General features: G+C 34.2%; 11 protein-coding genes across 22 annotated transcripts; 7 read left to right on the forward strand and 4 right to left on the reverse strand.

The window, feature by feature from the left end:
- Positions 1 to 479: 479 nt before the first annotated feature.
- LOC118265428 (multidrug resistance-associated protein 1) lies at positions 480 to 17,796 on the forward strand. The gene is made up of 24 exons (XM_035578283.2): positions 480 to 645; positions 1,195 to 1,500; positions 4,143 to 4,406; positions 4,487 to 4,680; positions 8,340 to 8,519; positions 8,718 to 8,972; positions 9,307 to 9,544; positions 9,668 to 9,805; positions 9,917 to 10,063; positions 10,159 to 10,243; positions 10,514 to 10,711; positions 10,795 to 10,971; positions 11,050 to 11,183; positions 11,255 to 11,468; positions 11,915 to 12,037; positions 12,352 to 12,455; positions 12,863 to 13,006; positions 13,862 to 13,937; positions 14,196 to 14,416; positions 14,895 to 15,112; positions 15,192 to 15,390; positions 15,473 to 15,571; positions 15,729 to 16,149; positions 16,225 to 17,796. Exons 1-24 carry the CDS (start codon positions 598 to 600, stop codon positions 16,584 to 16,586), a joined length of 4,545 nt encoding a protein of 1,514 aa, XP_035434176.2. The 5' UTR covers positions 480 to 597; the 3' UTR covers positions 16,587 to 17,796.
- An 887-nt stretch (positions 17,797 to 18,683) lies between these two features.
- LOC118265427 (multidrug resistance-associated protein 1) lies at positions 18,684 to 45,416 on the forward strand. Of its 4 annotated transcripts, none has more exons than XM_035578282.2 (24): positions 18,684 to 18,975; positions 23,568 to 23,873; positions 26,179 to 26,445; positions 26,751 to 26,944; positions 27,345 to 27,530; positions 27,687 to 27,941; positions 28,637 to 28,877; positions 32,372 to 32,509; positions 33,810 to 33,959; positions 34,963 to 35,047; positions 35,124 to 35,321; positions 35,401 to 35,577; positions 35,657 to 35,790; positions 35,862 to 36,072; positions 36,179 to 36,292; positions 36,492 to 36,595; positions 36,753 to 36,896; positions 37,167 to 37,242; positions 38,508 to 38,731; positions 41,530 to 41,747; positions 41,848 to 42,046; positions 42,139 to 42,237; positions 42,458 to 42,878; positions 42,954 to 45,416. In XM_035578282.2, the coding sequence occupies exons 1-24, from the start codon at positions 18,928 to 18,930 to the stop codon at positions 43,313 to 43,315; spliced, it is 4,551 nt and encodes a 1,516-aa protein (XP_035434175.2). In that variant the 5' UTR covers positions 18,684 to 18,927; the 3' UTR covers positions 43,316 to 45,416. The 4 variants fall into 4 exon arrangements, with proteins under 4 accessions (XP_035434175.2, XP_050561844.1, XP_050561843.1 ...); XM_050705887.1 differs by lacking the exon at positions 38,508 to 38,731 and adding an exon at positions 40,128 to 40,348; XM_050705886.1 differs by lacking the exon at positions 33,810 to 33,959 and adding an exon at positions 34,304 to 34,450.
- Positions 45,417 to 46,156: 740 nt separating this feature from the next.
- LOC118265426 (uncharacterized) lies at positions 46,157 to 47,385 on the forward strand. The gene is made up of 2 exons (XM_035578281.2): positions 46,157 to 46,324; positions 46,912 to 47,385. The coding sequence occupies exons 1-2, from the start codon at positions 46,280 to 46,282 to the stop codon at positions 47,365 to 47,367; spliced, it is 501 nt and encodes a 166-aa protein (XP_035434174.2). The 5' UTR covers positions 46,157 to 46,279; the 3' UTR covers positions 47,368 to 47,385.
- Positions 47,386 to 48,394: 1,009 nt separating this feature from the next.
- Positions 48,395 to 67,554, reverse strand: LOC118265337 (A-kinase anchor protein 200). Of its 2 annotated transcripts, none has more exons than XM_035578160.2 (7): positions 67,385 to 67,554; positions 61,750 to 61,933; positions 61,368 to 61,556; positions 61,142 to 61,264; positions 52,074 to 53,525; positions 50,625 to 50,702; positions 48,395 to 50,531 (listed from the first exon to the last, which is right to left on the reverse strand). In XM_035578160.2, exons 2-7 carry the CDS (start codon positions 61,918 to 61,920, stop codon positions 50,493 to 50,495), a joined length of 2,052 nt encoding a protein of 683 aa, XP_035434053.1. In that variant the 5' UTR covers positions 61,921 to 61,933; positions 67,385 to 67,554; the 3' UTR covers positions 48,395 to 50,492. The 2 variants fall into 2 exon arrangements, with proteins under 2 accessions (XP_035434053.1, XP_035434054.1); XM_035578161.2 differs by lacking the exon at positions 67,385 to 67,554 and adding an exon at positions 63,354 to 63,619.
- An 863-nt stretch (positions 67,555 to 68,417) lies between these two features.
- LOC118265334 (transcription factor AP-4) lies at positions 68,418 to 74,663 on the forward strand. The gene is made up of 3 exons (XM_035578158.2): positions 68,418 to 68,826; positions 69,734 to 69,896; positions 70,263 to 74,663. Exons 1-3 carry the CDS (start codon positions 68,738 to 68,740, stop codon positions 71,001 to 71,003), a joined length of 993 nt encoding a protein of 330 aa, XP_035434051.1. The 5' UTR covers positions 68,418 to 68,737; the 3' UTR covers positions 71,004 to 74,663.
- A 2,476-nt stretch (positions 74,664 to 77,139) lies between these two features.
- LOC118265333 (plasminogen activator inhibitor 1) lies at positions 77,140 to 82,837 on the forward strand. The gene is made up of 9 exons (XM_035578157.2): positions 77,140 to 77,308; positions 78,772 to 78,863; positions 79,176 to 79,342; positions 80,114 to 80,191; positions 80,810 to 81,029; positions 81,210 to 81,350; positions 81,483 to 81,571; positions 81,846 to 82,271; positions 82,493 to 82,837. Exons 2-9 carry the CDS (start codon positions 78,775 to 78,777, stop codon positions 82,642 to 82,644), a joined length of 1,362 nt encoding a protein of 453 aa, XP_035434050.2. The 5' UTR covers positions 77,140 to 77,308; positions 78,772 to 78,774; the 3' UTR covers positions 82,645 to 82,837.
- Positions 82,701 to 83,759, reverse strand: LOC118265335 (male-enhanced antigen 1). Its single transcript, XM_035578159.2, has 3 exons — positions 83,286 to 83,759; positions 83,047 to 83,172; positions 82,701 to 82,965 (listed from the first exon to the last, which is right to left on the reverse strand). Exons 1-3 carry the CDS (start codon positions 83,475 to 83,477, stop codon positions 82,837 to 82,839), a joined length of 447 nt encoding a protein of 148 aa, XP_035434052.1. The 5' UTR covers positions 83,478 to 83,759; the 3' UTR covers positions 82,701 to 82,836.
- A 517-nt stretch (positions 83,760 to 84,276) lies between these two features.
- Positions 84,277 to 87,330, forward strand: LOC118265339 (protein-L-isoaspartate(D-aspartate) O-methyltransferase). 4 transcript variants are annotated; one of them, XM_035578166.2, is made up of 7 exons: positions 84,277 to 84,891; positions 85,309 to 85,445; positions 85,528 to 85,753; positions 85,974 to 86,059; positions 86,239 to 86,316; positions 86,404 to 86,512; positions 86,854 to 87,330. In XM_035578166.2, the coding sequence occupies exons 1-6, from the start codon at positions 84,837 to 84,839 to the stop codon at positions 86,497 to 86,499; spliced, it is 678 nt and encodes a 225-aa protein (XP_035434059.1). In that variant the 5' UTR covers positions 84,277 to 84,836; the 3' UTR covers positions 86,500 to 86,512; positions 86,854 to 87,330. The 4 variants fall into 4 exon arrangements, with proteins under 4 accessions (XP_035434059.1, XP_035434060.1, XP_035434057.1 ...); XM_035578167.2 differs by having other exon boundaries at positions 87,144 to 87,330; XM_035578164.2 differs by having other exon boundaries at positions 86,404 to 86,491.
- LOC118265340 (DNA repair endonuclease XPF) lies at positions 87,248 to 91,999 on the reverse strand. Its single transcript, XM_050705889.1, has 15 exons — positions 91,494 to 91,999; positions 91,193 to 91,345; positions 90,880 to 91,060; positions 90,657 to 90,769; positions 90,316 to 90,481; positions 90,021 to 90,157; positions 89,761 to 89,915; positions 89,238 to 89,665; positions 88,847 to 89,158; positions 88,584 to 88,680; positions 88,358 to 88,476; positions 88,077 to 88,250; positions 87,855 to 87,995; positions 87,571 to 87,765; positions 87,248 to 87,483 (listed from the first exon to the last, which is right to left on the reverse strand). The coding sequence occupies exons 1-15, from the start codon at positions 91,622 to 91,624 to the stop codon at positions 87,331 to 87,333; spliced, it is 2,655 nt and encodes an 884-aa protein (XP_050561846.1). The 5' UTR covers positions 91,625 to 91,999; the 3' UTR covers positions 87,248 to 87,330.
- A 473-nt stretch (positions 92,000 to 92,472) lies between these two features.
- LOC118265462 (hrp65 protein) lies at positions 92,473 to 109,983 on the forward strand. Of its 5 annotated transcripts, none has more exons than XR_004782750.2 (13): positions 92,473 to 92,640; positions 92,722 to 92,902; positions 93,389 to 93,733; positions 93,853 to 94,059; positions 94,163 to 94,384; positions 94,529 to 94,830; positions 94,923 to 95,186; positions 95,266 to 95,488; positions 96,119 to 96,184; positions 108,795 to 108,834; positions 109,010 to 109,069; positions 109,269 to 109,345; positions 109,534 to 109,983. XR_004782750.2 is itself a non-coding variant. In XM_035578347.2 (10 exons), exons 2-10 carry the CDS (start codon positions 92,723 to 92,725, stop codon positions 99,048 to 99,050), a joined length of 1,932 nt encoding a protein of 643 aa, XP_035434240.1. In that variant the 5' UTR covers positions 92,473 to 92,640; position 92,722; the 3' UTR covers positions 99,051 to 100,238. The 5 variants fall into 5 exon arrangements, 1 of the variants encoding a protein (XP_035434240.1); XR_007707326.1 differs by having other exon boundaries at positions 109,269 to 109,341; XR_004782748.2 differs by lacking the exon at positions 108,795 to 108,834.
- A 1,651-nt stretch (positions 109,984 to 111,634) lies between these two features.
- On the reverse strand, positions 111,635 to 114,228 carry LOC118265115 (pancreatic triacylglycerol lipase). Its single transcript, XM_050705890.1, has 4 exons — positions 114,006 to 114,228; positions 112,966 to 113,363; positions 112,291 to 112,494; positions 111,635 to 112,219 (listed from the first exon to the last, which is right to left on the reverse strand). Exons 1-4 carry the CDS (start codon positions 114,077 to 114,079, stop codon positions 111,999 to 112,001), a joined length of 897 nt encoding a protein of 298 aa, XP_050561847.1. The 5' UTR covers positions 114,080 to 114,228; the 3' UTR covers positions 111,635 to 111,998.
- Positions 114,229 to 116,213: the final 1,985 nt, after the last annotated feature.

A 116,213-nucleotide genomic window follows, 5' to 3' on the forward strand; every position in this document is an offset into this window, starting at 1 on the left:
TAGAGAAAACCGTAACTAGAAAAAACCGTACTGAAACTAATTCACAGGTCCGAAGTTCGAGTTTTGTAAAATTCATCTTATTATCGCCTTACACTTTAGTAAGAAAAAATATGTTTACATTTAAAGCTTAGGTTGGTAGACAGAAAAACTGAGTGTAAAGTTGATAGATGTACCTAAACGTTTGTAGACATGGCAACACTGAAGCCAAGACAAGAAAAACAAACCAACGAATGAATTAACCCGTCGTTTACACTACTCTATGACTATGCCTCACGATCAAACTCTAAACATTCTCATTTCTCGATCATTGGATAGTTTTATATAAAAAAAGAACTATTTTTATGTCATTGAGTTAAACTGTGTTACTGCATCTAAATGTAGAACAATAATAAAGCTATGTTTAGAGATGAATGTCGAGACTCACGTCTGTGAATTATTGAGAAATAGTTCAATCCCTTATCTACGGAGTCTGTGGTCGACCTATAAGAAGCAAACTTGTCAGATTTGTTGTCATTTGAAAAATAACTTTTATGCCGGTTGCTTGTCAGTGCGGTAATTTTGAAATAAGTTTTAAAAGTTGTGAAATCATTTTTAATAATGACCTACAACTCTTCATTGGATAGTTTTTGCGGCTCTACTTTCTGGGTTAGTAAATTTACTTAAATATCCAGATCCAAGTGTTAAAATTATTTTCAGTCATAACTTTTTAGCTGCCAAGTTTTTACCAGGGTTTGTCATGTCATGACTTAAATATAGTTATCACTGTATTGTACGTTCTAATGTTGTATTAAATAAATCATACGAACTGAGTCTCGGTGATGTAAATTAAATTAATTCCTAATTAGAAATAGTTAATGCAATGATTGCAATGTTGCGCAATTATTAATGAGTAATCTAGTCTTACTCCGAGAGCTGCAGTTAACCACACTGGCTCAAGTTAGGGTTAAGTTAAAACTATACAAACTTTATTAATAACTTCACGTTAATTCATTAATATTTGTGTGATAAAAGTGGTTATTTATTTATATTTTTTCATTTGTTATTGTGCACAATATTGTGCAATCTATATTGCAATACATTAATGTTGTAACAACTTAACAAAGTTTTAATTAAAGTTATATATTAAATCAAATAAAATATAAATTATGTATATTATAATTACATTATTATTAAAATGAAAATTATATATTTTAGGACAGCAACCTAACATGGTATACAGACAATCCGGATTTAAGTCCGTGTTTCCAAAAGACATTTTTAGTATGGGTACCATGTGCCTTCATGTGGGTGGCAGCCCTGGTTGATGTCTACCATATAGTTAGCAGCAAAGAAGGCAATATACCATGGAATAAGTTAAACATAAGCAAGCTGGTCATAGCATTGTCCCTAGTTGTATTACAGATTCTGAATCTGATCTTAGTGACATATGCATCTTCAAATGAAGAAAATAAAATATATGATGCAGATTTCTATGAACCAGTTGTTAAATTATTAACTTTGGTGAGTATTATATTTTTTTTAATCTATTTATTTATTTACTATACTTGCTTAATACATTTTTAATATTTCATTATAAAAATTAAATTACGAATATAAAAAGCTGTAGTTCACCGGTAATATACTCCCTTTTTCTTATATTATTAGTCTTCTTGAGTTATTTTAAATATATAAACTGTTAAATAAAATTAAGCCCACATTATCAAAGTTTTAACAAAATGTAGTGAATTCCGTATTCGTTTTATTACACTTAGTTTTTGTTCAAACAAGCTTCATTATAATATTATGTCTAGGGGGTATTTCTAAGAACTGTAAATTGATAAACTAAAATATATAAAATTCAGTTAGGCCCTAGATTATATTATGTGTTATGTTTTACTGAAGTTACAATTAAAAATTAATACTTGTGAATACCAGGAATATAATTGAATGGGTTAATTTACACAAGGAGCATAGCATTTCTATAATACATAGTAAATGTAAAAAAATATAGCCATATTTTGTAGATAATATTATGTAGTTAGGTGCCTATTTATAGATCTCAAGTATGCTACAGTTTAGATAAAGATATTTGGATTTTATGTGTAAATAAATAAATAATACACCAAGTACTTGATTCAGGTAAAACTATATCTATATCAAGAAAACACTTGTTAATAGTAATTGATTTTTGTAGCTGACTGTACCACACCTGGCAGGTATTTCTAACAAGAAAACTACATTACCTACCTCATTATCACACTAAATAAATAAACAGCTCCTAGAGTTGTTTATAATTACTGCACAGAGTTTGCACTGATAAAAATAATACATTTCATAATGTTTTTCTTAATAAATAAAGATTCATTAAACATTATGCAAGACCTAAGTACCAAGTACTAAGTTCACTAGAAAATCATCAAGTTGAATAGCTTAGAACAGGAAAATTGTGAATTGGTACCTAAAGTACCTACATAAGGTTTATATTTATCAGTTTCGTAGGCATCTATCATTCAATAGGCATCAGTGGTTAGTTCTAAATGAGTCTGTATTTGTAACACTTTGTCATTCTCCAGCTTATTTAACTACTTATTATGTTGTGTTGTAGGTATACTTTTTAAAGAATAGGAAATCCCATTTCTTATGCGGAAGATCGTAAAAATATGTACTGCTAATACCTATTGATAACTGCTATCTTATTCACGTAAATTTTATCAGTGTTTTGAATCAGATTTATGTTTTATTACCTTGGCAGACGCATCCTTGAGAAAACGCTGCTATTCTAATCATAATATCTACCTTTTTTATTGGATCGTATTTGCTAAAGATTATAATTATTATAACTAAAGAAATAAAAACATATAAGGACTTTTTTACCTGGGCCTTCCCACGTAAATAATGAAGTTATAAAAATGGCAAAACAAATGTTTTTATCTATACTATAAATACTGCAAAACAGGCAAGTCATGTTCCTGGTATCCACTGGTACCATCCTGAAGAAGCTCAATACAGGGGTGTGTCATAAAAAATACCGTGATAAAGCAATTTGTAGATTAAAAGTAGGTACTTGAATACTTATTAGGCACCAGAGGCGCACCCCGAGCGTTGCGAATATGTATTCACATCCGCATCTACAAATGCGGAGTTTTTACGGATGCATATTCCCATCAACATGTAACTACTCGTCTGGTGTTTTTTTTTTTTTATATGACTTACTTAAGTAAATAAATAAAAAGTTAATGTACTTAAAATGTAAACAAAGCCATTTAAAACCCCAAAATCCGCATCAGCATCACATCTGCATCCGTGATTGTGAACTTTTAATATTCCGTATTTGCATCCGCGGATGTCTTGATTTTGACACTGTAACAATCCTGTTAGGTACCTATTTACAGTCTTAAACGTCCCTATTGATTTTGTTATTTACGTCATAATATAGAATAGATAATGTATTTCCTAGCAATCAGTAGATAATAATTATGAGACAGCGACGCGACGCCGCCGGTTCGTAATTATTGACACACATATGAATTTCAAACTAAATAGACTATTCATGTTACTATTCTATTTATTTACAGTAAACGCCGTTTTTTCTTTTATCAAATTTATAAACTTATTTGCATTGCATAATCATACGGATGTATCATGAAAAATCGTCCCTACTATTAAAAATATAGAGCACAAAATATCAAATCTCTCCCGATCCGTGAAAGTATTTATCTATTTCTTGGCCTTTATCCAACCGGTTTTAGCCAGTTTTAGTTGAATCTGAGTATTTTATTCGCGAACGGAGTGACATCTGCCCTTCACAATGCAACATGTGCGATGTTAGAGATATTTGTTTCGAAGTACAGTCAGTCACAAAAATTAATTACCGAATTTAATCATTAAGTTATATGTATAAATACTTGGTAGAGGTAGATATTAAAGTTACTATTAACACGCGATTTAATAAATTTCTTCTCAAATAAAAGAAGAAGTAGGCATACATTTAAACTTTGAAATTCCATGAGATTGGAGCTCGTGCATCATCATCCAACCAAGTTAAATTTACTGGACGCATGAGCAACATGTTCAATTGGCTATTTCATTCACTAATTGAAATGCCTTTCATATTATTTCAGTCAATTTATCGTACGGTGCTCTAATGCTGGTCTTATTTGCAGATGTTATGTATAACGATAATATGCTACAATCGAAAATATGGCGTAATGACGTCAGGAGTGTTGTTTATATTCTGGTTACTCCTGATCTTGGCTGGGTTACCACAACTCAGGACTGAAATAGTCAACTACGACCCAAACAGCAGCGGGTATGCACGATATACATTTGCTAGCTATATCGTGTACTATACGCTTGTAATTATTATGTTCATATTAAGCTGTTTCGCCGATTTACCGCCTAAAGATTCTCCATATACTTACGACAAGGTAACACATCTATTTTTCTTTAAAACTTCAACAAACTTCAAAAAGGGTTCAACTTTTCTAAAACCACATAAACCTTACAGGCACAATCTCCCGAGAAAAGATCTAGTGTACCTAGTGAACTCACCTTTAGCTGGTTTGATCCACTAGTCTTGACAGGCTTCCGAAGATCTCTCAAAGAAGAAGACTTATGGCCGTTAAATCCTGAAATGACGTCTAAAGAAGTCGTCCCTAGGTTTGAGAAGTATTGGCAGAGAGCTTCGCAAAAACGTGCAAAGTAAGTTTTTCTTTTCATTTTCTAGCTTTCACAGGTTCTGCTTCGAAAATGTTGGTAAAGAGTTTTCGTTTCGTACTGGGTACAAAGTATCTAAGTGTATAAAATAAGGGGACTCTTGGTGCCTATCTAGCGGCCTCATGGAAGACGGTAACACAGTGGTCATGTGCTACCGTGCAACTTACACAGCAAGGCTCAAGGAAGACGCACGTCTCCCTAGAGTTGTGCCTTAACAGGGGTTGCATCACAGGGGCTCCGGAGCAGGTCTATTAGAGGACTCGGTGCCTTTTAAAAGTGCTGAGGTTGGCAACCGGGTTGGTTTTAATGAGGTAAAAACCGAAAAGCTAGGCGCCTTTTGAAGGTTTCCCCCATCATCAAAAAACAAAACAAAAAGGCGTATAAAATGAAATAAAATAATTCAATGAGCATATTAAAAAAACGAATAACGAGTCAACAGATAATTTTATTTATTATTTTGACCGAGATAAAAAAGAAAGAGGTTTCGAGTTAGAATTTAGGTATTTACCAGTTTATCTGTCTATTAAAGTTTTTATCATTAACATGTGATACAAGCATGACACTGTGGCATTCATTTAAACATGCAGGAGTTCCTATTCTCGGAAATCCCTGCTGTAACTACCTGAGATTTATTTTTATGAGTAAACAAATAGTAGAGGCTTTTCGGGGGAAATACCTGCGTGGTATTACGTAATTAGGCGGAAATCACAGACAAAAGACGTCATACGCCTGAGTGCGTGAGTTCACTGCACCTTACCAGATAAATTAGATACACCATGTCAAGTGTGGGAAACCCATGCTTCGGCACGAATGGGCCGGCTCGACCAGAGTGATACCACCGGCTTCACAGAAAACCGACGTGAAACAACGCTCGCGTTGTGTTTCGTTGTGTGAGTGAGGTTACCCGAGGCCCAATTACCTTTCCCCAATCTTCCCAATCCCCGATTCGCCTCTGGTGTTTCAAGTGCCCATGGGCAGCGGAGATTGCTTACCATCAGGTGATTTACTGGCCGTGTCCTATAAAAACAAAAAAAAACACTCATATATTAGACAAATACTAGATACCTACTTACACTAGATATTTTACTTAAGTAGGCTGTCGAATAGTATTTTGTCAATTGAAAATGTATTTAGTGATATGCACGTAAATATTGTTAATAGATTGAAGATAGCGAACTAATTAATCCAAAAGACTTAATTATGACTCACAAATATAGGAAAGAAATATGTTATCTATTCTGCAATATTCAGTAAAGCTCAAGATCGAATCAATTAGGATTGATAATACAGTAGGTATACCAACAAGGAGAAATCTCTTTGATAACACTGACAAATATCTGATTATTGCCGACTTGTTATCTGCGTGCACAGTAATTCTTAAAACCACGCTATGAATGACTAAACCCTAGAGATAGCAATATGTTTGTAGAGATAGCTATTATTATTAGCATGAGCAAATACTAACTTCAATTTTGTAATCATTGCGCAATGCCATGTTACATATGAAATATTATCTTTACCTTATAACCTAAGTACTCGAGTTTATGCGAATGTTTCGGTTGATGTAATTAAGTTAATCACCTACAAACTTATTTCCGAAAAACGCTTTATGGCCTATTACCTAAGAAAAATAAAAAATGACAGTAATTTACCGGCTTTGACTGTAGGTACCTAAATGTTAGAGGCTGCATGCATAGCAGTATAAAAATGTTTTATTTTTGAAGTAAAATTGCAATACTACCTCACATCTTGTACGAAGAGGAAACCGGTCAGACTCTAGGCCAAAAATTAAAAAAAAAATGTCTTATAAATAGGATTATTTTAGTACAGCTACAGTCTATAAATAATATTGTTGAATAATATAAATTATTGGAGACAGCGTACCTAGGTACTTACTTGTTTTTACAATAAAAGTGAAAGTAAAACTGCTTGGGTCTTTGTGACCTCGCTTTCGTTTTTAGGTTTTTTTGCGCTTGTCCAATAACTGCCTGCAGAGAGCAAAATATTGCGTTCTGGCTTCGCACCAACCGGTACATTTCTCTGCACTACCCTTTGGTTGACTGTCAGAGAATGCGTTTAAGGCATTGAGTCAGCCATTCACTGTTAGTTGTGTGAAGAAGATTAAATAAAAAAAAATACATCATATTGTACCTCAAATTAATGTAGGTACCTACTGAAGTATGCCTAATGTAGGTAACCTAGTCGATACTACATTTATTTTATTCAAAATTTATCCTTTATTGTTTAGATGCTAAATCTTAAAAATATACATAGACTGACAATTCGCGTTTTGTTTTAAAAATTGCCGCATGCGGGTTTGTTTTGTTTAACGTGATCGATTGATGTCAGAATATTTTTTTATTTAGATATAACATCTTTACTATCGTATAATCATTATTCAACGTCCTTGTAATTACTTACCTATAACCTTATCAATAATAAACCTCAGGTTATCGCCATAAGTACATGTATGACCTTCTTTTCTGTTCAACCTACTTTTTTCCTTTCCCTTTTAATTTTAAAAACCCAAATTCTCCTGCAATCTGCATGTTATTTTATTCTACACAGACGAAGTCACGATATAATAAGATTAAGCCGATAGATATGAGCCTTGATAAAATTGTTTCCATCGGGTTTTCCGATATTAGTCATCAATAAAATAATGACAAATGTTTGACATGTAATAAGTATAATTTTTTATCTTTTACGTTGTCACGTACCTACTTACCTAATTACTTAAGTAGTTTAGGTACTGTGTATTTATGTACCTACGATGATTAGTAGACTTGAATTGTTGTCATAAGACGTCAATGTCATGCTTGCATCTTTTGTACTTAAACGTGGCGCCTTGATGTTATTGTTATAATTAACCTATTATTAGGCACATTAATTACTGTTTACTGGACAGAGTGTCGTTTTCACTCCTATGTTGGCCACACTTTCAAAAAATTAGGTACATGGAAGACCATCCAGGTACCAACAGGGAAGACTCTGTATCAGTATTAGTTGATTGGTACCTATAAATATAGGTTACACATAACATATGAAGTTAGGTTTTCAAGATAAAGTTCTAGTTATGCAATGAAAAATATGGGTAGAATGCCATTGACAGATTAAAAGGCGTGATGTTATTATAACACAATTTAAATTTAACTAAGCAAGTATTACAGAACGAAGAACTTCTCCGTCACTAATTAACTGGACTGTTATTCTAATCAATATTAATTTTCCCAATGAACGCTCACAAGACGACTGCGGGTCATTGAAGTAATTCGTTTTAATTACTACTGTAGCTAATAAATAAGGGTTCACGATACTAGTCGCGGAACAATGAATACTTATTTACAAATTCTCTCTGTGTGGAGATTATATTGAGTTCCCTTGTTTTGCCTAAAAGAAAAACTTATTGCAGAAAACCTGGCTATTTTTTTTGTTTTAAGCTTTAATACTAAGATTTGATGTATCTTACTACATATTTACAGATGGTATCTAGAAGCGCGATAGCGCATCAGCCAAGTATACTTTTTTACCGGAGTAGACTAAATGACAGTAATTTTTTTGTCTATATTGTTTAAAAGCATTGATGTATGCACTAGATTTTCTTCAATACCTACATAGAATACAAAATGATATTTTTCCCCCAGGGCTGCGGACACAAGTGCCTCGACTGCTGATGCTACTGCTCCCATAAATCAAAAGCAGTCAACTAAACCGATATCGATACTGCCAGTGTTGTGCTTAACTTTTGGATACCACTTCTTGTTCGCTGTATTTCTTAAGGTTATCCACGATTTACTCATCTTCGTATCGCCTCAATTACTTGAGTAAGTAACAATATTAAGTACTAACCAAATTCCAATTTATTCTAGCATGTGATTAAAACTATGTGAATTTGTAAGTAGAGTACCCACCCTCTGCTAATCTTAAGTTCCACATTGACACCAAGCCATGAAGGTTTATTTCACATTTTCGGCAACTTAAGATTACTGAATCAGTTTCAACATCAAACTTTATGATTACAGGCATATTATTGGATTCATCCAAGGCGACGATCCCGTATGGAAAGGCTATCTCTACGCAGTCAGCATGTTCTTATGTTGTATCGTACAAAGTCTGTTCCTTGGACAGTATTTCATAAACCTATCCGTAATAAGCATACAAATCAAAAATGCACTCTGCAGCGTTGTGTATAAGAAAGCTCTTTCTTTGTCGAACTCCGCTCGAAAAGAATCCACTACAGGAGAGATTATTAACTTGATATCTACTGATGTCGATAAGTAAGTAAATATTTAATTTTTTACTCTGTCATAAAATAAAATATCGCTGGTTATTCCCAGAAAACAGACAATAGTAGGTAGGTATAGTACTAGTCACAATAGATTTCGCTAGATCCATTTTAACAAGGGACGAGACTATTATTATCAAATACAGAGGAGACTACCAATAACATAAGACACCATGAGAATTTTAAATCTGAAAACTAATAATAGATACTAACTTTGAAACCCATTCGATGCACACAACAAATGCGAAAATAAAGAATTTCTATGTATTGTTTATCCTTTATTTTCCCCCTTACCTGATACTTTAAATTCAAGATATTTTTTGCAGAATTTGCAACTTGACCTTCATAAACATGATATGGTCTGCACCACTGCAAATCGCATTAGCCCTATACTTCCTATGGGGAGTCCTAGGGCCCTCCGTGATGGCCGGTCTAGCCGTCATTATCATCCTAATGCCCTTCAACGGGGTACTGGCAGGATTCCAAGAGAAAATGCAATCAAAATTGATGCTTTACAAAGACCAAAGAATTAAACTAATGAGCGAAGTGCTTAATGGAATTAAGGTAAGATACTTCGGACTTCGGTGTCAATGACCTTGTATTTAGCGAGGTCTACACATATATGTGTATGTTATCATCATATTATCGAGTTTGACTTGTTTATTCTTGTTATTTCCTACCTTTCAGGTACTCAAAATGTACGCCTGGGAAGAAAGTTTCCAAAACCAAATTTTGAGAATAAGGAACAAAGAATTGGCTATTCTGAAAAGGATTGCCATCCTTACTTCATTTATGATATTCATATGGATTTGTACACCTTTCCTTGTAAGTATAGCCATCAATAAATAGAAACTCGTTTCTCTGTAAAATGTTCGTGATTATGTTTTAACGTAATTGAACTTTATTCCATGATCCTTAAAGTTGATTTTTGTTTAGGTATCACTGATGTCGTTCACGTGTTTCGTACTGGTAAACGATACAGAAGTACTGGACTCTAAACGCGCTTTCGTTGCGTTGTCCCTCTTCAACATTCTCAGATTCCCAATGTTCATGCTGCCTACTGTGATATCCGATATTATACAGGTGGGTGTAGTTTCTAAATTAATATAAGATTATGTAGTATACCTAAATGCCTAATGATAATTAAACTTATGACAATCAAATTCTCTCTTAAACAGACTGCAGTGAGTTTAAAGAGACTGAACAAATTCTTGAATTCTGAAGAATTAGACGTTAACGCGATAGAACACAACCCAGATGAGAGTAAGTAACACTGTACAACTTTAAGCGTAAACGATGCTTAGCTTCTTTTTACAATATCGAGCAATGACACCACAAAAAACATCATTAACTGCTCATAGACACGGTACATGCTATAAAAAATATATACTAAGATAGGTACAGGTTGGTATCTACTTTTTGTCTGCATAGCAACCGCTTTTTTGTATCATTATGAAACACTAACGTGCGTATCTGCAAGCGGCAAATCGGTACAAGTATTTAGTAACATTATTACTTACTTATTATTTTTAGAACAACAAATTGTGGTGGAAAATGGTCACTTCACGTGGGGTGATCATGAATCTAAGGCAGTTCTGAAGAACATAAACTTGCAAATACCTCGCGGCTTCCTTGTGGCCGTTGTGGGAGGAGTCGGGTCTGGTAAAACATCTTTGCTCTCTGCCTTGTTGGGAGACATGGACAAGCTTTCTGGACGCGTTAACATAAAAGGTAGTAACCAACTTTCTCAAGAAGATGATTTATTAATTATATTATTGTACTACGACACTAATAAGACTCTTCTTGCTCTCCAGGCAACATTGCGTACGTTTCTCAACAGGCTTGGATTCAAAATGCTACACTACAAAACAACATCCTATTCGATCAACCACTTGACAAAAACAAGTATAATAAAGTAATAGAGGCCTGTGCCCTAGCGACAGACTTAGAAATACTCGCTGGTGGCGACCAAACTGAAATCGGAGAGAAAGGTAAATCATTTTACGCTTCCTTAATGTCAGTGTTAAGTATCAGTTGACCAAATGCTGACAACCCTCATCTGTGTGCAGGTATAAACCTGTCTGGCGGGCAGAAGCAGCGCGTGTCCCTGGCGCGCGCGGTGTACTGCGACGCGGACAACTACTTCCTCGACGACCCGCTCAGCGCCGTCGACTCGCACGTCGGCAAGCACATCTTCGAAAAGGTGGGTGTGGGGCACCCGGTCCACTAGTGGAGTAAGTAGTGCGTAGTGCTGACGGCTCTGGTCTTCTGCAGGTACTGGGTCCCAATGGGCTGCTGAAGAACAAGACGCGGGTGTGGGTGACCCATAACGTATCCTACCTAGCGCAGGCCGACCTAGTCGTAGTGCTGCGCGACGGAGAGGTCTCGGAGGCCGGCTCCTACCAACAACTACTCGAGAAGAAGGGCGCCTTTGCCGAATTCCTATTGCATCATCTTAGTATCGCAGAAACATCTTCAGCAACACAAGGTAACCACTTGCCAATAATAATCTTTAACAAATACTTCAGTAAGAATACTCCTACGCTAAATATAAACTTGCGATTAGCTATCACACTTCCTACACCTATGTAAATATAGTAGACAGAGATACTGTTTCGCTGTTTGTAAAACGAATTACTTTATTACTTTGTGTTATTTTTTAATTCACCTTATTTTGCACCCGTTTATCGTTCCATTTCATTAGCGACATTCACATTCATTATCCTGATTAGAAACCAGAACTCGAATGAGTCATCGCGTCATGGTCTATTTTATTTCCCATTCGATATTTTGAATGAATAGTTAACGTAACATCTGTTGTCATAGCAGTGGATTCAAGGATGTAATTGTAGTAAACACGTCATGCATGAAGGCCACAACAGAATAATCACATAACGACATAATCGATCGCTTAATGTTAAAGTATTCCCGCAGATTTGGAAGGCATCAAGAATGATTTAGAGAACAAACTCGGCTCCGATTTTCAACGGAAATTACAACTGGCAAGATCTATGTCTTCGCGATCGGCCGCTTCGGAAGCCGAAGTTTTGGAAGCAGGTATGACAGATTTATTTTCTAGAAATCTAGAATTCTTGCATTAACCGATCTTACATCGTCTAGAGATCACAAATAGGTACGATCAGCATCTGATCTCAAAAGTACTTAGGTACTTACAGCCACTTATCCTATGTGTATGTACCTATTGTATTTAAAAAGATAAATCTTACGCTCTCAACTCATAAAGATAAGGTTTACTAAAAATATGTATAAGTATGCGTATAAAAATAAAATATTTATAAATAGAGGGCAATAACTTCAAGAACAGCTAAATGGTAGGTACGAAATATAAATATCCAATTTGTATTGTTTAGGCGACCACTCTCAGGACACGCAAGCGAAAGACAAGGAAGGCACCCCAGATGACGAGCAGGCGTTTGACCAACTTATTGAAGACGAGAAAACTGAAACAGGCAAAGTGAGTATCAACATAACTTTCCTATACCAACAGCAGACAGTTAGGCTGCCATTTTTAATAATCCATAGATTAAAAGCCATTATTCATGAAATAGATAGTGTTACCTATTAAGTATATACGTAAAAGTATCTAAGTATAGAGTAAAATTATTATAAGACGACGGAAGCGTTTTTGTTATCATGTTCATCCAACCATTACGCGATAGTTTGAGGATCTAGGATTATCTCCTGTATCGTGGGTGCATTTACACACTTACAAGTTCATATGCACAATAACTATTTTTTACTACGCCACCTTCTTTTCTGTGACAACGCTTTTTTTTTTGAGGGGGAAAATCATCCAATTACTTCTCCCGCCTCTGGAGTGTCAAACACTTACAGACTAAAAACCACCCTGTTCCTACTCCTGTGAAACTGGAAGTGTACATGCATTACCTATCAAAGATCGGAATAAAGTCAGCCATAGCAACAGTTATTATGTACGTCGTACTACACTCGCTACAAATCAGTGTCAACTTCTGGCTGGCGATATGGTCCAACGACGACAAAATGGTCAGTTTTTTACCACCTTCATTGTTTTCTCTTTAAACAGCATGCCTTTTAGGTGTATTAGGGTGTTATTTGAACAATGACTATAAAAACAATAAATAAAATATAACATTTTCTTTACGCGTACTTACCTCTATGTACAATGATAGTACGATTTTCAAATCCTCACAATACTGTAATTATTTGGACCAAGTAACAGCAGCAATAAGTAAAAATAATTACAACTTTTGTCAATTGTGAATCATCACCATATGGGTAACAAACGTACATCGTTCTTATCCACCCACAGGTGAAACTTGTGCATTACCTATTCGGAATAAAGTCTAGCAACAGTTATTATGTACGTCGTACTACACTCGCTACAAATCAGTGTCAACTTCTGGCTGGCGATATGGTCCAACGACGACAAAATGGTCAGTTTTTTACCACCTTCATTGTTTTCTCTTTAAACAGCATACCTTTTTGGTGTTATAGGGTATTATTTGAACAATGACGCAATGCGTAATGTTATGAAATAGTGGAAATGGTGAATCATCACCAGTAACAAACATACATCGGCTAACTTCTTATCACCCCATGTTGTGTTATGTCTGTATGGATATCGTGTTTTTGCAGCTCGAATTGTAGAATTTGGTTCTATATGCCTATCTAAACTGGATTTAAACAGTGTTTCCCAATTGTTTTCCTTTGGCACTAAAGAAAAGATACATAATTACAGCTCAAAATAAAGTAATCTACAATACTTTAGCTGCTTTAGCATCTTCACTTCTTCATTTAACTCATTTTCTTTTGCATCCAAACCTGTTCAAAGTTGTCTTGTCTAGTTTCATTCTTGCAAAGTATGATTCTATTTTGTAGCTCGTGAACGGCACCGTCGATACACAACGGCGAGACATGTACCTCGGCGTGTACGGCGGCCTGGGATTCGGTCAAGGTAAAGAGAATGATGTATCTATCGGAACATTGCACGTCAAACACCGGACATTTATTTGCAATTTTATATAGTTATTGTAGTATAAGTTATTGAATATTTATGGACAATAGTTGCTTAGGCTTCGACACCGGATTGTACAAAATATTCTTGTATTTTCAAAAAATTATCACAATTAAATTGTGTTCGATTTTGCAATATATTATGCCTCTAAAGGCCTTTCTTTCTCATAAATATAACGATACTACTTGGTGTTTTCAGCTCTAGCGTCCCTGTTCACGGATCTGATGCCGTTCTTGGCATGCTGGAAAGCAGCCAAGTTATTACACGCACTAATGTTGGACAACGTGCTCAAGTCCCCGCTGCAGTTCTTCGAGGTCACTCCCGTCGGCAGACTGCTCTCGCGATTCTCCAAAGATGTTGAAACTGTTGACAATTCACTATCCTGGGAGATCTCGAATACTCTCAGTGGAATTTTTGAGGTAAATATTATTACCATAACAGGTTTATGCTGTCGTAAATGTATTTAACAAATACAAACACATAAAAACGTTTCTAATACTGCGTACGCTAGAGTCTACAGGAAAAAGGAAGTTTAGTTTGAACACTAAACTGAATATAACTGTAGATACTAACTTACTTAAAAATAAGCGTAACTGTTACGAATCAAGTTACAAGTTACGATAAATATAATGCAAAAACAACCTTGACCATTCGACATGACAATTTAATATCGACCTGAGTTCAACTGCGTGTCAAGTCCAGCCTATAATAGAAAGCCTTGAAGGGGTCACGGCCATTATTGGGGTGTGTGAGGAACACAAAAGAAATCAAATCTTTGCGTCAACTTGTATAGGTACAAGTTAGTTAAGGACTAATGATAACTTCTTAACCTAAATAAATGACTAATTTCTAGAATAAAGTTTCATGTCAAGTAATAAGAGTTTTCTTTTCATTCAGGTCGTAGGAACTGTCTTTGTGATAAGTTATTCCACACCAATGTTCATGATCGTGATACTGCCCATCGCAGCGATGTACTATATGATACAAAGATTTTACGTGCCCACAACTCGCCAACTCATGAGGATTGAATCAGTAACGCGCTCACCAGCATACTCGCACTTCAATGAAAGCATTTTGGGTGCAACAATCATTCGTGCTTTTGGCGTCAAAGACAGGTAAATACAGAAGCAAACAAAAACGAAGTATTTTGCCCAAACTAAATAACATTCTAATGTAACAAATGTCAATTCACAGGTTTGTGAGAGAATCCCAACAGAAGGTAGACTACTATCAATCAGTACATTACTTGAGCAAAGTTGCGGATAGATGGCTCGCGGTCCGACTGGAGACAGTCGGCGGCTTGATTATATTCTTTGCTGCGTTATTTGCTGTCATGGCAAGGGAAACAATTAGTCCTGGATTAGCTGGTCTCTCTATCAGCTATACTCTTGAAGTAAGTCACCATTCAATTATTAATGTATTCTACCATAATTGCATTCATGGTAACTGATTAACAATTTGTAATCTGTTTTTAGATTACGCAGACTTTGAGTTGGTTGGTTCAAATGATGTCTGGATTGGAGGCAGACATCGTAGCAGTCGAGCGAATGAAGGAATATGCTGAGATTAAGCAAGTAAGTAAATTAAATAAGTAATTCATATCAATTTCACTGTAACTGTAACTTTAGAACTGATGTTTAAACATTGGAGTCCTTGAATTCAAGTTTTCTTATCATTTGTGTATGAGACTGGTTTAGTCAGGTGTTTGACATATGATTGACGTGTGCGTAGGAAGCGGCGTGGACGGTGGCGAACGGTCCGCCCGCGGAGTGGCCGGCGACGGGCGCGCTGCAGCTGGAGCGGCTGACGCTGGCGTACCGCGCCGGCGCCGAGCCCGCGCTGCGCGACGTCACGTGCGCCGTGGCGCCGCGCGACAAGCTCGGCATCGTGGGCCGCACCGGCGCCGGCAAGTCCACGCTCACGCTGGGGCTCTTCCGCATCGTCGAGGCCGTGGGGGGGCGCATCCTCATCGACGGCCTGGACATCGCCGCCATGGGGCTGCACCAGCTCCGCTCGCGCATTACCATCATCCCGCAGGACCCCGTGCTCTTCTCCGGCACGCTGCGCATGAACCTCGACCCCTTCGAGACCTTCTCGGACGAGGACATCTGGCGCGCGCTGGAGTACGCGCATCTCAAGCCGTTCGTGCAGGGTGAGTAGTGTACAGTACATAGTCCCTCGCGCCTAGCGTGTAGTGTAGTGCAGAGTATACAGTAATGTATTACAGGACTCCCGGCGGGGCTGCGCCACGAGGTGTCGGAGGGCGGCGAGAACCTGTCGGTGGGCCAGCGCCAGTTGGTGTGCCTGGCGCGCGCCCTGCTGCGCAAGACTCCGCTGCTGGTCCTGGACGAGGCCACGGCCGCCGTGGACCTGGAGACGGACGAGCTCATCCAGAAGACGATCCGCTCCGAGTTCGCGTCGTGCACGGTGCTCACCATCGCGCATCGCCTCAACACCATCATGGACTCCACCAAGGTCATGGTCCTCGACAAAGGACAACTCGTCGAGTTTGCTCCGCCAGAACAACTGCTAAAGGATAAAAACTCCTTGTTCTATAGCATGGCCAAGGATGCTGGATTAGTTAACTAATTTATTTATTTGATCACTTTTTCTATTTAGCAGCTACCTGTGATAAGTGGTGCTAATTTATTCCAAGTGATATTTCCGGTGCAATTATTTAGTATAAATCGTATTTACTTACCTATTGTATTAGCAGTATTGACGAAATCTTATCAAACACGAATTTTATTTATACATGTCTGCATTTAAATTATTTATTTTTATATCGGAAAACTGCGTTGTAAGTGCAATGTTCCTGTTAGCAAGTTTAGTATGGATGTAAGACAAAATTAAGTTTAGACTTAGTATAAGTTATTTCAAGCATCTCATAAAGTTAAGGAGGTGTCTAGACGAGACTAGTGTGTGTTTATTGTGTACTTAATTCTAAGTTGGATGCACGAAGCTCTAAGTTAGTTTAGGTAAGCACTAAATTTAGTGTAACTCGTAGTATTGCAGTTATTTGTGATTTATACTTTATATTGAGATTCGAATAATTGGGTAACTATCAGCATTCCAATTTTTTGTTTAATTGGTTTGTTCTATACAAACAAAATACCGAATTATTATTTATTTTATTAATTAATATTACGTAGTGATTAGCAAAATGCGGCTATTATACTGTTGTTAAATATTTTAAAGATTTGATATCTATTGTAGAATACACATTTTGCCACACATTATTTTCCCAAAAAGAGGGAAATTTCATAAACCAAACCGCTAAAATTAAACCCCCGACAATAGTAATTTTTATGTATGTATGTGAATTAGTGGAAAAATACTTAATTTTATTTGATACAACACAAACTTCATGGTTGTTATTGAACATTTAAATCCATGCTGCCATAACCATACATATAACATTTAGCATCTTATTTACAAAATTATGTATTACTATTTATTTATTAGTCTTAAGGTTTACAATTAAGTAAATAAATTAAATAGACTTAATATTTAATTTATTGACTGACTAATATGTGATGAAGATCGATATTTTTTTAATCTCTATCCATATTAGTTACCACACCTACAAAAACAGTGTTTATTTTGACTGTATCTTTATATTTGGAAAGCTAATTATGTTTCCTTAAAATTATCAAAATTAATTTACATATTATCTACAATCCCTACAAAACTGTAGCTGTACTTAATATATTTTCGTTAGTAGTTGTAAAGACTGCGCTCTGTAAAATAAACTTTTTCTTTTTACCTTTTGACATAAATAAATATTATCCGGACCATCTTTTAATGGTTTTATTTCAAAACTGCACTTATCGACCCACTCCTTTTAGTTACTTTTATTTTCTAAAATAATTCTGTAAAAACATTTTTATTTAAGTTGCGCGCCATTTTTTTTTTTTGTTTTTGTCTTTTTATGCGTGACATAGGACGTCACAGCCTTACAGAACTTGTATTTCGTTCTTTACATATTATACTCCTGTGTTATACTCTTTGATTTCGTTTTAAGGTACTCTTCGAATTAAAAGCCGCCCGACACCAAACGCCTACATTAAAAGTGTATCTGACAGCAACTGTGCGTTTGTATGCTAGTGATGTTTTAAATTTGTTTGTCGGCAGTTAAGACATGGCCTCTGACGAGGAAACATTACTGTTAGTTCTCTCGTTGAAAAACATTAAACAGAAACAAAAACGACCAATGTTTTCATTAATATCTAATTTAGGTCAGTTTCACAATCTTTACCCTAAGGTAAAAACCTAAGTTAAGACAAGATCCAAGCATTATTTTTTTAATTACTTTTGAATGTCTGGGGAATGTTTCTACGAATTACTTAAATAAGTTGTAAATCATGAATTTTAAGCAATTATTAATCATGATTCACAGAGGTAAATTATGATCTGGAATAACTCATAGGGCACTGTTAATCCCACGGGAACGCGGCCGATAACGCTGACAGAAGCTACTAATTAATTATTTAGTTATAAATCTACATTATCTTATTCATTTTTCAGTCATGATTCGAGTAAATACATTGTAGGTATGACTACATTATGGTATGACTCAAGTTCTATGACATGATAGCAGCACTCTCCGCAAAAGACTTGGTGTCAAGCGTAAAAAAAACAATTTAAAAAGTATTTATGTCCGATCATCTTTATCTGTGGTCCATTTGCTGCTGACATTTTATTCCGTCTATGGTGCGCGGTGCGGTGCGGTGTGGTGTAGTGTGTGATGTTGAAAATTTTATCGAATTTTTTATAAGTCATAAAACTACTTTCAGTGAATGATTCTTTTTAGGTGGTAGCTGCTTATTTGTTACCAGTCGTTGTAATAATTAAATACATGTCGCTAGAGTGTCAGTTACATCGTAAATTAATGGCAGTTACAAGTAACTAATAATCACAAATTGTGACAATGTCTTACAATTCCACGCTTGATAGCTTCTGTGGATCTGAATTTTGGGTAAGTAGGTCTTTGACCATGATAGTTTATGTTTAAAAAAATGGCTTGGGTAAATGAACTCATGGATTTACGGATGTCGAACTACCTACTTACATAAAACTACTTTGAAATGTGAGATGCTAAGTTTCTATTAAATTAACCAGTTTTGCGGCATCTTGGCCTGTTAAAAACATTGTTTAAAGGTCATTTTTATCAGAAAAATAAGGATTCGAATCAAAGTTCCAATAACATTAATATAAAAAAAGTACGAGGCTTAAAATGCATACCTACAACCAAATTTTCGGCACAAAATTATGTAAATGAATACTTCGATACAAATGAGTAACATTTCCAGTTTATTTGTATTATTTGCTAAAATTTTACATACCTACTGCATTTTTTTCAAGTTAAATATTATGTACCAATATTATTCTTCTATTTGAACAATGAACATGTATAAGTAAATTAAAAATATTGAACTAATCTAATAAATTAAGCTTTCCAAAAGTACTTACATTGCCAATGCTGTTTCTTATTAGCTTCCACTTGCAATCTCATTAGACCACTTAACCCAAATTGTTCAGTTGCCTCTTCATTAGTACATCAAAGTACACATTTATCAATCAAGCTCTTTATTGTAATTAACTATCTAATAACAGACTATATAATGCAACCAGTCTATAAACACTTCTCAATTTTGCATGTTATACAGATAACTTATTTTCTTAATAAAAAATATCTCACTATCCATATACTTAATTATGACCTTCCAAACATGTTGCTTTTTATTAATAAGTAGTTAAAATCAATGTGAATTAAGTTATGAGCAATACAACTTTATACAAAAAATAGACAAGTAGTTTTTTTTTATAACAAATCTGACAAATATTAACAGAACTCATTAAAACATTCTGAGAGGAACCACATGACCATGACCCAAGCCATTTTCTATAATAACATAATGTCTTTGAATAAAAACCTGTTTTTGTGATGCTTTACTAGTATAGCTGTTTCTACTCTGCCTTATCACTCAGCTAGTGTGAAATAATCATTATGCAAACTTGCAGTGGTTACACATATTGTATAGACATGATGTGTGAATAATAAATTATTCAAATGACTATAGAGTTAATGAACTGTAAAGAAGGTTCAAATTTAATTATTTTTGCAACCTTTGCAAGGTTTTCTTAAATTATTTTCATAGTTGTTTAGTACAGCCTTGATCAAATTGTCGAATTGAGCTCATCTCCTTTCCCAGCTTGTGCAAGTCTTATGTTCTTATACTATTACAAAATAATCCTATAATACACATTTTTATCATTTGTTGCCTTAAAATAGTACTCTGTAAAATATCAAAGTCATTCAATTGCTAGAGCTAGAGAGATAAAAAAAGACCCTTCAATTATCTGTCATTCATTTTAATTGCCTTTCAAGTAATCATACCTACAACATCATGCCCTCTAACCATAGTACATTAAGCATGTGTTTGTTTGTCTTCAAACATCACCTTGGTCGGCATAACAACCAAATTATTATTAATAATAATAATTGGTTTACTAAATTTAAACTTATGAGGAAGAGAAGGACTGTATTTATTTAACTAATACTGTAAAGCTTTAGACACAATTATTGTTTTGATTTGTTAATCCAATTGTATGGTTTCATAATCTTGTTTAGCTACTAAGATATATCACACACACACTCATTATATTTTTCTTGGCAATGAGAACCACATTCATTTGTCAAATTCTTTACTCTACCTTTTAAAAGTTTTTGCTGTTTTTGGATATCAAAATCATTTATCTGTCTTTTGTTTTTAAAATAAATTGATGATTTATTTTAAAATGCTTCAAATTGTAACCCTATGAAGGAATTATCTCAATTGTAGATTGTTAATGGGTTTTAGGTTGGAAGTTAAATATATTGTAGGTTACAGCAGTTACAATATTTGCTTGTCATCCATCCGGCAAGATCTATGATAAAACATAATCTACTATCATATCTACACACTACATGTAGCAGTAGTCAAAGTCAACTATTGTACAACAATAACTAGGTAATAGGTATTTCACAACATGTTATAAGATAGAAATTAATTGTCATATCACCTTTTTATGTTTTAACATTTGTTATCTATGAAATTAGAGAGGTTTAAAAATATTTCAGTTTGATAAAAGACATGTAAAAATGAAACACTATATTTAAGAACATATTAATGTTACTACTCTATATTAAAAAAATATATTAATGTTTTTTATATCCATTATTTATGCTGAGACATAGCTGTACTTAATTAATTAATAACACAATCTAGTTCACGTTTCACATTTACTAAGCCAGACAATCTTCTTAATGGATGTCTACAGTACTATAGTAAATTAGTAACCATATCAAACTTATTGACAATATTCATAGTCCTATCAATATCTACCAATCAACATTAGTTCAATTTCAGTACTTTGACCTCACCATATCCAATTGTTGGATTGGGCTTTACAAGCACAGAATCAAGATTCAATGATGTTCTATTTAGTGACAACTTACTGACTTTTTATTATTTTTTTACATTGCATTGAAAATTTTATGCTAGAGTTTTCTCTTGTGTTGTGGGCTTATTTAAGTATAAACATACTGGTCACATTAAAATTACATCCAGACCAACAATTCGTGGACCATACAAAGAATTGTTTCGTTACGTAGCAGCCGGCTAACCAGCCCCTACGACACACGCTAAACGTGCATTCAAATTATTATTATTGGTACTGATTAATAATCCTTATGACGTAGGTATTACTACGGGTCTATGACTCATATAGTGGCGTTGGCCCGAGATATTCTATTTTGAATTTTGATTAACACTAACAGCCTCAATTGGAACTTTGGACACGAAACGAAAACTTACAGTCACGTAAAGTAGTTAAATTAAAAGTAGATCTGATAAACGTAATTTTTTTAGTAATAGCAATGCATACAACATCGCATACTTTGAAAGCACAGTTACAATCTGAAATCCCACTCCCAATACGATTCAGTTATACCGATACTACGCTATTATACGCTCTTAAATTTAGACGATAATGAATATTTATCTATGTATTAAAATATTTCGCCCACAATCCTGTTATCGTACAGCGGATATCACACACCTAAAGTTCAGAACATGTAGGTATACCTACGGAATAGCCGTCGATAGATACCTACCTAACTACTTAACTAGTCACCCACGCCTCGTCTGCAACTGGTTTTTGTTCCCAGTATCGGCGACGTAAAATGAAAACATCGTAAACTACCACAACAATCTGAGACATCACCGGATATAATGCTACTAACAATATCCATCATCAGCCGGTCATGATATGCTTACTTTCTAGGAGTAAAAGTTGTTTAGCAATCTCATTAGGTTCAATGATCTCGCAGGCTCGCTGCCAATATAATGTAATACAATTAAGTACCTGAATATTATTATTATACACTTCACTAATAAGACCGACCTTAAACAGTAGTTATCATCAGTAGTAGAGTCGACCTTAAACAGTAGTTATCATCAGTAGTAGAGTCGTAAAATAGCGGTATTTAATATTTTTATTACATATTAATTCTATGCTATTAAGTTTTTAAACCAACGATTCGACAAGCTTTACTGTCAAATGGGATTATAGAATAGACACGATAAGTATTAATTAATGCCCTATTCTTTAGGAACTGGCATTATACGTAATAATGCAACAGTAACAGTAATGATCAATGATGCAACTCATCATGAAATAAAACCACGGCTTGTGGGGGGTTTGTAGAAGCTCGCTAGTTGTTTATAGCATAATCGCAGGATGACTGTACAAAATGTTATCTACATATGTACCTATTTATGAATCAACTGCACAATGTGTAACACAACCAAATTAAATAAAGCATCGTTATCTCCTGCCCCGGCTTACCTGGAGAGGTAAAACTGTTTTAATATAATTTTATAATAAATAATACAATGTTTTAAACATAAAATACTTCAGCGTTCGTTCCGTGGGTGGGATGTTTCGCTGCGTAAACGAACACAAAGAACACGTCACAGCATTTCAAATAAATACATAATTACATAGCATACGTACAACTCTGAGTGCCCATCTTGCTCGGGATTCGTATATGAAAGTCATTGCGAACGTGATAATCTAAATATATGTCTATAGTCGGTAGATATGCATCCAGACATTCGGTAACACGAGCCGGGCCTAAGTAACGGGAACAAAGTAACGGAATATTATAACAATTTCAACGGCCTTGGTATCTGAATATCACGCCATTTGATTACGATGCAGTAACAAAAGCATTTAAGATGGCCCACATCTACAGCGGGGACGATAAAAAATCTATGCGCATTAATGTTGTTGCTACGCTGTGCTCTTGAACTTTAGACCAATACTGTAGCTATGAATCAAGTAGCAATAAAGAACTAGGTACATATCAGCAATAGGTAATGTAGGAGTTCTTATTTTCGCAAATAAATATATTATACCTATTCACACTTCTTGACTAGTACAAATAGTGTCCTCTAGCAGGATATTTTTACGTTGTATAACTGCTTTATTCCTGTCTAATTCTTGAATTTCTTTTTTTTTCAGAATAGCAATCTCACATGGTATACCGACAGCCCAGAGCTAACGCCATGCTTCCAAAAAACAGTGCTGGTATGGACGCCGTGTTTGTACTTATGGGTCGCGGCGTTCCTTGACACCTACTACATACTGAACAGTAAAGAAAGAAATATACCATGGAATATACTGAACATCAGCAAACTTTTCATAACTTGCCTTCTGATAGTGTTAAAATTTGTGGATCTGGGCGTAACAGTGCACACCTCATCCCAAGAGGACATGGCAGTATTTAGTGCAGATTATTATAGTCCCATTATTAAAATTTTAACATTTGTAAGTATATTTTCTTTTTTATACTAATCATAATAATTATCTTTGCTTTACTTTGTCAGACGATCAGATTCTAACCACTGGGCATGAATTAGTAAAGGCTATAGACGAGAGAATTTAAAAAATCCAGTAATATTTTGCCCGCTTCGTGTTCGACGACTAAGACTTAGGCCTTCGTTCTGCCTTAATTACTATATTTGGTATTGGTACGATAACAACGGTATTCGATGATTCTGATGATTAAATTAGAACTTAAAATTTTCGAGAGAACATGTTTATATTCCCGTTTTAAAATAGAAACTAAAATAAGACGTAGACGTTGTTTTTGCTTGTCTAGAACAGAGTCCCTAACTAGTCGAGCTACTTGTAGGACAAGTTAGGCTTCTTTTAAGTTAACAGTACTCGACATAAACCTTTGGATAACACGACTTAGTCGTAGCAAAGTTTTATTGAACTTGAACTATTTTTATGATTTTTAACATCTGCGTAAAAGCTCCAATTCATAGTCAATCAATAAAGTAATCGCTTTGTGCCTTATCGTAATGTTTAGGACCAGAAACCTATTTAGGCCAGACTGATAAGGATACCTATGTTACCAGACAGAATAGAAATACGTTTAATAGCAAACAATTTTGCATAAAATAGTTGAAGCTTTTTGCGGATAGTGAGAGAATCTTCCATATAGTTATGACTGATTTTTCTTTCTTTCAGTCATTTAACTATAAAGTACTTACTTTTATTTTTAAGTTTCGAAATTAATCAGTGATTCTCTGTCAATACACATTGATTTAAATACGATTTCAATCAATAAATCGTTCAATAAGCCCTTTATCCTTAAATAGTTGTGGAGTATGTTTTTCTCGTTTATTTCTAAGTTCAGTGTTCAAATACGATTTAGTATTTCTATAATTATGCATTTCCAAATTCCTTAACATGTTATTGTTTATTATCACACGTGGTTTTTAAGGAATGTTTCCTCAACATCGTGTGTGTACCTGTACCTCGGTTTAAAACTGGGTCACAAAGTATTAAACTAACTGTCATTTTTAATAGTGTAATATACCCATGAAGTTTCCTACTGATAGTGTATTCGTCGTTCGTCCTTAATTCTCGTTTTACAATTAATTAATGATGCTTTATAGTTATGCTTATTATTACAATAAAAATGTACTTTGAATTCATGCACCGTCATTCAGTGAGTCACAATCTCTATGTATGTTTGTTCCTAAGTATGTACGTAATCTACTAATGTTATTGTAGGTACTACTCAAAACTTGAACAATATGAATAAATAAACTATTAAAAACACATAAAATAAATGGCATCTAATATTTCATCGACCTTCTAAAACTTTGTATTACCGCATCACTTTAAAGGTACAACAGGCCCATAATTATGGAAGCCCTTTCGTCGGACAAATCATTAACCTTGAACAGTTTGTTAACCACACACTTATGTCGACAAAAAATAGTTACATCACCGGCCGTAACCTATTACACTATTATTATATCGCTTCGAATGTCGAGCCTCGACTGACCGCACACCTTAACGCGACCCGCGCTTTTTGCGGAAATCTCTAGTCACTACGAAACGGATCTTCAAAATATTGACCTTCGCTGAGATAATCACAATCAGTGGGAATCTTTATAAAAACTTGAATACGAGATAAAACGGACTTTGGCCACGAGTTAATAAGGCGGCGACTATAATACGCTAACGCTCCCATTGTGCAATACAACACAGATGTAGAACCATTCATTAAGCAAACATTTTATGGCCCAGTACAAGTGCGATAACTGTTAAATGTTTCAGATAAGTTTATGAATGAAAACAATTTCTTTTTTGCACGATTTTCTTCCTTTTGTGATCTAATGTATTTTTTCATAACTTTGCTATGTTAACAATATTCTCATCAGCCCCCATTCTACATAATTTTATTACTTATAATTAAGATATGTACTGTTACAAAACAATCGTTAATCATGAAAAATTATGTTGAAGATTTCATTTAAAATCTTTTTGCGTACTCTGTTAAGTACTTACACAAAACATTTATTTAAAACTCGCAGTAACTAGGTACCAAAAACATGAGTAAATACTTAAACCATGTTTTGCTAACTATTATATTATTACTCGGTCTGGTTCCTGTGTTTATTTGTAAGAGCGTTCAACGCCAACCAATGCTTGTCAGTTCAATGTCTAAAAATAAAAGCACAAGTTCTTTATACAACGTTGCGTTTTTCGCGAAGTGGTATGTTTAGGGTAAATGCTGATGTAACATTATCTACATTGCAATCATTGTTTACAGGGTTTATCAGCTACATTATTGTACTACAATCGAAAGTATGGTATGCGAGCATCAGGAGTGCTGTTCTTCTTCTGGCTACTTCTGATTTTGGCTGGACTGCCTCAGCTGCAGTCTCAGATCAAAGCACACGCCAATATCCCCGATGATGAAAATGTTAAATATAACTTTGTCAGTTACATGGTCTACTTTCCTCTGATAGTTATTATGTTTATATTGAATTGTTTCGCCGATTTACCTCCGAAAGATTCACCGTACAAATATGAAAAGGTAAATAATTATTTGTGATTTCTACTTACATAGAATTATTTTTGAAATCTATACAATATGTTAAAAGTTTTAAACTAAAACCAATAATAAGTTCGTTCTAACTTTTTGTTAATGTGTTATTGTACTTTACTACATTTTAATATATCACATTATACTACGTAATTTTTTGTCTTCCCTACATGGTTAAAAAAACCCCAAGTTTGACCACACGATGTCAAATTACGTAATCGTTAATACCGTCCACAGACGTTTTTCAGTTATAACCTTGTCATATGTTTTATTTATATGATTATTTTATAATTTAGAATCAATGTCCGGAGAACGCTTCAGGATTCCCTAGTCGTCTAACATTCAGTTGGTTCGACCCTCTCGCCTTAACTGGGTTCCGTAGAAGCTTGACAGAGGAAGATTTGTGGGCTCTCAACCCTCAGGACTCTTCTACTGAGGTGGTTCCGAAGTTCGACAAATTCTGGGAGAAGTCTTTGAGGAAACGAGAAATGTAAGTACTACAACACTCAACGTTCTTACAACCAAATGATAAATGGTATTTGTACCTACCTCTATAATCAATTTTGACATTTCAAGGTAAATGATACCGTGATGATGAATTCCTTCAAATGTTTTCTGTGTAATCAATCAAATTCTGAACATTATCACGCCATTTTTTATGAAGAAAACGGGCAATGGTATTCAGTATTCTAATTGCCAATGAAATCGATAGTCCCATGAAATAATGTAAGCATAAGCACTTAACTACATTATAGTATAAGTACTGCCAGCGGCTTAGAAGTATTGGCATTCAGAATTTCGATATTGAAAATCCATAACGCGGCCGAAACAAAAAGGTTATTCAGATCAACGGGATACATCTTTCATGATGTTAAAAATACGTGTTTCAGTTCAAACGCAACAAAGGCATCGTATCGTAAGACATCAGCTAGCGTCAACTTTAAGCCTGAGAGTGAGAAGAAGCCGGCTTCCATATTGCCAGCGCTATGCCTTGCCTTCGGAGGCCAGTTCTTGTTCGGAGCCATGCTGAAACTGTTCAACGACGTCCTCATGTTTATATCGCCACAATTGCTCAAGTAAGTACTGGTACATTTCACCAGTCATGCTATAACAAGATAACACTGCCATCTGTTTCACACGATACTCACGATACATTTGTAGTACTGACTTAATTAGATTAGATTTATCGAAGTGATAAACTCCTTAATCCTATATTAACCATTCCTTTTTAGACTTCTTATAGGATTCGTGCAAGGTAAAGAGCCGATATGGAAAGGTTACGTTTACGCGGTAGCGCTTCTTGCCTGTGCCACGGTGCAGACCATGCTCCTGGCACACTACTTCACGAGAATGTACCTCGTGGGCATGCGGATAAGGACTGCCCTGACCAGCGCCATCTACAGGAAATCACTCCGTATGTCCAACGCAGCAAGGAAAGAGTCGACGGTCGGAGAGATTGTTAACCTCATGTCGGTTGACGCTCAAAGGTAAGGGTGTAAAATAATAATTATATGTATATTATCTGATAAACATCTACAACAGGAATCACCTTCATGTCTTCATGTGAGAGATTTCTGCTGTGATAAATATTTAATTGTAATTAAATCCGCAATAGATAAGTTGGAACGTGTGTGACAAGATTGTGTGTATTATATATCTATGCTCTACATAATAAATAACATTTGTTATTTACTTAAGAAATCAAGATACGACCTGCGTCAGAGCTATTCGATCTAAACATCCGACATTAGGATCGCAGACTGTAACCGACAAAAGATTATGACTCGTATCTATCATAGTCTTATCATTTACCTAGTAACCAAAAAACCTGGTAACTCGAAATGTGCGATAAATGTAACAATATCTTGAGTACTGTTTTGCAAAATTCTGATAAAATTCTTATTCACGTGAATGGTTGTATGTCGGGTACTCAATCGTGCATAAAGTACGAAATGGATACGATACGATGTACGTAATTTGATAGCGTATTCTCGAAACCTACCAGTAATACGGATGGAACTGCGGGCAAACCCAACAAAGCACATCAATAATGTGAATTTTCTATATAAAATAATGTTTGTGCCAACTTTGATAGGATGTAAAATAAACTGAAGATATATTTTCTTGAATCCCTAAACGTAGCTATAAACGTTGTCATAATAGGTACATTTACTCTTTACAGATTCGTTGAACTGACTGCATATTTGAACATGATATGGTCTGCGCCGTTGCAAATCGCTCTTGCCCTTTACTTCTTGTGGGGAATCCTAGGACCCTCAGTACTCGCGGGTTTGGCGGTGATGATTATACTGATACCAGTCAATGGCCTCATCGCCAACAGAGTCAAGACACTTCAAATAAGGCTCATGAAATACAAAGATGAAAGAGTCAAACTTATGAACGAAGTACTTAATGGAATTAAGGTAAGTAAATTAGTTTTTTATCATTGTTATTTTCTTCATCAATTTTCGACAATGACGTCTTGCCACGTCATTATTATACACGCTTCTTACGATGACTAGACAATTTTAAATTGATAAATTAAATGTATTAAAGGTTAGGTAAAGTAACTAGGTGGTAGGTAGATTGTAATCTTTGGAATTACTTGTCATGTTGTGAAATTTGGAATATCAGTATTGATTTCATAGGCGTAAATATTTTACAAGTAATAATAATAATTAAAAAGAAGTTACACAATATTGTGCAAGTAGGTAGCTGTAGATATTATGTAGTTGGCAGGATAATTATCATTATCACATAAGCAATCATGCATCTAATAATAATAACATAATTACAAGAAACATGTACATAAGGTATGTAGTGTTCAAGTAAAATATTTTGAATGATTTCCACCTCAATGATTATATTTGAGGCGATTCTTTCGCAAGCATTATCACTAAATACACACTACACACAAAACCTATCTCGCTTGTTTGATTCTTATGCTCTTGATATGATATCATGAACAAATACTAGATACTGCACCTATTATTTTTGTATAGTTAAGAATAACCTCGGTAACAAGTTCTTAAATAAATATAAACACATCTGTTATTATTTAATGAGTAGTTAATTATTATCAGTAGTAACACGAAGACTGGAAATTGGCCCGTATATGTCAATAGGCTCATACCTATTACATGGGACTTACAGCATAAATTGTGAAAACTGGGTGTACATTGTACAGTGCCATAATCTGCACCTCTGTCTACCCCTTTGGGGATAAGAGGCGTGATCGGTAGTTAAATAAGTAAAAATTAAATTGTCATACACTCGCTTTTGGTTATATACAGGTTGACCCAAAACTCAATGATATAATTTGACGTCGTGTAAAAAGTGTTCAATTTTTTTTGTTTAAGTTACCACTTTCGTAATCAGATAACCCTCGTCATATTTTCAACCACTGCAACGCCTTAACCAAAATATTATACTATTTATCCTGCCGAATCAATATCGTAAGCTCTACTCTTAATAACAATAAGAAAATGCATAATAAACAGCTCACAAACGTCGAAAGATATAAAACATAATAGCTAATCGTTTGTGTTATAAAATTGATGAATGAATAGTTGACAGTCAAATATTGATTTAAGTATAATTATGACAACCGTAAAACGAACAATAAGTTCTTTATCCTTCATTATTTATGAGTGACGTTAATAGTTTTACTTGTTTCATAATTTAAACTTTACTGGTGTGCCGATATGATATAAAATTGAGTAACAGCGGGAGTTGATAAAGTAAATATTATTCAATTTGATTACTGCAACTAATTTCTTTTCGTAAAGTCGTTGGGAAAGCAATGATTACTGCATTGATTTTCATTAACCTTATCACGTAAAGATAACATAACAGAATAAATAAATTATTGTTATTTATCTGTTGAAGGTTACATTTTATGAATTGATATTATCTGTGATAAGAATTCTGTTTATCTGCGGAAATTACTATGCAAAAATTAATATTTGACAACTAATTAATCATACGTTAACATGTTATGTTTCTTCTGAATAAAGTTTATTTCCAAAAAAGATTTCCGCCTGTTTTGTTGTATTCTGGACCTCACACTAGGATTCCGTGTCGTGAGATCCAGCGTCCGTTTACGAAATCAGATTAAATACATGTAAATTCGTTGCTATGTTCGTTGCCATAATAATAATTGTAAGGTCTTTTTTATTTTAACTCCGAAAATAGGACCTTAGGACTCTAATTATTCGAATTTATCACCATTTGATTCGCCGCTATTATTGTGACACGACGTCGTTCTTCAAAGATATCCAGATTTCGGTTACTGTACCATCAATGATAATAAACGTGAACTGTAAATGTCCTTCAGCGAGATTACTTGGAAAGATTACTTTTTCCAAATATAATAACATGTCCAAAAGTCTGCTATTTGTCATGGACATAGCCACTAAAAGACTTTTGGCGTAATAAAGTTGTATGAGGCTTGAATCTAATATTTACATCTTGTAATGTAATCCACCGATAGATAGATTTACAATACTATTGTCTTTTTCAAATTCCATAAAAAAATATTCTGCTGTTATGGAGAATTAGTATTACGAACACAATGGAAAGTGCTCATAGTGTTCACAATTTCATAATGTTTTGCAATACATGTCTATAAATTAATAAAAATAAACTAGATGTTTCTAGCTATCTGGCAAGGAGTATTTTAACTGATTGCACTGAATTTACTCACGTTTTAGATAAGGTTTTGCTCTTATCGATCGCCTCATAAAAAAGTTTGATCTTATTTATTTCATAATATGGCGTAAGCACTCACATTTATTTTTGGAACACGTAGATATTTACATCTGAAACTAGCGTAAAAATGTAAAGCATGCCACTAGGTAAAATGTTAAAAAAATACTCAAATAAGACTACTCGAATAGGTAAATAATATAACTAAATATGTAGTTAGTTGTGAATTTGACTAGTGGTTATCTATTCAAATGTTAAACCTATCTTGAGTTTTAAATAAATTAACAATTTAAACATAACATATTTCTTCCACACCGGTTTCAGTTGTGGCGACCGTTCCATGTTCAAACGGCGTCTATCCTGGGCTCTCATGTGGCCGGCAAATCCGCCCTCATTTATAAATGAATAATATAAAAGCGACATTGGAAAGTAGCGATTAAAATACCTAAATACATCAACTTAGACTAATTCTGATTCAACAGCATTGAAAATATTTACACTCATAAGCTTATACTGTTACTGTGAATGCATATTTACAATTAGTAAGTGCAGTATCTTGTATTTACTTAATGATAATAATAATGTTCAAGAAACAAACGAAATACGTTTTGTTTGTGCACATTGCAACCTCTTAAAAAATCCTGTGTCATGCTTAATGGAGAATTAATATGCAGTAAAAAATTCTGTATCATGCCTAACGTAGAACTTATATGCAGTATAGGTAATTAAGTCCTTGACTATCAGTAGATAGGTGCTGAAAACCATTCCTCCAGCTAACTATTATCATAAGACACTTGTAGGGTTAAATCTTTGACGGCCTAGTCTATGCTTGAACGAAAATACCGTAATTACATGAGAATTTCACGATTATCAAGTCGATTTATTTCTAGTAATACTTGTTACTTGTAATACAGCAACTAAGGTAATATCTTCAGAAGTATAAGTATACAATTTTATCAAGTCCTCGCGTGCACTGACCTCGTGCAGATTCACTGTTTGCACACAACAGACCTTCCAAGCACAGTTAGTAAACCGCCTTTGTGTTCTTTTATCTTTATGTATGTATATTTCAACGATTTGTGTACTCTGTCGAACTTCCGTGCATTGTTACTTTAATAACGACTCTATTACACTGCAATAAAATATGTTTTCACTACGCACCATTTATCATATTAAAATAATGATAATCTAACGTTTGTTTTCTTTCCAGGTCCTTAAAATGTATGCTTGGGAACCGAGTTTCGAAGATCAAATACTTAAAATAAGAAACAAAGAGATGAATGTATTGAAACAGACCGCTTATCTTAACTCTGCTACCTCATTTATATGGTCTTGCGCACCTTTCCTGGTAAGCTACGTATTTATCTTACTAATACATTTATACACATACCAAATTAAACACCAAGTAAGTTATCTATTAGAATTAAAAAAATGTATCTAACACATGACGTTAGTTACGAATGATATAAAATTATGATGGAGAAGTTATGTTATATGTCCCACCGCATCAATGATGGAGATAAAACACCTTAATTTAGAGTATGGACCAAAGAATCTTAGACACCCTAAGTACGAGGTTCTTTACAACCAGAACCGATCTTTTACTCTGAACTAGAAATACATGCAAAATGCTAAAATCTCTGAGATATGTTTTCGTAGAACTGGTGCTAAAATACATCATGTTTGGAATTTTGGACTTTTCTCTCAGAAAAAAATAAAACCTTGTAATGATTCAACTATGTTGTGGTCATAAAATGCTGTGTCATCGTGCTACGAACATATTTTAGTTTTCTTCAAGCTAGCGTGATGAACGATGACGTATATTTTCGATAATTTATCTGGTATTTCCCTTTCTTTTTTACAATAATAACGTGTTGACTGCTTGTTGACTTATCAAAACACTTAATGGTGTTATGTTGGAAAGCAAAAACCTGACATATTTATCTTAACAATAAGATTGTTCTGATTTCGGTAGCATTGTAAGTATTTGAACTTTGCGAGATAGTTTCACACGAAATTGTTACGCAAACCTCAATTGAGATCCGTGTGCATTAACTATTGTAGTATACCACACAAATAAAAATAAGCGCCACCTTTGTTTACACTATGTTTACTTATTCATTATGTAAACTGAAAGTAGATACTGTGATAATATATAAATCTGCAATCTCAGTAAATACCTACTCAATGTAAATAAATTGTCACTGATTTAGTAATGATAGCGGAAAGTCTACACGCTTTATCAAAGTTATCAGTTTTTTTATGTCTTAATATTTTTATTGATGAGTGTATGTTTCCCTATCAGTTTAATATGATTTACCTACAGATAACGGACATTGAAAACTATTCAATGTTGTAATACGATAACCCCCAAGAATCGTCAAGTCAGAATTGATAACGACTAATCAATCTTCGGCTGTTGATTTGATCTCGTATGCATGTGATGTGCATACAATCGTTTTGATTTACTATCAGTATAATATTTTGTATACTTATGTATGTTTACTACCATAGATGACAAAATGGTTTTATTGGTTTTAATAAACGAACTACATACGGTGATATGTGCTGGTAACTAGAACAGTAAAAATAGACTAAATATTTAAAAAGTTACAGTTAATATAAAAATAATTTTGTTTGTTTTCAAGGTGACCTTCCTAACCTTCTTCACATTTCTGATAACTGATCCCGAGAACAATGTCCTGACAGCTGAAAATATATTCGTGTCGATGTCTCTGTTTTACACAATGCACTTGCCCCTAGGTTTACTACCACTCATCGTGGTATCAGCGATCGAGGTAGTGCCACGACGTGTTCACTCCTCTATTAATAAAGCTACACATGGCTATGGTTCTTTCACATACAGACACACTAACATGCATACTCGTCTCTAATATAACAGTATAGCAGCATTGGACCTTCTGGTTTAGTTTGTGTGTTAAAGGTACGCGCCGCTACTTAGCGCGAATGTCGTTAATGTTGTACGTCCACTCGCTGGGGGGCTCGAACCTAGTAGCGAGTGGACGTACGCAGTCGTGGTGGTGTATGTGGTGGTCGAGCACAACCTAAACTCCGTAGCTACAGTCCGGCCGCGGCCGCTTGCATGGCGCAATACTTAATATCTACTCGAATGATGTCGTAGGTGTCGCTGATGTCGTTCGGGTGCTTTGTATTGGTAAACGATACTGAAGTGCTGGACTCTAAGAGAGCTTTCGTAGCGTTGTCTCTTTTCAACATTCTGCGTTTCCCACTGTCAATGCTGCCTAACGTTATATCGAATGTTGTACAAGTAAGTTCATTATATTAGACTATATTTGTCTGTGTGCAATGTCAAGCTTTTACGAGTCAAATGTAGTGCCTGAGGTAAAAAATAAGACCGTTTGTTTAGTGTTTATGTTTGTATGTAGTCTATGTACTTAATAGATAAAAAAATCCTAGTCCCCGTTTGTGCTCAACTGTAGTTTGTTGTTAGTCCATTCTCTCATAATCATAAACAAACTCATTGTTTCGCTTCCTTTAACTTTCCCTGATCAAGCAACTAATATTAATATAAACTAACAACTGCTTATATTTTACCATAATGTTTTACTATAAAGCAAAGCTTGATGTGATTAAACGGTAAAGATACGAGCGAGTTTTCATTATCATTTAATCGAAATAAGATACAATTGTTTTGGCAAAAACATCTTATGAAATATTGAAGTCCCGCTCGGTCCGCTTGAACGCATGTTGTGTTGCTAACATACTTATTTATTTCATAGACCACAATATTGATACGACTAACACAAATGTATTTTTTAGACATCCGTCGGTATTAAGAGATTGAACAAATTCATGAACTGCGACGAACTAGACATTACATCCGTGGAACACGATCCTAAAGACCGTAAGTGTTCATATTCAATAGACTATAAGCTTTAACAACACTTGGACATGTTTCACAATACTCCTTTCTTTTTTAGCGAACCCTATATCTATTGAGAATGGTCACTTCACGTGGGGAGACCAGGATTCGGAGCCGTCCCTCAAGAACATCAACCTGCACGTGCCACGAGGCTCAATGGTCGCCATCGTGGGCGCTGTCGGCTCTGGAAAGAGTTCTCTGCTCTCTGCATTGTTGGGTGAAATGAACAAGATTTCTGGACGAGTTAACACGACCGGTACGTACATGTTGTATTATAATGTTATATGCCGTAGAAGACAGTATAGGTACTGACTTATTTCACCATTCCATTTTAGGTAGCATAGCGTACGTGCCGCAACAAGCGTGGATCCAAAATGCAACCCTTCAGGACAACATACTGTTCGGCAAACCCCTCGACAAACAAAAGTACAACAATGTCATCGACATGTGTGCTCTCAAACCTGACTTCGAAGTCCTGCCTGGTGGCGACCAAACTGAAATCGGAGAGAAAGGTAAATCATTTTACGTTTCCTTAATGTCAGTGATAAGTACACAGTTGACCAAATGCTCACATCCCTCATCTGTGTGCAGGTATAAACCTGTCTGGCGGGCAGAAGCAGCGCGTGTCCCTGGCGCGCGCGGTGTACTGCGACGCGGACAACTACTTCCTCGACGACCCGCTCAGCGCCGTCGACTCGCACGTCGGCAAGCACATCTTCGACAAGGTGGGTGTGGTGCACCCGGCCCACTAGTGGAGTAAGTAGTGCGTAGTGCTGACGGCTCTGGTCTTCTGCAGGTACTGGGTCCCAATGGGCTGCTGAAGAACAAGACGCGGGTGTGGGTGACCCACAACGTGTCATACCTAGCGCAGACGGACCTAGTCGTAGTACTGCGCGACGGAGAGGTCTCTGAGGCCGGCTCCTACCAACAACTGCTCGAGAAGAAGGGCGCCTTCGCCGAGTTCCTGCTCCATCATCTTAGCGACGCTGAGAGGACTTCACCGGAAGGTAACATAATATAGATCACTCGTGTCTTCTAGATGCCCTCAAAATGTTTTATCGCAATATATTGTTTACTTGTTTCATACAGAGTATTAACCAACCGTAATTTCAGAATTAGACGAGATCAAACAAGACCTAGAGAGTAAGCTTGGAACCGAGTTCCAGAACAAGTTACAGAGAGCTCGTTCTCTCTCCGAGAGTGCATCTGAATCCGAACAGGCGGCAGGTAAATAAACATATTATTACATTATAAATAGAAACCTCAGCGATATGATTAATTGAAATCCCCAAATCTAAATATGGCAGTCCTGAATGTTGTACGAACCTTTTAAATATAAGGCTTTTTCATCAATAGTTATATTTCAGTGTAGTGTTTAATATATGGTCTGAGAGTTGCGTTAATAGTGTTTTCGATACAATTTTAGGAGACCGCGCAGGCAGCGTGAAGAGAAAGACTCCAGAAGCGACTCCAAACGAATTGAAAGAGAAGAATAAACTTATTGAGGCTGAGAAAGCGGAAACTGGCAGTGTGAGTTGTATTACCTATTTGTGATGAGACATGTTTGTCACTTAACTGTTATATCACTCAAGTATTTAATTGTAATAAATCGTAAACTACGTTCTTATTTTACACTCCACAATCCACAAAATGTATTATCTAACTAACATGTATGTACCGTTCGCAGGTGAAATGGGGAGTGTACAAGCATTACCTGATGAGTGTCGGAGTGTTGTCGTCCGTGATCACTGTACTCATGAATCTCATTCTACAAGTATTCCAAGTTGGATCCAACTACTGGCTCACTGAATGGGCCAATGATGATAAAATGGTAACTTCCTTGCTTTTCTAAGGCTGAATGATATTAATAACCGATCTGAGTTGAAAATTTTAATATTAGTGGCTTTTTTTTTATAGAGTTTCTGTCAAAACATGGATCGATTCAGAAGTTTTGGATTAAGATTTGGTCTTTAGTCTTTCATTTTCTTATGTTCTGTTAGGTATCATTCTTGAGTTGATTGACCGAATTGAAATGAATTAGTATACATAATCCACATCTTTAGCTAGTATTACCGTAACTGAATATATATTTTGTGCGTAGCTGGTGAACGGCACGGTAGACACGAAGCGACGCGACATGTACCTCGGCGTGTACGGCGGGCTCGGTATTGGCCAAGGTAAGCGCTCTCACTGTCACTCACGTAACCTGTGGATGCCATACTGACGATATTAACCATTTTGTACCATTCGGAGTTCGGACAGATCGTTGATAGATGTAAATGCTTAATTCTCTAAACAAATCTCAGCCCAATATTATGAATGGGACTTTTTTTGTTCATTCCTGTTACATTTGGACTGGAGTTAAGAGTTCGTAATCACAGTATCTTTTATTAAATGGCGAGATTTGTATTCACACATTTTTCATGTGGAACTTTTGACAAAAGTGAATAAATTAACAAATAAAGTATTGAGAACAAACGTTCCTGTCGTTTATATTATGTTTGAAACATATCTACTGCAATTAAAGTTTATAACAAATATATTATTATAGCCAATTACTGAATGTGTCTTGCAATATCGTTAAGTATGTTTACTGAATAAATTAAGAATAACCTGATGAACTAATACATGGTTTTGGTGATGGTAAATATATTTATATTGTAATAATAATGAATACATTATTTACTATTATTATTTCTCTTACTTTTTCAATACTGTCTAGTCTTTATTTCAAAGTATATGTGTAATCTTATTGCATGGACTTGGAATCTTCTTATCGACTAACAAAGATTGACTTCTATGCATGAATATCTTTATAATATGGAAATAACATTAGTAGATATTACAAACAATGGTCATGAAAAATATAAGCGTGCCACGGTCGCAACGACTGGGCTAGCCCGCATCGTGTCACTGTGTCACATTATAACAAAATCAACTTAGAAAATGTTTGCTTATTCCAAATAATTATATAATACCTACACATTTTCCTCGTGTTAAGCCAAAGTTCTTCATGACTGTTGTATGATAAACTAATACTTTTTATTTATTCCAACTTAAACTGAATGCATGCCATTTTATTAGAAATTTATTTACTTATTTGTTTTTGTCCTAAATTAGTATACGATTTTAATATGAATTGCCTGCTCAACTAATCCGACAAATTTGTTGAATCTTATGTATTTAAACTCATGTAACATCTTTAAAATAAATATAGTTAAGTTATATAAGTCCACACCACTCGCTACAAACCGACATCGCCATGTACACTAGCGAAAAAGAAAAGTCTAGTCTTACAGATCGTATCGCAATAAAATATAATTTAGTTGTAATTGTAAAAGTTCGTCCGCCATAGTAATTTAGTGAGCGCGTATCGAGGGCAGTGTACATGGCGCGGTGAGTAGCGCTAGTGGATAGTGGAGTAGTAGTGCGGCTGTGGCAGTGGTGTCGGTGTCGGTGTCGTCGCTGGCGCTGTACCTGGGCACGCTGGCGGCGGCGCGCGCGCTGCACGCGGCGCTGCTGGCCGGCGTGCTGCGCGCGCCCTCCATCGGCTTCTTCGACTGCACGCCCGTCGGCCGCGTGCTCAACCGGTTCAGCAAGGACGTCGACGTCCTCGACAACGTGCTGCCCATGACGCTCAGGGGCTGGACTTCCTGCTTCTTTGCGGTACGAGCCGGCCCGGCCGCCACGCCGATTGTGTGCTCTGCAACACTGCCGCCTCACACACACTATTTTAATACACTTCAACATCTATTGTTACACATTATTTGTAAAAAAATATTTTCCTCGATTTTTACATGCATAAAATATATTTACTACACGCAATTAGCACTTCGTAAAATTATGATTAATTGATATATCAATATCAAACATTTCATTAAATGTAAAGACAATTTTGCACTTATTGATATAATTTTCACTGTCTCACATAAGTCAAAAGCTTATGGATCATTTTACACAAAACTTAAAACTAATTTGAGATGAAGAAAGAAGAAGATGGTTAGATAATTTTGAACTTAAAACTGATCAATGTGTTGCACTTCACACTGTGTATTACGCAAATTGCTTTCAATGTTGTGTATTTTTTGTAGAACACGTCGGTATCTAATATTCAAGCCGAGCTGCGGATCACGTGGTGCTAATAATATCTAAAATGTTTAATTGATATCAATATGGGATCAGTTTATAAAATAATAATAACGAACTTTATTTCTGTTTTTTATCTAGATTTAGATGCTTATTTAATTGGGTTTTCTTTGCTTATTTTCTTTCGTTTTAACCCAGATTCTACCTAGATGTATGCTAGTGTAAGCCTGCATGTGATTGATACATTGTAGAAGTTGCGCTGCAAAGTGAAATAGTTCCTCTAATTTGGTGAAATATATTCGACTGTAACATTACAAGTCTTCAAGTATATTCACAATCCAATGTTCTTGTATTCGTGTCTGTTTCAAGGTGTCTTGTAACAATTAACAGTTGTGAGAATACCTCATCGATATCTGGGTTCTTATACTATTCTAATACAAATGTTTAATGGTGTCGTCTATGGGGTCCTTTTTATATTGACGACTTTCTGTTTTCAATGGGTTTTAACCAGGATTCGTCTGTGAATGTTTATGTTTTATTAAATCTTATATTCTCATCGTCACTAACTTTTCTCGCCTTAGTAACTGTTTGTACCTTGTACCCACTAATAATATATTTTCCTGTTCAAATTTATTTGCATATGTATTCAACATGTCCCCATCCCTTGAAAATTATTTTAATATTAATAGTGGATGAACTTGGGAATTTGTAACGCGTTTTAGTCGATATTTTTCACTGAACTGTGTCTGGTATTGAAGCCTAACATAGATTCTTAATAGCGCCTAATATTTTCCAATTTGCACTGTCGATATCCACCAACCTAGCGCCATGAAACCTTGAAACCTTGTAGTTAGTATTTGGCTATTAGCTATCGTAAACAATGTATTCATTATTATTAGGATTGTCACCGAGTGTCGAGCGCCCTGACGCGGTGTTCGGTTAGGTACTAAAATTGTGTCGATGGATGTTGTTGCAGCATTAGGATCAATTTTTGCCGATTTAATGCCATACCTGGCGTGTTGGCGGGCGGCGAGGTTGCTCCACGAACTGTTGTTGGACCATGTGTTAAAGGCACCGTTAAATTTCTTCGAAGTGACACCCGTTGGCAGGATACTCGCTAGATTTTCTAAAGACATGGACATTTTGGACACGTCTCTTCCCTCGCAGATCTCCGACTTGATGTGGTGCATTTTTGAGGTAATCTCGCCACTCTTAGTTAATCATTGCATTTCATGGCTGGTTCGATTATGTTGGTGGGTATTTTTATTATTTGTGTTTTGTTTGTGCAACTTTGTGTTCCTCTTATGTGAGATGTTAGTGCGATATTATATGAAGGAAGAATCATATCAATGTCAATCCAATTAATCATTATGTCATGATTAATTATTTGTTCCTTGTTGAACAAAGGTGGTTCGTAAACCTGGAAACGAAAAAAAGAAAATTGGCAATTGCCAGTTGCCAGTTCCTTTCAAAAACAGAAAATTCAAATTACCACGTACGTTAGTCAGACTATGGTATCGTGCTAGCTTTGTTTTTCTTTGCTGCTTACCGTTTTCAATAACAAATATGATATTATTCCAGAAACACTAAACATTATTTATTTTTAACATTTGTCATTGAAAACGGCCCTGCTTTACATAATTTCAGCTTGATGTGTTATGTTCTCGTTTTGTTTTCGTATTTAGCTCTCATTTTTGTTATTCTATCGTTTGCGTATTATGTGGTTCTTCGATTTTTTCTTTACCCACACCAAACCTTACCTCGTAAGTTTGTAAACTGATCCCAGACATGCGTATACTTACATAAGTTTATTGATCTATAGTTGATACATTCACTTAGACCGACATTACTCGTGACGTGAAGTAATGTTAATGGATACGAAATGGTACTGTTGTCATATAAAGTCAAGCGACAAATTTTTATCTTTTATTACATTAAGAAGAATTTTTCTGCCAGCCTGTTTTCTGTCATCAATTACAGGCATATGAAAATAAAACTTGAGGTAATTTACATACGCCATAAGGTTGCCTGTATTAAGTATCTATTTCAATCCATTTTCATTAAAGCCAAAATATATTGTAGGTACTTTTTTTTGTCATATATCCCCAAACATTGAATAAGAATAATATTTTAGGGAACATTACTTATTTCATTACAAATTCTATATAGAAATTGAAATTATCTATATAAAATACAGTATATTTTGGCACGTTATAAAACAAAGGTGCCCATGAAACATTCATATTAATTTAAAAAAAAATTGTTTGCTTGGGACATTAAACTAGACCGACTGCTAATAGAATACTTATTTAAATGAATTGAATATTGTGAAAAAATAATTATAAATTGTATACTAACCGTACATACGTGGTCTCTAGGTTTTGGGTACGCTGTTCGTGATTAGTTTCTCGACGCCGATATTCATGGCTGTGATACTGCCCATCGGATTCATCTACTACGTGATCCAGAGATTCTATGTGGCTACGTCACGACAACTGAAACGACTCGAGTCCGTATCTCGATCTCCCATCTACTCTCACTTCGGTGAGAGCATCACCGGCGCTAGCACTATTCGAGCCTACGGCGTCTCCGAGAGGTATGTGTACCATCACTCACAAACTAATTATTTTAACGCCTCTTACATTATTTTGTGTGTTGAATATAATACTATAGTAAGTATTCGTTTGATCCACTAGGTTTGTTGAAGAGTCGGAGCGCGGTGTAGATCACAACCAGTCCTGCTACTACCCAAGCTGCATCGCAAACAGATGGCTGGCAGTCAGGCTCGAGATGATTGGCAATCTCATCATATTCTTCTCTGCGATGTTTGCTGTGCTCAACAGAGACACAATTAGTGCTGGTCTGGTGGGACTTTCTGTTAGCTACGCGTTACAGGTATGTGCGACACCGTTATTGAAACATTTATTAAGTCGGTGAAACATTTACGTACACGTATATAAATGCAACTATTAATACATTGATTACAGATTACACAAACTTTGAATTGGCTCGTTCGCATGACATCAGAAGTTGAAACCAACATTGTGGCCGTGGAAAGGATAAAGGAATACGCCGAAACAGAACAGGTACTGAAATTTGTTCGAAATCATGAGAATTTTTATGTGCTATTTTATACTGAATAAGCAATATGATACTAGAGGGAAGTAAATATATTTTAATAGGTTAGAAGATGCCCCTAAAATAAATTGTAGATGGCTACATAAACACATGTTCACTAGTCGCCTAAGCGGGAAACCCTGAAATATTTTGAATAAAAATTATGGTGGTATGTACGTATGTGTATAGGAAGCGGCGTGGACGGTGGCGAACGGTCCCCCCGCGGAGTGGCCGGCGACAGGCGCGCTCCAGCTGGAGCGGCTGACGCTGGCGTACCGCGCCGGCGCCGAGCCCGCGCTGCGCGACGTCACGTGCGCCGTGGCGCCGCGCGACAAGCTCGGCATCGTGGGCCGCACCGGCGCCGGCAAGTCCACGCTCACGCTGGGGCTCTTCCGCATCGTCGAGGCCGTGGGGGGGCGCATCCTCATCGACGGCCTGGACATCGCCGCCATGGGGCTGCACCAGCTCCGCTCGCGCATCACCATCATCCCGCAGGACCCCGTGCTCTTCTCCGGCACGCTGCGCATGAACCTCGACCCCTTCGAGACCTTCTCGGACGAGGACATCTGGCGCGCGCTGGAGTACGCGCATCTCAAGCCGTTCGTGCAGGGTGAGTAGTGTACAGTACATAGTCCCTCGCGCCTAGCGTGTAGTGTAGTGCGGAGTATACAGTAATATATTACAGGGCTCCCGGCGGGGCTGCGCCACGAGGTGTCGGAGGGCGGCGAGAACCTGTCGGTGGGCCAGCGCCAGTTGGTCTGCCTGGCGCGCGCCCTGCTGCGCAAGACTCCGCTGCTGGTCCTGGACGAGGCCACGGCCGCCGTGGACCTGGAGACGGACGAGCTCATCCAGAAGACGATCCGCTCCGAGTTCGCGTCGTGCACGGTGCTCACCATCGCGCATCGCCTCAACACCATCATGGACTCCACCAAGGTCATGGTCCTCGACAAAGGACAACTCGTCGAATATGCACCACCTGAACAACTGCTACAAGATAAGAACTCTATATTCTATAGCATGGCCAAGGATGCTGGCCTAGTTAATTAATTTAATGTACTCAAAATTCACTAAGTTATGGGTTCCTAATTGTGAATTGTGAGTATTGAGACTCAGCTCCGCGTGATAGACGATATCGACACAGATTCTAATTTAATATGTTTTAGTTTAATGAATAGAAGCAAGTATTACTTACAACTACCCATAGTTGTGAGCCGTTACGTTGTTAATGTAACCATTGTAGTGTTTGTACAAACATGCCAACAAACTGTTTAATGACTCGGTACTGAGTCAGTATTGTCTATTACTTGTGTGAAATCTGTGCTCAACTCGAACTCTTGCTGCCACTAAGTATATGGACAAGCGTCGTTATTATGGGTAGAAAGTTAATGCATTTTATACCTCTCCATTATTAAGACTAAGCAAATAGTAAAATAATAAAATTAAAGCATTTACAACTCATCACAGTAACAAATAAATTGATAAGAGCTATTAAAATATCGAAATACATAGTACTTAAGCATATGACAGGGTGAGATTTTTATGAGTTTCTGCTATAGTAGGTAGTGGTATGTAATTATTAAGATAAGCTCAAATTATTCCTCATTTAATAAAATAAGGGACTAGGGTGGTTGCGATTTGAGAATATTGTACATTTTGTTACGCAGACACACAGTAACTGTAGTGAAAATTGTTGAAATAACATCACTAGTGAACAGTATAACCGGTAAGATGGCAAATACCAGACACTATAATCTATTGTTTATCACAAATCGTAACTATCCTATTCCTCTGAATGTGTTCAATCATAACAGCTGCATTACTTTACATTTTATATCGCTTTGTTATCAGATTCAGTGCATCAACATAATTACAGAGATTACTAATTGTGTCCTTTAGAAGGTAACATACTTAATAAGAAGTCAGCTTGGCCGCAAATATTTAATTTAATTGTTTTACATAAGAAATGTTAATTTCTATCTCATTTTAATTTTTTTAGGAATACTTAATTATGGTCTTAAAATATCCAAATTGATTACTTCATCAACTTAATTTTGATACTTAATATTTTTTTATTATTAAACAAATTACTTAACTAGGTATTTTATATAAAAAATGAAGATGTTCAGTTATAAAACTTCACTTAACAAGTTACCGCAACTCAAACATATTTGTTTTAATTACCTTGTTTAGTGTTTTTATGGATAAGTTCAAAATTATCATTCATATCTGTCGAAACATAAAGTTATTGCCTGTGAAATTAATGAGGGAAAATCATAGCTATTGTTTCAAAATAAAGAATATGATCTACTTAGTTCTTACTTATATTGTAAAAACTCTAGAACGGATAAATAATGGTACTGTCATGGTACCTTATTTATTGAATTTGCCTCTGGCCCAAAAAAATATTAAAACTACGCAAACAAAAAAAAACATAATTACGTTATAACTCGTTAATTTTATAATGGAAATTAGGGCTTTGGTAATCCATGATTTCGGTTTACCAAATTAATTACAAACATGTTGGCGTTCTATTAAACCTCGGATCGAAATAGGATATTTATGCAGGTGGTCGAGATTCACCAGTCACATCGCGCGCGCACCAGGAATCAAATCGTAATGTTGGTATAATGATATCGACACGACTGTGTGATCATACATAGTGCATACTGTCCATTGTTTAAGATACCATGTTTATTCACTTATTACTTAACTGCGTTGATGTGCTTAATTAAAATAATATATGTACCTACTTATTATTAAAAGTTTTTAATATTTTACTGTGATTGTGACAAATCATTTAATAATATTGTAATTTTGCCTTTCAAAATTCGGATACATCACTTAATTATTGATAATGTTTTATTTTTTATTATTCAAATAAACAATTACAATTTTATTTCTATTGACATACAATATGCATGTTTTAATTTTATGATTATAAATAATTACTTATTGTACATCTGTGAATATACCGTGTACATAATTTACCATGTACAATCATGTACAATTTGTAAAAAGTTGCCCAGTTTCAAGAAGGCAGATTCTAGCATAATTAGGTTAGTCTTCACTTTTGTGCCTATTGAGTAATTTAAGAGAAATTTTGTTTCAATGTGTATTAAATAAAAATGTTTTACCATAATAGACTATACTATGTTGTTTTTTTTTCGTAATTTATCAAGGAGATGTTCCTGGTAGTTGATAGCGTGATACAGCGTGAGCAGGAGTTTAACTTTGTGTTACACAGCGTTAAAAAATATCTATGAACATTGGATTAGCAATTGAAAATCTAATATTTTATATTTATTTCAATGTAAAATTATAATTGGAGGGTTGTTAAACAATAATGATCTTTCTGCTTCTGCTGGATTCAGTGATGATGGCAAAAATACTAGCTATAGTACCTATTAGCAATTAGTAGAGATACACATTGCTTTGCTGGTGCAAAATCTAGTCGCCGAAGTAGTGCATCAAAGCAATTACTTACCGATCTGAACTTAACTTCAGGAAAAGAAACTGCTAACCTTAGCTACTAATAATCTTGAATAATAAAAATATCAAGACTGTTTAGGCCGCCTATAGTCAGTGTTGAGTGTTTTAGCAGCTCTTGATTTTTTAAATTTGCCGCCTTTTTTTGGTCATCTTTCGTTGGCCAGACTCTAATGACAAACATTTGTCGCTAAATTGTGTCGGTCGATGCACTTTTCAGATAAATACTAAATAAAGTAGTGTTTGAATATTTATCCGGAAAATCATCCATCTTAATCCAAATTAAATTCATCCAAAATATCGTTATATAAAAAGTTATCACGATTTATTTTATCGTTATCATTGTCGAGACTTTCTGCTAGAACCATAAAATGTATCTGTCATTTAACTGTCAAAATCAAAATTATTGACGTATTTGAGAAATTTGACGTATGTATTTAAAACAAGACAAGATATCAACAAATAAAACGTTTATTTATTATTTAGTAACATTAGAAAACCCTCTCCTTTTTAAAAAAAGTATAAATGGATAAAATATTTCAAATAGAATCGTATGAATTATTTCAAAATGTAAGTTGTCTTTATTACTATTTTGTGAGGTTGAAAAACAGGAATGAGTAATGTTTCAAACTTTTACTCTTGTTTTACTAGCACTACAATGGTAGTATGAGTAACTATTCATATATTACCTATTTAACCATACCGTACCTATTTAAGGACAGTCTGAACAAGTTATCTAGTTTATACGTAACCATTTGACCGCCAGAGACGTGTACAGAGTACAGACGACAAGCCCATAAGCCCACAAACAAACTTTTTCGTGGGTTTGATTAACGCATGGAGCACCTCTCTGTGTGATCAACAAATTGTTGTTTCGGGTCTGGGTGTCATATGCATGTGAAATTGTGTGTTGGTAAACACACCCACACAGGAGAAAATCCTAGTGTAAGGCAATGTTTTTAACAAAACAGAAAACTATAGGAAATGATTGGTAAAAAAATGTATTGTAGCACTATTTATCAGCAAACTCATTGCTTGTCACACTGCGATGATTACCGTGAATAGTGTAGGCTTCCTGCTTTTATTAAAGTCTGATATTGTGTGATGTATTACAATAAACAATAATACACTTTCATCATTATTTTCTATGGTTTCAGGTATCTCAAGAAATCTTGGCTAATTTGTATTACTCAGGATCCACATCAACAGTGCCATACATAGAAGCTGATACTGTTCAATTAGCAAAACAGGAATTGATCTTAATAATCTCGGATTGCAATTTTGACTTGGAACAAATTAAAGATGTAATTAAAAGTAAAGACTGGGCTCCTGAGAAAGTGAAATGCTTTCAAGAATTGTTAGAAGCAAACAAGTCTAATGTCCTTTACTCAGCCTACAATCACTTCAACAGTAGTTACTGTGAAACTGTTCTTGGCTATGATTGGATTGTAAAATTAGTCCTTGGAACAAGTGAATTGAAGACAATCAAGTACTCGCTATTACAATTAGTAATGACAACATTAAATAAAACTGGAAAACCAAATAAGATCCTGTATGAGGTCAATAAAGACATGTTGTTGAAAATTATAAACAGTTTAGAAAGCTTAAAATAAACGATTTGATTACCTAAAGTTTTATATTGTTTTCATTGTCATTATTTTCAAATGTATTTATAGTAGACACATAAAGCATATAATATAAAAATCAGCCATCAGAATTTAAGTTAAGTTAGTTCTTCTTACCTTTCTCACCTGATACCTGTAAATTGACCGTCTATCCAACTTTGCAGGTATGCAGGCATTCAAAGTACATATAAAAGCTACTCGGTATTCCACATTATGCCCTTTCAGAAAATAAGTTATTTCTGGCAGGCCTGGGCTCTTGGTCCACAAGTTATACATAGACTGACAAATGTCAGAGTTGATCTCTTAGATTGTGTTCCGGTTTAATTTAACATGACTGTTCTTGTAGTGAGTTGTGAATAATGGTTTAGATCTTGGAAAAACCTTTTTGAGTTAATTTCAATGTTCTACACAGACCCACGCATATTTTTTGATCCGGTGATAACAAACTCAATTATTGTAACTCGATATGACGTAGGAATCGGTCAAAAACAGGAACCAATCATATCTGCCATCACAATGTAAGTGTACGAAAGATTAGCTTTGCCCAAAGATAATTGTGCACCTTTTACTACTTTTTTAAAAGAGGGAAATTTCCCAATGTCCTCTCCTGTATTGGATGAGACAAGAGGCAGTGTCAGATTCTTACTAACTCCTGGGGGCCTACTCCGGTTCTCGAATCCGAAGTTTCGTTTAATTTTCGGCCATAGGTTTTATTGATTTACTAATAGAATTATTTGAAATAACCTTTTATTTTTAATTTCATATCAAACGTTATTTATTTATCTTCATTTGATTCGTTCATTTTTGTTCACGAAAGGTCGCAATAAATAGAATTGTAGTATACAATCTGCGAAGTTTCGTCCGAAACTTCGTTTTTCGTTGAATTAGAGTAGGCCCCCTGTTCTTATTCCTACTTTGAGCCGGAGTAACCTGCAAGTTTGTCCACAACCCAAAGCACCTGTAACCCTGAATGACTCAATGATTATAAATAAGAAGAGGTGTTAAAGAAAAGACATTCTTTTTTTTAAATATTTATTGATTAGAGACATTCACACATCAACATTAAGTTTCAATAATTGGATTAACATAATTTCCTATTATAATTATCATACAAATTCCACAATGCATAATGAGCAAATAAGTTAATTTCCTTGAATTAGGTGTATAAACTCAGTCAATTTTGGGTTACTAAAATAGTAAGAAATCCTTAAAACAAAATATATGACTACTGGAATACATTCGGCGGAAGTGGTAAGTCTATCAGGAATCTAAAGTTCTAAGAGACCTGAATTTAATATTAGTTAGGGGGCATAATATTGGAACTAAAATATTAGTTCCAGGTGGAATTTTAGTATATTTTCCTTAAGGTACTTACACAATTCTAGATACAAATATATTTAAGACATTGTTTGCTGTTGAGTCTTAATTCTGGTGTTAGTAAACGATCGATTGCAATAATGAGATCGTTTGAATACTTCACGAAGTAATTAGAGTGCATGCATGCAGTACTACAGAATTTTAGGCAATCTAGTTTGCACTTGATATGGAATGTCTCACTCACATTTTCCGTAATATATACCTGGAGTACTTCTCCCAATCGTGCAGTGTATGTCACATTAAATTTCATAAAAAATGTATAAAATTACAAAAATGATCTTGAAATCATATGATTATTGGACACACAGTTATAGAAAATGACCTTAATATTGTATAGTAATATCAAACCTTATAAGTCATCTAATTGTATTTTACGAATGAGGTTGAAACCAATACACTAATAGCAGTTGATAATAACCAAACTGCTTTTACTAAATCGTTACACATACTACAACTCTAATTAGTACAATAATATCATGTCTGTATAAGTTTATAAATTGTATAGTAATCACAAACTTGGCCACTGAATATCAATTTTAAACAATAAATCCATCCTTGTCCATTAAATTTAGATTCAACAACCACACGCTACTGTAAGAAAATGCCTAAATATGTTCATAATCTTACTCACAATACAAAGGAGCAACTTTCCGTCATTGAATGAATGAAATAAAATCGTAGTATGACTTTGCATTACAGAGAGCTGCTGACAGACTAATTTTATACAACTTAATGTAAAACTACAAAATAAAACACAGTGGATATAGCATAAACTAATGAGATTTCATATTCCCTCATACTTAACAATTTACAAGTTAGTTTAAACTTCAATTTGATAATTAACATAAGTATGTTTTACGAGTAAATGAAATGGTGTTCATATATACATAATAAAATAATATTTCAATTGTATTTACTAAAACTGATGACACTGATCATCATCGACGGGGTCTACGTATCGTATTCAATAAGAAATGTAACTTTCCGTGTACTCCAACAATGTTTCTGATACAGTACATTGTTGCACACAATGTATCTGGCCTAATAATATTTTTCGACTTAATGATGTGTGTTTGCGTCGCTCAAAATGTACAATTTCAGATTTTACTTTGTTTCGATTCCATTCGGCTTTGGCTCTAGAGCCGGAGTAATTCGAGAATTTGCTAGGCCCACGACTATAAACATGTGTTTACAATTTTTTAAACATGTGTTTAACATAAGAGGTGAATTTGAACATCACCACGACGAGTTTTTGTTCGTATTGTAGGCAAAACAATATTTTGAATGATTTTCAAAATAATAGGCACTACAAATTATAAATTTTAAAGTGCTTACGTACGGAGAATTAATACCTAGCGACATACGATTGCTAATTAAAAATCAAGCGACACGCGACAACGTCAAACTTATACCCCTGTAATAATGGCACCAACTTATCGCACCGTATACTGTCTAGATATAACTTTGTTAATGTAATATAATTATAAAAACTCGATTCTAGCGAATAAAATGTATAAAATCTTATTTTTATAAAAGCAAAGCACGCTAAACTTATAGTATAATCATTCTAATACGAAACGTCACATCTGAACTGAAAACCACCATACGATGTAAATAAAAATTATTGATCGAACTTAGTTCGACAATACAGCACGGTGCTAAATCGAAATAAATAAAAGGCTCATTTTTGACACAGTTACCGTGTCGTGGACGATGGCTTGTTTCATCTGTGGCTTTTAGTTGGTCACCGCTACATCGCTCGTCGTCTCCTGCAACTGAACATCAAATTAAATATTAGAACCTCATACATTTTACAAATTCCAAAATCAATTTTGTTAAGACAATATTAATGCATATTTAGCAAATACCATTTCTGTTTTGAGTTCTGGCACATCTGGGACCTCCGGGATCAATTCTGCCAACTTGTCGCTCACTGGGAGAGGGTCCTGGAATTAATAATTTGTAATCAAAATGAGGTGTACAACAGAACTGAGTTGTTACAAACCGTTGTATAACAAACAGTAAATAATAATGAAATTATTTTTACTGCAACCATATATATGTAAAACAACTTTTAAGTATCTTTTTATAACCAGTTTCACAGTCGCGATCTCTACCCGCAAGATGTGAACGCGCCTGTGAAACTTCTTGTCCTCATATGATATAGCTAGCTGATATACAGATTATTTATTACAAGTGGTTTTTATTCTAGCTAAATAATATTAATTATCGAATTAAAGTTTTCTTTTGAGAATATTGACCAATTGAATAATAATATGCTGACTACTGAATATTCTATGAACGTTATTATTTAAAAATCTTAATCTTACCTACACTTGAAATAACTTTCAAACTCATTTAAAATGTAGCAAAAAAGACCTTGGAATGTAAATACGATAACAAAGGTAGTTGACATGCTAACATTTAGAAATTAGTCACTATCAGAATGAGTAATAGGAGAAAAAACGAGGAGACAATTTCTATTTGTAGTAAAAAGTATACTCTGGCATTTTGTAACAATAACATAATATGTTACCAAATTGTTGTTATTGTTAATTAATTGATCAGGGTCCTGTAATCAAGCACAAGTCACAGAGCGACCACGAGACCAACACTTATTATCCCAGTCTAATAGTTTAATGTAGTAATAGTATTTTTTCATTCAATATTATTCTCCCAGAGTAAATATGTATAAATGAAAGCAAATATTTATTACAGAATATCCTCCGGTATGTAGAGTAACGTCTTGCTAGTGAAGTAGGCACATTTCTAATTAGCAGAATACACTTAATATTATATAGAAGCATTATGTTAGTAGTAATATATCACTAAATACAAGGCCGATTATTCTGTAGTCTACTTTGCTTGTAAACATACTCTTCTTTACCATATTTTCGTAAAATTAAAAAATCTACTTTTGTATACGTATTTTAAAAGTAAATAATATATTACAACTAAACACTTACTTCAAATAACATTGAACGAGATGAAGTGAGTGTAACAAGTGATGTCCAACTTGACGATAATGTGTTAGCACTAAAGCTTAGTTTATGTCACCATGCTAGCATATTGTAATATATCAATCTCAAGCTTAAAGGAAGGGGAAAGGACAGGAACGCAGCCACTGGCTGTATTCATTACTGTGTCAAATTGATCACACTGAATATAATTTCTCCTTGTTATTAACGGTTCACACATGCTGATAATAGTAATGCACATGAATCTAAATACGATATCTGTTAACAGGGTGATTCAAACGCTTCTTACATTACAGAACTAATTCCACTACAAAACAAGATTGTCCGGTCGGTATTCACCTGTGGCGTGTGAGCGGGCGTGTCGGCGGCCGGCTCCGGTGCGGGCGAGGCAGGCGAGGCGGGCGACTCGGGCGACGCGGCCGGGGACTGCTCGGACTCAGAGCGGCACAGCTCGCTGGGCGGCAGCGGGAACGACTCCGACTCGTCATTACTAGTCACGCCCGCCGCCGGAGCCGACTCGTTCGCCTCTGACAGAGACGGAGGCATCGAGTCATCAGGTGTAGTCGCCGTCCTCACGCATTCAACGTTCTTAATTTCTTTAGGATCTATCGGCGGTATTATTTCAGAAGATTCCTTCTGTAAGGTAAGCTTTTCGTCCTCGATATTTCCATTACACTCTATAGTTTCGATTAAATTACCCAACGAGTCTTTGGCCTTAACATTCTGTTCAGAATATTTACTACCGATCTCATTATCAGAAGGAGTCGATTTCTCAGTATCAGATATGTGATTCGAATTGATTACGATGTCACTTGTTTCTGCAATTGTTACTTGAGTATTATCCAAGTTGACGTCAATTTTCTCACTTATAACGTCAATGTCATCACATATCGGAGATGGAGGTGAAGGTAAATCTTCAGTCCCATTCGATATGTCATTCTTTTCCTCGGGTAATTCTAAGTCCTCGGATGAAGGCGCTGGTATATCCATATCATTCCCGGACATTTCTTTGCTTTCAATTTCCTTTTCTACATTGATCGCAGACTCTTCGACGACTGCGCTTTCAACTTTCACAGTTTCTACTTTAGAAGTATCTTCTTCGGGAACAGGAGTTTCAGGTTCAATCGGCGTTTTAGAAACCGAAACTTCTTCGCTATCTTGTTTAACGGGAGAGGAGAGTTCATTGCTAACAGTTTGGGTGACGGTTAATTCATTATCGGACATAGGGGAAAGTTCATTTATTTTATCAATTGCTATCGGATCAGAAATTGGTGGTGGAATTGCGTTATCAGCGGTGTTAGCTAGCGAAGCATCTGACGATTCTGGTGCCATTGTGGTGGCAGCAAAGGATGCCACAGAAGAAGGAGGAGGATTTGCAGGGAGGGGTGGAGGCGTGGAATCTATCAAAGGCATTTGTTCAACACAAACCTCTTTTTTGACGGGAATTTCAGGTACAATCTCTGTCGTATCAGCCACAGGTGCTTCTTTGCTCTCTTCGTTTTGTTCAACCTTCTCGATTTCCTTGACAGGTTCTTCTAAGGAAAGCCCATTGACGGGTAACTGTTCAGGTTGAGTTTCAGGTTGGGGTTCTGGACTGTCAACAGCAGGGCTAGCCGCGGCCGGCTCTTCGACTACGGGGCTTTCGACCTTTGGAGTTTCAGGTGTAGAGCTCCCATTAGTGATCGGTTCCGTCACAGGAGTTTCGGGTGTCTTCTCTTCTTTAGTTTCGCTTTCACTCTTTGCTTCTTCTGCAGTCTCGGTAACAGTAGGCTCAGAAACAGCTTCGGCCGCCTAAAACAGAAGAAAATAGAACTTAAATTATGACAATAAAACAATATATTAAAACTTTGTGTTTATAATCACATCTTTGTATCTGAATCTGGTATCTTCTAACATTTATATCAATTTGACTAATACCTTACTATCGGCCATGACTACAAATAGGTACAATGTTCAACCCGTGAAATCCGCAGAGAGACTGAAGGGAGATTAACAAATGCAATATTATTTATAGTATTGTATTCGTAACGGAAGATTGGCGCACATTTTTAGTTAAGTAGTTACCCTTCAATGCTCATGATCAAAGACATATTATGTTGCATATGGCTAGGGCTGCCTACCTAACAATTACTGTTAGCGCCCTTGTGAATTGATTTAGTACTTCATGCACATACATAAATTACACAAAAATACAGTTAATTTAGTCAAGTCAGTACACGATATCAAATCATTCTCTTAATGTATTTTTTTTTGCAACTGAAGTACGCAAATTCCTGTTCGCAGGAATAATATTTACTTCACCCGCAAGGACGTTTGCTAGCATAAACCGGTTTCTTGCAGTCCCTTAAAATAAAAACATGTTCTATAGTAATACAAATGTGCTACACGACGTGTGGGTCTTTGTAATGTTAAAAACAAATGATTAGGCATTGCCAATTTATTTTATTATATGAATATGAATGATACTATAGTAAGCTCATTTTAAGAATCATTTTGCCTAATATGTATATATTTCTACAGGTATTAAAACACCAATGACTGGAAAAGGGTGAATTCTAAATCATGACATTGATTCAACATATTTAGTGTTATATTTGTGACTTAAAAATGTTGTCAGTTCTTGCTAGTTTAATAAAATATATCAACTTAGTATTACTACTGCTACACCCGCGTTATATCTTTCTACTTCAGTAAGCAAAGTTGACCTTGTCTACTGGTGTCGTTTTATTTGCCACAAACCTGCGGTTGAATATAGTCACAATATATAATTATTTGAAATAAAATATGCTACGTAACATTAATATAATTAAATAAAAATAATTATAGAAAATATATATTAATAATTCTGCAATACATTATGGATATCTTCACTATTAATATTAACAAAAAAAAATAATGGATTTTGAATTAAAGCTTCGGAAATAGCAAAATATTTGTTTAGAGATAACGTGTAAAAGACAACATAATGCATTTAATTCCCTCTGAAGATGAAGCGTTATCGAATATTTATAAAAAATGATAAAATACATTGTTGAGCAATATATGGTCTTAACAATAGACCTCTAAACGGATGTAGCTCGATGGTGATCCATTGTCATGAATTGATATTTCTTAAGGGGCTTCAATAGCGTCTGCTTATACAGTCTAACAGACAGGATTAATACCGCCACATAACGGTGAAGTATGCGACGATAAAAATGACTCACTAAATGCTTCACAATCATGGGCTCATGACGTACGATGATTTTCCGCTGTACAACCTCGTTCACTGGTTCAACATAGTTCGTTGAATTTTAACCCGCTCTGTGGTTAATATTATAAGCGGTTACTACTAATCATTAACATTTCAAAATAAAAATCCTGGCTACGTATAGCTACGTGCAACGTATTATTATAGCTACTCCCGCGCGGTTTCCCTCAGTGCCCGGCTCCTAACAGTAACGTGATTTTTATAGCTTACCTTCCTCCATAAATGGACTATCCAACACAAAAAGAGAATTACCCTAACTTTAACGGAGGAATAATTTTCAATATTTCCGTACAAAAACTGTCAGATGTCAATTTAATTTTATGAATAAAAATTATGTGTTGATTAAAAATCCTTAATTACCGGATTAATGCGTTTAAACAAACAAAATTTTCAGCTTTAAATATTTTTTTATGAAATATAAGACGCAACCGTGCTTTCTGTTCCCCTGATGGTAGACATCAACACCATATTTTTTTTAATAGAAGTAAGTATATATTTATTATTATACCTTTCAGAAACAAGAAAAGATAAGTTCTCGAATTCAAAATCGTAAGTTCATAAAGTTCCGCTTTTGGAAATAGAGTCAACATATTATGGCCAAATAGACAATATTAGTGTAGTGCATTGTCACCAAAACACGGTTACAGGACAATACTAATTGAACACTCAGTGTGATCCTCCGGCATCTCTAAGGAACCGTGTGACCGCGTCGTCGACGGACGACAGTAATTTGCATGACAATAAATAACGGAGACTGTACAGATGCACTACTAGTGTCATATAAAACATCAGTCGCGGTTGCTATCACAGGTTGAATGCCCTTTCTTGGCACCGATTGTAAGTAACAAGAATGTAGGTAGTCGGTACTGGCGGTTTATAATTGCATAAACATTTTATCTGTATTTATGTCTATTTTAACGGTAAGTAATAGAGGTTAGCAAACTGCGAAAGTTTGTAAATAACATTATATAGGTGGCAATGTTCAATTTATATTCTTTGAATTAGAATTTATTGGGCAATAACGAAGATATCATTTATTTACTGATCAGAACAACTTGTATCTATTTAATTCAGGGTGATTAATTTTATCCACATCTGAGCAGAAAGTCACGAATTAGTAGAGCCCATTTTTTTAAGTTGGTAAGAATTATGATAACTACGCACACAGTAGCACACTGCCAACCCCCTGTACGAATTTATTAAAAAGTAAGAATATTTAGTAGAGTTTTACACAATCGTCGTTCGATGCAGTGATGATGACGCAAGGACGGGAGCATTATGAAACAAGTTTGTGGAGTTTGCAAGTGCAAAATAAAATTAGCAGTCCTGAGCAGGTTTTGCGACGTTACACGTGGGCGGGTAGGTCCGGAGTCCGGACGGGTCGCAAGACTGAAATGTAGGAGGCTGGCAAACAGCTTTTCCTTCTATTGCTTGTTTTAATACTTTTTATCATGTCCCTGCTCAAATCTGGACCATAGGATTTAACATTCTATATTGAATATTTTTGCACACAAGTGCGTTTATCTGTTGCGTGTTTTCGTTTAAATTGTAACAAGATGCTAAACTGCACGAACAATACATCGTACTCTGCGTATTCGTAGGTATCAAAACCGAGTACTGGTAAAGGAAACATAATGAAGTTATCGAGCTCAGATTGCATGTTTATTGAATGACGTTGGAGCGGCGAGCACTTGTCCCTGGCGCTGTCCATCCGTTGTATTTTCATAATACGACGACTGAATAGTGCATTGACATAACAAGGGAGAGATCCAGTTTCCTTTATTACAACACTGTTGTGTGAAAACTCATGATTATACTAATTTAAATTTAGTTTGCCAATGTTATTTTAATGTCAAAGAATCCAGAAGCCAACAACACTAATTAAAAAAGGTAGTTTATTTCAAACAATAAACTACCTACAACTGCACCTTCTCCTACCTATACCGCTACCACTACCCTTACTTCTTCCCCTTCCCCCAAACCTACTTCTAGCATTACCCCTATCCATATCCCTTTACGTCCAGACTCTCAAGCAATTGTTGTACCGAATTGCAGCTGAATCTGTTGAGTGGTTTAAAACATAGTAATCCCAATTTTAACGTCATTGTTCCCCTTCCCGTAGGGTTTCCAGGATAAACTATCCTACAAATTTCATTAAAATCTATTCAATGGTTTGTAAAATAAAAGAGTTCCGGGATTTCACTGTTTCCTTTCCAGTGAGGTTTTAAGGATAAAAAGTATTTTCTCGGGTCTGACTGTATCGACGTACCAAATTTCTTTCTAATTAATTCAGAAGTTTAGAATGTAAAGAATTCTGGGATTTTAAAACCGTTGTTCATGAAGAATTTTCGGGATAAAACTATCCCACGTCCTCTTTCGAGTTTCAAACCGTCTGAACACAACTTCATATAAATCGATTCGGTGTTTTAGACGTAAAAAAGAGAAAGAGGCAAGTTACTTTTATGTTTATACAACATTTTAGTTGCTGCTCGGCTCCTATTGCTCTTAGCGTGATGTTTTATAGCGTAGAACCTTCCACGATAAATGCGCTATCCAGCATAAAAATAATGATTTAAATCGGACCAGTAGTTCCGTAGATTCGGTGCGTTCAAACTAACAGACAAACAAACTATTCAGCTTTATACATAGGAAGGAAATTGGCATCGTACACGTCAATGAATTAAAACTATCACTAATAGAGCGATATCGCCGACGACAATGGCGGCGCACGTTTGGTTAGCACGGATATAGCTACACATTGAATTATAATGCGCATTGTTCCTCGCGCTGCGCCAGTTTGGGTGCAATGCACTACGCCGCAATAGTTACTTGTCATAGAAATCGTTGGTTTCTAATAAGTCTGACCGCAAGGTCATAAGGCAAAAATAAGAATAATAAACCTTAACTACACTCAATAATACTAAATATAAATACACAACTTAAATATTGTTTTCATGAAGTTACTAGTTACATACATTTAATTCATTGTTTATTATACATATATTATTGTGTAAAGTACATAATGAATGATATTATTATAATGAGTTATTTTTATCTTATCGTAATTTTTAATAAGCTTGTTTTATTATAGTAGGTACATTGGTATAAATTAAAAATTTTCTTTTTGTTTATGTATTGTTAGCAAATAGGTACATAAGGATAAAATAGAGACAATCTTCACAATGTGATATAAACCCCTAGTAAGTTCCAATTTAAACATGTGCGCGCGTTTTTTGTAGTTACATTTATAGTTATAATTATTCTTAAAATTTCACACAAAGTTCAATGACTCTTTGCCAATAACAATTTATACATATGTACACACAAAATGAGTTGATTCACTGCCTCATTAGCTCCCAATCGTAAAGATTAATTTTGGCAGTAACTGTGTAAGTAACATCTTTTTTACGAAATTAATTAAGTATTATGAGAATGATATTAGAATTGCTTTTGGTGTTTATGACTAAATACTGTAATAAATAATAATTTCTATAATTATTAATTATTTACGTAATAAAACAATTGACCAAACAAAATATGATATGATGATTTTAAATTAATTTTGTATATAAAAACGTTATCTTATTGGTTTCATATCGAACCCAGCATATTGCGGTTTGCCAAACTCAGAACTATTTAAATCTATCACTGAGAAATTTGTGCGCCAGTACCATATAACAATAAAGGCCAGTTATCAGCATCTTATAGACATATACAATTAAAAATGTTGTTGCTTATAATTACTCATTACGTCATCCTACAAAAATGGTATAAATAGATCACGATTCCCTGGGGATACATTAATTTGAATAGGTCAGTTTAACAGTCGTAGAGAAACATAGTTTAAACTGGACAGATCATCAACTGAAGATGAACATTGCGGAGGATGTCTATTCATGTGCCTCATTGAAGACAACGTGAAAAAAATCGATGATATGTTGTGTTGGCAGATCGAAGAGTAACCATCAATTATGTAGCTGGGGTCACAGGGTCAAAAAATCCTTGCGAATGAATTGCGTAAAAAGCAAGTTTGAGTGTTGTTTCACCAAGACAACGGACCGGGTCGCAAAGCCGCAGCTGCCATGGGTGCCATGTAAGAAACGTGATTCGAGCTGCTCAAAAACAGGGGGGGGGGTTCGCTAAATCGAGCTTCTAGTGACTTATACCTTTTTCCTGACTCAAGGAACATCTTTGAGGCAAGAAATTATAATCCTAGGTTTATAAAAAAAAGGACTAAATTTTATTTATTTTCATCACTTTTGGATTAATCCTATAACATATATCGTATTATAACTGTCTGCTAAAAAATATGGATGACAGAAATGTTTAATATAATATGCTCATAAGCTGCTTCCGGGAATAAGAGGGGAGATATTATTATATTGTAGCTGTCATTAACTTCTACAATTATATTAGAAAATTCTAAGAAGTCATGGTTCCGATTCCACCGGCGGAAACATTCATAAATTACGAAGTTGACTAATATGTTAAGGATTGTTTATGCTGTCGCATCATCAAGGCAAACCAACCACCACATAGTTAAGGACAATAAGGAAAAAAGTATCAGTCGTTCGCGGATATTAAATACTAACTAGTGGTCGAAATTCGACCACATACGATTTAATTTACAATACCACTTAACAAACGTTCAAGGATAATTTTTATTTAACGAATTGCTATTAGTTTTGTAAAATTCAAATTAATATATTCCGGTGCATCATGAACAGGAAAACTCTACATAGTTAAGGACAATAAGGATAAAAAAGTATTAGTCGTTCGCGGATATTAAATACTAACTAGTGGTGGAAATTCGACCACATACGATTTAATTTACCACTTAACATACGTTCAAGGATAATTTTTATTTAACGAATTGCTATTACATAGTAACTACTAATAATCGATATCAAACTAAACCTACGTTAAATATCAAAAAACCAGGAAAACCCAACAAATAAAATTATTGACAATTGACAAATACAACGAAACCAATTTAGAATATACGAAACAAGGACCACTACAGACAAATAATCATACGACTGATAATACACTTTTTCTACGATAGTACCGAAGCGCTCGGCCGATCATGAACAGGAAAACTCTATTCATATGAGACGTGAGAATATCATCGCAATGTCTGTCGATTTTGACGTTTTGTCAAATAAGATCAGATACTATGCATAGTAGTGTGTGTAATGTTTTATTTATTTATTGATTTAATGTACTTTATAAGCATTATTTTTGAAAAATATTAGCGTTCGCAACTTCTCCTACACAGAAACTATAAGTGTACCTAATTTTATGCTCCTACGTCCGCGCAATTTTCGTAAAAAGAGGTCCAAAGTTTTTGCATCACGTATTAATATATAGATTTCAAGTCAGACAATCTTCGTTAAATATGTTGTTTTATATGGCCTTTTATAAATGATTCGTTGTCGTGGGTCTTGGTAGTTGGTATTCTCGTAACTTACAGTCTATCACCAAACAACATGCATACCTTTCCTCTGTGTATGTACGATAACAACTTCTGAAAACAGTTACTTAGGTCCTTGTAACTCTACAATGTCAAACAATACCCATACGGTGTGATGTCAATCACTGTTTGGGTCATCGTACGGAGGACAATAGAAAGTAGCTAGTTTAGTCTACCAGTAGTCACACTCGTAATAGACCTCACACCGAGCACCATATTTGCGCCCGCATTGAAAATATTACTTGGTTACGCCCTTCCTAATTGGGTACTAAAGTTGTATGTTCTTATTTTTTCGAATAGTTTAGGGATTGGCAACGTAAAAACTGGAGGCCTGAAATAGAATCAGGGACGCATAAATGCGCTTGAGAATACGGAATTTTGTAGGATATCACATGTCGAATGACTTACTAATTTCCCAAAAAATAGCTAGAAAATTTCAGAAATTAATGAAAGTTGCATTATTTTGTGATATTCATTGTATTTTAAAGTCAAAATAATTTATTTTGGACCCAAGTAAACTACCCAATTTAGCTAATCGAAATTATAAAATCCTTATGTATGACATGACGGAATAACAAACGACAGCCAATATTTTACAACAAAACTAACATTATACAACCTCACACCAGTTTTTTCAATTACAACTGCATTATTTATTGATTAAACATTATCATAAATACATACCTCTTCTGGTACTTTCTCTGTTTCGCCATTAGTTTTGGGTTCCTCTTCTTTTTGCTTCTTTTCTTGTTTGGGTTTGTCTTTTCTGCTGAAACTGATCGATCTGAGCGACCATTTCTTCTTGACCTGTCATGACATGCTTGGTTAATATTTTTGGTAAATAGTCACACTCATGCAAACTCAACACTAGTAGAAGTAGGTTTAAATTATTTATTTTAAGAAGTATTACCTTCTCCTTCTTAGGTTTCTTTCCGTCTTCGGGAGTTGGCGTAGAATCTCCGTTCTCTACTTTTGGCTCACTCTCACCATTTGTTAGAGGAGCTGCTTCTTTTTCCTCTTCATTTACTTTAGCTTCCTTCTCTGTGGTAGCGTCTTTTTCATTTTCTGGAGTGCCACTGTCAACATCCTTTTGGTTCTCCTATAAAAATAATACAAGGGGTATCAATACATTGAAATGAAAAGTTAAAACTTAAGAAAAGAATGGCAAAACAAAAAAGGGGTTGTTGATAGGCTGTTTTAAAAAAATGTGGAATTTTATTACTATTCATGTTAGTAAACAATGTGTTAACATCATTTAAAAATAATAATGCTGCTTAATATAATATGTTTACCGTTTGTTCGTGTATGTGCGCATCGCCATTGAGTTGTGGTTTTAGTGCGTCAGCGTCGGCGAGCTGCTCTACTCGGCCTTCACCGCCTGCGCCTGCTGCGGCTACTTCGCCTGCACCCTCCGCTTCTTTGCCGCTTATATCCACCGAGCGCTTGCTCTGCTTAGCACCCATAATTATTGCTGACCTAATCAGAAATAAAACAGGTTTTTAGAGGCATATTCAGAAATGACGTTATGATTAATAATCGTTTTTGAATTAAATATTTCAGGGTTTTGAACAAAAGTTTCGAATTTTGTATTTTGCTTGAGTAGTAGGTACCTAGAATAGTGTTAAGCAAATAATAATAACAACTGTAGAGTGGGGATAGCGCGCGCACAGAGCAGTGCTTGTCGAGTGTGGAAACAGTGTGCAGTGCGTGGTACAGGAACCGTAATGACCAGTATGAGCACCGGTGCACATTTCCTGTAACGTAGATAACGCGAGCCCAGAGAAGACTTGTTTTACTAACAGACTGGGACAGACCCCAACACACACACCTCAGTGAAAGTTCGCAGCACAAATGGAAATATCTTTTGTCCTCCTCTTTACTCTCTCCTCTTTATATTTAAGGACAACGATTATATCGATTACTAAATAAGTAGAGTGTATCTTTAAATCTAATTATTCGTCAATCAACGCTAAGTGATATATTAATTAAAATACTATTAACATGACGCTCTAATCCTTAAAAATAAGTAGAATTTAATATTTTTTTCGCTTATTCTTTATCAATTCCTATGGTATTTGAATAAGCAACCACATCAAAATGTCGATTCGTAACCTTGAAAGATAACGAAGACGATTAAAAATGTTTCCCACATTTCTTGTTACCTGATATACATACTTGTATTGCACAGCTAAATTTACAACTAACTGGTTCTTCTCTAATTTAAAACAGTCACTAGTTGTAAGCATTTGTTGTAGTGTTATAAAATAGAAACAGCAAATACCGCCTGTACCGCAGGCGCAGACTGATAATCAATTCAAAAAAGCTATCCACAAGTTACCGATGGACAAATAATCACCTTTAACTGCAAAACTACACAAAGAAGAAAAGCGCTAAACTTGGACTAATATGAGCTACAAATAACTGAGGTACAGGGAGTAACTAAATTGGAATACAAAGGACGTCAGTGGGTCACGGTGCTCGGTATATGCTTAAAATAAATTTAAACTGCCGCCCAAAATAGATACACTGTGAAAGTGCACCGAGAGATGCACAGATAACAAATACACAGCATACAGCGATGTCAGTAATTAGAATCGTATGGTATTTAAATACACTAAGTAATAATGCCCACAATGACTCATATTACTAATGATATCACATATTTCAAACGCCTTTTCTAGACGTACAATGTACACAAATTGTATTGTATAATCCCAAAAGGCAACAAAAACACGTGTTAACCAAAATTTACGCGACGAGTATATAATATTTGTTATAAAACTTAAAAAGCATATCATATCCTATAAAGCTTGGATAGATACTTATTTTATTAGATCCATAATTATAGTAGTTATCTATTGCTAATTTTATGTAATAAATGGAATTTGTTACTCACTTAGTTCAGAAGCACTAGTGAGTTAGGTATTTACAACAAGACCGGCAGCACACAACAGTCACGGCGTTTAAAATGAAACTGAGAGTAAAACAACCCGCGTATGGATATTGTTCACACGGATCATTAGTAGTGGACCGAATTCCTTCCTAGCGCATCGTCGCCTTTATCGTTCATTATCCCACTCGTTACACTCAATACAAATATAAATAGCAATGACATTAGTCACGCAGTCAGGACTCGATGCTTATCTCTGCGCAAACATTCACTTACTACAAGCTAAAAATACAGGACTGGCTCTAACAAATTGCGTTGTACGGTTGTATCGTGAACGAGTTTGTGTATATAATATGTATCGATAATTATACACATGGTCTGAGACTATAGTCAGTCATATAGTATGGCTATATTACAATAATAGATAATATCATCGACCAATAAAATAAGTTAACCTATAGGGGACCAGCATACGATTGTATTAACTCTGTTACAAACAACCAACAATTACGCATACTTAAATATCCTTTGTCCTTGATTGTACAGCGAACGGACCACGATGAACGTTCATCATGACATGATGGGGAGTTATTTCAAATCGGTTCACGCGCTTAGGTTATTGACCCAGCTAGCGCATGCGTCCCCCTCTCCATTTAAGTTTTTTTTGCCTATATCAAGTCAACCAAAACGTATTATTGTCATCCATCAATGATACAATAGGAGGCACTTTAAAGTTTAATTTTCAGAGGGTTAACGACGGTTTTTGACGACCTTGACTTTGGTGTTGTCCAAGGTTAAAAAGGTTTGAAATTTTTTATGAATATTTGTTCTTTTATTTTATATTGTCGGTACATATTTAGAACCACTGGAGTGGCAGAGAATCTAACGAAGTTTAAGGTGTTCGGTTCGTAGTACCGAAAATAATAAGACCATATTTATAATAAGGTAAAATTGTTTTAAGTTATTAAAATAATGAATAGGATTAGTCACAACAACACAGCCGTGTATGTGTAATTGTGATTCAGACTAATAGAACTTAATAGTTTAGTTTAAAAACAACGTAATTGCTTACTTAAGAATTGTTACAAACATACCTATTATGCAATTTTCGCATAGGTAATTAACTGATGTTATGAAGATTAGTTTTCTAATAATAAAATACTATTAGTGTTTACGACATGACATTATAATTATTATTACTTACAAAGACTATTTTTATTCAAATTAATAATGCAAAATAATAGTTACGTATGGACGTTACCTAAATCTGGTTTAAATTGTGAAACTTAATAAAAAGGGAGGAAGACTAATAGGGACCTACGACCTACCTATGCATAATGCAATTACAAACAGTGCAAATAAGCAAGTACCGCATACCCCCGTATAGAACACGTGCGCGGTAAGTAGAAAATCGATAGCAGCGGTCAGCTGTGGATAAAAACCACAAGTAACACTGCACCCGTTATAATTATTGTTTGTACATACTTGGTATTATTTATGAATATACGGAATCCATAAAAAACAAACAGCAATGATATACCATTTAAAATTCTACTACTTATGACGAGTAGGAACGAATTTTAACGAATAAATTAAGCAACTGAAATTAAATACATAAAACAATTCACGATACTTAAGCAGGACTGCAGGAGTCTCTGCTTAAGCATAGTCGAAAACTGGGAGAGATGGCAATATCTGTTTGGGTTAAATCTAGTTTGAGTTAAATGTGCACAGTAGGAATATTAACGTAATCATACTGGACGATCGAAAATAATAATCAAACTATTCAAGACATTCGACATTAAAAACCGGCCAAGTGCGAGTCGGAATCGCGCACGATCGGTTCCGTGCCAAAATCACGTTTGTTCTATGAGAGAGAATACATAACATAAAAAAAAAAGTAATTGTAGATATCGTGGGTTCTTGAGATTTACTTTTTACCCTTTGGGTACGTGAAACTGGATTATCAATTTAGAAACCTTTAAACTCGATTATCAATGTGCGTAAACTTGTAAAACAATTCGGGATTGATATCGAATTTAGACGTTTACACACATTTGCGTAGGAACTAAGTAAGTACAAGTTCCTTCATTAGCAAACCTGCCACGTGGTGTTCCACATTTCTATGGGACATTACTAGTTACTATAAAATAAATCGCAATGCAACTTTCACGCGATACGATAACGTAGAAACGAAAACTTTGTGGAGATTGTAGGTCCTGGAATAATAGCCAATTTCCAATACCTATTTATAGGTTTACTGGAAATTAAAGTCGTCATTGGGTGATAGTTGGGTGATGCGTATAGATAGATACTTATGTGGGAAAAAAATGCCTGTAAATCCTGAAGTTCCAAAATACGTAATAGGTCAAAATATAAAAAGTCAACTCTGAGTCTGTGCCATTAGTCAGACCTCTTTTTCTCTGTCTCTCATGCTATTTCGGAAGTTCAAGAGATAACGATTGTTAGATTTTCTGTTATCTCGATATGACTTAGGAATTGGTCATAAACAGCAACCGATTTTATTTATCCTCTCACTAAACAAATAAAATTTGGTAGCTATTAGAAGAGTTGACTTCTTATTTTATATATTATTCTTATTTACGTACGTTACTGACATACCCACTACAATGAAAATAGATTTCTAGGAAATAAGAAAGGTTGTGCAACTACTATGCAGAATTGTGAATTATTAATACGACGTTTATTTATATTATTATATACTACTACTGCCACGAAACTTAGGGCGGCATAACTGTGACGCCACAGGAAATACAACACTTCGGTGGGATCAAGATTTAATACAATATAGGTTTTAGTTCACCTACAATTGGCGTAAAATGCAATATATTTTTTTATAAACGATTCAAAACGCATAACAGCATAAAAAGTCCGTTTTCACAAATAACAGTAAGTAATTGTTTTAGTAAGTAAGTAATTTCTATTAATTATGTATGACCACGATTGCGAATTTCAAAGAAAATACTTGGTATGTTTTCCATGAATACTGAATGTATTCCCAACATCCCTGCAAGCAAACCGCGCCCATTGTAACATTATTCGCAAATTCACATTCTAGTTCGTATGATTAAACCTTCCATGACGCATCAATAAACGAAATTTAAAAAAGTAGCAGTCGTTGATCAAAATCTGGATGCCAGAGCTTTCAAGCCCTGGGGGAGTTGTCGTCCGCCCCAGCAAAGCAAAGTTACGAGAGACTACGGTACGACTGTACTACGAATACGACGGAATCAATGACCATGTGTGCTCTGAAATTTGGACAAACTACATGCCACAGACTCACCAACAAACACAAACTTAAAAGTTATTTCACCAGTACATTACACATATTTTAAAGATACGTTCTATTCAAATTCACACAGCAACAAAATCTTCAATGAAAATCGTTGACAGTGAACAATAAAATTGTTAGAGCAGAAATAGTACCTCCTCCTTTTTGAAGTCGGCAAAAATAACTAAACCTTTTCGAGGTGCTCACTTAGGATTAGGACACCCCTGCTTTAACGTGACTACTGTCTCCCCCCAGTTAGTCACAACGATGATTCATCGTTCCGTTGTTAATCACAAAGAACATGCCTATTTACCGGAATGTTTCACAGGAAGGTAGGTACTTACTCCGTGCAAACAAGTGATTAATTAGTAATACCAGGAAAATATGAATTCAATAAATCTGAACAAAATACTAATAAATTTAAGTTAATTGGAACTTGCATGTAGGTATTTCGTTTATCTTATGGATAAGTACCTACTAAGTAAAATCCATTGAAGTTAAGATTGCATTGTGAAATCAAATAGTAGATTTCGGCCAAAATGAAATTAGCAGATATAACAGTACTTCGACGGTTTCAAATTAAATAAGTTTGTAGTACTTAGTTCATTACTTATACCGTAGTGCTTCCGATGCTGCAATATAAAGCAACCGGCTTGATGTCTTGTAATTGGTGTAATTGTTTTACATATATCTAATTTACAAATTACAACATTATGACAAAAACTAATACTTAATCATAGTTTACCTTATAGCTTATCAATCCGAAATATTTTAACAAAGAATTTACACAGAAATACTTCAAATATTCACTTCTAGCACTCACAGCCCGACACAATATGGCGGCAGGACGAAATCCCCACCTCAAAAATTATTTGAAAATTTTAACTCGTCTCCGATTGGCTCGTGTATTCAAGACGCTTCACTGCAACCAACCTCACAAATCTGAATTTGTAGTAGCAACCAACATAATAACAATTAATAAAGCATAGTGTAGGATGGATCTGGTCCTTGCTTATGGTTATTTTTATATTTTGCAATTATATATTTTTTTCAGCCATGATCGTCCCACAACAGGGAAAAGGCCTCCTTACCCTTATTTGCAATCATTATTAAAATTGTTCAGTGAACCAGAAACTTGCTTCGGCTTCTGGTTTCAAAGGTCTAAACCTGTCTCAGGAATGCAATCGAACTATCATAATAGTTATGGTGTGGATATGGACAATAAAGGGTTCTAGATAAAACACGCTATTATTGCAAAATATTAAATATTGAATTAGTGGCCCACCCCAGCTTCAATCCAGCACCATTTCTTTCGGTAAAGGAGTATAAGGAGAATGCAAAAATTTTCTGCGTGTATTACTAATAGAAACTTCTAAACTGGCCATTTCCATTACTTGGTACTTAGTATCATTGAAACAATAAGTACTAAATTTGGGTTATATTATTATATACATACTCTATCCAAGACTCTACCTTGCTGATATTCTGTATTTTGATTTTGAGTATTTATCCGAAAATTCCCCCATCTATAATAACGTGCTTGACGAGTCGCACACAGAGTATAATAATGTTAAGTAACTTTTGCAATTGCGTGACTTAATATTTTTATATTTTGTGTCATACAAGTAAATTTATTTTATTTAAGAAAAACAACATTCACTTAACTTCTAAAGTGAAGATTAATATAATTTTATTATCATTTTAGTAATAATGTAATTGTCTATGTTTTTTTGTTTAGTTGTAAACTATAGCTGTACCTGTGCAACCTGTACCAGTACCACAAAATTTAGTCTATGGTGTACTAAGCATTGATGTTGCGTTGCCCTTGACTCCCTCTATCTAATTACTGTTTTTAAAAGTTATTTGCGAATATTTTACTGAAATTGTATATCTCAAGTTTGCTTTCTTCCGTATAAATGTTTTAACGAGTGAAATTTGTGTTTGCTAAACTGCTGTGTTCTTTATTTTGTGTAGCGTCACCTGACTGAGCTCATTGTCATTTCCCGCCATTGTGGCCTGTGAATTTGATATTAATAAGATTTTCTGTGCGTGCGCGTTAATATTTAGATGAATATTAAATAATTAGTGCACCTAAGTTATGTCATTACACGGTAATGACGTTTGTTTGCTAGAAGTGGAAGACTATAACTTATACGAAGAAGAGGCATCTGATCACGCTTTGACCAGGTATGGATAACCGGCGTGGTCGCCGAAATTTTGCTTGTTTATTCGTATTCCCGTTCAAAATTCTTATATTTACTAATTTCGAAGTGGGATATTTGTTATTTTTGTATTTCTTTATCAATTTACGATTACGCGGGCCATATGATGACGCTCACGCCCCGTGCCGGCCTGTAGTCAGCTGTTGGGCCGCCATGTTTGGTCAAATCGAATAGGCGTAGTAGGCGCCTCCACCTAACGCAAATGTACTATCAAACATATGTACACTAGCGTAAAAACATTCATTCATGTTTTTTAAAAACAAATTTAATGCTAATAATATTCTGGATAATTGAAACTTGATAACAATAATAAATTATGATGTGCTAGGATAACATTATTGATGTATTGGAATAGTACATCTGTGGGAAATGATCAAACATTATTAAATTTTTTATAATCAGGTCTCTAATAGCAATTATTTAACTTCAACATGAATATTTGTACTTACTTTGTTTACACTGAAAAAATCTGCTTATTATATTATTGATTAATTAATAATATATTCACACATGTCATTGTGATCTTTTATCTTTAATTGTTTATTGCAATAATTTGAACAATATCCTTTTGAAACTGCTATTAACAGATTAAATGTCAAAAACAAAACAAAGTTTGTCTTTAAGTGTATTTATTTATTTATAGTAAAGTAGAATACAACATTTCTGTCCTATTACTATTAGGTGTTTCCAAATTGGCACAACAACCAAGAATGGGTTGATAAAAGTTTAAAAACAAATATTGAACCTTTTTAAGTTTACATAATTAAGTTTCAAAAGAGAGTGATATTGAATAGGTATTTTTTATCTATAAGAAAACATAATTTGATAATTTCTTTATGTACTCTAAGCTAATAATTTGTTTCTATCTACAGTGACAAGCATCCAGGATCAGGAAGGAAGACAATGGAGGCTGAAAAGCGGATTCGAAGAGAAATTGCTAACAGCAATGAACGTCGACGAATGCAGAGTATTAACGCTGGGTTCCAAGCACTACGTACTCTGCTACCACGACATGAGGGAGAAAAGCTGAGCAAAGTATGTAGTATATTGCAATAATGTTTATCTTGCCATAATATTCTCTAAGGGAGGTCAATGGTTTATTGCTCCAGCATTTCTGTGGACAACCTACCACTAGTAAAAATGTATGATGTATATACATTTTTACTAGTGGAAAGAACAAAGAAAAACAAATAATATGATTAAGATATTTGAAATTTATCAAGGAAGGCTATGAAACATCACAGTATGTTCAATTGGAACCGAACAGAGCTAGTGAAATCACATAACACAGAGTAGCTAGTAAATTATAAATAGTACATAATAATATAACTGTATGTAATGGCAGTTATTATTTATTTTTGGAATATGCATGTTTTAACTTTATGTAATATATTTTTGCAGGCTGCCATACTACAGCAGACAGCTGAATATATTTACAACTTGGAACAAGAAAAGACGAGACTTCTTTCTCAGAATTGTCAATTGAAGAGATTGCTAAATCAACATGAAGGAGGTGAAATACCCCTGAAGAAGAGAAAAGGAGATGTTATTACTCATGTGCCAGCCATAATTCCTGACTCTACTGAAGATACTTTAACCACATCCAGATCACCTGAGCCAGTGGCTGTGATATCTGTGACAAGTGTTCCTCAGAAAAAAGAAGTTGAAAGCAGTGAATTACGAGTTCAGCTTGATCGTGAACGGAGACTTCGACGGCACTTGGAAGAGCGTCTACATTCACTCGAAGCTCAAATTTACCCAAACAATGCCCATGAATTAAGTCGTCCTGTAATTCATTTTGAACAAACTGACATTGCAGAATGTAAATTGGAAAGTGAGGAAGTAGAGCCGCCTCCTGTTGAGCCCCCTGTTGTAGCGGCTCCATTGCTAGAAGCCGCCATCAAAGCAGAACCACGTGTCGAAGTGGAAGTTCTTCCTGATGCAACTCATGATGCACCATCACGACTCTATCTCGCAAGCACTAGTCGACAGAACCTGGAAACTATTGTGGAAGCCATCCGTCACCTTGAGGGGGACCATTTGTTCCGCGAAGAAGCAGGTGATGCACCTCTGGCTCTTACTAAAAAGGCAGAACATCCGCCACCTCCAAGACCTGGTGTAATTGTTGTAAAGCATTCGTGATTGCATTTTCGTGTTTAGGACTTTAAGCTCGTAAATTTGCTTCAGCTTAGCGAGCACTCCTGACCCTCCTCGAATATAGTTTTAAATTTTTAGTTGTTTAAAATCTTTTCCAAAGTGACGAATCGATAAGTCTGCGTCTTTGTTTATTTTTATAACGCATTGAAGTCGAATCGATTAATGGTATAGAATTAGCTGGATGCGTTGTCGCGTATGCCGAACGGCGCTGTGCTTAGTTTAGTCTCAAATGTAATTATATTAAATTTTATGTTAATTTAGCTGTATGCAGCATGTGTTGATGGAAAGAGGATTGACTGACTTGTGTAAGATTAGATGATGAAGGATATTGTACACCATGCCGCGTGCCAATATGATTTAATTCCATAAGACAACATTTTTAAAATGGAATAAATGTGTAATAGGAGTGAAAATAAATTGACTATTTGACATAGTCATATGAATGATTATGGAGGCTTACTTGTAAAGTACTAAAGGGCACTGGATTGTTCTTTAGTGAAAACATTTGGCTTATGTAGAAAATAACCCTGCACTGAGCTAGTTGAGCATTTTAAATTTACTATTACAGTAAAAAATTGATCACTGTTAGCTTGTCCAGCTTTAGGCAGATTGCAGGGTATGCAGCAGGCATGCGGCGATAAAACGTTTTGACTTACTCAGTTATTAATTAATTTAATATTAAATCTCGATACTATTTTAATTAATGTATGAAAAAGTCACATGATGTAAATTTTGTAGGTGCATAGTTAAATAATAATAATGGTGTTTTGGATTAGTCACTAAATTTGACCCTCATCAACAATATGTTGGTGTGCCATTTGTATTAGTATACATGATAAATTCCTTGCGACAAGATACTCGGAATTCAAGATAATAGGAAAAGAATCACTTCGACATTCTATTGAAAAATTGATATAGAATCTATAATTATTATAATGTATTGACTAATGTTTATCCAGTGTTGCTTCTTTTTGTTCATGTTAGATAGAATGCCCAGTGTAATGCGTATTTGATATGTGACATTAGTAAATTATAGGCGCTTCATGCAGCCATCCCTAAATTATAGATACAGAAATTTTAGAGCATTCCATATTGTTGAATTCTCATTGAAGAGAATATCTCATGCAGAATACTGCACGAGATATAGTTGATTGAAACACAAGTTAATGATGTATTTATTGTATTCAATTTAACTGATTAGTATAATTATGTATTGCTTCATATAAGCATTCTTTAATTGAAACTCTACTTTTAGGTCTTAATCAGTTAGGATTTATAGATAGTGTAGTTGACAAAGAGTGACAATGTGTTACTAAATACCCCATTTTACAGAATGTTTCATTTAACATTGTTTTTTAAAGAACTATCAACATGTATCATGTCACAATATCGTGGGATAAAATAATTAATTCATAATAGTATAATCTATACCAGGCACTTGATCTAAATATATTTTGACACCAATGTTCAATCAAGTTATTTATATTGGAATTACAGTTATTATTCTTCTGTACCAAATAGGTGACGATATAATCTACCCTTGGGATTAAAAAAATAAAGTGAACAATCATGTTTCACTTTTACTTTATAAGAGTTAAGGTTCACAGTTCTTACATTTTCTGTGACTTAGGTTATATAATTCTATACAGTGATTAGTTAACATTCGCTTTAATGTGCTGACATTTTTTGTTAAAAATGTGAAATGCTGTGCTCTTTTGTTAATATTTTTCATTTGTAAGTTTTGAATGTATTTTAAGTTTGACTCAGCAACAGAGTGGATGAACAAGTACAACGCATTGCAGACTTCATAATGCTATGGTCTTGTCATGTCCATGAAACCATATGAATTTTTAAGACTGATCAATTCAATATTAAGTTATGCTAGTTGAAAGTCACCATATTGATAGAATAATGTGTGTACGTGTGTGTGTGTTACGTTTATCTAGCTATTTATATGTATGTATGTTGTGATATTGTAGTCCAAAATTGTGTTGTGAACCTGATAATTTTACAGAGATCAAAACACTGTTAACATTAGCAATAAAATGTCAATCATACCTTGCGGTACATGTAGTCAAATTTTACGTGTAGATAAGTTTTCCATTATGAAAGTTAAAATATATTTATACATGAGAGATCTCTCTAACTCTATCAGGTTATTAAGTGTTGTGGTGTGATACAGCGTATTCAGTGTATGTAGTGTATGTATTTTACTAGGACATTATATTATAATTTTATAGCACTCTAAACACAAACTCAGTTGAACTAGTTGAAAAAATCAAAAATGGCCCATGTAGAAGATTAATTAAAATTAAGTTTTCGCTCTATATCGCATTACGTCACGTTTGAGTAAATTGTACTCAAACGTGACGTAACTCAGGTAGAGTAGAAAAGATATGTCTCATATGTTTTCTGTATAAAAATATAAATGTCATCTCTGTTTTTATAACTTGTTCCTATAAAAACAGAATAAATTATTTGTGTTTAGAGGAGCCTTTTTACATACTTTTTGTTCCCGACGCTTATTTCTCACTCTGTTTCTGAGTCCATAGCTATAAGGAGTTGTCTGCCTACCGCCTTTACATTATGTCAGTATAGGATAATTAACAATGTAACATAACGGACTTGGTTATACTATTAGTGTAGTCAAAAATAGTAATAAGAGATTTTAAGTCAAAGAAGCAAGTTGAATTGTTTAAAATGTGTTATTATTTATGTCTTAAAGTATTAAAATGGTTATTTCTTATTAATTAGTTTGTAAATGATGATCGTCTGTATATTTAATCGACCTCTTTTCTTTGTATATTTCTCTAAAAACCAATAAAACAAAATGTTTGAAACTTAAACACTATATGTTTTTATTAATATATGCATGCATTTTTGTTCGAACTTTAAAAGACTGACGATATTTACTAAATCATCAAGACAGTCGTTTACTTAAATGCACAATATAAATACCTAGTGGTCTCTTAATATTATTATAGTACCTAAATAGTAATCTCGGAAAAGCATTTGAATTTTCACTGTCAACCAATTTAAACTAGTTTCTAATAAGATAGTCTTACAATGGACACCTAATCCTATATAGATTTGATTACGAAAAAATAAGATTAGACATACTAATGTCATTGTAATTTGCGTTCTATATAGATATAGTAAAACACTAATGAGTAAGGTATGATCAACTGATCAACTTGATTAATGATTTAGGTGTACACTGTGAGACACTGTTAGCTATAATTTCTATCAACTTGTAAGTAATTAATATTGTTGCTAGTAAGTTATAGTTGATATTGATAATAATATTTTATCATTCTAATAGACAGAAGACGGTGAATGTGGCATGTTTTATTGGTTTTTAGCATGTTCAATGTGAATATTTCCATTTTCTACACTCTATCGCATTTTATTGTAATGGACTAAGTGGGTGTTATTTTAAACATTATGCAAAATAAAACAATTGGTATTCAACAATTGTAAGTCATTATTATTTTGACAAACATATATGTTTAAAATAATTCAAGATTAACTATAAAACCTTATAATAACGTCGTTCAATTAAGTCATCTGATAAAACATTTTATAATATAAAATTAAGTCTGAAATAAAAATCGTACTTGATTGCCACAGTTTCAATTGCATTTATCCATAGTGTTTTATTTATTGATCTTCTGATTACATTTTTATGAGTCCAATTTAGTGACAGGGTGAGTATTTAAATAATTTTGGGGTGATTTTACAGTTTAATATATATGAGTAGGGATCTTCAATATCATAGTAAAAAGTTTTTGTTGAATCAAGTTGTAAATCGTGTTAATATTTTTTCCGTATTTCACCCTCTCACTAAGTAGTTCTAGTTCCTATACAGATAGTTATGATACCTACGAAATTAAAACAGTTAATATTATGATAAAGTGTAGAAAATAATGCATGGATGAATTTCCATTTTGATATGAAATTGATAAAAATATTTCCTCTGATTTTAATTGTACCACATTTGACCTATATTTACCAATATTTATAAAAGATTGAAATTATAGCGTTTCATTTAATCTCCCAGTATTAAAAGAAATTAAAACAAGCTATGGACGATTATGTCTTAATTTGAAAAAATAATATTTGTATAGTTTTCAAGCATAATCAAATCCATTCTACTTCATACTACTTTCACCATACGGTTTTGTTAAAGCCAATGCTTTGTACTATAACTTTCACGGAGATTAGCTTGATCTAGTTTGGGAACAATAGTAAGTAGGTACCTAGATAATAGGATGGACCAAAATAAATAGGTAATGTATTCATACTAAAACTGCAAATGAGAGGGAAAAGTTATTTGTATTGCTCATATTACGTTTGGAGGACTCGTGCATTATTTTTTATTAGTATTTAATTTAATTAAGAAACTTTGTTAAAACGCTGGTAACCAAATGGTTCCCGATCACGTGCGCTGGACTGATTAAGTTAAATAATTCAATAAAGTAAGTTTTATAATTAGGTATTATAAAAATGTTAATATGTATTGTATTTCCGTATTTGTCAACTCCTTTGTGGACTCAAGTCCTAATCTTCCGAAGTTCCGAGGCGTGGGATGCCATAAACTATGATCAACCTAAAGAAACTGCCTACCTACATATTTCACTGATTAAGGACAATGCCCAAAAAATCAGCGTCGATTAAAATTATTTATGGACAATATAATAGACCATAAGTATTAGTTCGCAAATACATAGGTATTAGCTTTGGGGAAAACCATAACCGAACAGACCAGCACACGGGGCTGTAGTAATAGACACAGTATTACTGTTTCTGTTAGTCTGTCTAGTAAAAGGAACGAAAATAAGAAATTAAGTTTACGAGAATTACTTACCCCAAACCGACAAGATTTTCATCACCCCACTATGTGATTTTGTTCTGAAAACCAGTATAAAGGCGAGACCACGAATGCCTCGTTGCTCGGAAGTGCGACTACGGCAAGGGGTCCTAGGTGGGACAAAATATAAATAAGTAGTTTCTCAATAGTAGCACGGAGCCTGGAATTGTGCTTAGTAATTAGTATAAATGACAAAAGGCTCACCCCCTATGCCCTATTACATAGGGATTTAACACAAATATGGTTAAAAGTGGGTGTATTATATCGTAACCTACAATGGCATTATGTGTCGGAATGTGTACCTCTGCCCATCTCTTCGGGGATAAAAGGCGTGATGTTACGTGTATCAATATAAAGATTTGCGCAACAGCCTACTATACGAGTACATTGCGATTTTCTTGTAAGAATTTCCTGCATAGCATCATTCCTAGCTTTGGTAAGCGGGTAAAGGGCATTAATCGGGGCAACAGTAACCGTTCATTTTTTTTTTATTGATAGTGTATGTGTAGGGGTAGGGTAAAGGGGAGTGGAGTGGGTAGGGGTAGAGGATTACTATGAAAGTGACTTATAAGAGATGAAACAAGGGATTAAAGTTTAGGTGGTACTTGCAGTTTGTTAATAAAATCTGACCTGAGGAACACTAAACTTTGTACGAGTATTCATGTTAATGATTTAAATACGCGCGTATTTTAGATGTTTTGGAAATGTTTCTTAATAAGAGATAAAATACCTAAGGTTGAAAGTTTGTTGTATAATTAACTTCCACATTAACAAAGCCGCAAGAAACAGCTTGTCTTATACAACTACTACCTAGTTAACATAATAAAATAATCCTAATAATTATTATTAAGGTGAATAGTAATTGTTGGTATAGATAAGTATAAATATATATTGGTACCTATACATAACTATAAACTTCCAAGAAAGTAACTTATTCTGTGGGATTCGGGAAATAACCGCAACAGAAGGCGCATGTGAAGTGCTAATATATCAAGTATCTACCATTTAGTCCAATTTAACAACACAGACTAGGAGCTTTTATTCGGATCATGTTCAATAACACATGTGAAAAAGGCTTGATACTAGTATTGGGTAGGTAGTTTGTGCATTTCATATAATTATTACATAAAATTATATATGATGTTTAAGTAGAAAACTCAAAAATAAATTGTGATAATACAGTTTGAGGGTTAAAAGTTAACACCGCGATAACCTAGGCCTTTTGTTTGGCCTCCACGAGTGAATCATTTTAGTTCGTTATTCATACACACACAAGGTTGTTTTTAGTTGCTCTCAGAGTTGGTCAAACGAGTAGACGTGTATAGTGTCTATGCCGTAAGTTCACGATTTAAGTGGGAAATAATAGGAACCTGTTCCTGTTAGTGTGAAGTTTACGTTTAATACCTTATTTAAGCACCACGTGAGTAAAATAATATTAAATAGGTACCTGTCTAATTTAATTCATATGAATCGTTTGTTATTTGGTTAATAAACTATTAAATTACCTGGTATTTTAAAAACAAATAGGCATCTAGTCCAATGCATGCTAAAATTTTAGTACCTAACGATTGTATTTTTAACTACTTAATGATATACCTGGTCGGGTATAACAATCCACGGAAATGCCAAATTTTAGAAAAGTTGGTTCTTTTGTTTTAGGTAATATCATTTAATTTATTTTAAACTTGCCTATATAAATATATCACTTAAATCGTTCTTAGGTACTACTAATTATCTGTCTGTCTGTGTAAATATCTAGGTATGTAGTGTAAGAGTAGGTACGTCTACATATGTAAGTAGATATCGATTAAGTAATTAGATATCCATTGCAATTTTATATACCTATTTTGTAAATGTCAACGTCCTTATTTCTTTTTTACCAACTTAAATACTTAAAATTGTTACATTTAATTCTGTAGGAACTTAAATAAAGACGAAATAAAAATTTAGCTTTTGTAAAAATAGTTAGCCAATAAATTACCTGTCTAATCCGTGTCCGTCAGCGTCAAATTATTAGACATCCTTGTGTGTGAAGCCGCTTGTCAGTCTAGTGGTTTTATTTGTTTATACGTTCAGTCGATCGATATTTGAAGATGCTAATCGATGACAATTTGACATTTAAACTACGTAGGTACATAGTAAGTACACACACCTCAGGCAGAGCATTAGAGTGGAGAATAGCTAAGATTTTTTTCATCATAGCTATAAGTAGGTAGGTATTGATTTGGATATTATGCGGGGTTTTTTTTTGAGGCGGGAAAATCATCCAATGACTTCTCCCGCCTTGGGCGAGGCGAGAGGGAGTGTCAGACTCTTACTGACTAAAAACCACCCCGTTCCTTCTCCTGCTTTTCGAGCCGGAGCCCCGGTATGTAGTCCGCAGCTTCGGGGGTAGTCCGCAGCTCCGGGGGTAGTCCGCAGCTCCGGGTTATTATGCGGGTACTTAGTAGTTGGAGTTAGTACCAAAATAAAAATGAAACCGTTAAAAATATAAACCAAAGTTTCGTTCTTGCCTATGTAAGTGATGGATGAACGAATTTTATTTAAGTTTGTTTGTTAAGAACTAAGGTTGTAGGAACAAATGCCTTGTCCGAATGACAGTTAACAGGCACTTACCTACTTGGCAGGAATTTTATGGATAGCCTATCGTTAGTCTAGTCGCTAGCAGGTTACCTAAGGTATAAAAGTATAACTCTTCTAACCGTCAGACAGAGACAGGGTTACTTGGTGCTCGGCAGCCGGCAGCTCGGCTCTTATTGGTTATAGCGTGATGTTTAATCACCTTAGAGTAGGTAATAAAAATCGCTCTAGTCCTCTGAGGACTAAGATTTACCTTTATGTGCCAACCTACCAACCTTATATATAACTCATTTTTTTTTACAGAACATGGATAGTAAATCATTGTTATTTTTAATTATAACAACATTATATTTTCAATATTCTGGACAAAATGAAGAGGACAGTCAGATTTCAAGGTTTGTACAGAACAATTATAAAATAAAAAAATCGCATCTGTTAAGGTATTCACATCATATAGTATTTAGAGAAATTCCAGCAGTTATGTTGCAGTCCCAGGTACAGAGCCTATTGTTATTCACCGGTCCAATACCATGATTCAAATATTTAATCTCTGAGCGTACCTACACCTTCCTGATTACATTTTTCATTCTAAATTAGGAAGATATAGGTACGCCTGCGCCTGGTTATTCGGATAATTAATGTAAATGGAGTAGCAATAAGAACATTTTTTTACATTGATGGGTAATAAAGTGTTTTAAATTTTGTAGCACGATAATACCAACCACAATTGCTGAAAATGATAACTTAGAAACAACAAATACAACAGATAACTCGATACCAAAAGCTATAAATAATTTTGGATATAATTTACTAGTCAAAATGATGAACGAAAAGAAAAACGAAAACATCGTGATATCACCAATAGGTGTCGCTGGTAAGTTAAAACATTTTTTAAGCACGTTTGATAAAATTATTACTTAGGTATACCTAGTACTCCCACAATGTCCATTATATGCTTGTACATTGACCCAATGCTTTGTAACTCAAACATTTTTAATAGCAGTATCTATCAGTAAAAAAAAAAGAAAACAAGCCTACCTACCTATCTACTACGTAGCTACCTAGTCTAATAAGTCCAGTCACAACCTCCCGGATATTACTAGTTTTTGTGACATGTTCAACTCTTGGTATCTACCTAGTACATACGCTACTTACTCAAATCACAATACCTCAGACCTCGACATACTAACTAATGAGTCTCACTTTTTCAAGCGCTTAAATGTTAAAGTCGTTTGAAAGACAATTGGGGTACAAAACCTAGATAATCATTGAACTGTCAACTCATACATTAATCAACTTTTGTAAAGCTTAAGAAGTATTTTATATATGAATGCGCTTATTTTTACTAAGCACGAAACAACCGGGGTGCAAAAAATAGAATAATACTGAAGTGGCCATCAACGATATTATAATATGGATAGATATTTATGATGAATATATTTTGTTGTATATTTATATTAGGTAAGATGATCGATGCCGTAATGTGCTTAAAATGAGTGTGAAACTTAGGTCTTACTACGTATGTAGAGGTACGTGTACGTATTTCTAAACAGCGACTACCTTATTTCCTACTTATGTGTAAACGTAAACATTAACGTAAACAGATTCAATATCTATCAGTGTTATTGACCAATTAATATTTCAGGTCTGCTTGCCATGACATTACTCGGAAGTGTTGGGATGACACATGATGAAATCGCAGAGACTCTCGGATTTTCCCAAGGTACACATTATCACAATATCGTTGCGTAAAGCTGTCTTGCGTTACATGTTTCGTTTTACTAATGGCGAAGGTGTGAAGTTTGTCGCGTTAGATTACACAAATGTTTTTAATACAAACATTAATACCAAATTAGTAATTTTACAGGATGTTTGGACATTTTCTTTTTTGGGTTTTGGCAGGTCATTAGCTAACTTTTACTCATTAATCCGTCATCCCATTCGTTATAGTTAGTCGTATCTATCTTATCACCGTTAACTCAAAATAACGTAAATGTTTGTGGGTATTGCGGTCCAAAATAAATTTTGTTGTATACTTAGGTACATTCGGTAAGTATATTACTTTACGTATAACTTATGGTCCGTCCATATCGGACAAACGTGAGCGCGAGATGCGCGCGAGCAGCATTTTGATTTGCGCAGCATTCTGATTTTGATTTGAATGTGGACGCCAATGTAGAAACCGGCTTGAGACTAATACATGCAATACTAAGTACCAACAAGTCTGACACTAACTTTTATTAGGTAGATAGGTACCGTAGATAATAAAACATTTCTGTGGTTGGTACCATGTGTGGAGTTATGAGACTATAAACTTACAAATGGTCTTAACATTTTACAGATATTCTACGAAACCGCAAGAACCACGAACAGTTCGGCGAACTACTACAGAGTTTAAATATGAACGAGTTTTCAAAAACTTTGTACGCTGACGCGATATTTGTAGACAACCAAGTAGAATTGCGAGAGTTGTACAGAAGTTATCTGCATGGTGTTTACGGAGGCGATGTGTTACGTACTGATTTTCAAGAAACCGAAGGATCTAAAAACAGCATCAATGAGTAAGTTTCTAAATTTTTTTTTTTTGTTACCAAGAATCTTAGAAACTTTAAAAAAATCAATAGAAGTCCTTTGCGTCCACCGGTCCACCATGTAGCTTTTAATTATTACTATTTATTTATATTTAACCATTTGCTAATTGATTAAAATTTATTTTAATCTAATACATCAAATCACTACAGGTGGGTGAGCAAGCACACAGAAGGAAATATAGACGATTTTTTGAAAGATTCTCTGCCTCCCCATACTAAAGTAGTACTTTTAACTGCATTGTACTTTAGTGGCACATGGAAACAACCCTTCGCACCGCAATTCACAAGAAAGTAAGTTTTCTGATTATTTAAATTGGCATATCTACCTAATTTCTAATATGCACAATGTTTGTTAAGACCAAAACTCTGAGCAGATTTAGATATGTACTTCTAGCTACTTCAATATTACCGTTATCATTACAGGATGGAATTTAAAAGGGCTACAGACGAAGTTATGGCTGACATGATGTTGAATTTTGGAGAGTTTCGTTACAAGGTTTCTGAGGAATATGGTTAGTAAGTCTTTTAATCCTTAGATATTGAGTTTTTTTTTTTTATGTAGGTGGGTAATAATTTGACTACAAGTGACTGGGCTGATGCGCAACGTATCGTACGTTGATTTCTGTACAAAACCACTCTTTGTGTGATTCACAAATTGTTGTTCCAGGTCCAAGGTATCATATCAATTCAAGTGTATGTGAATTTGTATTGTTGTTTGTAAACGCATCCGCAATATAGGAGTAAATCTTAGTGTCGGTTAACATTTTTATTTCTTTTTGTTTTCAGACTTCCACATGATAGCATTGCCATATAACGACAGTGAAACTTTTATGTATGCTTTAAAACCATTATCTCATAAACGATTAACATTATTGGAACTCATGGAAAATATTAACAACAAAGTTATTGATGATACCATCAATGAAATGCATGTGAAAAATTGTGTTATTCGTTTCCCTAAGATGAAAATTAAAAGTACCACAAAGCTGGAGAGCACCTTGCAATCTATTGGGATACAAAGTATGTTTATACCGGGCCAAGCAAACTTCGCACTTATGGTAAATAACACCAATCAGTTTGTGAATAAATCTGAAGGAGAATCAGACAGATACTCAGAAAACGAAGGAAATGGGACAAACATTTTGGACAGTCTACCCAACCCTGGAATACATGTAGATTCCATAATTCATGATGTAAAGTTAACAATTAATGGTAAGTTCTTAAATTGTTTTGGTAATATTCACTTCTTCCCATGTATACTATATTTTATAAGGTTTAGAAATTTGCATAATCACATATTACTGAAAATTAAGAATCTAAAGAATGTTATGTCAAAGTTAATACATGCATTGTAAATGTAGGTATGCATTGTGCACGCCAAAGTGGAGTAATATAATTGACCTAATTATATTAAAAATATTATAATGTTTCAGAGTTTGGAACAGAAGCAGTAGCTGCAACAAGTGGAACATTAACACGGTCAGCTGAAAATTTCTATGCAGATTCTCCATTTTACTTTTTCATTCGAAATGAAAGAACTAAACTAGTGACCTTTAGTGCTGTTATTTTTGATCCAACTAAATAATTACATTAAACATTTATAATTTTAATCTATATTGGATTATGTAGCCAAACAATAAATAGGTACACATATTTTTTCTATATTTAAAGTAATGTGAATAAGCTTAAAGTTTACAGTTTATATACATTTTTTAAACATATAAGTTATAATTGTTATTTTTATCACTTAAATCTTAATTATACTACACATAATTGTTTATCTTTTATTTTTCAATCTTTCTATTTGTTCATTGAGAGTTTGCTTCCATTGTTCTTCAGAGATGCTCTGAGCCCATTCTGGAATTGAGGCCTGGGGTAGAGCAAAATTTGCCATAGCTCTCATCACCTAAAGATTTAATAGCAACACAATTAACAATATGAAAACATTATGAAGATGATATGCAGATTTTATAGAAATATACTTCACCTGTTGAGCCCGTTCATTATCCATTTGTATAGCATCTGTATGTCTCGGGGCACTCCAAACTTCCCGGCTTAGTACATTTTCCATTGGTTCTATATTTGGAACATCAGCTGGAGGTGTTTCAGCACTCTACATTAAAACAAAAATACATGTATTGTAGTTTAGTCTTTTACAAAATTGGAAGTGAAATATTGCCGTATCTGTAATATTTTTACTTTTAGGTATAACAAATAAAAATGTACCTCTGGGTCATCATCACTATCGTGATCTGAGACTGCTAGTTCTGGACCTTGCGCCAAAGGTTCATAGCCGAAATATTCATGTTCTTCATCACTGTCATCCCCTTGATTACCATTCATTATCAATTCATTCCTAGGAGGTGGAACAATTTCGTGAGGGTTGTTCTCTGGAGGATCCGGACCATCACACACCATCTTAGATAATCTCTGTATCTTCTAGCTCGCTAATAAAACTGAGTTGAAGTCTATCTACCTAGTTTTCGAAGAAGTTATATTATTATGTATTTCACCAAAAATGTTTAGAAGTTTCGTTTCAATATTAAACCATTTACAAAATGTGTTATCGGTATCTGATTGTAGGTTCCTTTACATTTTAGAATTAAATTTTTGAGAAAGTTTTTACAAATAATTTCTATAGCAATCTTATATTCAACGCGATTTGGACTATTTTGGACAATTAACTTAAATAAATTGACACTATTGACAATTTGACAGTTACAGTTGGCACACGAACTAATATCTAGGACTGCACCTGTACATCCCTATACTTATTATACTCTTTGGACTGCACATCTGCGCGATGACTGATTGGTAATAAAAAATACATCCTATGTCTCACACTCACACCCTTCTTCGTATGCTTATTGTATGCTTTGTCTTACCCCCATCAGTATTATCGTAAGGATAAATACTCAACGGATAAATACTTGAGTTTTTATCTATACGCAATTTCGGTGATGTTAATTAATAAAAATGACTAGAAATGCTAATAGGACATTCTGTTCTATAAAGTTGGATCATTATAACAAGCTTTTATTTAGTTACTCCTGTTCAGCGCCCAAATGTTTGTTTGTCTGCTTTATTCTCGCAAATCTAATTGATCTACCTATGTATCTACTTTGTGTAACAAAAATACATACTACATGTATGTATTTATTCACTAATTTGGAAAAATACTCGACTAAATAACTATATTAACTAATTTTGAGTACTTATCCGAAAATCACTCATCTATACTTGTGTGAAATTATGCACTACAGAAACAACCGCAATTGTAGTTTTACAGTAGTAGTTGTAGTGTTGCTGAAAAGAGTGCATGTGCAAAGTGTATTTTAGTTAAGGATAAAATAAAATTATTATAAACGATGTTGACTGTAGGTAGGTAATATTGAGTACACTGATTGTATGTTTCTTTTTTCGAGCCCGGTAGGAAATACATATTTTTAATTTATGATTTAAAAGTGTTATTAAAATAGTCATGCTAAAGTTTTGTCAAGACCGTACCTACATTTATAACGATCGAATTCGATCAATTCGATGGCAAAGTCAGGTAATCATAAACTTTATCTGCACCTCCCTTGTTGATGTTGTTTGTTGTCAATTGTCACTTTTCATTGTCAGTTTGACAAAGACAAATTGACATAAAATTTTACTGGATTGTTAAACCATAAAATATTTTTATTAAATATAAAAAAATACTTCGTATTTTCAATCAAAATAGGTAATTTATGGCGTAAATTTTCTCTGCTGGTACTTAGCTTCCCTATAATAATCATGGCTTGGCGAAGTCATGGGGTAAACAATGCTGATATGATACGGAATTTACGAGGTAAGTATTTTTATTATTAAACATTTTTATGCATGTTTTATAATCTTTTAATTTAATTCCGATTTCATAATGAAACATTTGAACTAGCTTACATAACATACTATGGTGTACATTGTAGGTAGAAGTGTTGTTTCGAAATTAGTCGTCAGAAACTATTAAATGCCGCAAAATTAGATAGTTCGTTTACATTCAACTTAAATACAATTACAACAACAACTAAAACGAGTCACTACCCTAATCAAGCACTATTCGATCCAATAGACTGTGAGAATAAATTTATATAAACATATGGATTCCGATCTGAAGATATTGTATATATTTTAGTTTCATTAATTGTTTAGATTGTATGTTATCATTTATAAGTTGTTTTGATATGAGCTGGTAAATTGTGTTGCATAATAATTACATATCTTACAGCCAATGGCATCATAAAATCGGATACAGTAGCAAATGCTATGTTAGCTGTTGACCGGAAGAATTACTGTCCTTATGCACCATACCATGATTCACCACAAACCATTGGATACTCGGCTACAATTAGTGCTCCACATATGGTAAAGTTAATTAACTTTTATTTTTGAGAAAATCTGGCACTTCATTATAGATTTTATTAAGAATCTATATGGTTTATTTTAGCATGCTCATGCACTAGAAAGGCTAAAGAATCAACTGATCCCGGGTGAAAAAGCATTGGATGTAGGATCTGGGTCTGGATACCTGACAGCCTGCATGGCTATAATGGTTGGAGAAACAGGCCGAGTTGTTGGCATAGAGCACATATCTGAGTTAGTCACATTAGCTACTAAAAATATCAAAGCCGACAACCCATCACTACTTAGTTCTGAAAGGATTAAGTTGATTGGTAAGTTTTATTTCATTGTTAAACAGTAAGAAATTTATGTATTGAAATTTGTAAACATTGTTACCTACATGAGTTATGTGACTGTATTTTGCATGAATATTGTAGATGTTTACAATAATACTAGTCCATATTTTCATGTAGAAAGAATATTATGTTATTTATTGTATTTAGTTTTATTTATTTTTTATTGTTTTAATATTATATTCTTGTTTTCTGCAAGCTGGTGATGGACGTCTTGGATATCCCTCAGAAGGACCCTACAATGCTATCCATGTTGGAGCTGCTGCTCCTAACTTGCCACAAGCAGTAAGTTGTATTATAATTTCTTTAAATGCTTATCATCAGCCGAGAGACATCCACTGCTGAACAAAGGCTCCCCCTTATTCCTCCACATAGAATGACAAGCCGCCACCTGCATCTACATAAATGCTTATTGAATAAGTAAAATTATTTATTATTCTCAATATTAATATTTTTATTTCCAGTTAGTTGATCAGTTAAAACCTGGCGGAAGGCTTATTATACCAGTGGGTCCAGAAGGCGGAGAACAGCATTTAACCCAGGTATTTCCTATAAAAAATAGTAATACATTATGCCATGTAATATTATCCTTGACTGACAACATAAATTATTGCTGTTTCGTTCTTCAGGTTGACAAGGCAGCTGATGGTACAACCACTGTTAAGAAACTAATGAGTGTGATCTATGTACCCCTGACTGATAAAGATCGTCAATATCGTAAGTGATGTACATAAGTCGGTTAGTTATTGTTTATTTCATTACAGTTATTACCATTATAAAGAAAACTTACTGATTTATTGGAAGTTCATAAAATTTAATAGATTTATTCATGATAATGTTGATAGATCATAAACTACTTTCAAATTATGAATTATGAAACAAACTAAATTCTAATAATACTTGATAATGCTTTACGCCTTTACTATTAAAGCTTGGTATAGAAGTTTTCCTAGTATATCAAATTTTTCAAGTTTTATAAACTTAAGGTAAATAACGTAAATTATTTTAATAAAATACAACTGCAAACAATACAAGTTAATTATAAATGCAGTAAAGTACAATAGTGTGTTTGATTTCAGGTCAAAATATGAAGACACTATTTAATATGTTTAGGTTTTTAAAAAAGCCATGACTAGTAGTTACATCAACTTTTTTTAAATATTTTTTTCGATTATCGTAACATGCTCGCGAAGAATAAGAAGACTGGCTGTTCTTTGCAGGGGTTCCAAAATGTCAAATTGTTTGAGTGAACTATGTTATTCAGCTGACATAACGATATCATCAGTTTGTCTCACATAAATCATCTTGGAATCTAAGCAAGAATAGTGAGTTTCAACTGTTGAAAACGACAACTGTAACTTTGTTTTAGGTACTTGGCGTTGATATTATTTCCCAGTGTGCCCATTGTATTAATGATCGTAAGTGTACCCACATTGCACCTACTTACTAAGTAGACAAATAAATACTATATCATTCAAAATAAATTATTGTATTATTAACATCATTACTGTATAATATTTTATGGTTTGAAAATAAATTATTATTTTACAAAATTATTATTTTCTTTTATTCGGAAATCTTCTCCCTGTGAATTTCTTTTTTCCAAATTTTTCATCTTTATTTGCATCTGCAGGACTAGGCTTGACATGTAGTATGGAATATAAAGTTGATGCTTCATTTTTGTTCTCAATAATTGCTTGCAGTTCGTCCTGTAAAAAAGACAATACATAACATTAATAAAATTGGTATTGAGATTTTAAATCGTCACTGTATTGAATTTATTTTTCCAAACATACTTGGGTAAGTGTAATGAGATGGTCTAATGATATGCCTCTGTCCATGATTCTAGCGATGTTCTTGGAACTGACTCCGGGCAACTTTTGCACGAAATCGTGGACTAGAATGTTGTAGCGCTCATAATGCATGTCTTCCGCGGTATTGTCACCACTGAGGGCAAGAGCCTCTTCGACATTTGGATTTTTTCTACCTTGCTGTAACAGGGAAAATTAGGTATAGGTATAGCTACAAATAAAAATCAATGGAACAAAGAACTCGCTAAATAATTCAGACATATACATACTTTTAGTTCATAAAACAATTCTGCAGTAGCATAAGGACTGGGTGACCACACCAGCTTCAAACGAGGGAAATGTATTGTCAGCAGTTGTAGCTTTTGTTGTATGTCTGCTCCTGATATGTCTGTCGACACCACAAAATGACCCTAAAAATGGTTTAAGAATGTGAGAAGTTTATGTTATTTCAGAAAAAAAGTAATAAATATAATCAGTCATAAAATAAGTACCTGCAGATTAAACGGTTTATTCTGGTCGAATTCAATAAGCAAAATGGGTCGACTGTAGTTTCGACACATCTGCGTACATTGTGTATACAGTCGCCCTGAATTCAGAGATCCAATCAAATCGGAAATTGATTTCCTTTCAACGCAAATGTCTGGAGTTAGAATATAATCGCCAATCTAGAAAAAAATATTGTTTTTGATATGAATATGCAATTGGAATATTTATTTGTAGCAATAAAAATAATATAAGTAAAGTATTATATTTTGTATTTAAATATGCTCACTGCTATAGTGACAGGTTCAATATTGATTCCTTTCTTGTGCAGTAATGCTGGTAGGTCTGATCGGAACTCTCTCATATCAACAATAACAACTGGCTTTTCTTTTGTCTGATTCTGTCCACCTGAAATGAAGATAATTTGTTAATAAAGAAAATTCAAAATGCTTCAGTAATTCGGGTTATAGGAATAAATTACATATATATATAAAAAAAGTCAAGCATTATATTACCAGCTTTTCTAGTGTCCAAGGTACTGTCATCATGTTCCACATTTAAATTAAAATACTCTTCCGTTTTACCATCTTGATATGATGGGACTACCATAACCTAATAAGATAGAACAACAGAACATATTATATGAGTATCAAGAACTTACTATATTCAAGAACAATAAAGCTGTAGACTTAGCTATAAAGTGGGAAGAGTGATATAAAGCTCTTGTGCCAACACACATATTGCACATGGCATATTGGTTCATACAACTCTTACTTACACTCTTTGTTTGAATTAAGAGCTCGAATGCTTGTTTCTCTCTCTTTAGTGATGTGAGATAGGCTTGTTCTTCAACAGTTTTATCATGTATCATAAAATATACTTTAGTTTTTGGCTCCTCCACCTTCTTACGACATTCAAACAGTTCTATCTGCCTCACAGCAGCCACGTCGCAGTGATATAAAACTACATATTCAGGACGTAACGCTTCTAATGTTCGTTCTAGAGAAAAATTACAGCCACTCTCTTTGAATGTTTGTATGCAAATTATAGGTTTTTCAGTTTCAAGTTGTGTGAAATCGAGATTATCCATCTGTAACAAAATTGTTATTGATCGGATTATTATGTCAGTTTAAATCCAAGTTAAAATACATTATTATTACATAACATACCTGAGAAATTGGTTCAAACATACTTTCATCATTCATCTCAGATTTTGCATCACACTGTATAGCAGTTTGTGTTAAAGTTAAAATGTAGTTTGATTTAATTTCATTTACTAATTCTTCTTTATTATCCCCCTCCTCAACTTCATGAGCAATAGGTATTTCTTCTTTTGAAACAGGTTTCTGTAGAGATGTGTATTTAGATGTGACAGAATTTATAGTCAGGTCGTTTCTGAATGCCATATAAAATAGATATTTATAAGGGCCCATTGTAAGGTAATTATTTAATTGGGAACATGTTCTGTTATCTTGACACAGGATTAATATTTTAGTGTTGTTTAGGCTAGCTTTGTTCTTCTTTATTTCTTCTGGTATCTCCTTTAACAGCAGATCACTAAGACATTTCCACTTTGGACATGGTTCTGGGTCAAATTCTGAAAGAATATTTTTTTATATATGATGATTGAACCAGTTCTTTTTAATTTTTTTAAGAATCAATAAGGTAATATGGTATAAATTGTTAAATTACCTTGCTTATGATTAAATACTCTTCCTCTAGCTAGCCGGAACAATTGCTCAGCTGACTCCAAAAGGATCCATCCAGAATTCACTCTAGCATATTCTGGAGTGCTGTATTTACTAACCAATGCATGGAATGAAACAGCATCATCATGCAGTAAGTTTCTGAAAGTGTAGGATTTATTGGTAAATACCACAGAATTGATTTTAGAGCTAATAACTATGTATATTATATATGTATAAATAATTTGTATAGTAGTACTTGCTTACACAGTCATACTCCTGAGTACTTTAAGATCTTGAATATATTCTTTAGTTCTTGTACTCAATTGATGCCAAACACAGTCCAGCTGTGATTGAAGAATTTTATGAAACTTTTTAGTAATACAGTTTTCTGTTGTTATTTCCTGCAATCAGAAAACAGACATTACAATGTTTTTCATCACTTGTATGTAGTCAAGAAGATTCTATGTGTTGATGTCAATATATCAACCAACTCAAATAGACTTTATTACACAGCACTAAGGTTGAACATCAATTAGAGAGAATATGTTGATTCAAGTACCTGCATGTCCAAAGTCCTGTTAATACTCTTCAGTTGTTTAACAGTGTAATTAATAATATCAAGTAGACATGTTTGTATGTAACTCATGTTGGTAGTGAGGGGTATATGCAACTCCACCACCTCTGCTTGTCTACTCTTAAGATTTTTGATAATTGAGCCATGGAACCTATAGAACAATATATTTTTTAAATATTATGTACATAGTAATATATTGTAATTACACTTTTCAGTCACGACAGATCTTATGATGCTATTAAGTATTAGAAAATAAGCATATTTCAAAGCAATAATTAGCATTACTAAAATTTTATACACAGCATAATGTGTGAGATGTTGCTTACCTTGGCCATAAAAATAAATCAGTCACAAATAATGCTCTCATAACTTTCTCAACTTGATTGTAACCAAATGTAAAGGATATGGGCGAGTTTGAGAAAGCTTTTACGAATCCAGTCTGTGAGTAAATATAAAACAATTAGAAGATAGATATTAAAATAAAATAATGAAGTTGTTTAACTTATATTGGTAAGTATTTGAACGAGGGAGTAAATTAAGTACATGTACCTTATTGCTTTGCCTATAGAGTCTCAGTGCGAATGCTTCCTGACATGACTCCAGGACTGTATGTGCTCGCAAGACTATAATACCAGTAATGTGTGATATTGGAACACGCTTCTTCAATAGATCTACTACCAGTATCCGAGTAGAAACCAAATGTATGCCACCTTCTAAATATGCTTTCTCCCTGAAGAAAAATTATATTTAAACCTTTTATTTAAAAACCAAATCCAGATAGGTGTCCTTATTTAGGTAAATTAGAAATAATTTAGTTCAATATTAAATATGGAAAGTACAGCAAATATATCTATTAGCTCACCTTTCAGCTCCTACATTTGGTAATGGTGATAATTGGAACTTTTCATTAAAATATTTTTCTTCATGCTCACTACTGTTCAATACAAAGACTAAGTGCGCAGGATCTTTATAAATCCATAATAGATTTGAAATTATGTTGTTGTAATTAATTCCTCTGAAAAAAAGGATTTGATAAAAACAAATTTGAAAGTGAAATTAGGACCTAATATGTTATTAGAGTACACCTCAACATTATGTTTATTTATTTAAATAAATAAAACTATACATAAATAGAAAACAACAGAGGGAAAAAATTTACATACTTTGCCATAATTACCAGAGCGTCTTTCTCAAAGCTATCTACAAATATTTGTTTTTCAAAAGACAATAAAGGATATTTAGTTTCAATATCTTGTCCTTCTTCAGTTTCGATAGGATCTTTAATTGATGCCATTCTTGATTGAGTAAAATATTAAATTTTAAGTGATTTATTGTGAAATTGTATTTTCCTATATCAGTTTATATTTTTAAATTATTATAAATTTCTTCATACACTTAAATACGAAGCACTTTACTTCAATAATTCAAAATAGTAATATTATTTCAATTTCAAATATAACTACCCTACTACTTCTATCAATCAATCACATTCCCCTTTTTTTTTCAGGTTTTTTCTTGATCCATTCCTGACATTTCGTTGAGTAACATCAAAGTTGACGTTTTCATAATCAAGGTGTTGATAAAAGGTTTTTCAACGAAGACAGAGAATAATTTATAATTCTCCATAGGATATTAATATGATCGTGTTAATATGATTCTCTGTCTGCATTTTTAAAGACCTTGTTAAAAAATATATTTCGTTTTTGTTATTTTCATTAAAGTTTTCATTAAAGAGAACGTAGTATCTGTGTCGAAATAATAAAAAATAGTTGTTGGAGTTTATGGTTAAAGCGGAAATGACGTTCCAGTGGTACCATAGCCAAGTTTTAGGGTTTCCAATTTAAAAGTATCTACCCAAATTAATGGGTAAAATGTTGCTTATTATTTTGTTATTGTAATTATGGTCACAATGTATCTAACAAACCTACAATAGTTAAAAAAACTGTATTTTTTATTCTAAAACCTGTTTCTAAGTGTGTTGCACTTAGACAAACATTTTCCTGAAAACCACATCAAAATCGATTTAGCTGAATGCGAGATGATCGCTACCACACATACATAATTATACATACAAATGTAGGTTAAACTAAAGCTTTTTTACTTTTTAATTAAGAAAAAAACTTGGGGTAAATTTTGATGAGAGTTGGTAACACTTCAACCGCGATCGCCATTTTTCTCAAACGTCACTGCGCTGCCTCTGCTTGCGTTGCGTGAGTTAGTCGGTGACTCGGTCGGTGACGCGTTGTTTTAATTAAATTTAATAACGGTAATTAAAAATAAAAATCTTCTACTTAACAGTGTTAGCAGTAGGTACGTATAATTTTTTCGTCAAAGTAAACTCTAGTTTTTTATTACCTACTTATCTCACGATTTCACGCATTTTTTTCGTAGAATGCAAATGCAAGCCATGAATCAATTCGGCAATCGTGGTTTTGGTGGTCCACCTCAACCTCAAAGACAGGGCCGTCGTGGTCATCATCGTGGAGGCTTCCGCAATACGAGATTTGATCACAATATGCACAATGCGCAAAGGAATATGAATCACGGTCAAGGAGGTCAACGGCCTAATGAGGTATGTATGATTGTACTATCAGTATTGATATTGATAGTGTTAAAATAGTTTCAAGCGGTTAATTAGTTGGAATTTTGCGTAAAAAAATCAACATACAGCAACGTAGTAACTAAAATAAATGATTCTTCGTAAAGTGGGTGACGGTGGCGAGTTACCGACGCCATTTTGTTCTGTTTTAGCTAGACACCTCGGTATTATTGATTACAGGGCTTCAGGATAGATTGTGTACATTTTCCAGCAAACATTAACTTCTCAATTTCAATGTTCATCTTTGGGTATCATATACTCTAATATGTAGTTGTTTGCCCTATTTTGTATAACATGGCATTTATTTCTTTCACTTTCGATGTTCCCAAAGTACATAGGTAAGGTAATTAATTTGTATTAGTTATTGATTTATACAGGCGCTGCGCTAAAAATCTCGCTTGTTTCTGCACTCCTGTTAGTTTATGATTGATTACTTAATTTAAAATGAAAATATTTTAGGTTAATAAACCAGCTCAACCTGCTGCGAAACCTCAACAACAAAACCAGGCTCAAGTTAAGGCCCAACCACCTCAACAACAACAACAACAGCCCCAACAGCAGCCTAAACCTGAAGTGCAGCAAACACCCGCACCTCAGGCCCAGCCCCCCAAGCAACAGACTCCTCAGCAGCCTCAAGCCAAACCTCAGCAGCAACCCCAGCAGCAGCAGCAGCAACAGCAACAACAACAGAAGCCTGCTCCTGTTGCTCAACCAAAGAATGACTCACAGGATCAAGTGGATAAATCAATCAATGTTGAGCAGAAGCCACAAAACCAACACAATAATCAAAATCAACAACAAAGGGTAAGTTAACTGGTCTTTCATACTATGCACCTAGTATATCTTTCATTGTATTGGTATAGAATTATAATTTTCTATCCTCATGGTCTTTTTGGCTCAACTCATGGTCTTTTTATTCTCAGAACCTTAATGGCAACTTTGGAGGCAACAAGCAACAGGGTGGTTGGGGAGGCCAAGGAAATCAAGGCAACAAACAGGGTGGCAACTTTGGACAAGGCAATAAACCATTTGGTGGTCCTAAACAAGGTGGTCCTGGTGGACCTCCTCGCAATCAACGTCAAAATATGCGAGGACCTCAGCAGGATGGAGGAAAACCAGTGCAAAGGGAGGTTAGTAATAAGTTAATGATAATGTTCTTTAGTGATTTACTAATTTAATTACTGAGAAGTGATTGTTAATAATGAAGAATTCTAATGATGATATTAATTTCAGGAACATATGTTGGCAAACAAACTTAAAGATTTGATGGGTCCCTTGATGGATTTGCCTCCAATTGATCAAACCGAAGTGAAGTTTAATGGAAGAAGTAGGTTGTACATTGGTAATCTCACTGGTGATGTCACTGAAGATGAAATTACCAGCCTGTTCGCACCCTTTGGTGAAACAGCAGAGCTATTCCTTAATAAAGAGAAAAACTTTGGATTCATTAAAATGGTAAGATTGGCACATTTGACATTACAAATACAACTAGATAACTATGCTATGAAAATATATAAAAAGTTACTATACAAGATTAAAGGAATTGATAAATACATTTTTAATGTTAACAATTGTTACTTATTCTTTATTTTTTTGTAGGACTACAGGGTCAATGCTGAGAGGGCAAAGAGGGAATTAGATGGAAAAATGAGAAATGGAAGAACACTACGAGTAAGATTTGCTCCTCACAACAGTGCTGTCAGGGTGAAAAATCTCCCACCATTTGTATCAAATGAACTTTTGTACCGTGCATTTGAGATATTTGGGAAAATTGAGAGGGCATATGTACGAGTAGATGAAAGAGGGAAGACACTTGGAGAAGGAGTTGTAGAATTTGCACGTAAACCTAGTGCATTAGCTGCCATTCGTAATTGCACTGAGAAATGTTTCTTCTTGACTTCGTAAGTTTTATTTATTTCAGTGTAAACCATTTATGAATATTTTAGTCTAATTGTGGATGGTTTTTATTATTGATTAAATATTTTTCTTTTAGATCTCTGCGTCCAGTTATTGTGGAAAGCTTTGAGGAGCCTGATGAGTTTGATGGCTACCCAGAAAAGAACCTGCCCAAAAAGCACCCTGAATTCCTACGTGCCCGTGAGCTTGGACCAAGATTCTCAGAGCCTAGTAGCTTTGAACATGAGTATGGTACAAGGTGGAAGCAGTTGCATGAGCTTCACCGCCAAAAAGAGGAGGCACTCAAAAAGGAATTAGCTGCAGAAGAAGAGAAATTAGAAGCTCAGATGGAGTATGCAAAGTAAGTATTATAATTTTTAATGTATCAAATAAAACTAAACATTAGGTGGACAGAAGTGTTAATAGTAAAGTGTATGTAGATATGAGCACGAGACTGAGCTGCTCCGCGAGCAGTTGCGGCAGCGCGAACAAGACCGCGAGCGTCAGAAGCGCAGCTGGGAGCTGGCGGAGCGCGCGGCCGACGAGCGCCGCGACGCCGAGCGCCTGCAGCTGCTGCGCCAGGAGGAGGAGCTCGCGCAGCGCATGCGCCAGCAGGACGACGAGCTGCGCCGCCGCCAACAGGAGAACACACTTTTCGTGCAGGTGCCTACCTCATTATTATCAAAATATCTCATTATCGTTGGTTAAATGGCAACAAATAGTGTATTTTATTATTTCATCAATTTTATTTTACATGTTGATAATTTTTTACTACATGAGTTGTTTAATTTTCTGTTATTTAAAACTACTTGTCACTAAAAAAACTAAAAGCAACTGTAAAGGAGATTACAGAAAATTATTTAAAATATGTAAAATTTTGCCGATTACTTTAAAACATAAATATCTTTTATTAGTTAACCACCATGGAACCCAAGAACATACCTTAACTTATGTGAACAACACTCTTAACACACGATCTATGGCTGCTGGTAGATTCAATGTACCCAGAGTCACCAATTACTATGGTGACAGGACACTAAACAAGAGAATACCTTACCTATTAAACAATCTGCCAGCAGACATAAGGAGTGAAGCAAAATTAATTAGATTTAAACGTAAATTAAAATTATATTATTTAGACACTTTTAATTTGTAAAAACATATATTATTAACATAGAGATTCAGCGACCCCACAGTCAAACTATTAAAACGGTTTTGTGGGGCTTATTATATTGTAATGTAATTATATGGAAATTGAATAAATAAATAAATAATAAATAATCTATTTAACAGGCACAACGTTTGAACTCAATGCTGGATCGCCAAGAGCAAGGCATGTTTGACCAGCAACAGCCAATGGTAAGTTTATATTTTAATTGAAATTTCTAGTGTCAAATTCTCAGGATACTTATAATATGAGATTTGTGCCATAATTATGTCAACATAATATCTTGCCATTTATTGCCAAGAATTTTTATCCACGAAACATGAATATTTTTTTTAATATGCTCTATAACAATGATAATAGGCAACAATTAATTTTTGTTCTCAAACTATTTTGCGACTACTTAAAGAACTGATATTATAATGAAGTAATTTTTTATTAAGTTTGAATAACATAATTATAGTAAGAAATATTTTCAAAGATAAGTCAAAATTATACATCAATACTCTTATAATATAAACAACTACAATGAAATTTACTCTAGCAACATGAACCTTGATATACCTGAAATCATCTGACCCTCTGCTTTGCAGAATGCGCACAGGAAAGCAAACATACTGAAACTATCAATTGACATTTCATTTTCGACATATTTTAAACCAGTATTTACTAAGGCACAAAATTTTCGCGACTGTTCGTGTTTTCATTGTTATGTGATGACGGCATCACGCGACAAGGGAAATACGCTTTTAGGTTTCTCTGACTTATTATTAACTATTACTGTAATGTAGACCACACGTCAACATTACTTGGTGAATACCAAGCAATACCAATAAGCGGCTTGAAAGAATTCTCAAACGACTGAAGTAAATGTCCGTCCCGTAAAAGAACGAACCTCTAAACATCTGTGTAACTATGAAACTGCGTTGATCGTAACAAAATTACGGAAATTAGGAAACAAATGTTACCTAAATCGACAATATTAACGTATAAAATATTACTACATTTACAGTACAATAATATATTCATAGACTAATAATAATATTTAATAAACTGGGTACTAGCTTTTGTTAATTTATATACTATGCTCAACCTGATAGCAATAAATTTAATTAATTGAAAATTGAAGATAATAATATCTCGATCATATTTAGAACGTCAAACGCCACGTTTTCCACTGCGACTAATGGTGAGCAAAAGAATTTCATGGGTTGTGCATAGAAAACCTTTAAAAGTAGTGTAACTTCAAAGAAAAATATGAAGACTACATTGATATTAATAGTGGGTAATCACTGAGATTAAATTCCAATATATTGCCCTACTTGTCAATTTTATAGATGTAGATTCTAATCGATTCTATTTTCGAATCGAATAATACAAATATTTACGTTAGAAGACAAAACAACAGTCGTCAGTGGATAACTGATAAGAATTCTACACAAAATTTTGGGTTGCTGCACAAAAGATATTTGAATAATAATTATTATCTTCTTTTCATTTGGAGATTATACACAATTACACAGACACATTGAACAGAATCACCTCTTTTAAATATGTCTGTCTGGTTCAATCTTCAACATTTAAGAGGTATAGCTAACTAATGTATGAGATTTAAATTAAAAAAGCTTTTATATATTGGTTTCTCTTAAATCAGGAATCTATTTCCAGTTCATAACTTTACAACTTAAATGTATTAAAACTACATTCATTCTCTACATTTTTTGAAAGTGTTTATGTACGTTTTATATTTGCTGTATTCATATTGATCAGGACGACGATTTTATGTTCAAATATAAAAAAAAATATTTTATAACAATTTCTTATAAACGAAAGTTATGAGACAATTGATATCATATCAGTCATAAGACATCCATCAGCCAGTCACGTCTTCTTTGAAATAATTACTTTCATCAAACTTGTAAACAAGCTTGTGTAATAAACAATACTCTGAGATGACTATGTAGAAAAAAAAAATACACGACAGTTCTTGGCGTGTCTCGTTAACTATTAAATAGCATCATTGTCTGTTACATTTATTTTGGTATGATTTTTTTTGTCATACAATCAAAGATGTTTCAGAATGATACGGAGCCCATACCAGGTTTATTTGTGTACCGTTTTGTAATGTAATATTTTTATATTTTTAAATGATTTTCTCAAATTAATTCAGTTAAAGAGAGTAACACAAGAAATCTGGTAAATGAGCAACACATTGACATTTTGACATTTACATTTGATTGATGTGCCTATTCTATCAAGTTGGAACGAGGCCCCATTTGTCCGTTTCGCTGCGTTCCATCGTCGCATCGTCACTGCAGTCTCTTTTTCCATATTTATATGACGTGCCCCGTTACACCGTTGTTTCGTCGCGACGCAACGGACGAATGGAACCGGGGCCTTAGAGCAGTTAGAATTATCATTATAAATGTCAGACATCATATTATGCCCAATTATAACTGTTAAAGTGGTAACAGTTATTTTTGCCCTACAACTTAGGGTTATCGCAATAAAAAACTATCCAAATTAACATTTATCTAGGTACACCTGTACTCTTCTTCAAATAATTATTTCTTATGAAAATTGTGTTGGCCTTGGCTTTAGTGCTGGCCCAAAAAAACATCTCCTTTATAATATAATAAACAGGACAAATTGACTTAATGTTAAAAAATATTATGTAAAGTTTTGCTAATTAGCTCTCGGAAATTTTGGTCCCTAGTAAATACTTCGAACATTATCACGAACGTCAGTGCTATACGAATGATATTATTTATTATTGACTTACGGTTCGCTTGCGGTTCATTTAACAGTAAAAGAGCAAAAGTGAAGTTTATACTTCATACTTCGTCAGTTCATCGTAGACCAAGTTGGTAATTTTTTGAAATACACTTTATTCCTTTAGTGAAATTCTATTAGAAAGTATTGTGATTGCTTACTTAGGATGGAGGCTACAGAGACCAGTACGACATGCCCCGTGGGAGTTATGATGACATGCCGCCAAATCGCGGTTGGGAAGGACCGCGCCAAATGGACGATTACCCTAACAAACGTCGCCGTTTTTAAAACTGCTCTTAAGAGCAAATAGTGTGTAAATCCGTGTTTCCGACTGTGGAGCATTTTATACTGTTTCGTGGTCGTTGGTTGGGTGCAAATAAAGGGAAATTGACAAAATTATTAGGTGAAAACGTATGAGGGCAAATGTCGGTTTGTATACAAACTTATGGACCGGCCAGTGTTATTCGTTACGTTTTAATTTAAAATTTTAATTATAAAAATATATCTGCGCGATTTCATTACAGGAAGCGCCAAATTATGAACCCATTATTTGTCCTAACCAAAGGCTTTAAATTATTATCACATAATTTTTTAAATAATAAACTCACCGTAGTAATAAATTACGTTAGGCATTACTTTTAAGTCTGCTAATAACGAGGTACCTCGTTTTTTACTGTTTCGACATCAGTGTGAATTACAAAAATGTTTATTCCACTAGAGAGACAGCTATTATCACATTGATCATTGGTCGAGTTAATAGTCAACTCACGGCTTTAAATATTTTCTTATACCTTTTGTATAATTGTATCTCCATTATACAATTAAATGAATTTATATTAAATTGACAAATTATAATGGTAACATTCCTGATATTGCACCACACCAGTATATAATTAGATACTTCATTATGATAGCATTAAATGTGAAAATTATGTTTATCCCTGGTACCAAGGGTTAATAAATAATAATGATGCTGAATCACTAGATATCACTTGTAAAATTCAACACAAGTGGTTTAGTATAATAAAAGGTACCTTTAATCGTTTTGTAAACACAATATTATCCTGAATAAAAAAATACTATTTGTTTATGAATTACCTTTATCTAAATTTCCTGATCACCAGAATAGGTTTAGCATCTCTAATAGTACCTGGATTAAATGGTACGATTTATTTGTATTCCCAGAATGGACCCTAAAGAACCCTCAGTTCTGTAATGTTTCATGTATTATGTATTAGACTTAAATATATATATGCTTTTACTATCTATACTGGAGGCATATTGAGGTGCTCTCTACCTCTTCTACTGCCACCATTGCAATATCATAAAGTGGCATCAGTTAATGATTACTGAGAATAAAAGCCAATAATTATATTTATAACTTTGAGCATAGTGAATTGAGTGTGAAGAGATTATTTAAACATTTGGTAAATTAGTTATTTTTAACGTCTTGAATAAAAAAAATATAGTAAAATATTTTTGAATTCTTATTTCCAAATAACCCTGTCGATTTCTACATTTATCAACTAAATTGATCTTCTGTGGAGATATACTCCCTCTATATTTTGTAATTTGAAATGAATTTAAAATTTATTATTATTTTTGTAAACAGTGTTAAGGCTAATTAGTGAAGCCTCTCTCTCTCTCTTATTTTTCCATAATTGGTAAGACATGCAATGCAAGATGCATTCTGTTAAACAATTTATTAGTTTACTTAAAACCATATTGTGCCCTCTCATCACAGCAGCTGGGTGACCGGTTGTTGTGCAGTATTGCGCAAATTATTATTAAAAAAAAACATTGCATGGAGTTTAGAAATTTGGTGGTTATTAACCCTCGTGCTTCGGAGCGCACGTTAAGCTGTCGGTCCCGGTTGTCATAAGAACTATGACAGTCGTTACGGCTAGTCAGAAGCCTCGAAAATCTGACAACGAGTCTAAACAAGTATGTGGTATATCACCTTTAGCGGGTTGTGGAGAGTAGATGGCAGTCGCTCCATGTTTCTCAACACGATGTTGTTAAGAAAAGTTGACAACAAGCCAGAAATGTATTCATTTTAGAACTTAATCACGACTACGAATTCAACATCAACATTAACTATTGAGAGTGGAACTGTCATGCATTTCAGTAATTATCTTTTTAGATTAGTGTAGTTATGTAGGCAAGTGGAAAACTTAAGTAAAACGATAAATTAATGTTAAACGGATTGTCCTAATGAACGCGGATGGTATTTCATCGTGCAAATAAACTATCAACGAGGTTAATATTTTCTGCCCAAAAATTTGAATAAAAAAGATTGAGTTTCACTTCAATGCGCCGAACTCGACTAAATATCCTATGTCTGGGTAGTATTCTGGCCTAATTTGACTACGAGCCTATCTTGCACCCTATAAGATTCGAAACTTGCGCCAATTTTTTTCTTTCTTCCACAGTCATTTTTGTCTCTTATGCGTCGACACTCGACAGATACCACCTTTTTGATTAAGATAGTTGCGTATTCGCGTTCAGTTAGGACAACATGTTTTTTGTGGGTTTTCACAATTAGGTTTTTGGCATTGTGAAATGATGACTGATTTTCGTTGCAATAAAAGAAAAACAAATTTTATAGATTGGTTTGTTCGTCATTTACGTATAAATATACTTTTCATTTAAGTATATGATATATTTAAAAGACTATATTGTTTGAATAAGTTACTGTAAGTCAGAACTACTACTTTGCCGGCAAAACATTAGATTTACTGACAGAGTTATAATGCTGGCCCAGCAGTATGATCAACATGGACTACTAAATGTCTGGTTAACATGGAGTGTCTCTGGTAAACTTAATGATTCGTCTCTTACGAGGAAAAGTAATTTTACTGATAAACTATGTATATACGACATATTTGAATGCCCCCTTCGAATTAATGAGCTTTTACTAAAATAATTTCTTATTTTAAGTTATAAACATAGTTCCAGCTTCCTTAAATGTACTCCTTATGATAGATTACATCCAATTTCAAATTAGGGTTCCATTTGAGCTTGTTTGTTATTTTTGTTTTATTTTTTTCCTTACATGAATACTTTTGTTAATGAATAAATGTTTGACCTAGGCTAAATCTAGGTACTACGTATGACGTCAGAGAAGTATCTACATACATACATATCGTCACACCTCGCACAGGGTGCCACTTGTACACCCACATTTCATAATTATTTATATTGTAAGTCCTATGTAATAGTTGGTAAGCCTATTGCCATATACCGGGCACATTTCCAGACTCCGTGTGAGAAAATTTCAGGCTCGGGACAGGAGGTCATAAGCAGTTGAATCAATCAAACAATCTGAAAAACTGTCACACCTGGATGCGTTCACAAAGCTCTAACTGTATTTTGTACGGAACCATTTTCTATAATGTCGGGCTGCCCTATCTTCTGTTTTAAAACACATAAGATTCCGTAGTACGAAACGTAATAGTATTGTATTTGTGATATAAGTTTATTTTTTAACTGTATAAATTGAATGCTGGCAAAAGTTATTCCTGAATTGCCATCTCTACTTTTATAGGAGTTCGTTTCGACTTTATTGCGCAAATTAGGCGCATGACAGTTAAAACTGTTTGAAGTTCAATTTGTATAATCACAAAGGTTGCTATTACTATGTAAAGTCGTGAAGTAAACCTTTACATCAACTATTAATAGGTCGTTTTTGCTATATAAACTTATAGAGCCAAACGGTCAAACGCTTTTTAGTCACCACCAAAACCTTTATACATCATTTACCCAGCTTTTTTGACGAGGCAATTAGATAATGCTAGGTATTACCAACATGGATTAGTAAATGTCTGGTCAACATGGACTGGTAAATGAAAGGTTTTATGAAAAATACAATGATTACTTAATCCTTTGTCATTAATTTCAAACCCATTATTTTTACAAACTAGTTTGACCTAGGCTAAACTAGTCCTCTCTTATTTCTACTCGCAGGGTTTGAAGTAACGTAAACTAACGAGTAGCATCACGGAGGTCATAGCGAGCGAGCGAAGCGAGCTCTAACTTATTTGCCTATAATGTCGGGCTGCCCTATCTTCTGTTTGAACGAAACGTTAGAATTCTGATTTTTTTTAACATATAGATTGAGTGCTGGCAAAAGTTCCCATTGCAAACTTTTATGGACACTTTTTAAACCAACTTATGTCAGTAGGTATATCTTAGGTCAGGTACGGTGAACCTTCACATTTTGACGAGCCAATTAAAAATGTGTATTGAGGTCGTAGGTGCGCCATCAAACAATTTTTACTTGTTATATTACTTACTGTTATCAGTAGCAACAAAGTTTACATTTAGCCTGATGGTAAGCAGTCACCGCAGTGTACCTATATACCTTTAATTCTTGAGACATTACAAACGCATAGCCGGTTAATAATCGTAGTTTTAAACAAAACTTGTGGTGGTGGTAAAATAATGTTCCATACCATCAATGGTACGCGTGCCGATGGTTCGCCATCCCTGTTTCAGGTTATAAATATGTGATTTAGTGCCATCTTAAACAGCTAATCACTTATTAATCTTAAGACGCTTTTATTAAATTCATTATACATAATAATTATAGCTTTTGGAGATCTGCTTGAACATCAATGAACCCTATTGAAATAGTGATTTCAATTCCAATTTTGTATTGAAGTAGTTATTTCAATAGGGTAGGGCCTGAAATTCAATTTAATGGAATTTCTAGCGAAGAAACTAATGGTAAGATAATGGTTAAAAGGTTTGTGACTTAGCACTCATCCAAATAAAAAAATAAAACTAGTTAGACAGGTCTACAATCTGCTTCAATCTGTAAAATTTCTTTTATATATTTTTAACAATTATTTTGCAAGTAAACGAAAATTACCCAAGGACTTTCACAGACTGAAGTCAGTGAATATTGCTGGTGTTTGTGCCTACGTTGGTCTTTCAGAACTAATACGACTCAGTAATTTCTTATACTTTCTACTATAAAACTAATTTACGCGTTCCTTGTCATATCACGCGACGGCACTAACTTATTAAGGCACTTAAGTACACAATGTAATGAACTTAGATACTAAAATTACATTTTATAGATTCCGTACAAAAAAGTAATTACTGGCATCATAAAAACATCCATATTTGAGCATCTATGTAAGCTCAGGCTTGGCAATTAACGTGTTATCGAAATGTGAAAATAACTTGTAACAGAGGTGGACAAACTTTTTAGTAGACTAGAACTTGGCAGTCTCTTTTTTGTTTTGCTTAGAATCTAACCCTCATACCTCCCGTTTACGGCTGATGCAAGCTATTTGCAGTGTGGGTCTATCTCTATATGAATGTAACATTGCTTGAGTCTCGTAACAATGTTGATTAAATTTGAATGTGATGACATTACAGGCAAGCGTCCACAGGCTCGCATCGTACGAATTGCACGCATTCCGTATGACGTTATCAGTACGCATCGCATGTAGGCATTGCTGATGATGCGGTCCGTACGATGCGGATCAGTGGACGCGTACCTTACAACCCCTGGCTTTTATTTTTAACTAATAATGGCGGTGCTAAATGTATATATAAATAACAAAAACTACAATACGTTTAAGTATAATAAGTGTGTTGGAATACTGTTGTATTTGAACGAACTTGTGAGACCTATTAATCCCCACGTTTATGATCTACTTACTCATAACGTAGCCATTGTGGAGTTGCATACAATGTAGGTTAAAAGTAAAAGTTAGGAGAGTTGAAAGTATTGTTTAGCTCTTGACTTAAGGTCATTACATACAGTAACGGTACGGACTCGGCACGGTTGCGGCACGGCGTTTTTGCTTTAGAAATAACACAAAAAAAGCTGTAAGCGCGCGAATTTGTATTGAAGTTATGAATTATACTATACGACGGCGAACGTAAGATTCAAATGACACGAGATAATAGCTGGGTTGGAGCGGTGCCGTTACTACATGCGATGTTGCATGAACATTTAACTATTTTTCACGCAACTTCAAGGAACACATTCATATACGTTTTACATTTTTATTATTTAAGACTGTTACAATTTTGTTCGTTGAATGAATCGATTTACCGACGTCAATTGAATTAAAAAATTGTCTACGATGCTCAAAATTATCGAGGCTCGAAAGGCTTGTTTAAATAAAAATAATAAATGAGCTCGTATTTATATATAATTTTAATCAAAAGAAGAACCGATGTTCTCGAAAAGAAAAGAAATACTGATTGTTGCACTAAAATGTACAAGAACGCCAACGAGCTTGTTGTACAATAACTCCAATAAACTGGATGTCTGTGTCTGTAGAAGTTACCACACTGTAATTTTAAGGCTTGGGCCGGAAATGTTGGTCTCGTTTCATTATTTTACATTATCTAGGAATGTATTGATTAGCTATTTAATAGATCGCAATATTTATAAGGTATTTAAAGTTCGAACCACTATTTTATGTCGTCACCGTGACATGAAAAATTATTCAAGAGCGGATCAAGCATAAATATTACAAAGGTGCACACAACAGTAATAGTGTAATTAACAAAGTTTGTTACACACATTTGATTTCAATATATAGCCATAGAAAAATGAGTCATTTCTATATTTATACACATTTTTCCTTACAGGCGTAAATTGTGAGAAAAAATCTGAAGCAGCCAATAACTTGAGTTAATAAATATCAGTGCTTATTTCTTCGTTCTTATTTTCTTAGTTGTACATATATTGGCAAATATCATAAGCAGCAATCTGTTTTGTAAGATATTTTTAGTTCTAGTACAAACTTGGTATCACCAATACATACAAAAAGGAAATTGGCACTGATATAAAACTATTGGTAAGTAAGTATTTAATTACCGTGCATAGACACGAGTATTTAATTAAATACAGACGACCGCAAATTAATCGACCACAACCTCAAATTTATTTATTAGATTTTCAGCTTTATTACAAAACAATAAACTTGAATAATCTTTTAAAGAAATTTGACAATTTGTGGTGGGTTGATGCGCTGCGTGTACCTATACTTCGTTGAAAAAAATTAAGTCATATGTCACAAGTATAACATTTAGTATTTTTCATCGTGTTTTATCTTTTTAATGTGCGACAATATGAGAATTACCGTGAATGCAGATGCTCTGATATTTGTATCTACGCATTTTACGTTGAAGTTATGACCATGGTAACTACATTAATGATAGTGATCGGGCATAACTAGTACCTTGCCACACAATATCTTAAAAAATCAATGTGATAAAATACATGTAATGAAAATTCTGAATATCTTAAAACAGCAGCCAGTGTTGCCAACCACAGCATAGAGCTAAACTGTAGATATTATAATGTTTATTTTAAATAACGTGAGTACTATTTAAAAGCTAGTATTGCAACTCTGAAAAATGTGATTAGCAATTACTGAGTACGATTAAATTGTACTCTTAACAGTAAAAAGGTTCATCCATAACAGCAATAGTAGCTGATAGTATCATTAGTTGCTAGGTATCTCATTTTCAATTTCCAGATTTTCCGAATCATGTTTATTCTTAAAATTGTACATGCTTTATTAGAATTTGTTTAAGTGATCTTATACAAAAAAGATAGATTTTAAGGTCCGAACTGAGAGAATTTGTAAAAAACAGTAGATCTACAGTTAGAACTAGGGGTTGGCAACACTGGCAGCAGTCACTGCTGATAAGTTTTTCAGGTAAGATTATTTTTTTACATTTTTCTGTTAACTGTTGTAACTTTGCCAATCATCTGCTGACATTTGGACGTCGACTTCAGGGACACCCTGTATGAAAGTGTATTGTTTTCAGATATTACTACTTGTAGTTTCTTAAACTAGAAGGCAAAGGTATCATTAGACCACTATGAATTGGCATTTTAAAGCTTTGCCTTTTGTAGTTGTTTTGTCTGGTTTGATGCACTCTTTACAATCAAAATTATATTTTCATATGGATTTAACCAACGATACAGTCTGCCAGTGTGAGTGTGGCGATGATGGAACCATTTTTTATTTACTAGTGTCTAAATAGATACAAAAGAATTCATTAAAAGAACAAAATCCTAACTTAGTTCCGACTTCGAGTTATCCCTGGAATAAACGTTCGTTGTTGTTTTGTATTTAATCAATTCTCATTCTTTGAGATATTTCTTCACCTTTTGTAATCAAATTGGTGTGTATGAAAAATGTTATTGATTGCTAAAGGTTTCTCAAAACATTTTTCCTTTCAATAAGTAGATTTTCTGGTCAATCAAAACCTTATTCCTTATTTCTTTCTGATTGTTTAGGATCGACAAAGTTTTCATGCGCTGTTATGTGCCTATTTATCACTAAGAACACCAATATATTTAATACCTAATCAGGTAAAATTCATATTGATATCATTTTTTTATGTGTGCGAGTGGTGTGCAATTTTCTTTCGAGATGAATATCTGATGCTCAGAAAAATCTCTGTATCGTGATGTTTTACCTTTTGTGGTTACAGTCCTGTTGTAAAGTGTTATTATATTATTTGTAAAATACTGGTAACTACTGCGATGTAGCTTGCCTGCACAACTTAATATTTTTTATTTAGCCTCAAAAAGGATTGGAGCTTTACGCGAAGAACAGAAAGAAAAATACCACATTTACTTCCAGAAGACGCCTTGTATATCTGTCTGACATTCAACGGCATTCTCTGAGTAACGAACCTGGTAAGTTGAGAGCCAATTGAAACAAGTCTTCACCGTCCCGGTTTTATGAATGACTTGTTGTAAATTTAGACAATTCTAAGCTGTATTTCGAACTAAGCTGAAAAATATATGTTACCTCTAAATCCAGACGGTTGTTAATGCACATTTTTGTACAATCTAAATATTAGGTAGGCCTCGGTTAACACATAATTTTTCTTATTATTTTCTGGTTTGGAATTTACAGCAGTAAAATGTATGCTAATCGTCACTTTTTAAATCTTTTTTGCTATCACATATGTACTGGATAGGTTCTACAACTTCTATGATCGGTTGATAGCTTTTTAGCGGTAACAAATGTATGAAAATAAAACTAACAGCTTATCTTCTGAAATAATAAAGTGAAGAATTATGATACCGTTTTTAATCTATTCTAAGTTTTTTAACTTAGAGCGATTATACGAGGTATATTGCACTGTGATGAAAGATGTATTCTGGTTTTAGAAAACAAAAATAGCAAAGATATATTGGGTGAAGAAACACAAAATACTTCGGCGTTATACTAACGATTCTATACCGATTACGAAATTGAAACTTCTACGATACGTTATTATTGCGTGAACTGGATAGTGTATTTACAAAATATTGTTCTACAAGATTTCTAGCAATGCACAATTAACTTTATTTTATTGGATCTTCGTTCACACATCATCAAATTGACAGTGTGGCACTATTCACAAAATTTACATAATACGATGGATTTATATGGCATTGAGGAATCCGAACATATTACGTTATTTGATGATCATCTGAATGATGTGTGAATGTTTGATATCTGACGATGATAATTCTTCAAATTGGTAAAAGTTTAGACTTATGCCAAATAGTTCTTAATTGATGGTATACTCGATTCTTATTCGTGCTGGGTTGCACAATTACGTGCTCCCTTTCCTATAACTTATTTATCTAACTACCATTACCATGTACAATACATTTGTAGTCATACTACAAAATTGCATTACTAAATTATATACAACTTCAGTACAATTCTATATTCCCTAGAAAAGTATAATACTATTTCCATAGAATTTAGCTTCTATTCTTTTAACTGAAAAAACTTATCTTATTTATAACAATTAGAAAATTATAAATTAAATAGTTGTTTATAAACCCTAAGATAAATATTAATAACCAACAAAAATATACTGAATTGAGTTACTAGTATAATAATTTAAAATGATTATAATTATTTGAATATCATGAACTTTATTTCCAAAATGCCTTCTGTTATGGAAATTATAACAAATCGGTACTTTAAAATGCAAATGTTTAAAATTTAAAAACTAATTTTAATATTATTATGTTCACAGGTTTCAGTTTTTAGTTAGACATCTCCCGGCATATATTCTGGTAATTATAAACAATTAATCTTTCCAAATATTTTAGTAATGTTTTGAAAATAAAGTGCTTTATAAAGATTGAAAGATTTTAATTATAATCATTATGAATTATTTGTTAACAAAACGCGTACTGACTGAGAAACAATTTTCATTTAAACTGAATGTTTCTTTTTTCTTTATTTCAGATGACCAGGATAGAAGCCTTATCAATATTATAGTCAACTGAAAGATGATTTATGCCCGAGGTATGTATGCTTTTTCCATTTAATGAATTAATCTTTGGGATAACTTGGGATATACTATGATGATTCCTTTTTTTTGTCTTCTTTTCCCGACTGATGCATAATGAAGCATAACCATTAAAATCTGATATTTGAAAAATAGGTATTACGTATTACTTTTCAATTGTGTGACGTGAATCTAAAGGGACTTAATTTTTTTCAGTGCATTGGCTGCCCATGGCTCCGCGGTGTTAGCGCTCGAGAACATTACCTATCTCACCACACGCTATTGGAATGTAGGTAATATTGGTGATCATTTTATTATTTTATTTACTTTGCAATTTTTCATGATGATTCTTATTTTTTTGTCTTCTTTTCCCGACTGAGGCATAATGAAGTATAACTCAATATGTTCTGATAAACCTCAAGTCTTGTTAAAAACAACTTTGTTCTATTAAAATATTAACAATAAAATTTGTTTGTTGCAGATCTAATGAAGGAAGTGCAGCTTTGAAAACTAAATGTTTTGTTATTTTTTTGCATTCTCATGATTACAGTTGTTGCTAGTTAAGCATAATATTTTATTGCACGATATATTGTTGCAAGAAACATTATTCTTATATTTGTAAATATTTCTCTGCTTAATTTTTCAAATAATATATGATCGTTACTTAAAACTGCATACTTATTAGTCTCGATCATCGTTATTTCATAATTGGTAAAGTATAGTACACTATTGGTAAACAAGTGAAAGTAATTGATCTACAACCGTGCATATCATTGGTGATAGGCACACGATCTCTGTAGATTAAGTCTAATTATTATAAGGTTACTTAATGGGAAATATTTAGAAATAGAGAATAGACAGTAAGATTTTAAATACATAGTCAAAGACTGTATTATTTTTACCACAATATACATAATGTTTCTTTAAGAAATGGTTTTATTTTCATATCCTGGAATTGGTCGTATTTAGGGTGGTATGCGAATTTCGCGACTTCAATTTCGAGATATCGCAAGATTGGCGGTTTTATTTTTACAAATAATCATAGTAATGAAGTTGGAGACGGAACTTCTAACCCGTTAAGGCTTAGTTCTACATTTAATTTTATCGAGAAAAGTCGGGGTCGAAGGGGTCGAACCCCTCCCCCTAAAAATTATACTATTTTAATATTTTTTTTTACTTTTTTGATATCAATGGTTGTATGCGTCGTAGAAACAAAAAAAAACGACAAACGGTAGCTAATAACCTTGGCTAACTAATTCATTACTTTTTCATATGTTTGATAATATTATTAGAACTTATAACGGGATATTTACCATGTTTATTCATTTTATCGAGTTTCCGATATTTCGGCACTGTTGCAAGCGCCATGTTCACGGATTAACTAAATCAAACCACTGGATTGAGTTACATAACCCACAAGTTATCTTGACAGAACGCCACTATATACCTAGACTGGTAAGAGAATCTATTGAGATAACCAATTACAAAAATTTCAACCGGGAGGATGGGTTTCAACTGTCGATGGGCTTGGAATCCAGTGGTCCAACTATGTAAAACCCGCAAAACCGCCAAGAAAGAAGAAAGTTCGCGAGCGGACACAGTGAGTTTTGTGTGTCGAGAGTTAAGCCGAGTTACAAGTGACAATGGTAGTGGTATTACCGGTGTCAGCAAAAAACGAACAAGAAAGCGGGTAGACCGATTTGTCTGCTCGTAAACACCCACCCGCATTTACTCCAGTTAATCCGTGAACATGGCGCTTGCAACAGTGGCGAAATATCGGAAACTCGATAAATTGAATAAACATGGTAAATATCCCGTTATAAGTTCTACATAATAGTATTGAGTGACCATGTCAGTTTAAAAACTGTTTGATAATGTTTTGGTGAGAAAAAAAAATCATTTGTGAATTATTTTTACCGAAAAAATCACTATTTTTCAATATTTTCAATTAGGGGTTCAACCCCCATATTATTATTTTTGTCGATAAAATTAGATGTAGTACTCAGCCTTAACGGGTTAGAAGTCCCACCCCTATCACATTGTATATAGTATAGCTGATGAAGTTGGAGACAGAAGCTAGTTTTCTTTTAATAATTTAGTTTACTAATTTTATTTTGATGTACATAACAGTCAAAACAATATCAAATGAAAGAAACAGCCAGTCTCCTCTTCTAATATCATACAAAAATCCTTTAATAAAGCAATCTTGTTAAACTCTTGAGATCTAGTCTATTTTTCGACCGTGATTAATCTAATAAATGGACCAGACTTTCACTAGCTTTATAAATACCAGAATCCACAAAATTTGTTCATGAAAATATACTTAGTCTGGCCATAAATACTGTTACATTTAAAAATAAAAATATATTACATTTGAATTTCGAATCTGTCATTTTTATACGATTGTTAATAATTGTGTTGTGTTTTCTCATTTTGGCGCCAATATTGAAGATTTGGCTTGATAATGTCGCATGATTTTTAAATAATTCACGTGAATTCTGAAGCTATTACTTGTCTCAAAGTAGTATTTGACCAAATATTATGTTAGAGAAACACGGACTCTCTTCGACTAAAACAGGTCTTTCGTGGTTTTGTAATAGGAATGTACTATTATTATACCTTTCCAATATCACCATTAAACGGTGTAGTTTTTACGCATGTTGTACAAAACTGCCACATAAATTTTTTCACTGCTGTAAGTTACAACCAGTACCAAAAATGTCAAGAGCCCATAACTGATTTCAATTATAATACTGGGAGTTTTTAGTTCTTTGACAAATATAGCAGTTTGAGTGCCAAGAAAATATTGTACTAGGAAAGCTGATACAAGAAGGAGTTTTTAATTGTTTATGGTAAAACTATAGTACAACTACAAACATATTTATTGTACTTACATAATATAAACATATATAAGTATGTCAATAAATATATCTCAGAATTTATGTGCTAGAACTCTTCACCTCTTGCAAATTCCGGTTCACTATTTGTATGAAGATAATAGTCTCCTCTACTATCTGTTGAAACAGGGTATCCCATATTTGTAGGGTTTACTCTGCATTCGCCATTTTCAAACTTGTCCCAGCTTTCACATGGATAAGAAGTAAAAGGAATTTTTGAGTCTATCGATTCTCCGAAGAATAGATTTGAACGTCCATGGCTGCAACCCTCTGAAATATGAATTTTATGTCAACCTTATTTAGTTTTAATAAAAATCTTAATTATGAATAGTACGGTATACCTAAAACCGGTTGTATCCCCTCACAACCAGGTTGTTTTGGCCGGCCACTGTTTGCATAGAAATCAGCATGCCCGTGGCTTTTTGCGTACCCATAAATTCCAGCACAGGTATGAATAATGTCTACAAATTCTGCGTCGCTTTTATCTAGACGACAATTTGGTGGCATTAATGGAAGCTCAAAGAGAGGTCGAGCAGGATCCAGACCTGAGGAGCGTTTGAGGCGTAAATCTTTCGTCTTTATAAATAAATAAAAGTAGTGATTGTGTGGAGTGATGTAAGTGAAATGACGACGTGATGACGAAAGAAGATCAGTAAAAACAAAGATCACTAACATAAAGCCTAATATTCAATTCCCACAAATACACGTTTGGCCTATTAGCTATAAACCTAGGTATATTTCACTCTTAAATATGAAGGTGCAATAAGAATCGATGTCTATTTCAACGAACTAATAACATGACTACTGGAATACGGGTATACAGTAAGTATATAGTACTAATTAGGTACCTCTTATTTCAGGAAGCTCAGTAGAGATGACACGATTTCTGAAATTACTGCCCTCTCTCGCCATTGACATCAATTACGTATTGAGTAGACGTACAGTGCCTATATATGTATGGATGGATGGATGTTATTAGTGCAGCGTGCATCATGTTTATATTTTAAGAGACTCACCAGTGATTCTATTTATCGTTTGATTTGAAAATAAACCTGTATAACCCATAACATGAGAACCTAAACTATGTCCTATCAAATGCATGGACCTGCCATCTACACCATAACTATTTGCAATAGCGTCTAATAGTTTAGCGGTTTTTTTACCAACATATCTGGTGCTAAACGCAGACCACGGATATATTGGATTTTTAGACAATTCGCTCCAATCTATGGTAATAACATTAAAATCGGATTTGTTTAAGAATTCATCTTTGATATTCTGTAGCCAATCCACGTTTTCTGCAGACATCCATCCGTGTGTCACAACTTTTATTTCGTTGGACGAGTTAAAGTATTTGCTTGTAAATGTTTCATTGCCATCAGGAACGTTTAACTGCTCCGCTTCCGTGTTACGTCTAAAATATAAATAAATTGCTTATTAAGTATTTTTCGAGCAGCTTTTTTTTTGTGAGGGGAAAATCATCCAATGATCTCTCCAAGCCTTGGGTGAGGCAATAGAATGTCTGACACTGAATATAAACCCCATTCCCACTCCTGCTTTGAGCCAGAGTTGGAGCTCCGGATTTGCTTACCTACCTACTATGTCATAGCTTAGCACGATACTAAATCTTGATATTTCAAATAACTTAATAACCAATGTGCACTTTTAAGGAAAACTTGTCAGCTCTGGTCTGATGTTGTTACTTGATCTTGATCTCATGTAGAAGCACGTTTTTAACCGCAAATAACAGCCCTAAATCTTTAAACCCTTATATTTTCACTTACGGCGGAATACGTGCTACGAGTTACGCGCTACGTGCTTCGATTGGAGTATATTTCAGCACAACCACAATGTAAAACTAGGAGATAGGTTTAGGAATGCTATTATTTATAATGGTCTCGTTTTGGCAATATTTTAATAAAATGAAATATTATCGTTTCCATATAGATATAGTAAACTTACGATGGTGTGCCACGTTATTCGAGGTTTAATTTTTTGTTACCACGTACTTACCTGATATTAACCGTGCCCAGATTGTTATTTTGAAAATAAGTACCTTGTATATAAAAAATAGTAAGCATCTCCAAACATTATTCCCCGTGTTTCCTGTGGTAGAATAGAGAAATTCATCGTATGTGTGTTTCCATTGTCATCGTAAAAATAAATCCATTCTTCTCCATACTCGGGGCCCTGTTCGTTTTGATAATCGAGAGCAGATGCTGTAACAGATATTTATAACGTGTCTCAAGTATAAATATTTAAAACAAAAATGTTTATTGTAACTGTCACACTGGTTTAGTAGTAAAAGTAACTTAATGTTCAATATACTTATTAAAATATTTTTTGCTAAAATACAACTGTATGTCATTTTTACCAATTGCTAATGCAGATAATATAATAGCTAGTTTGGAAATCATTTCAGCGTGTATGCGTTGTACGCGTGTTGGCGTTGAGGTATTAGCTTCGACTAATTTGGATTATTCTTAGCTTTCCAGGAAAGGTACCAACGGATATTTGTCTTATCACTAGCCATGTTTTAGAATTTTATCTCTCACTTATTACCTACGTATCTACCGACTTTTTTACTTACTCATACAGGACAGCGAATGTTATGTTAGAAGACGCTTCTATTGAAGAGTTCCTGAAAATTTTTTTGCTCGTAATATCTAGTTCCTTGTCAGCCAACAGAGCATGCTTTATTATTAAAGGGTTAGGCGTTATTTCTTAACAAAAATTGTCAGTTCAGGTTTAGGTAGTTGTAGTATAGTTATAGATAAGGACATCTAATAGGTAGCCTTATGTAGGTAAGTATTTCAGTCTTGATTTCGCCCTGCCCTGGTGATACTCCGTGGGTGGGTGGTTTGGTCTAGTGCACTAGTCTAGTCACAAGCAGGTTGTTGATAGGAGGATGATATGATGAATAAAAGTTGCTAGACAGCTGTTTTATTTCAATTTCGATATTCTCCAGTCCTTGGTTTGTGTGCACCTTTGCTACCGAATATTGGGTGGGTTACATGTATAAGAAATGTCTTATTTTATTTAGGTTACTTACCAAGTACTTATCTGTTCAGATTGGGGTAAAAATAATACAACCATATAATCATAGCAACGTTATTGTATTTTTATTTTTTTGAATTGAATCCTTTTTGTGCTTACACAGTAAACACATGATCTCAACACTTATAACTAAAAATATTCTATAAATGAAAATGGATATTTACTCGAGTTATAAAAATGTTGCTCGTGCATATTTTGTTTTCAATCGAGGCAAACTTATTGTGGAGTCGTTGGAGTAACAGTTAAAGTGCTCAGTATGATATTTTGAAGATTCGAGTATTTTATAATATCACTTATTGTGCTGAGATATTGTGCATTATGCCTTAAGTTTTTAATATTTGGGTGCCCTGTTTCACCGCAATACATTCTGCCAATGTGCAATAACTTCGTTTACTTACTTTCCTTTATACAAACTGATACATACGATTTAGTTACATTAATCTAATATATTGCTATCTTTTTCATTTTAGTCTAGAGATTGTCGAATGATGTTTGGGCTATTTATCCAGCAATGCAGTAACTTCTTAGCCTTCACTTAGGTTTATGAAATAATTGGACGATAAAATTGAGTGTGTAGACCGTTGAAGAAATGCAAGTGCTTCGATAGTGGGCTTACTTGTGTCTTTCTATGATATCGATAGAGTTGAGAGTTCTCAGACAAATAGAAGGCAGTCATAGATATACAAATTATCTGTAAAGGTTAAAATAAGTGAAAATGCGATTTTTAATGAAAATTTTAGTATGTAAAGGAAGGATAATTTTATAATGGAAAAGACTAGATATCACATGGTTTGAGCTATATGTATATATTACTCTTGTTTCTTACTCTTGTACGTACAATTATAATAAATTTGTCAAAACAATACCTAAGTAGGTACATACGTTGTGAACAGCTCACGTTAATTGAATTTTAGTCTTGGTGGTTGTTACAATGATCGCATTTAAATATAATTTCAGTTAAACGAGTGATTTAGGCATTATAATATAAAACCTACGCATCCTACTCGAATGTAGTCGTGCACCTACGTATTGTGTGCGATACATGTGTGCTCGCTTGTATCACTCGCGCGATGACATCAAATCAATAAAACAAATATTTACAATTCTATAAGTACAAAAAGGTAAAACTTGTAAAAACAAGACTATTACTTCATAGTTCGTGATATGCCCGCCACGGTCAACAAAACAACAAGAATTAGGCACCTGC

This window comes from Spodoptera frugiperda, chromosome 28 (genome assembly GCF_023101765.2).
Source record: "Spodoptera frugiperda isolate SF20-4 chromosome 28, AGI-APGP_CSIRO_Sfru_2.0, whole genome shotgun sequence".
Classification (NCBI taxonomy): Eukaryota; Metazoa; Arthropoda; class Insecta; order Lepidoptera; family Noctuidae; genus Spodoptera; species Spodoptera frugiperda.

Excerpts from the sequence above, each read along its gene's own strand:
- LOC118265428 (XM_035578283.2), top strand. The coding sequence starts at position 598 with ATGACCTACAACTCTTCATTGGATAGTTTTTGCGGCTCTACTTTCTGG. Across the intron at positions 11,184-11,254 it reads GCAAGCACATCTTCGAAAAG|GTACTGGGTCCCAATGGGCT; the intron begins GTGGGTGTGGGG and ends GGTCTTCTGCAG. Across the intron at positions 16,150-16,224 it reads TCTCAAGCCGTTCGTGCAGG|GACTCCCGGCGGGGCTGCGC; the intron begins GTGAGTAGTGTA and ends AATGTATTACAG.
- LOC118265427 (XM_035578282.2), top strand. The coding sequence starts at position 18,928 with ATGTCTTACAATTCCACGCTTGATAGCTTCTGTGGATCTGAATTTTGG. Across the intron at positions 27,942-28,636 it reads ATGTCGGTTGACGCTCAAAG|ATTCGTTGAACTGACTGCAT; the intron begins GTAAGGGTGTAA and ends TACTCTTTACAG. Across the intron at positions 38,732-41,529 it reads GGACTTCCTGCTTCTTTGCG|GTTTTGGGTACGCTGTTCGT; the intron begins GTACGAGCCGGC and ends CGTGGTCTCTAG.
- LOC118265426 (XM_035578281.2), top strand. The coding sequence starts at position 46,280 with ATGGATAAAATATTTCAAATAGAATCGTATGAATTATTTCAAAAT. Across the intron at positions 46,325-46,911 it reads CGTATGAATTATTTCAAAAT|GTATCTCAAGAAATCTTGGC; the intron begins GTAAGTTGTCTT and ends CTATGGTTTCAG.
- LOC118265337 (XM_035578160.2), bottom strand. The coding sequence starts at position 61,920 with ATGGGTGCTAAGCAGAGCAAGCGCTCGGTGGATATAAGCGGCAAAGAA. Across the intron at positions 61,265-61,367 it reads AGAAACCTAAGAAGGAGAAG|GTCAAGAAGAAATGGTCGCT; the intron begins GTAATACTTCTT and ends ATGTCATGACAG. Across the intron at positions 50,703-52,073 it reads CGCCCGCTCACACGCCACAG|GACCCTCTCCCAGTGAGCGA; the intron begins GTGAATACCGAC and ends TATTAATTCCAG.
- LOC118265334 (XM_035578158.2), top strand. The coding sequence starts at position 68,738 with ATGTCATTACACGGTAATGACGTTTGTTTGCTAGAAGTGGAAGACTAT. Across the intron at positions 68,827-69,733 it reads TCTGATCACGCTTTGACCAG|TGACAAGCATCCAGGATCAG; the intron begins GTATGGATAACC and ends TTCTATCTACAG. Across the intron at positions 69,897-70,262 it reads AGGGAGAAAAGCTGAGCAAA|GCTGCCATACTACAGCAGAC; the intron begins GTATGTAGTATA and ends ATATTTTTGCAG.
- LOC118265333 (XM_035578157.2), top strand. The coding sequence starts at position 78,775 with ATGGATAGTAAATCATTGTTATTTTTAATTATAACAACATTATATTTT. Across the intron at positions 78,864-79,175 it reads GAGGACAGTCAGATTTCAAG|CACGATAATACCAACCACAA; the intron begins GTTTGTACAGAA and ends TAAATTTTGTAG. Across the intron at positions 80,192-80,809 it reads GACTCTCGGATTTTCCCAAG|ATATTCTACGAAACCGCAAG; the intron begins GTACACATTATC and ends AACATTTTACAG.
- LOC118265335 (XM_035578159.2), bottom strand. The coding sequence starts at position 83,477 with ATGGTGTGTGATGGTCCGGATCCTCCAGAGAACAACCCTCACGAAATT. Across the intron at positions 83,173-83,285 it reads ATAGTGATGATGACCCAGAG|AGTGCTGAAACACCTCCAGC; the intron begins GTACATTTTTAT and ends GTTTTAATGTAG. Across the intron at positions 82,966-83,046 it reads ATAATGAACGGGCTCAACAG|GTGATGAGAGCTATGGCAAA; the intron begins GTGAAGTATATT and ends TTAAATCTTTAG.
- LOC118265339 (XM_035578164.2), top strand. The coding sequence starts at position 84,837 with ATGGCTTGGCGAAGTCATGGGGTAAACAATGCTGATATGATACGGAAT. Across the intron at positions 84,892-85,308 it reads TATGATACGGAATTTACGAG|CCAATGGCATCATAAAATCG; the intron begins GTAAGTATTTTT and ends CATATCTTACAG. Across the intron at positions 85,754-85,973 it reads TGAAAGGATTAAGTTGATTG|CTGGTGATGGACGTCTTGGA; the intron begins GTAAGTTTTATT and ends GTTTTCTGCAAG.
- LOC118265340 (XM_050705889.1), bottom strand. The coding sequence starts at position 91,624 with ATGGCATCAATTAAAGATCCTATCGAAACTGAAGAAGGACAAGATATT. Across the intron at positions 88,681-88,846 it reads TCTTAATTCAAACAAAGAGT|GTTATGGTAGTCCCATCATA; the intron begins GTAAGTAAGAGT and ends CTATCTTATTAG. Across the intron at positions 87,484-87,570 it reads ATCTCATTACACTTACCCAA|GACGAACTGCAAGCAATTAT; the intron begins GTATGTTTGGAA and ends TCTTTTTTACAG.
- LOC118265462 (XM_035578347.2), top strand. The coding sequence starts at position 92,723 with ATGCAAATGCAAGCCATGAATCAATTCGGCAATCGTGGTTTTGGTGGT. Across the intron at positions 94,831-94,922 it reads AAATGTTTCTTCTTGACTTC|ATCTCTGCGTCCAGTTATTG; the intron begins GTAAGTTTTATT and ends TTTTTCTTTTAG. Across the intron at positions 95,187-95,265 it reads GCTCAGATGGAGTATGCAAA|ATATGAGCACGAGACTGAGC; the intron begins GTAAGTATTATA and ends AAGTGTATGTAG.
- LOC118265115 (XM_050705890.1), bottom strand. The coding sequence starts at position 114,079 with ATGAATTTCTCTATTCTACCACAGGAAACACGGGGAATAATGTTTGGA. Across the intron at positions 112,495-112,965 it reads AACGATAAATAGAATCACTG|GTCTGGATCCTGCTCGACCT; the intron begins GTGAGTCTCTTA and ends AACGCTCCTCAG. Across the intron at positions 112,220-112,290 it reads GGGGATACAACCGGTTTTAG|AGGGTTGCAGCCATGGACGT; the intron begins GTATACCGTACT and ends TTCATATTTCAG.